The sequence below is a fragment of the Nelumbo nucifera genome, chromosome 4 (genome assembly GCF_055504915.1).
Source record: "Nelumbo nucifera cultivar China Antique chromosome 4, China Antique-T2T, whole genome shotgun sequence".
Lineage (NCBI taxonomy): Eukaryota > Viridiplantae > Streptophyta > Magnoliopsida > Proteales > Nelumbonaceae > Nelumbo > Nelumbo nucifera.
Genome location: NC_142652.1, coordinates 60,664,352 through 60,808,530, shown reverse-complemented (window position 1 = coordinate 60,808,530; position 144,179 = coordinate 60,664,352). Strand labels below are relative to the sequence as shown.

At 39.3% G+C, this 144,179-nt stretch overlaps 2 protein-coding genes across 8 annotated transcripts; one reads left to right on the top strand and one right to left on the bottom strand.

Annotated features, from left to right (window-relative positions):
- Window positions 1–24,340: 24,340 nt before the first annotated feature.
- On the top strand, window positions 24,341–24,856 carry LOC148800586 (secreted RxLR effector protein 161-like). The gene is made up of 2 exons (XM_088903792.1): window positions 24,341–24,463; window positions 24,581–24,856. Exons 1-2 carry the CDS (start codon window positions 24,341–24,343, stop codon window positions 24,854–24,856), a joined length of 399 nt encoding a protein of 132 aa, XP_088759918.1.
- Window positions 24,857–43,438: 18,582 nt separating this feature from the next.
- Window positions 43,439–124,635, bottom strand: LOC104589782 (helicase-like transcription factor CHR28). 7 transcript variants are annotated; one of them, XR_734016.3, is made up of 13 exons: window positions 124,183–124,635; window positions 115,948–116,148; window positions 115,590–115,809; window positions 114,929–115,494; window positions 106,944–107,015; window positions 106,777–106,854; window positions 105,748–106,666; window positions 99,191–99,321; window positions 78,359–78,574; window positions 72,046–72,642; window positions 71,536–71,745; window positions 67,076–67,206; window positions 43,439–44,081 (listed from the first exon to the last, which is right to left on the bottom strand). XR_734016.3 is itself a non-coding variant. In XM_010248215.3 (13 exons), exons 3-13 carry the CDS (start codon window positions 116,056–116,058, stop codon window positions 43,977–43,979), a joined length of 3,225 nt encoding a protein of 1,074 aa, XP_010246517.1. In that variant the 5' UTR covers window positions 116,059–116,148; window positions 121,340–121,499; window positions 124,183–124,627; the 3' UTR covers window positions 43,439–43,976. The 7 variants fall into 7 exon arrangements, 6 of the variants coding, with proteins under 6 accessions (XP_010246517.1, XP_010246518.1, XP_010246521.1 ...); XM_010248215.3 differs by lacking the exon at window positions 67,076–67,206 and adding an exon at window positions 121,340–121,499 and having other exon boundaries at window positions 124,183–124,627; XM_010248216.3 differs by lacking the exon at window positions 67,076–67,206 and adding an exon at window positions 121,340–121,499 and having other exon boundaries at window positions 124,208–124,627.
- Window positions 124,636–144,179: the final 19,544 nt, after the last annotated feature.

The window sequence follows — 144,179 nt, the reverse complement described above, 5'->3', positions numbered from 1 at the left end:
ATCCAATGACCAAAAGGGACACCATGGCAATGATGTGCATTCAGCCATGGTGTGCGCAAGAACCACCGTCGATTGAGCATGGTTCAAGCACTTATGGCCCATGTACGTAGCACATCACACATCCATACATCTTATGCAGGGATAAATTGATCCAATCAATTAATCATCTGTAAGGCCCATTTGAAGTCCATTTTAAATCCATAATATTAACCATTAATATTATCTAGGTATATGGACCAAATGGTCCAGCCCATATAGCTTTATGTGTCAAGTGGGCTTTTAGCAGTTTTAACCTTTTAAAACTGGGCCTTTACAGGTTGGGCCGAATTAACCATTTAATTAAATATCAATCCTCAGGCCCATCAGTGGGAAATTAGGGCTGACTTTCAGCCTTGATTAAACCCTAGATTCGGTCCAAACAGTTTGAACCAATCTTGGTTCGAATGGGTCTAGGGTTTGATCTTTAATTAAATCTTTAATTCAAGAAAATAATCTGAAATTAAATACTGATAAAGAAAATCATGAATCATTCAAACAGGGCAGTTCGCACAATCCATCCTACAAAACAGACGTTAGATCACAGTTTGCAGCTTTATAAACTGCAAATCGCAGATTGTAATTCTCCCATCTGCGAAATCTCCTTCTCTACGAAATCTCCTTTTCTGCGCCGCCATCTTCGATCCAAAATAAAATAAATAGAAATGCTAGTTCTATTAATGATTACATCAGATCGAATACCTATACATTCAGTATAAAAAATAAAAAAAAATTATTTTATAGACCAAATGTAATAAAGCAATCCAAAAACAGCAAAATCCCAGGTTCCCTGCGCAAATCAAGATTTCGATCTCCTCTTGTACGAACAGCCCATAAATCAAGAAAATCATGAAGAACAGTTCTAAATAATAATCAGATTTATATAAAATTAATTTCAGATTACTCGCCCATTAATTTTGGGAACAAATTTTCCAAAACCCATATCTGCGCAAATCGGGTAGAACGTCTTTTGCCCATTTGCGCAGGTTCAGATCTGAAACAAATTGGTTCAAGATTTGAACCATGGCTCTGATACCACTGAAGGGATAAGAGATATATCGTATGGATGCCCAAAGATTGCGGAATAAGGGGGCGAATTTCAAAAAAATTTCCTCTCCCTTCAATTGGGAATCGCATTCCCTATTTAGAAAAGCATATTTTCAAGGATCATTCTTGAACCATAAACTGAACCAGATCTGAACCAAAAGGAGTAGGAGAGGATTATACCTGATACAGAGAAATAGTATCCCTCAACGAAGGTGTTCACGCCCAAGGAAGGATCCAAAGACTGCTCCCAGTGAAGATGGCGCAATGTAGGACGGAGCAGAATCAGCAGTGTTCTTCTCCAAGAACTCTGTCCTTCGCAAGAATCAGCAGGATGGCACGTGAGCACAGCTTCCTATCAATTCTTTCTCAAAAAACTGATGTCAAGATTGAATCTTGACTTCTCCCACAATTGGAGATCGAACTGGAAAACAAGGGCAGCAGGAACAGGGAGGCGGCAAGAAAGAATTCTGTAGGGATGCTTAATTCTTTCTTCTGTGATTTCAGCACTCAAGAGAATGTGAATATCTCATTATTCTAAAGGCTGCTGCCCCCTCCTTCTTTTGTTAATCCAAAGGATCAGCTCCTAATCCAATTTGAAGTTGCTTATCCAAATCATATTTGGATCAGACCTCTCTTTAGTTGATAGGGATAAACCCTTATTGTTAGACAGTTTATGTATGCCCTTAGCTTCAATCTAATTTGATGTACTTTTGTTATTTAGTGGAAATAAATAAAGTGCATGTTTGATTCATGTTGTTTGGTTTAATTCTGTGTAAAACCCTAAAACTGGACATTTGTAGAGACTCATGTTAGTTTTAAATGTTCACAGCCGTTGGATAAGTCTGGGGAGATTTATCCTGCCAAGGCTGATGCTGGTGTGCCACCAAGTGTTGGGATGGCCTGTCTCAGCCATCAGGGTAAGACCCGAGGCACATGCAGTATGGGATTAATTGTTTTGTGTTTGGTTGAAATCAAAACTATTAATTTCAGATCTTTCAATAATTAATTCTTGAATTGAAAATCAGTTTTGGACCATTTCGGACTAGATTGGACCAAAACTGTTTGGACCGAATCTGGGGTTCGAAGGGGGCTGTTTTCAGTCCAATTGTCTCACACCTATTGTTCCAAATCTGATGTTCAATTACAGGGATTAATTTGGCACACCTGTAAAGCCCAGTTTTAAAGGGTTAAAACTGCAAAAGCCCTTTATTGTGAGATAAGCTGTATGGGCCGAACTGCTATCTGCGATTCAGCCCATACACCTAGTGGACATTAATCGTTAATGACTTGTTTTTTTTTAAATGGGCCGTTGAATGGGCTTTACAGCAATTAATTGATTGGATCAATTCCTCCTTTACATGTGATGTTTGGATGTTTGATGTGCTGTGACCATGGGCCATAAGTACTTGGCCTGTGATGACTCGTTAGTGGCTCTTGCACACACCATGGCTGAATGCACATCATTGCCATGGTGTCCCTGAAGGTCATTGGATGACCCCCTCTTTGCCTGGTGGGCCCCACAACCCTGAAAAGGGATGCGTACGGAACCCCTAGCTGATTAAGGCCCACCAGAAATCTGACTTTATGAAAGTCAGTGGGAGCCACTTTGGTTTGACCTAAATTAGAACTAGGGCGTAATTTGTTCCCTCCAGCAAATATGAATGCAAGTGATAGGGAGATCCATATGATGGACTCTCTAAAGGCCTTCCGTCATTAGCACAATGACGGGTCCATCAGTAATGAGGAAACGCACCATAAAATTGGGCTATCCATTTGCTGTTGGATCTATTAGAGTGTTTCATAAGATGATAGGGGCGTCATAGACCGATGTGGGAGGGGCTTCACCAGAAAATGGGAACTCTCTCACGGTACCTTGGCGTAACCTGAATATGATGGGTGTGCACTCACTGGACAGAAGGGTTTACCTGAAAACGGCTCTGAACCTTGTCTGACAGAGGCCAAAGGGAAACTCATTAGATGAGTGGATATGATCCGTCACAGAAAGGTGGTGGGGTTATGCAGCTGAAACAGTTGGCTTCACGCACCCCATGTGATTTCCCACATTTCCAGAGACATTTCGTCGTCTCCGTCACTGAGATAGGAGGGAAATCTCAGAGATGAACAAATGGGAATGGAACATAGATTAAAAGCCATATCTATGTAGGTAAACATGAATCAAACTAAGGTTGTGGACTAATGATTTTGCTGTTTTATCAGAAAATGGCAAACGGTCAATTTGCAAAGCTTCTAGACGATAACAAGCTTAAGGGACCAAACTATGCCGACTGGTACAGAAATCTTATGCTAGTCCTAACTTCCGAAAAGTTAGACAAGGTGGTGAAAAATCCTGCCCCGGAACGTCCGGGTGATAGGGCTTCTGAGGCCCGTAGGAGGGACTACCAAGATTGGGAGGATAAGAACTCCCTAGCCCGCTGCTTTGTCATTGCCTCATTAGACAACTCAATACAGAGGCAGTTCGATCAGATCGAACTAGCCAAGGACATATTGGACAGTCTAAGGACAATGTATGAAGAGCAGAACCGTTCTACTCGACAGAAGGTCCTGAAATTGTTCATGACCGCGTAGATGACCAAAGGGCAGAAAGTTCATGACCATTGTCTTCGGATGATGGGATACATTAATGAACTTGAAGCTCTTGGATCCGGGCTAGATCTTGGCACGCAAGTGGATGCCATCCTGAATTCTTTGCCCTCTTCCTTCAATGCGTTCACTATGAACTACAATATGAATAAGCTGAATGTCAGCGTCCAGGAACTCAGCAATATGTTGCAGAGGGCCGAAGATTTACTCAAGAAGGATGAGCCTGTGGTTATGCTTGCTGAAGCTAACAAATCAGGCAAGAAAAAGAGAAAGGCAAAGAAGCCTCAGAAGAAAGCTACCAAACCTAAGAAGCAGAAGAAGAACAAGGCATCTAATGTTTGTCACTTCTGCAAGCAGACTGGCCACTGGAAGAGGAACTGTCCTGCCTACCTGGAATCTAAGAAAGGTAATATCGAAACTTGTGTCATAGAAACTAATATGTTAGTCACTTCTGTGTCCTGGTGTGTTGACTCCGGGGCTTCAACTCATGCGTGTAACTCACTGCAGGGGTTCAAAGTTAGCAGAAGATTGAGTGAAGGTGAAGTGACACTCTTCTTGGGAACGTCTGCAAGTGTTGCAGCTACGGCAATAGGAACCATAGAATTAGTCTTTAAAGAAGGAGTCCTTGTACTTAAAGATTGTCTTTATGTACAGAACTTGAGAAGGAATTTAATTTCTGTTTCAAAATTGTGTGCTGATGGATATACTGTTTACTTTAGTAATATGATTACTGTTAAACGGAATAATAAATTCATCGCATGCGGGGAACTAAAGAACGGTCTCTATGTTCTGCATCCTTCTTTGGAAACTAACATAACCGAAACTACGTCGGTCGAAAATCCCAAGAAAAGGAATCGTAATACAGTAAGTCCCACGTGCCTCTGGCATTACCGACTTGGCCATATCGGTATTGACCGAATCACAAGGCTGGTAAAGGATGGTCCTTTGGATTTTCTAACCGTAGAAAATCTTCCCACTTGTGAACCTTGCCTCCAAGGTAAGATGACTAAGCGGCCATTTGACGGTAAGCCTGAAAGATCTGCAGGCACACTTGACCTAATACATACTGATGTATGTGGTCCCCTGAGTGTTAGGACACGGAATCAACACGTGTACTTCATCACCTTTACAGATGATTTTTCACGATATGGTTACGTGTACCTAATGAGACATAAGTCTGAATCATTTGAAAAGTTCAAAGAATTCAGACAGGAAGTCGAGAAACAGTTAGGGAGAGAAATTAAGGCCCTTCGATCAGATCGAGGTGGCGAGTATCTCTCTGACGAATTCAGGGACTACTTAAAGGCCAATGGGATAGTGTCACAACTAGCTCCTCCTGCTACACCTCAACTCAACGGTGTTTTAGAGAGGAGGAATAGGACCTTGTTGGACATGGTCCGGTCACTTCTCGTACGCTCAGAACTACCCACATCCTTTTGGGGATACGCATTAGAGACTGCTATCTACGTGCTGAATCAGGTTCCAACCAAATCAGTTCCGAAAACTCCATATGAGCTTTGGACCGGAAGGAAGCCAAGTGTAAGACACTTGAAGATTTGGAGTTGTCCTGCACACGTTAAAAGAACAAGTGCGGACAAGTTGGAATCTAAAACCAGTCGTTGCCTGTTTATAGGCTACCCAAAGGATTCGGTGGGTTATCTATTCTATGACCCAAGTGAGCAGAAAGTGTTCTGCAGTCGAAACGCCCAATTCTTAGAAACTGATTACATCCTGGACACCCATCGACAGGAAATAGTTCTTGATGAGGAGAGCTCAGGAGCAGTGGGAGATGTCCCACAAGTTCCAGGTAATGACCAACCTAGAAGGTCCACCCGGGTATCCAGACCACCAGTCCGATATGGTTATGACCAGGATAGTTACTTGGTGGAAGCCTTGACTAGTGAAGAGGATCCCGTGACTTACGCGGAAGCTATGTTAGACATAGACTCCCAGAAGTGGGTGGAGGCCATGAGAGCTGAAATGAACTCAATGGAGACCAATGGAGTCTGGACTCTGGTGGATCCGCCCTCCGGGGTAAAAGCAATTGGTTGCAAATGGATCTACAAGAGGAAGAAGGGCCCCGATGGCAGGATTGAGACCTTTAAAGCTCGTTTGGTGGCGAAAGGGTATACTCAGAAAGAAGGCATCGACTATGATGAAACCTTTTCACCGGTGGCCATGCTTAAATCCATTAGGATCTTGCTAGCTGTAGCAGCGTACCATGATTACGAGATTTGGCAAATGGATGTCAAAACAGCGTTCCTGAATGGAGATCTTAGTGAAGATATCTACATGCAGCAGCCGCAAGGCTTCATTGCTGCTGGTCAGGAACACATGGTATGTAAACTTAATAGATCCACATATGGACTTAAGCAGGCTTCTAGGAGTTGGAACATTCGTTTTGATTCTGCAGTCAAAACGTTTGACTTTGAGCAGAATCCGGATGAGCCCTGTGTTTACAGGAAATCCAGTGGGGATAAGATCACCTTTTTCGTCTTGTATGTGGATGATATCCTACTCATTGGGAATGATGTAGGAATGTTGACTTCGGTCAAGGTATGGCTATCACAGCAGTTCTCCATGAAAGATCTTGGAGAAGCTTCATACATACTGGGTCTTCGACTCTATAGAGATAGATCGAAGCGGATAATTGGATTATCCCAGGCTGCTTATATTGACAAGATTGTCAAAAGATACAGCATGGAAAACTCTAAGAAAGGAAACGTTCCTTTTAGGCACGGAGTCACTCTCTCCAAGAAGATGTCTCCCAAGACTTCTGAGGAGATTGAAAGCATGAGAGACGTTCCCTATGCCTCAGCCGTAGGGAGCATCATGTATGCCATGTTGTGCACTCGCCCGGACATAGCTCAGGCGGTGAGTGTGGTAAGCAGATTCCAGGCAAACCCAGGATAGGAGCATTGGACTGCTGTGAAGAACATACTCAAATACCTTCGAAGGACGAAAGAGTTTTGTCTGGTATTCGATGGTAGTTCACTGCAAGTTCTAGGGTATACCGATGCCGATTTCCAGTCGGATCCAGATGATAGAAAGTCTACATCTGGGTATGTTTTCACGATAGGATCGTGTGCTGTTTGCTGGAAAAGCAGCAAACAGGGGTCCACTGCAGACTCCACAACCGAGGCCGAGTACATTGCCGCAAGTGAAGCTGCCAAGGAAGCCGTGTGGATGAAGTTCATACATGAATTGGGGGCGATTCCATCCAGCACATCACCCATCCCGTTGTTGTGTGACAACAATGGAGCGATCGCCCAGGCTAAAGAGCCTCGGGCCCAATCGAAGTCAAAGCACATCGAGAGGAAGTACCATGTACTACGGGAGATCGTTGGTAGAGGGGACATCCTAATTCAGAAAGTAGCATCAGCGGACAATGTGGCAAACCCATTGACTAAGCCACTGACACAGAAGGTGTTTGAGAAACACGTGGAAAGAATGGGACTCCGGCTTGTACTAGATTGGACCTAAGTGCAAGTGGGAGCTGTTAGACAGTTTATGTATGCCCTTAGCTTCAATCTAATTTGATGTACTTTTGTTATTTAGTGGAAATAAATAAAGTGCATGTTTGATTCATGTTGTTTGGTTTAATTCTGTGTAAAACCCTAAAACTGGACATTTGTAGAGACTCATGTTAGTTTTAAATGTTCACAGCCGTTGGATAAGTCTGGGGAGATTTATCCTGCCAAGGCTGATGCTGGTGTGCCACCAAGTGTTGGGATGGCCTGTCTCAGCCATCAGGGTAAGACCCGATTTACATGCAGTATGGGATTACTTGAATCCTTGAACCGGACCAGATTTCCAGTCTTGCCCTGGACCTTGGAGATAGATGGGCAAAACTGGAAAGTTACACCTGACCCCTAGACTCGATTATGACACTTCACTAGGTGCTGGATCAGGCTGCTTTTGATATGCCAATCAGTGAGATCCTTAGTGGGGATCAAAACCTGGGTATGTTGGGGCAGTTTGAGAATTCATCTGAGTGGGTGGTCATAGTGACAGAATCAGCCACATTGTCGGACAAAGGGTAATGATCGGGAATGCACTCTCTCTGATGGAAACCAAACTGCCGGCAGTTGATTTCAATCGTTGGAATTTTGTTTTGCAAAATTAATATATTTACATATATATGTACGGTTTCAAAATGTTTGCAAATGGTTTTAATTCCCGGGATCCATGTGAGAGGAGAGTGCGGCACTGTTCCTTGCAGTCGAGGGAGAGGTCCTCTCTTGTCGGGCAGTGCTTGATCATTAAGGGCTGAGAGGTTAAGTGTAAGACCATTTAGGATAATACCTGATGGGCTAATCTTGCACCTGCCCACAGTCCCTGGGTTTTTATAAGATGGCTTGGTCCAGGGACCACTTAATGTAAGTGTTGGGCCCATAGGGTCCATACGATGGACTCAAGGGGTTCATTGAGTTTTTCAGTGAATTCGGCTGGGCCTTGTATTAAAGGCTAGGCCGAACCCATGTGGCTGGTGTGTAGATCAATGCTTGGGTCCCACGCCATACAAAGAAGCCCAACTGGGCAGCAGATTGGAAGCTAATTAAACACTGAACACTTAATGGGCCAAAAGCCCATTTCGAGGTGGGCTGATATGATCACCCATCCAGGGGGCGAATTTTAGATTGAAGTTAGTAAAAGGATTGGGCTCTTAGCTCTATCCACTCTTAGAGACCAAATTCAAATCAGATTTGAATCTGGTAACCTCCTGATAAGATCAGGAGTAAGCTAACTCTATCTGGGAAAGGGATTAAGATCATCCCCTATCCAAATACTGATTTGGATTGGGGTAACTCCTAAGGAGGAGATTTCTTAATCAAGAAGAAAGGAGGAGATTTCGAACCAACTAAGAGGAAGAAATATCAGATTTCGAACCAAGCAAGATCGCAAGAAGGGTTCCTGCAATTTGAGATTAGATCTCATACTCTCCAGAAAAGAAAAACAGTTCGGCCTTTTTCGTTTTCTGGAGATCTCCTCCTGCCGCCACCATCTGCAATATTGCAAGATTCGATCTTTGCAGAAAAGAAAGTCAAGCAACCAGTTCTTGACATCAGTCTTGCAAGAAAGACTGAAAGAATTCAGTGTTCAGTACATCCAGGGGATTCTTGTGAAGGATCCAGTGTGTAGGACGCACCCTGCTGGTTCTGTTCCATCCATAGCTGTGTCATCTTCAGCAGGGGCAGATCTTGGAGCATTCTTTGGGCGTGAACACCAACTTTGGGAGATACTGCTTCTCCGGATCAGGTATAATCCTCCCATTTATCTTTTGGTACAGATCTGGTTTGATTAGGGTTCAAGTAGATCCTTGAATATTGTATTCTAAATTTAGGGAATATGATTCCCAGTTGGGAGAAGGTAGGAAATTTTTGAAATTCGCCCACCCATTCCGCAACCTTTATGGCGTCCATTAGATGGATCCTACCATTCTTTCACTTATCTTATCTACAGATTAGATTATCTTTCTCCTAATCTCATTAGGAGGTTTTTAGAACTGAATCACATTCAGATTTGGACTCTCTGAGTGGATAGGGTCAAGACCCCATCCTATCTGCTAATCCATCTCAGAATTCGCCCCATAATTAACTAATTAAATAGCCCAGTTCAAAATGGGCTTTAGGCCCATTAAGCTTATGTACTCACTTAACCTTCCTAATTGCTGCCCAGTTGGGTTTCCTTGTATAGCGTGGGACCCAAGCATTGATCTACACATCAGCCACATGGGTTCGGCCCAGCCTTTGTTACAAGGCATGGCCGAATACACTGTTATGGATAGTGCATCCCCTAAAACCCATCAAATGGGCTCTATGGGCCCAACACTTACCCTAAGTGGTCCCTGGGCCAAGCCACCTTGTAACACCCAGGGACTGTTGGCAGATGCAAGATTAGCCCATCAAGTATTATCCTCAATGGTCTTACACTTAACCTCTCAGCCCATAATCATCTTACACTGCCCGACAAGAGAGGACCTCTCCCTCGGCTGCAAGGAACAGTGTTGCACTCTCTACTTATATGGATCCCGGGAATTAAAACCTTTTTTCAAACCTTTTAGAAACCATAATATATATACTTTTATATCTTATATAAAATATGCTTTGCAAAACAAATCTCAACGATTGAAATCGGTTGTCGACAATCTTGGTTTCCATCAGTAAGAGTGCATCCTCAATCATTACCTTTGTCTGACAAAGGGGCTGATCCTGTCACTATGATCACCCACTCAGATGAATTCTCAGACTGTCCCAACATACCCAGGTTTTGACCCCCACTAAGGATCTCACTGATTGATACATCAAAGACAGCCCAATCTGACACCTAGTGCAGTATCATAATCGAGTCTAGGGGTCGGGTGTAGCTTTCTAGTTTTGCCCATCAATCTCCAAGGTCCAAGGCAATACTAGAAATCTGGTCCAGTTCAAAGATTCAATCAATCCTACACTGTACGTGCCTAGGGTCTCACCCTAGCAGCTGAGACAGGCCACCCCAACCAACTTGGTGGCACCACAGTGTCAGCCTTGTCAGGATAGGTCTCCCCAAACCGACCCACTGACTGTGAACATTCTAAACTAACACGAGTCTCATTAAGTGTTCAGTTTAAGGATATTGCACAAAAACATACCAAGGGAACATGAATCAAATATGCACTTTTATTCATTTACAATAAACTCATAAAGTACACCATTCTTATTGAAGCTAAGGGCATACAAAACTCTAACAAGCTTAACTGGAAATGGTTTCAGATAAGTCATGTACTCCTTGGTCGTACCTCATTACTAGGTTCACAAGAATTTTCCTAGAACATTGTTTTAACTGATTTCAAAAGAGTTGAGGTTTTGATTTTTTTTTTTTTGAACTAAAATAAAATCCTATACTCCCCCCCCCCCCCCCCCCCCCCCCCCCCACACTTAGTCTACGTATTGTCTTCAATGTAAGGTAAAAAGAAAAGGTGGAAATAACTTAACTATAAAAACAAGAAGAGAAAAAAAGAAAAGAAAAAATCATGGGTGGGTTTAAATCTGATGTTTTCCCCTTTCATTCATCATGGGTGGGTTTAAATCTGGAATAGGGTCCTACACAATAGATGGAAGGAGTTTTGTGTGAGCTGGAGGTGTTTCAATGGAAGGTCACAATTTCTTGGTAGAGGTCGGTCCATCCAATGGTAAAAATTTTCCTTGTCTTTGATTGCACCCTTCCTGACCGGCCTCCAAATAGTTCAATACCTCCTTAACTTCCTCATCCAAGACCTGCATGTTTTTACAAGAATTAAGAATGCAGCTTTCTAAAGGATCATCTAATTTAGATGTGATAATTTCAGCTGCCCAAACATCAATGCAATCGATTGCATATATTTCATGTTCAATTGTGTTGGGATATTTAATGGTTTTAAGTACATTAAACACTTCTTCACCATTGATTCTAAGAGTAAGTAGACCTTTTGCACATCAATTAAAGCATTACCAGTAGCAAGAAAAGGTCTCCCTAAAATCAAAGGCATTGTCCTATCTTCCTCCATATCCAACACAATGAAGTCAGTAGGAATAATAAAATTGCCCACTCTGACTAAAACATCTTCTACTATTCCCCTAGGATATTTAATGCTTCTATCAGCTAATTGCAGGGTAATAGTAGTAGGTGTTAGTTCCTGCAATCCATGTTTTTCAAAAATAGAATATGGCATTAGATTTATACTGGCACCTAAATCGCATAAAGCTTTCTCAAACTCAATATCTCCTATGGTGCAAGGAATAGAAAAACTCCCTGGGTCCTTGGGCTTTGGGGGCAATTTATTTTGATGAATTGCTGAGCACTCTTCGTTTAGTTTCACCATTTCTCATTCCTCCCATTTCCTTTTATTTGACATCACCTCTTTCAAGAATTTGGCATATTTTGGCATCTATGACAATACATCAAGAAGAGGAATGATAATATGTATTTTTCTAAACACCTCTAAAAATTTTTCAAATTGTTTATCCAAGTTAGCTTTCAAAACTCTTTTAGGGTAGGGGAGAGGAAGTTTAATGGCATCTAAATTTAGTTTAGGTGTACTCCCTTCGATCTCCATTTGTGAATCGTCTACCTCAACTTTTTGATCATCATCCTTGATCTCGCCAATAGTCCTTCCACTTCTCAAAGTAATTGCCTTGCAATGCTCCTTGGGACTTGAAGGGAGGTGATATCCATCGTATGGACGCTTGAATCTTGCGGAATAGAATGGGCAAATTTCAAAAATTTCTCTTCATCCTACTTGAAATCATATTTCCTATTTTAGAAAAATCATATTTTTCAAAGATCAATCTTGAACCAAGAACCGAACCAGATCTGAACAAAAACAATAGGAGAGGGATATACCTGATACAAAGAAATAGTATCTCCCAATGGAGGTGTTCACGCCCAAGGAAGGAACCAAAAACTGCTCCCACTGAAAATGGCGCAGTGTAGGATGGAGCAGAATCAGCAACGTTCTTCACAAGAACCAGATCCTTCACAAGAATCAGCTGGATGGCACGTGAGCACTACTTCCAATCAGCCCTTTCACAAAGGACTGATATCAAGATCCAATCTTGATCATTCCTACTAACAAGAGGAGATAGAACTGGCAAATTTGGATCAGGAAACTCCTAATTAGATTAAGAGGGCTGATCTTTATCTGCAGATAAGATAAGGGATTATCCTTATCTCTTAAAGAGAGTCCAGATCCAAATACAAGATTTGGATTAGGAAACTCCTAATGGGATTAGGAAATGCTCTCTTTAAAGGCTATAAATAGAGGAGCAGGGAGAACCTCCAAAATATAATTCTCAGTTCAGAGATTACAAAGAGAGAAGAACATGTAGTTCGATTGCTGTTGTCTTCTACTCTTTCCTGCTCTTGCCGCCATACCAGTTTGATCTCCACCTGTGGGAGTGATCAAGAAGTGTTCTTGATATTACCTTTTGGCAGAAAAGGTAATCAGAAGTCTTGCTCACTGGCCCTCCATCAGATTTTTGCTGAAGAATTAGGTTCTTGCTGAAGAACCATCCTACTGATTCTGCTTCATCATGCACCATGTCATCTTCGGTGGAAGCAGTCTTTGGATCTTTCTTTGGGCATGAACACCTTCATTGGAGGTTATTGTTACTTCGTATCAGGTATAACCCTCCACTCCCTTTTTGGGTTCAAATCTAGTTTGGTTTAGGTTCAAGATTGATCCTTGAAAATGTAGTTTTCTAAAATAGGGAATGTGATTCTCACGTGGGAGAGAGAAATTTTTGAAATTTCGCCCAACCTTCCTGTAGTGTTCGGCCATCCATATGATGGATCTCTCATCCCATCAAGGCCTAGCTCAAGAAGTTTGAGGGTCAAAGGAGAGATCTAGAGACTACTACCTCTGATCGGATTCTCAGACATTTTTGTTTTGTTCCTTTTATGTATTTGTTTCTGTTATTTATTTATTTTTATGCACTTGTTATTCCCAGTACTGTTCGAATTTGGTTTTAATGAATTCCATTTTTAATTAATTAATTTTATATTTCTGCAACTCCCTTTAGCGTTCTCTCTCCCGGATACTACCCGTTCTCACCCATTTACTGTGTTAGTATTTGTTTGAGAGTTAGAATAAAATTATAGATGTTTAAACTGGTGTTCTGAAGTGTTTAACGACGCACTTCTGGACACACCAAGTTTTTGGCGCTATTTCCGAGGAAGCATGGCAAAATATTTTTATTTACTTTTTCCGGATCTGTTTCATTATTTTTTCTTTTTTGTTTTATTACTTGATCTGTTATTTCAGTTTAATTCTTATTTCTCTTTGATTCTGTAGGATAGAATAGCGAAAGGTGGGGTAATAGAGCATTGCGGGACTACGGAACGGAAGAGAAGAGAACAGAAATTGGATTGTGTTTCAGGTGTAGTTGAAGGGAGGAGAGATCCATCCTATGGACGCCCAAAGATTGCGGAATAAGGGGCGAATTTCAAAAATTGTCCCCAAGTAGAGTGTGACTTCTCCTTCACTCAGCCTTCTGCTTACCTTGAACCCCTGCAGTGAGTTACACGCATGAGTTGAAGCCCCGGAGTCAATACACCAGGACGCAGAAGCTACCAACAAATTGGTTTCTATAACACAAGTTTCGAAATTACCTTTCTTGGATTCTTGGTAGGCAGGACAATTCCTTTTCCAGTGGCCGGTCTTCTTGCAAAAATGACAGGCATCTGATGCCTTGTCCGTGCTCTGTTTCTTGGGTTTGGCAGCCTTTTCTGGGGCTTTCTCTTCACCTTCCTTTTCTTGCCCGATTTGCCAGTTTCAACAAGAATGGCAATGGGCTCATCCTTTTTAACCAATTCTTCGGCCCTCTGCAACATATTGTTGAGTTCCTGCAAGCTGACGTTCAGCTTGTTCATGATATAGTTCATGATGAATGGATTAAAGGACGGAGGCAGAGAGTTGAGAATAGCATCGATCTGAGTTACCAGATCCAGCCCGGATCCAAGAGCCTCTAGTTCGTTGATATAGCCCATCATCCGGAGACAATGGTCGTGAACTTGTTGGCCCTTGGTCATCTGCGCTGTCATGAACTGTTTCAAGACCTTCTGCCGAGTAGAACGATTCTGCTCTTCGTACATTGTCTTAAGACTGTCCAATACGTCCTTAGCAAGTTCGATCTGATCGAACTGCCTCTGAATTGGATTGTCTAAGGAGGCAATGATATAGCAGCGGGTAAGGGAGTTTTTCTCCTCCCATTCTTGGTATTCTCTTCTTCGGGCCTCAGAAGCCCTATCCCCCGGACGATCCGGGGCAGGATTCTTGGCTACCTTGTCCAATTTCTCAGAGGTTAAGACCAACATAAAGTTCCTGTACCAGTCAGCATAGTTTGGGCCTTTCAACTTGTTGTCATCAAGTAGTTTTGCAAATGATCCGTTTGCCATTTTCTGATAAAAGAGCAAACATCAGTCCACAACCTAATTTGATTCATGTTCATTTCATAGATATGGATTTTAATCTACGATCCATTTCCATTTATTCGTCTCTGAGATTTCCCTCCTTTCTCAGTGACGGAGACTACGGGTTGTCTCTGGAAATGTGGGAAATCACATAGGGTGCATGAGGCCAACTGTTTCAGCTGCAAAACCCCACCACCTTTCTGTGAAGGATCATATCCACTCATCATATGAGTTTTCCCTTTGGCCTCTGTCAGACAAGGTTCAGAGCCATTTTCAGGTAAACCTTTCTGTCCAGTGAGTGCTTACCCATCATATTCGTGAACGCCAAGGTACTGTGAGAGAGTTCCCATTTTCTGGTGAAGCCCCTCCCACATCGGTCTATGACGCCCCTATCATCTTATGAAACACTTAGACAAGCCCAACAGCAAATGGATAGCCCATTTTCTAGTGCGTTTCCTCATTACTGAAGAACCCATCCTCGTGCTAATGATGGAAGGCCTTTAGAGAGTTCATCATATGAATCTCCCTATCTCATGCACTCATATCATTTGGAGGGAACAGATAATTACGCCCTAGTTCTATCTCAGCCACGCCCACCATTCTATATCCCAACCATTCAATCTAGGGCACCACATATTCTTTTAATCTTAACCCTTTAACCCTAGATGTTCTAATCTACACCCTCCATTTCTGGGCACCCAAATCTCAGCCCTACATAATATTGGGTGCCCTCTCCTTCCATTTTCAGCCATAAGATCACCCCAAAACCATTTTAGCCATCCATTAGAAACCCTTGGGCATCCCTAACTTTGCTAAATCTCAGTTGATACCCCCCATCCTTCACCCTATTTCTAGTTATGTCCACCCTTCTCTATAAAAAGGGTCCTAGGGGCCCTGTAGAAGGGGTTGAGCAATTCACCCAGGTAAGAAGGAAGGCTGATCTTGAGAAGTTCAAGAGTAGAGGAATAGGAGGATGCCAAGGCAAGAAGAGGGGTTCCTACTAGCAGTTCACCAACACCACTACTGCCACCTCTAGATTTGAATCCTAACCATTTTTTCTTCAGTTTTAGAATTATTTTCTATTTTGTAATTTTCAGTTTAATTTTTCCTTCCTACCAATTTATTTTTATTAAATTTAATTTGTATTTTATTTCTTTTTTGCAGATCTGATATTCGGCCAAGTAAGACGGAAGGCCTAGATTGAAAAGTTCGAGGGTCAAACGAGAGATCCGGAGACTTCTACCTCTAATCGGATTCTCAGACATTTTTATTTCATTCCTTTTATTTATTTATTTTTATGCACTTGTTATTCCTAGTATTGTTCGAATTTGGTTTTAATGAATTCCATTATTAATTAATTAATTTTATTTTTCTATAACTCCCCTCTGCTTTCTATCTCCCGGATCTAAGTACATAATTATTTTTCCCTTGCTTCCCTGTGGATACGACCCGTTCTCACCCATTTACTGCGTTATTATTTATTTGAGAGTCTGAATAAAATTATAAATGTTTAAACTGGTGTTCCGAACTGTTTAACGACACACTTCCGGACACACTAGAAGCTTGCTTAAGTCCATATATGGATCAATTAAGTTTACAAACCATGTGTTCCTGACCTGCAGCGATGAAACCTTGTGGTTTCCTCATAATCGATTCAGGAATGTAGTTTTAACATCCATTTGCCAAATCTCATAGTCATGGTATGTAGCTACAGCTAGTAGATCCTAATGAGTTTAAGCAAGGCCACAGGCGAAAAGGTTTCCTCATAATCGATTCCCTCTTTCTGAGTGTACCCTTTCGCAACAAGATGAGCCTTATAGGTCTCAACCTTATCATCGGGGCCCTTCTTCCTTATATAGATTCATTTGCAACCAATTACTTTTACATCAAGGGGAGGATCTACTAGAGTCCAGACTCCATTGGTCTCCATTGAGTTCATCTAAGCTCTCATGGCATCTACCCACTTCAAGGAATCTATCTCCAATATATCTTCTGAATAAGTCATGGGATCCTTCTCACTGGTTGTGGCTTCCACCAAGTAACTTTCTTGGTCATAGCCGTAACAAACTGGAGGCCTGGAAACCCGGGTAGATCTTCTGGGTTGGTTAATTTTTGGTGGTGGTGGGACATCTCCCACTACCCCTGGGCTCTTCTCATCAAGAACAACTTCTTGATGAAGATTATCTAGGATGTAATCTTCCTCTAGGAAATGGGCATTTCGACTGCAAAACACCTTTCACTCTTTTGGATCATAGAATAAGTAATCTACAGAGCCTTTTGGGTAACCTACAAATAGGCAACGGTTGGTCTTAGATTCCAATTTGTCAGCACTAATTCTTTTAACATGTGCTAGACAATCCCAAATCTTCAAGTGTCTTACACTTGGTTTCTTACCGGTCTATAGCTCATATGGAGTGTTAGGAACAGATTTGGTTGGAACCCGGTTCAGCATATAAATTGCAGTCTCTAATGAGAAACCCCAAAAGGATAGGCCCCTCTCACATCGGTCTATGACACCCCTATCATCTTATGAAACAATCCAACAGATCTAGTAGAAAATGGATAGCCCAATTTTATGGTGCATCTCCTCATTACTGAAGGACCCATCTTCATGCTAATGATGGAAGACCTTTAGAGATTTCATCATATGAATCTCCCTATCGCATGCACTTATATTTTCAAGAGGGAACGAATAACTACGCCCTAGTTTTATTAGATCAAAGCAAAGTGGCTCCCACTGACTTTCATAAAGCTAGATTTAGATGGGGCCTAAAGGGCTAGAGTTCCATACAGTTCCTCTTGGGGAGGAAGTTGATGTGGGGCCCATCAAGCAGGGAGATCGTCCAATGATCTTATGGACACCATGGCAATGATGTGCATTCAGCCATGATGTGCGAAAGAGCCAATATCGAATCAGCATGGGCCAAGTGCTTATGGTCCATGTACGTAGCACATCAAGCATCCATACATCACATGCATGAAATCCATAAATGATCCAATCAAGTAAATAACTGTGAAACCCACAATTAATGCCCATTTAAAACCCATAATATTACCAATTAATATTATCTAGGTATATGGGCTGAACTGCAAAGAGCAGTTCGGCCCATATAGCATTTATGCTGAATTGGGCCAAGGCAGTTTTAACAAATTAGAACTAGGTTTTTCAGATGTGGGCTGAATTGCATCTTGCAATTAACCATCAACCCCTCAGCCCATGAAGGAAATTTTAGGGCTGAAAATAGCCCCCATCGAACCACGGATTCAGTCCAACTAGTTTGGTTCAATCTGGTTCGAATGGGTCTAGGGTTTGATGTTTCAATTCAAGATCCAATTCAAGAGGATGATCTAAAAATTAAATACAGCTGATAAATGACAATCAAAATCAGCAAACAAACACATCAGTGGGCTGTTCGTGTGGATCCAAACCTGCAAGAAAAAATTAGTCACAGATTGTAGTTTCAATTTCCGCAAATCATAGATCGCAGATTTCTTATCTGCACAAATCCTCTCCTTCACGCGAACTAGCTTCGTCTTCAATGAAATAAAATAGAAAAACTAGTTTTTCTATTAATATTACATGAGAATTGAATTCCTATACATTCCGTCTAAAATTAAAAAAAAATAATAATTATAGACCAAGAATGAATAGAAAAACGCAGATGCGCAGATTTCTTGCATCGTAGAAAGATTTTGATCTCCTCCATATGAAAAGCCCAAAATTCAAGAAACATAAATAGAACAGTTCTAAATATATAACAGAATATTAAAGATTTAATTTTCAGATCAATCGCCCAAAACTGGGAACTGATTTCCTAGAAAAATGCTAACTGCGCAAATTAGGCAGAACCGATTCTGCCTATTTGCGCAGGTTCAGATCAAATCTGATTTTCGTTCAAGAATGGTAACCTGGCTCTGATACCACTGAAGGAATGAGAGATCCATCATATGGAGGGCCGAACTTTGTAGGATGGTTGGGTGGAATTTCAAAAATTTCTCTCTCTCCCATGTGGGAATCGGGTTCCCAATTTTAGAAAACTACATTTTCAAGGATCATTCTTGAAACAAGACCGGACCAGATCTGAAACCAATAGGAAGTGAGGGATATACCTAATATGAAGTAGTAGTAACTCCCAATAAAGGTGTTCATGCCCAAGGAGAAAACCAAAACCCGCTTCCACTGAAGATGACACAATGCGTGTTGAAGTAGGATCAGTAGGACGACTCTTCAACAAGAACTAGGATTCTTCAGCAAGAATCAGATAGGGGCTGGAGAGCACGACTTCAAATTGCTTTTTCTACCAAAAAGCAATATCAAGAACACTTCTTGATCACTTCCATAAGCAGAGATAGAACTGGATAGGGGTTGCAAGAACTTGAGAGAACTCTGCAAATTGTTGTGTTTTAAAACTAAGGAATTTGCCCCCTATTTATAGCCTTCTCAGGATCAGCCTCCTAATCTAATTAGGAGAGTTTCTTGATCTAAATCTGATATTTGAATCTGGACTCTTGAATGGATAAGACTTATCTTATCTTTCACCTAATCCTAATCAGATTATCAATCATATCTTGCCCCCTTTTTAATTAACTAACTTAAGCCCAATTCGAATTGGGCTTTAGGCCCATTTATTCCTTATCTTATGTGCCCACTTACTCCTTAACCTGCTGCTCAGTTGGCTCTCTTTGTATGGCGTGGGACCCTTATATCGATCTACACATCAGCCACATGGGTTCAGCCCAGCCTTTGTTACAAGGCTTGGCCCAATTAACTGTAAGAGACAATGAACCCCTAAGCCCATCACCATGGGCTCTTAATGGGCCCAACATTTACAATAAATGGTTCTTGGGTCCAGAAACCTTACAGAAACCCAAGAACTGTGGGTAGATGCAAGATTTAGCCCATCAGGTATTACCCTCCCTCGGCTGCAAGGTACAGTGCTGCATTCTCTACTCACATGGATCCCGGGAATTAAAACATTTTTTGCAAACACTTTGAAACCATAATATATATATATATGTATATCTCTATATAAATATATTTTGCAAAAACAAATCTCAATGTTTGAAATCAAATGTCGACAATTTTGGTTTCCAACAATGAGGGTGCATTCCCCGATCATTCACTTTGTTCGACAAAGGGGCTGATCCTGTCACTACGATCACCCACTCAAGTGAATTCTCCGACTGTCCCAACATACCCAGGTTTTGACCCCCTCTAAGGATCTCATTGATTGGCATATCAAAGACAACGAAATCCGACACCTAGTGCAATACCATAATCAAGTCTAAGGGTTAGGTGTAATATTCCAGTTTTGCCCATCTATCTCCAAGGTCCAAGGCAACACTGGAATTTGGTCTGATTCAAGGTTTCAAGAAAACCCACACTACATGTACCTCAGGTCTCACCCTGGCAGCTGAGACAAGCCACCCTAACTATCTTGGCGGTACATCAGTGTCAACCTTTCCAGGAGAAATCTCCCCAGATTTATCCAACGGCTGTGAAGATTCTAAACTAACATGAGTCTCAAAAGTGTCCAGTTTAAGGGTATTACACAGAAACACACCAAATCACATGAATCAATTATGCATTTTATTCATTTACAATAAATGATATAAAGTACATCAATCTGATTGGAGCTAAGGGCATACACTGTCTAGAAGTAACTCCCAATGTAGGGTTCACACCCAAAGAGATGACCGAAACCCCGCTTCCACTGAAGATGACATAGTGTATAGTGAAGCAGGATTAGCTAGATGGTTCTTCAGTAAGAACCTATATTCTTCAACAAGAATCGAGCAAGGGCTGGTGAGCACGACTTCAGATTGTTTCTTCTACCAAGAAACAATATCAAGAAACTTTCTTGATCATATCCACAAGTGGAGATCGAACTGGCTAGGGGCGGCAATAACTGGGGAAGAATTCTACAGTTTGTTGTTGTGTGTTTAATCTGAAGAATTTGCCCCCTATTTATAGCCTTCTCTGGATCAGCCTCCTAATCTAATTATGAGAGAGTGTCCTAATCCAAATCTTATATTTGGATCTGGTCTCTTCAATGGATTAGACCTATCTTATCCTTCAACTAATCCTAATTAGTTTAAAACTGAATTTGCCACCTTTTATTTAACTAACTTAAGCCCAATTAGAATTGGTCCTTAGGCCCATTAAGCTTATATGCTCACTTACTCTTTAACCTGCTACCCAGTTGGCTCTCTTTGTATGGCGTGGGACCCTAACATTGATCTACACATCAGCCACATGGGTTCAGCCCAGCCCTTGTTACAAGGCCTGGCCGAATTCACTATAGGCGATAGTGAACCCCTGAGTCCATCACCATGGGCTCTTAATGGGCCCAACATTTACATTAAATGGTTCTTGGATCCAACCACCTTATGAAAACCCAAGAACTGTGGGAAAATGCAAGATTAACCCATCAGGTATTACCCTCAATGGTGATACACGTAACCTTTCAGTCCATAATGACCAAACACTGCCCGACAAGAGAGGACCTCTCTGCAAGGTACAGTGTTGAACTCTCTACTTATATGGATCCCGGGAATTAAAACCTTTTGCAAACATTTTGAAACCATAAAATATATATGTATATCTTTATATAAATATATTTTAAAAAACCAAATTTCAATGTTTGAAATCAACTGCCACCAGTTTAGGTTTCAATCAGAGAGTGTATTCCCTGATCATTCACTTTGTCTGATAAAGGGGCTGATCCTGTCACTATGATAACCCACTCAGGTGAATTCTCGGAAATTCCCAACTGATAACTCTACATTTTGATGCCTTAATGGCATCAATTCAGGGGTATTTTCAGCCTTAGAATAGTCAAGATGTGCCCTTTTGGTCCAGTTCAGGGTTTCAAGAAATCCCACACTACATGTACTACAGGTCTCACCCTAGTAGCTGAGACAAGCCACCCCAACCAATTTAGCGGCACATCAGTGTCAGCCTTGGCAGGATAAATCTCCCCAGATCTATCCAATGGCTATGAAGATTCTAAACTAACACGAGTCTCATAGGTGTCCAGTTTAAGGGTATTACACAGAAACACACCATAATGACATGAATCAATTATGTACTTTATTCATTTACAAAAAATGTCAAAAGATACAACAATCTTATTGGAGCTAAGGGCATAACTATCTAACATTGCCGTCCTACCCTGTTCAATCTCCATTTCTTGGAACTGATCAAGATTTGATCTTGATATTGTTTCTTGTTAGAAGAAACAATTCTGAAGATGACACAGTGATGATGGAGCCGAACCAGCAGTGTTCGTCCCACGAACCAGGTTCTTCTGAAGAACTCGATGGAGGACTGTGAACACCACATGTACAATCAAGAACCTTTTCTTGATTTTCTCAAACTGAGAACTCGAACTGGTAGAAAAGGTGGCGGTTGCTGCTGGAGGAGAAAGCTAGAGAAGAAGATGGCGAACTGCTATTTTCCTCTCTAGGGTTTCTGAGATCCTATCTCAAGAATGCAGTATGTTCTCTTGACAAACCTAGGGTTCGAATTCAAGTAATTCAAAATTAGGGTTTTTCCTCCTCTTTCTTAATGATCAAGAAAGCCTCCCAGTCATATCAGGAGTTGCCCTTATCCAAATCTGTATATGGATTAGGACTCTTCTTAATCTTATCTGCAGATTAGATCATCTTTTGGGCTTAACAAAATCTCAGATCCGCCCCCTTAAGTGACTGATCAAATCAACCTAGATCGAAATGGGCTTTTAGGCCCATTAAGTAATGAGTGCTCAATAGTCTTCCAAACTGCTACCCAGTTGGGCTTCTTTGTATGGCGTGGGACCCAAGCATTGATCTACACACCAGCCACATGGGTTCGGCCCAGCCTCTGTTACAAGGCCTAGCCGAATTCACTGGGAAGCCCAGTAAACCCCTTAAGCCCATTACATGGACCCTATGGGCCCAACACTTACACTAAGTGGTCCCTGGGCCAAGCCATCTTATAAAAAACCCAGGGACTGTGGGCAAATGCAAGATTAGCCCATCAGGTATTATCCTAAATGGCCTTACACTTAACCTCTCAACCCATAATGATCAAGCACTGCCTGACTAGAGAGGACCTCTCCCTCGGCTGCAAGGAACAGTGCTGCACTCTCTTCTCACATGGATCCCGGGAATTAAAACCATTTGCAAACGTTTTGAAACCATACATATCTATATATCATATATATAAATTTTGCAAAACAAAATTCCAACGATTGAAATCAACTACTAGCAGTTTGGTTTCCATCAGAGAGAGTGCATCCCCGATCATTACCTTTGTTCGACAAAGGGGTTAATCCCGTCACTATGATCACCCACTTAGAAGAATTCTCAGACTCTCCCAACATACCCAGTTTTGACCCCCGCTAAGGATCTCACTGATTGGCATATCAAAGACACCCCAATCCGACACCTAGTGCAATTCCATAATCGGATCTAGGGGTCAAGTGTAACTTTCCAGTATTGCCCATCAATCTCCAAGGTCTAGGGCAATACTAGAATTTGGTCTAGTTCAAGGGTTCAAGTAATCCTACACTGCGTGTGCCTTGGGTCTCACCCTGGCGGCTGAGACAAGCCACCCCAACAGTTGGCAGCACACCAGTGTCAGCCTTGGCAGGATAAATCTCCCCAGACTTATCCAACGGCTGTGAACATTTAAAACTAACACAAGTCTCATTAAGTGTCCAGTTTTAGGGTCTTACACAGAAGCATACCACACAACATGAATCAAATATGTACTTTATTTTTTTACATTAAATATCAAAAGTACATCAAAACCGATTGAAGCTAAGGGCATACAAAAACTGTCCAACATCGATTCCGTATCAGGTATACCTCTCCCTAATCTTAGTTTCAGACTTGGTTTGGTTTGGTTACAAGAACGAACCTTGAAAATGCAATTTTCTAAATTGGGAATACGATTCCCATATGAGAGAAAATAAATTTTTGAAATTTCGCCCAACCTTCCTACAAGGTCCGGCCATCCATATGATGGATTTCCCATCCCTACACTACAAGAAGAAAAAGGGCCCTAATGGAAAGGTTGAGACCTACAAAACTTGGCTTGTAGCGTATGGTACACTCGAAAGGAAGGAGTCGATTATGAGGAACATTTTCGCCTATGGCCATGCTCAAATTCATATAGATTCTATTAGCTATAGCTGCATACTATGACTATGAAATATGGCATACGGATGTCAAAATAGCATTTTTGAATGGAGATCCTACTAAAGATATCTATATGCAGTAGCCGCAAGGCTTTGTTGCCTCGGGTCAGGAATGCATGATATGTAAACTGAACGGGTCCATTTATGGGTTGAAGCAAGCTTCTAGAAGTTGGAACATCTGATTTGACTCAACGATCAAACAGTTTGACTTTGAGCAGAATCCAAATGAACCTTGTTTTTACAGAAAGACTATGGGAGAAAAAGTTACTTTTATGATTCTATATGTAGATGACATTCTACTCATTGGGAATGACGTAGGAATGTTAACTATAGTTAAGGTATGGATTTCACAACAATTCTCCATGAAAGATCTTGGAGAAGCCTCCTATATCTTAGGACTTCGACTCTATAGAGATAGATCGATAAGGATAATACGATTATCTCAATCTACTTACATTGACAAGATCATCAACAAGTACAACACGGAGAACTCCAAGAAGGGGTTTGTTCCTTTTAGGCATGGAATCACTCTCTCCAAAGGAATGTCACCTAAGACCCCTGAGAAGATTGAGGGCATGAAAGACGTTCCCTATGCCTCAGTCATAGAGAGCATAATATATGCCATGTTGTGCACTCGGTCAGACATTGCTCTGGCTGTGACTGTGGTAAGTAGATACCAATCTAACCCTGGACAAGAGAATTGAACTGTTGTGAAAAACATATTGAAGTACTTACGGAGGACTAAAGACTATTGTCTTGTTTTCGATGGTAGTTCACTATAGATGGTCAGGTATACTGATGCCAACTTTCAGTTTGACCCAGATGATAGAAAGTCTACATCTGGATACATCTTCATGATGGGGTCCTATGTAGTTAGTTGGAAAAGCAGCAAACAAGGGTACATAGCAAATTCCACGACCGAGGCCAAATATATTATCGCAAGTGAAGCTGCAAAGGAAGTAGTATGGATGAAGAAATTCATTCACAAATTAGGAGTTGTTCTATCCAGCACATCACCCATTCCATTGTGGTGCAACAACATTGGAGCCATTGCTTAGGATAAGGAGCCAAAAGTCCACTCGAAGTCCAAGCACATTGAGAGGAAGTATCACATACTACGAGAGATTGTTGGTAGATGGGACTTCTAGATTCAAAAAGTAGCATCAGCGAAGAATGTGGCAGACCCATTGACTAAGCCACTAACACAGAAAGTGTTTGAGAAACACGTTGACAATATGGAACTGAGGCTTGTACCCGATTGGACCTAAGTGCAAGTGGGAGCTGTTAGATAGTGTATGCCCTTAGCTCCAATTAGATTGATGTATAGATATATTTATTGTAAATGAATAAAAGTACATTATTGTTTCATGTTAACATTAGTATGCTTTTGTGAATTTACCCCTTAAACTGGACACTTATGAGACTCGTGTTAGTTTAGAATGTTCTCAGCCATTGGATAGACTTGGGGAATTTATCCTGCCAGGGCTGACACTTATGTGCTGCCAAAGAAGTTGGGGCAACTTGTCTTAGCTGCTAGAGTAAGACCTGAAGCACATGTAGTGTGTGTTTGGTTAAAACACTGAACCTAGACCATTTTCAAATTATGCCCTAGACCTTGGAGATTGATGAGCAAAACCGGAAAGTAACACATAACCCCTAGACTTGATTATGGTATTGCACTAGGTGTCGGATTGGGTTGTTTTTGATATACCAATCATTGAGATCCTTTGAGGGTCAAAATCTGGGTATGTTGGGGGAGTCTGAGAATTCATCTGAGTGGGTGATCATAGTGATAGGATCAGTCCTTTTGTCGGACAGAGTGAATGATCGGGACGACACTCTCTCTGATGGAAACCTAAACTGCCGGCACTGGATTTCAATTGTGTTTGAGATTTGATTTTGCAAAATATATTTATATGATATATATTTATTATGTTTTAAGAAAAAGTGTTTGCAAAAGGTTTAATTATTGAGATCCATCCAAGCAGAGAGTGCGACACTGCACCTTGCAGTCAAGGGAGAGATACTTCCCTGTCGGGCAGTGTTTGGTCATTGTGCACTGAGAGGTTAAGTGTAAGAGACCATTAAGGGCTGATTACCTAATGGAATATATCTTACTTAAGTCCATTATCCTTGGGTCTTCATAGGATGGCTAGATTCAATGATCATTTAACTGTAAATTTTGGGCCCATTTTGAGCCGATAGAGATGTGCTTAAGGGTTCATTGCATTTAGCAGTGAATTCGGTCAGGCCTTTCACAGAGGCTAGGCCAAACCCATGTGGTCTTATGTGAGGTCATTGTGGGGTCTCACGCCATACAAATCAAACCTAAATTAGCTAAGAAACACTCTTGGGTTGTGAGCCATATAGCTAATGGGCAAAGCCCATAATTAATATGATTAATTAAGGTGTTCAACTGTCATGTGACATGGGCAAATCTGGGTTTGGAGATGAGAATGGACCACCCATTCTCTTAAGAGGATAAGGCCTATCCCTTAATAGAGTCCAGATCCAAATAAAAATTTGGATATATCTCCTAATTTGATTAGGAGAAGTGCTCCATAAAGGATAAAAGAAGAAGAGGGCGAAGTGCTAAAGAAGACTACAAATTATGCTCTCTCTCTTCTTCTCTTGCCACCCAAGAAACCCTAGTTTGACCTCACCTTTTGGGACTGATAAGGATCAATTCTTTCTCTGATTTTTGCAATAAAAATATAGAGAAAATTCGTACTCACCTCCCCAGTTCGATCCAATGAGTTGGATTGCAATTTTTTTGAAAGTTGCATTGCTGAACCAGTTTCAACTTCACTTTACACCATCTTTAGTGGAAGCTGGTTTTAAGGACTGATTTAGGCGTAAATTTCCACCTTGTGAGCTACACTTGTGGAATCCGTATCAGGTATACATCTCTCTCTTGTTTTGGTTTCAAATCAGATCCAATTTCAGTGCAAGATCGATCCAAGAAAAATGCTATTTTTTGAATTGTAGGGAATTTGATTCCTAGAAGGTTAAGAAAAATTTTGAAATTTTGCCCATCCATCTATCATGGTTCGGCCATCCTTATGATGGATCCTAACCTTCCTTCATTGCCATCGTTTGGGGTTTACAATGGCAATTTGCATTCTTCATAACCCCTCTTTGATGAATTTGTTTTTCTACTCAGTCCTGCTTTGAGGGACTTATGATTACTGAAATAATCTCTATTGAAGCTACATAATTAACCCTTCGTTTTGGCATTTTCATGACTTTTGCACCATTTGCAGAGATTATTGATAACTCTACATTTTGATGCCTTAAGGACATCAATTTAGGGGTATTTTTTTGCCTTAGAATAGTCAAGATGTGCCATTTTCCCAATTAAATGCAATGTTGTGGCGTCTAAGGGTCTCTGTGCAAATTATAGGGAAAACTAGGAAGTTTCATGGCTGAAATGCAGATTTTGGGAAGTTGGTGTTAAAGGAGTGAGAGATCCATCATATGGATGGCCGAACCCTACAAGAAGGTTGGGCAAAATTTCAAAAATTTCCTCTCCCCTCATCTGGGAATCACATTCCCTGTTTTAGAAAATCTGCATTTTCAATGATCAATCTTGAACCCTAAATCGAACCAAATCTGAAACTAGAAGCAAGAGAGAGATATACCTGATATGGAGAAACAGTATCTCCCAACGAAGGTGTTCACGCCCAAAGAAAGACTCCAAAGATTGCTCCCACAGAAGATGACACAGTGAATGTTGGAGCAGAATCAAGTGTTTGTCCAACGAACCGAACCCTTCACAAGAATTCGCTGGAGGCTGCAAGCACAACTTCAGATCAGCCTTTCCCCAAAGGCTGATATCAAGATCTGATCTTGATCACACCTGCTTGAAAAGGAGATTGAACTGCCAGTTATGAAGGCGGCAGGAAGGAGGCGGCAAGGAGAAAATAGCGCAGTCGCACTGGATGCTATGTTCTCTCTTCTGTAACTCTTGCTCAGAAATTGAGGATGTGATCATCTAAGAGGCTGCCGCCCCCTCCTCCTTTTATAACCTTAAAGGGATCAGCTCCTAATCCCATTAGGAGTTGTTGATCCATATCATATTTGGATCTAAATTCCCTTTAAGTGATAAGGATAGACCCTTATCTAATCTACAGATTAGATCAGCCCTCTCCTAATCTTATTAGGAGGTTTCTAGATCTAAATCTCATTTAGATCTAGACTCTCTGAGTGGATAGGGTTAAGACCCTATTCTATCTGCTAACCTAATCTCAGATCCGCCCCGTAATTTAACTGATCAAATCAGCCCAACTCGAAATGGGCTTTAGGCCCATGAAGTCTTAGTGCTCAGTATGCTTCCAAACTACTACCTAGTTGGGCTTCTTTGTATGGTGTGGGACCCAAACATTGATCTACACATCAGCCACATGGGTTCGGCCCAGCCTTTGTTACAAGGCCTGGCCGAATACACTATTATGGATAGTACAGTCCCTAAGCCCATCTCATGGGCTCCTAATGGGCCCAACACTTACACTAAGTGGTCCCTAGGCCAAGCCACCTTATAAAAACTTAGGGACCGTGGGCAGATGCAAGATTAGCCCATCAGGTATTACCCTCAATGGTCTTACACTTAACCTCTCAACCCATAATGATTATACACTACCCAACAAAATAGGACCTCTCCCTCGGCTGCAAGGAACAATGCTGCACTCTCTAATCACATGGATCCCGGGAATTAGAACCTTTTGCAAACATTTTGAAACCATAATATATACATATATATATATATATATTTATATCCGTATATAAAATATATTTTGCAAAACAAATTTCAACGATTGAAATCGGCTGCCGGCAGTCTTGGTTTCCATCAGAGAGAGTGCATCCCCGATCATTACCTTTGTCCAACAAAGGGGCTGATCCTATCACTATGATAACCCACTCAAATGAATTCTCAGACTGTCCCAACATACCCAAGTTTTGACCCCCTCTAAGGATCTCACTGATTGGAATGTCAAAGACAGCCCAATCCGACACCTAGTGCAGTATCATAATCAAGTCTAGGGGTCAGGTGTAACTTTCCAATTTTTCCCATCAATCTCCAAAGTCTAGGGCAACACTAGAAATCTGGTCCGGTTCAGGGTTTCATGTAAACCTACACTGCATGTGCCTCGGGTCTCACCCTGGTGGCTGAGACAGGCCACCCCAACATTTGGCAGCACACCAGTGTCAGCCTTGGCAGGATAAATCTCCCCAGACTTATCCAACGACTGTGAACATTCTAAACTAACATGAGTCTCATAAGTGTCCAGTTTAAGGGTATTAAACAGAAACACACCACAAGAACATGAATCAAATATGTGCTTTATTCATTTACAATAAATGTCATAATGTACATCATTCTGATTAGAGCTAAGGGCATACAATTGTCTCTAACAGCTCCCACTTAAACTAAGGTCCAATCTGGTATAAGCCAGAGTCCCATACTTTCCACGTGTTTCTCAAACACTTTCTGTGTTAGTGGCTTAGCCAATGGGTCTGCTACATTCTCCATTGATGCTACCCTCTGAATCAAGACATCCCCTCTACCAATAATATCCCACAGAATGTGGTACTTCCTCTCGATGTGCTTCGATTTCGAGTGGGCTCATGGCTCCTTATCCTGAGCAATCGCCCCATTGTTGTCACACAACAACGGGATGGGTGATGTGTAGGACGGAACTACTCCCAATTCATGAATGAACTTTTTCATCCACACGGCTTCCTTGGCAGCTTCACTTGCGGCAATGTATTCAGCTTCAATTGTGGAGTCTGTCGTGGACCCCTGTTTGCTGCTTTTCCAGCAAACAACACACGATCCTATCATGAAAACATACCCAGATGTAGACTTTCTATCATCTTGATCCGACTAGAAATCGGCATCAGTATACCCCTGGATTTGTAGTGAGCTACCATCGAATACCAGACAAAACTCTTTTGTCCTTTGAAGGTACTTAAGTATATTTTTCACAGCGGTCCAGTGCTCCTGCCCTGTGTTGGCCTAGAATCTTCTTACCACACTCACTGCCTGAGCAATGTCAGGACGAGTGCACAACATGGCATACAAGATGCTCCCTACGGCTGAGGCATAGGGAATGTCCTTCATGCCCTTAATCTCCTCAGAAGTCTTGGGAGACATCTTCTTGGAGAGAGTGACTCCGTGCCTGAAAGGAACATTTCCTTTCTTAGAGTTCTCCATAAAGTATCTCTTGACAATTTTGTCAATGTAAGCAGATTGGGATAATCCTATTATCCACTTCGATCTATCTCTATAGAGTCGAAGACCTAGTATATAGGAAGCTTCTCCAAGATCTTTCATGGAGAATTGCTGTGAAATCCATACTTTCACCGTAGTCAACATTCCTACGTCATTCCCAATGAGTAGAATGTCGTCTACATATAGAACCAGAAACGTAACCTTATCCCCACTAGACTTCCTATAAACACAGGGCTCATCCGGATTCTGCTCAAAGTCAAACTTTTTGACGGTAGAGTCAAACCGGATCTTCCAACTCCTAGAAGCTTGCTTAAGTCCATATATGGATCTATTTAATTTACATACCATGTGTTCCTGATCCACAGCTATGAAACCTTGCGGTTGCTTTATATAGATATCTTTAGTAAGATCTCCATTCAGGAACACAGTTTTGACATCCATTTGCCAAATCTCGTAGTCATGGTATGCTGTTATAGCTAGCAAGATCCTAATGGATTTAAGCATGGCCACGGGCGAAAATGTTTCTTCATAATCGATGCCCTCTTTCTGAGTATACCCTTCACCACTAGATGAGCTTTGTAGGTCTCAACCTTACCATCGGGGCCCTTCTTCCTCTTATAGATCCATTTGCAACCAATTGCTTTTACCCTGGGGGGCGGATCTACTAGAGTCTAGACTCCATTGGTCTCCATTGAATCCATCTCAACTCTCATGGCATCTACCCACTTTAGGGAATCTATATCCAACATAGCTTCCACATAAGTCACGGGATCCTCCTCACCAGTCAAGGCTTCCACCAGGTAACTATCCTGGTCATAGCCAAAACGGACTGGTGGCCTGGATTCCCGGGTAGATCTTCTAGGCTGGTCAATACCTGAACCTGTGGGACACCTCCCACTGACCCTGAGCTCTCCTCATCGAGAACAACTTCCTGACGATGATTGTTCAGGATATAATCATTTTCCAAGAATTGTGCATTTTGACTACAGAACACCTTCTGCTCACTTGGGTCAAAGGTAACCCACAGAGCCCTTGGGGTAGCCTACAAATAGGCAATGGCTGGTCTTGGATTCTAATTTTTCCACACTCGTTCTTTTAGCGTGCACAAGACAACCCCAAATTTTCAAGTGTTTGACACTTGGTTTCTTTCCGGTCCAAAGTTCGTATGGAGTATTCGGAACCGATTTGGTTGGAACCCGATTCAGCATGTATATCGCAGTCTCTAATGCGTAACCCCAAAAGGATGCGGGTAACTCTGAGTGTACGAGAAGTGACCGGACCATATCCAATAAGGTCATATTCCTCCTCTCTGAAACACCATTAAGTTGTGGTGTAGCAGGAGGAGCCAACTGTGATATTATCCCGTTGACTTTCAAGTAGTCCCTAAATTCGTCAGAGAGATATTTGCCACCTCGATTCGATCGAATGGCTTTAATTTTTCTCCCTAACTGTTTCTTGACCTCTTGTCTGAACTCTTTGAACTTTTCAAAGGATTCGGGCTTGTGTACCATTAGGCACACGTAACCATACCGAGAATAATCATCGGTAAATGTGATGAAATACACGTGCTGGTTACGAGTCCTAACACTCAGGGGACCACATACATCACTATGTATAAGGTTAAGTGTGCCTGTACATATTTCAGGCTTACCGTTAAATGGTTGTTTCGTCATCTTACCCTGAAAGCAAGGTTCACAAGTGGGAAGATCTTCTACAGTTAGAAAATCCAAAGGACCATCCTTTACCAACCTTGTGATATGATCAATACTGATATGGCCAAGTTGGTAATGCTACAGGCACGTGGGATTAACTGTATCACGGATCCTTTTCTTGGAGATATCAACTGACGTAGTTTCGGCTATATTAGTTTCTAGAGAAGGTTGTAGAACATAGAGACCGTTCTCTAGTTCCCCGTATGCGATGAATTTATTGTTTCTTTTGATAGTAATCGTATTACTAAAGAAGACAGAATATCCATCCGCACACAGTTTTGAAATAGAAATCAAATTTCTTCTTAAATTCTATACATAAAGACAATCTTTAAGTACAATTATTCCTTCTCTAAAAATTAACTCTACGGTTCCTATGGCCGCAGCTGCAACACTTGCCAAAGTCCCCAAGTAAAGCGTTACTTCTCCTTCACTCAGCCTTTTGCTTACCTTGAACCCCTGCAGTGAGTTACATGCATGAGTTGAAGCCCCTGAGTCAATACACTAGGACGCTAAAGCTACCAACAAATTGGTTTCTATGACACAAGATTCGAGATTACCTTTCTTGGATTCCAGGTATTGAGGATAATTCCTCTTCCAGTGGCCGGTCTGCTTGCAATAGTGACAGGCATCTGATGCCTCGCCTTTCCTCTGCTTCTTGGGTTTGGTGGCCTTCTTCTAGGGCTTTCTCTTTGCCCTCCTCTTCTTGCCTGATTTGGCTGTTTCAACAAGCATGGCTATGGGCTCATCCTTCTTAATCAATTCTTTGGCCCTCTACAACATATTGTTGAGTTCCTACAAGCTGACATTCAGCTTGTTCATGTTGTAGTTCATGTTGATATTCAGTTGACATTCAGCTGACATCTCCCCAAACTTATCCAGCGGCTGTGAACATTCTAAACTAACACGAGTCTCATAAGTGTCCAGTTTAAGGGTATTACACAGAAACACACCACAAGAACATGAATCAAATATGTACTTTATTCATTTACAATAAATGTCATAATATACATCATTCTGATTGGAGCTAAGGGCATATAACTGTCTAACAGGTGTGAAGTCCAGCTGAGAGAGAGGGTGTTTTTGTGAAAAACTGAAAGCAAGAGGGCGCCTCGTAGCTGCTAAACCCAATTTAGCGCCCCTCCTACTGTATTAGCTTGGTCCCCACGCCTTAATAAACCCTAGGGCGCCTTTTAACCCATTCTTTTCACTCTTAACAAACCTTGGCCACCCCTAACTACTAAATCCTCACCTTCCATCGCTTTTAATCTCCACCATCCATTCTAGGGCACTCTCTTTTTAGCATTCTAACCCTAGGAGCCACCTAACTTCTAATCCTCACCATTCAGCCTTTAGCCATTAAATCTCAGCCTTACATAACATTGGGTGCCTTTTCCTTTTCTTCTTAGCCTTAGAATCACCCTAGAACCATCCTAACCCTTCATTCTAAACCCTAGGGCACCCATATTTTTTCTAAAACCCAGCTGCTGCCCCCCTCTTTCTCTCTAATTCCAGTTATATCCACCCTTCTCCATAAAAAGGACCCCAGGGGCCCTAGAGAAGGGGTTGGTCAATTCACCTAGTTAACAAGGCTAAGGTTTCTTGAGGAGTTCAAGGGTTGTAGAAGCGGAGAACGCCTAGATCTTTTCAAGAGGGGTTCCTACAAGTTGTTCAACCATTTTGCAACTACCGCCACTAGATCTGATCAACCATTCTTTTCTTTTCTTTATTTTTATTTCGGCAATCTTTTAGATTTAATTCTTGTTTGTTTCTCTATTTTGCAGATCTGAATTCATTCGGTTCAAGGCTAAGGTGTCTTAAGGGGTTCGAGGGTTGTAGAAAGGGCAGACGCCTGGTTCTTGTCTGGAGGGGTTTCTGCAAGCTATCTAGTCGATCTGTAGTAACCGCCACCAGATCCGGATTCTGGATCATTTTTCTATTTATTTCTTTTATTTTCTTTGTTGATTCTCATACTTTATTAAATTCTGATTTTTATTTATTGTCTTGTTTAAATTCAAAAAATTTAATTTCAGCAATAATAGATTTTATTTTCATATTTTCTGCCACTCCTGATTGCATTCTCTTGTCCGGATCTAAGTATATATTAATTTTTCACTTGATTCCCTGTAGATACGACCCGTTCTTTCCCATTTACTATGTTAGTAGTTGTTTGAGAAATGGTAAAAATTATAAATGTTTAAACTAGTATTTCGGAGTGTTTAACGACGCACTTCTGGACACACCAAGTTTTTGGCGCCGTTGTTGGGGAAGCAACGAAGAAATTTTTTATTTGCTTTATTTGGATATGTTTCATTAGTTTTTTATTTTCGTTTTATTACTTGATCTGTTATCTCATTTTAATTCTTACTTCTCTTTGATTTTGCATAACAAAATTGCAAATGGTGGGGTACCGGAGCATTGCAGGACTACGGGAGTTCATTCTAGCAGGTGTACCCTAGGAACCAACCGGTCCAACCATAAGTACAAAGTTCATTCTAGCAGGTGTACCCTAGGAACCAACCGGTCCAACCATATCAGGCTTACCCTCAACCTCCTCAAACCCGTGCAGTAGATGATCAATTCATGCAGCTTCAACAGTTGATCCTAAATCAGCAACAACCCATCGATAGATTAGAAAGCCGAATAGGACAGCTAACCGAAGCCAAGAAGAGGAGAGGAATAGGGCAATTACTGAGTCAACTGGTTGCGAACCCTAGAAATCAGCCACTGGGTTTTCCTCCACAACAGATTCAACAACCTCCTAAGGACCCTCAGCTTGAAAATACCAAGGCTATTACAACCTTAGGGAGTGGGAGGATTTTAGAGGGCCCGTGTGAGAAGAAGAAAATTGAAGAAGAAGAAAAGGAGCAGGATGACCCTAAGTTGGGGGGAGAAGAAATAGGAAAGGAAAACTTACAAGAAGAGACCATAATGAACCAACCCGTAGTTCCCTTCCCAATTGCACTCACAATCAGGCCGGTGCAAAAGAACAAAGAGACTCGCAACAAGGAAAGTCGGGAAGTCCATATTAACTTCCCCTCTCCTCAACGTGATCCAACATGTCTCGGCCTATGCCAAGTTTTTAAAAGAACTTTGTACTCAAATGATGGAGCCACGATCGGCCCCACAAAGAATAATGCTCTTGGCAGATGTTAGTGCGGCTCTCCTAAACCACTTTCCTCGAAAAATGAAAGACCTCAGTGCTCCTCTCATAAGTTGTGTCATCTTTGGAATCACCTTCGATCGGGTCTTATTGGACCTAGGGGTCAATATGAATATGCTTCCATCCATTCATGATAGGTTCAGGATCGACGAGTTAGAACCAACCCCAGTAATTCTGCAACTCACTGATTGGTCAGTCAAGACTCCTCGAAGTGTCATTAAGGATGTCATTGTCAAGGTAGAGGGTTGTCATTTTCTAGTGGATTTTATCGTCCCAAACATGACCCCAATTGAAGAACTGAACCACATCCCGATAAGATGTTCATTTCTAGCAATGGCCAATGCAAACACTAACTATAAATTAGGAGAAATGGACATTTCATTAAGGGAGCAGAAAGTCCAGTTAAACATTTTTAGTGCCTCTAAGTATCCAAACCTAGGGGAAGATGAGTGCAAGATAGATGTAGTTGATGATCTTTTAGATGCCATGTCTGCCCCTTGGTTAGCCCTGTTTGAGCCCTATTTGTAAGAAGATGAAAGTGAGTCAGAGAGTGTAGATGGAAGAAGTACATGAAAGTGTCTGGCTGAAGACGTTAAACTTAGCGTTGGTTGGGAGGCAACCCAATGTAGTTTTTAGTGTTTCTTCTGTTAGGATTTCAGTTTTTTTTCTCTTGATTCGATACCAGGTGGCAGACCTTGAACCCTCAGGAAAACCCTATTGATTGTTCCTTTTGGCCCAAATCCTTTTTGCATCATTCTAGTCATCCATTAGGGACAATGGCATTTAAGTTGGGGGTGAGGAAAGGGAGAGAGAAAAATGAAAAAAAATTGAGAAGCTAAGCCTTTAAATATGCAAAATTAAAATTTGACTGAAAATTTTAAATTTTTTTTTTCTATTAAAAGAGATTCCCAAACAGAAAAAGTTGAGGAAACTGATAAAGGAATATTGGATTTTGTAGAAATTGGTAGAAAGTGATAGGAGCCAAAATTGGTCTTATTTGAATATTGTCGAAACCGTTTACAAATTGGAAAATACTCCCAAGTTTTCCCCTACCAAGATAAGAAGAGAATGATTGAAAAATTAGACAAAAATTCTTCAAATTGTTAGAAACAGTGGACTTCCCTGAACAGTGTTGCAAAAAAAAAAGAATAAAAGGTCAATGGACACCCTAGACTTAGTAACCGGGTCTCTTCACCTAAGTCAAGTGTCAAGATTCACGTCAAACAAAAAAGGGAATACCAAAGACACTTACCTAACACTTAGTAATCGGGTCTCTTTACCTAAGGCAAGTGTCGAAATTCGCGTCAAACGGTGAAAGATAACAATAGAAATAAGTGTGCAAATCAAGTTCAGGGGTAGAAATCCACTATCAAAAAATGATAAGAAGAATACATGTCTGATTTTAAAAATCAATCTCAGCTTATCAAGACAGTCTGCAAATGGAAGGGTAAATAAGATTTTTAAGCCAAGTTTTTGTAATATTCAAAATAAGACAGTTCTACCCCTTAAGACCAATACAGATCTATACAGAGTTTGAGAATGTTGGAACCAGGATGCTTGACTAATTCTGTCAGGGAGGATCTTGAAATGGGAAATATCTCTATGATCAGTGTAATTTTAAGGCTGCATTGATAAGGGACTAGCAATGTTTAAGTGGTGTGAGAACTCTGCAAATTGATGTCTTAAGGACATCAATTCAGGGGTATTATCAGCCATAGAATAGTCAAGATGTGCCCTTTTCCCAGTTAAATGCAATGTTGTGGCCTCTAAGGGTCTCTGTGCAAATTCTGGGGAAAACTGGGAAATTTTCATGGCTGAAATGCAGATTTTGGGAAGCTAGTGTGAAGTCCAGCTGAGAGAGGGGGTGTTTTTGTGAAAAACTGAAAGCAGGTGGGCACCTCTTAATTGCTAAACCCAATTTGGTGCCCCTCCTACTGTATAAGCATGCTCCCCATGCCTTAACAAACCCTAGGGCACCTTTTAACCCATTCTTTTCACTCTTAACAAACCCTGGCCACCCCTAACTACTAATCCTCACCTTCCATTGCTTTTAATCTCCACCATCCATTCTAGGGCACTCTCTTTTTAGCATTCTAACCCTAGGAGCCACCTAACGTCTAATCTTCACCATTCAACCTTTAGCCATTAAATCTCAGCCTTACATAATATTGGGTGCCTTCTCCTTTTCTTCTTAGCCTTAGGATCACCCTAGAACCAACTTATCCCTTCATTCTAAACCCTAGGGCACCCATATATTTGCTAAAACCCAGTTGCCACACCCCTCTTTGTCTCTAATTCTAGTTATATCCACCATTCTCTATAAAAATGACCCTTGGGGCCCTAGAGAAGGGGTTGGTCAATTCACCCAGTTAATAAGGCTAAGGTTTCTTGAGGAGTTCAAGGGTTGTAGAAGGGGAGGATGCTCAAATCTTGTCAAGAGGGGTTCTTGCAAGTTGTTCAACCATTATGCAACTACCACCACTGGATCTGATCAACCATTCTTTTCTTTTCTATTATTTTTATTTCTACAATCTTTTAGATATTATTCTTGTTCGTTTCTTTGTTTTGCATATCTGAATTCATTGTTTAGTTCAAGGCTAAGGTGTGTCGAGGGGTTCGAGGGTTGTAGAAAGGATGGATGCCCGGTTCTTGTCAGGAGGGTTTTCTGCAAGCTATCTGTCCGATCTGCAGCTACCACCATTGAATCCGGATTCTGGATCGTTTTTTATATTTATTTCTTTTATTTCCTTTGTTGATTCCCATACTTTATTAAATTCTGATTTTTATTTATTGTCTTGTTTAAATTCAAAACATTTAATTTCAGCAATAATAGATTTTATTTTCGTATTTTCTACCACTCCCGATTGCATTCTCTTGTCCGGATCTAAGTATATATTAATTTTTCACTTGCTTCCCTGTGGATGCGACCCGTTCTCACCCATTTACTACGTTAGTAGTTGTTTGAGAAACAGTAAAAATTATAAATGTTTAAATTGGTGTTCTGAAGTGTTTAACGACGTACTTCCGGACACACCAATTATTACTCACTATTTTCTCTCAATGCTCATGGTTACCTTCTTTAATGCAAGATTAGTCTGATTTATAATTTCTACCTTATAGTTTCAAAAAAATTGTCCACTTATAATGCTTCGACTACGAAGTATGGGGTGGCTGTTATGGCAAAATATTGATGACAATAAGGAATCAACGGAATTTTAACGATCAACTTTCCTAAGGGTAAATTATATGGGTTCAGCAACAATTATTCCTTGAACTTTCATTTGTGACAAAGACTCCCCTGAACTTTAACTTCGACACAAAGACCTTATTCTGTTAGAGCTCCATTAGTTAACTTCTAAAAGGATTCTCATTTAGCTATTTAAAACTATTCAAATTTCTAAATTACCCTTTTCCTATTTATTTGAACAATTTATGATTCAAATAGCTTTCTAAAATTTATTTATTTGAACAATTTATGATTCAAATAGTTTTCTAAATTACCCTTTTCCTATTTTAACACTTTAAGATTCTCATTCATGACAAAGACTCCCATAGTTGCTCCAATAATTCTTTGCTAATTTCTAGTTGGATTAAATATTTAAATGAAATGAGAGTTGTAAAGTAGGCTCGGCCACCCATGGGCCAGCATGGCCCAGCACAACTCAAGCTTGACCTGGTCATTATAGCAAGTGGGTCCTGCTAGGCCTGGCATGAACTCCTATGCCATGCTGGGCTAGGGTTTTGATACTTGCAAGCCAGCATGTTGAAGGGAAGGGAGATCCATCATATGGATGGCCGAACCATGCAAGGTGGTTGAGCGAAATTTCAAAAATTTATTTTCTCCCTTCTAGAAACTGTATTCCTAGTTTTAGAAAAACTGCATTTTTCAATGATCGTTCTTGAAACAAACCGGACCAGATCTGGAACCAAAATGAAGGGAGGGCTATACCTAATATGAAATCCACACGTGTAGCTCCCAATGTAGGTGTTCACACCCAAATAGGATACTAAAACCCGCTTCCATTGAAGATGGCGCAGCCTGAGATGAAGCAGGTTCAACAGTGCAGTTCTTCAACAAGAACTACAATCCTTCAGCAATGATCAAGCAAGGGATGGTGAGCACGAATTAAATCTAATTTTTCTAGCAAAAATCAGAATCAAAATCCAATCTTGATCGGTTCAAGAAACTTGAAATCAAATAGGGTAGGGTAGCAAGAACAGAGGGAGAGAATTGTGAGCAAAAAAGGTGAGAAATAAAGCAGTTCGCCCCCTCTATTTGTAAGCCTTCAAGATCAGCTCTCCAAATCATATTAAGAGGAGTTCTTCGATCCTAATCTTTATTTGGGTCTGAACTCTTAAGTGGATAAGACTTATCTTATCCTTTTGCTGATCCAAACCCAGATCTAAACCCAAATTCGCCCCAAGTCACGTGACTGCTTAAACTGTCATGTGACTTCTTAATTTATCCAGATCGTTATGGGCTTTATGCCCATTAAGCTTGTAGGCTCACTTCCCTTTTAACTACTAGCTAACTTTTCTCTCTTTGTATGGCATGGGACCCTAACATTGATCTTCACAAAAGCCATATGGGTTCAGCCAAGCCTCTATTATAAGGCCTAGCCAAATTCACTATTGAATACAATGAACCCCTGAGCCCATTAGTATGGGCTCTTAACATGCCCAACATTTACATGAAATGGTCATTGAGTCCAACCACCTTATGAAGGCCCAAGGACTATGGTCTTAAGTGAGATTAGCCCATCAAGTATTAAAGCCCTAAATGATTTTACACTTAACCTCTCAGTCCATAATGATCAAACACTACCCAACAAGAGATGACCTCTCCCTCGACTGCAAGGTACAGTGTTGCACTCTCTGCTCGGATTGATCCCGAGAATTAAAACCTTTTTCATAAAACATAATGTATATATTTTCATATAAATATATATATTTTGCAAAACAAATCTCAAACACGGTTGAAATTAATTGTTGGCAGTTTTGATTCCCATTAGAGAGAGCGTAGTCCCCGATCATTCACTTTGTCCGACAAAAGGGTTAACTTTGTCACTATGATCACCCAGATTTTGACCCCCACTAAGGATCTCACTAATTGGCATATCAAAGACAGCCTAATCCAACACACAGTGCAGTACCATAATCGAGTCTAGGGAACAGGTGTAACTTTCCAGTTTTTCCCACTAGCCTCCAAGGTCCAGGGCATAACTAGAAAATGGTCCGGGTTCGATGTTTCAAGTAAACACACACTACATGTGCTTCGGGTCTAACCCTGGTAGTTGAGACAAGCTACCCCAACCGACTTGTCAACACATTAGTGTCAGCCATGGTAGAATAAACCTCCCCAGGTCTATCCAACGGCTGAGAATATTCTAAACTAACACGAGTCTCATAAGTGTCAAGTTTAAGGGTAATTGCACAGAAACATATCAAGTATAACATGAATCAATTATGTACTTTTATTCATTTACAATAAATGTTTAATGTACATCAATCTGATTGGAGCTAAGGGCATACGCTGTCTAACACATGTCACAACATAAACAATTGCAAAGCATATATATATATATATATATATATATATATATATATATATATATCTGTGTGTGTGTGTGTGTGTAAATTTTTTTTTTGATATCTGTGTATAAATTTTTATTTTCAATTTTATTATTTCTTATATAAACAATTTTATACATCAAATTTCATATTGAATAAAATTTTAAGGCTTTTTTTGTAATTTATTGTCTATCTTGTTAATTTATTTTATCTTTTTCATTATTTTTTTTAATTTTTTTATAACGGTTGTGTCACCCATGGCCTAGCCCAATATGGGTCGTGGGTGGGCTTCCGTTTTGAGGAATCTAGGGAGGCACGACCTGCTACTATGCAAGAAGCCTGCAAAAGTCACATTACACCTATAGATGAAATAATAGAGATTTATTACTTGTAATTGTAGATATAAATTTAAGGTTTTGCTTGTTTTTTCTTGATTTATTGGAGAAATGAGTGGATAAATTTTATATTTTAAGATGAAGAGAGGCATTCATGTCAGTGGAATTAAACAAAATTAAAAAAAAAAAACTTGTTTTCTATATCAATGAAATGATTCTTGTTACTTTAGTTGTTTTTTTGGAGGAAATGAAAGTATTTTTGGGTTAATTAGGGTTTAAGAGAAAAAGGGTGGGAGAAAATATGGACAATTCAAATGGATATTTTGGTAATTTAGTGCACTCCATTATCTAACTTAATGGGTAAGGGGTATTTGTGCAAAGTGAAAGTTCAGGGGGTATTTGTTGCAATTTGCAAATGAATATTCAAGGGGTAATTGTCACTGACCCCATAGTACATGGGTTGTTATAATTTACCAAAAAATTAATAAAATTCTACATATTGAAAAGGTTAGATATGTTTTGAAATAAACTGTAAATACAGTCAAAAACAGTCATTTTTTGTTGACTGAATTGCTCCTTGATACAATCCCGCTAGTCAAGGCTGTTCCTGCCCGACCTAACCTTTCTCCCTCTCTCATATTCCTGCTTCTCATTCCTTGGTTTTTGTCTTCCTTTTCATCTATAGATTATTCATTTTATTAAAAGAAAAACAAAAAGGTCATCATCTCTTTAGTTTTCCTGTCTTTATTTTCATCTATCATTTGTCTCTGGTCTAGGCAAGCACCGCCAAATTTAGCAGAACTTCAACGCAAAATTCACCTCTAAATTTTAGGTATTTTATCTATAAACCACTTGAAAAAAATGGCTAATTTGTACTCTGAAAAGCTTCATAGTTTCAGCCTTTCTGGAAAAAAAATAGCTAATTTGTACTTGCAATTTCATAACTGGATTGCTGTTTTGCTTCTTTAAACAGATCTCATTAACTTGTTGACCAGAAGGATACAGTTTTGAGTTTTGAGGGTTTTTTCTTGGTTGGAGAACCAAAGGTTTTAATTTTTCCTTCTATCTAGCATGCTCTTTATGGACAATGATCTATTTATGTTAACAAATGCATCTTTTGATTGTTTTATTTACTTGACCAACGTTCTCTTTTGGGATTTGAATCTAAAAACTGTTTTATCTAATTTCCTTTTTTTTCAGTAAAGGTTTCAGGCAAAATTATCTTGTAGAATCCTTCATTAGTTCCTTTAGAATATGTTTGGTTTGAAGGAAAAAGTAGGAAAAGGAAGGGAAAGACGGGAATCAATACAAGGTTTGTAAAAGTTTCCCTACCTTCCCCTTCCTTTCCCTACATTTTCATAAATGAATGGGACACGATCAGAAAGCAATTTTTGTACACTACCTCCGAGTGCGTTCAGAGGTAGCTCAATTGCTAACGAAAATTTTCGGTGCTTGGAGGATCAGTACAGACATGCAACCAAATGACCCCCAACTGCTGAAAAAGCAATATTTTCAGTGTTTAGAGGTCGATTAAACGCTACTGAACACCACCTAAGGAGCTCTTTGTCCGGTTGAATGTTTCCTGTTGGGCAGTTGCAAAAATTGGTCTTAATACTCTCAAACAGTTCCCTCAGTTGAATGTTTTATAGCTGAGGACTTCGAGTTCTCTTTGAGAAAAGATGATGAAAGAAAATTAAAAAAAAAAAATTGCAAGGATTCATTCCTATTAAGACATTCCTCGGAAGCTTCTTTCTGAAGTCTAGTCGTCTAGAAAGAACGACCCTAAAGATTGACTTGTCGAAGGAAGGGCCTAAGGAGAAAGGCTTTAGGTTAAATGAAAGGGCAATTCGATCAAAAAATTGACTTTGGTTCTGTTTAATGCTTTTACAATTTGCTTTAAAACATATGTAATTTTGTCAATATTTATTAATATTTTTATACAGAACAGAGAGTCGCAGGAAAGTTCTTAACTTACTGCTTCTTTGTCTTCTATCAATCAAAAAACAGCTTTAATTTGCCTCTAATCCTTTTTAATTCTTTTTTGGTAAACACTGGGAGGAAGAAGCACTAACAATACACATTGGTCTTTACAGGGTCTGACATGCCTCATATCGTTAAGCATCATCCATTACTGGAATAGCGCTACATTAAAAAAAAAAAAAAATACATCGAATGAATCAAATAACATATCATTAAGCATCATCCATTATTTATTAACATCAATTTCAGCCTACTTTCATATTAACCCTCATCAATTTAAACTTTAAATCCAATCAAACTCTACTCACTTCCCATTACTCCACATTAACTCAACTTTAAATTTCAAAGAAATCAAATAACATCGAATAATACACTATTAATAGGGATTGAACCCAAATCACCCGCTTCACAAGTAGGAATAATCATAACCCAGCAAATAGTAATATAAGTTTGATATTTTTGTCCACGTACGGAATTAACTGATTCTTCCTCTATTTTCCAATGTAATGTTTTTCAAATATATTGGTGGTTCATACTTCATATTACATAAAGTTTACATTTCTTATGTATCTATACTTTATCTAGAGAATGTCTTGTATCCAAATTATACCAGCATGTCCATACGTTTCCACAGTATATCGCAATGCACATCTTAAAATTGCCTTCTAATATACTCAGAGATTTATCTATGAAGATGTTGTAGATAATGTTGTAGCATAAATACAAGCCATTAATCGGTCTTCATTCTGGCTAGTCATAGAAACTAATATGTAACAGTATTATTTTTAATCTTGGTATTTGTGTCCTAAGCTTCTTCCCTACATATTTTTCCCTCGTTTTTGCCTAACCTGGTGTTTACAAAAGTATTACACAAGTAAATGGTTATAATTAACCCAAAGACTGATTTTCTATATACAGTCAGTCTTCTTTTTCTTTCACTATATCTTCAATTCAGAACAACAAAATTGCTTTTTAAGCCTCAATCAGTTACCAATTATCAGTAGATCACGATAATTAGCATTTCCTCATCCAGGTTAAGCAACTTGCTGAGTGGCATGATATGCAGCCAGAGCATCCATTCCATTTTAACCATCTGGATTTAGGTTTGACTTCATTGACTTTTGTTAGCTAAACAAAAGTGCACAGGGAATACCGGCGTATTATAAAAAGAGATCTGAGCAGCCACATTCAGATCATAAATAGATATCTAAGATCATCCACTGTAAGACGAGTAGCAGAGCCACCAGTTAGATCTTCTCCAAGTGCAGATGCAACCATTTTTCGCTTCTCCTCCTTAAATGTCCGGAAGGAAGATGAACAAAATTAGAATATCAAAGCCTTAATGTCAATGTACCAATATACTGGAATACTGTTATTACCGTTGAGAGATAGTTTCGACCAAATGATGGAAAGAAATTTATAATATACAAGACTGCCAATTTTACATGATCCACAACATCATTACTGAAAATGCATTAATAGAGCACAAAGAGCACATGCAATGATGTAGCCCAGAAAATGTGATGGATCTATTTTGTTTGTATGTCTAAATAAAGTTTAGCATGTACAATCTCGCTTTTTTTATTTATTTTCCCTTGTTTTTCCCCTCCCACTTTATCCAGCCAGCAAACCAACCTAACCTTGCTCTTTTGAATCCCCTTCTATCTCTCTCCCTAAAGACAAATATCACCATCTCTTTTCCCCATTGTCATGTGTCAGTTTCATTAAGCGCCCTATAAATTCCCCTTGCATCTTCCCTCACCCCTCACTCTTCCCTGCTGCCACGTATTGACTGCCTCCAACAGCATGAAATGCTTTAAAGGCCCAATCACCACCCTCCCAAAGCTACTACCAAATACTCCCACTTACCCTTCTGCTTCTTTTGTCAGGTCCACTCACTCCGTTGGTACCCCCATCTTTTCATCTCTCTTAATCTTCCACTTCAGCCTCAACAAATGAACTTCCTTTTGTAAACTCAGCCTTTCCGTTATTTATGTTTCTTGAAGAGTAGAAAAGAAAAATATTCATTAAAATAAAAAAATAGGGAACTTAATACATCAGAGGGTGATGAGGCAGCACCCTGATTAACAAAATCTGATGCAACAAAGAAACATCACCATAGGAGAATGAGAGACCAAATGCTACAAACATCTGAAAAGAAATGTTTAAACCTCCACAAAACACATGAATAGATGCACGTAGCTCCACATTTCTCCCCAAAATCATTAATTGACTCCTTCAAACACTTCTTCCTGCTCGTCTCCATCCTCATTCCACAGCTCTCATCTTTCCTCTTTTGTGAACTTCGGATCTCTTTCTATCCAAGCTTAATTCCTTCATCCTCCCTCCGCTCTCCCCGTACTCCTTCCAACAGTTTGATATTTAACACTTCACATATTCTCATCCAACACCTCCTCCCCCCTTCTTCGACCCACTCTCAATCCTCCCCTCGCCTTTCCTTTCTATTGTTTTTTTCCTCCCTCCGCTCTCCCCGTACTCCTTCCAATAGTTTGATATTTAACCCTTCACATATCCTCATCCAACACCTCCTCCTCCCCCCTTCTTCGACCCTCTCTCAATCCTCCCCTCGCCTTTCATTTCTTTTTTTTTTTTTTCCTCCCTCCGCTATCCCCGTACTCCTTCCAACAGTTTGATATTTAACCCTTCACATATCCTCATCCAACACCTCCTCCTCCCCCCTTCTTCGTCCCACTCTCAATCCTCCCCTGGCCTTTCATTTCTTTTGTTTTTTTCCTCCCTCCGCTCTCCCCGTACTCCTTCCAACAGTTTGATATTTAACCCTTCACATATCCTCATCCAACACCTCCTCCTCCCTCCCCCCCCCCCTCTTCGTTCCACTCTCAATCCTCCCTCGCCTTTCCTTTCTTTTGTTTTTTTCCTCCCCCCTTTCTCTCTCGAATTACTCGAAAGCTTTTATTGCGAAATCTGCCCCTCCCCAAAATAACAGACCCAAAGACTTGCCCACTGTCACCTCCCCTCTCTAGTAGCCCCTTGATTGCCACTTCTCCATTACCAAATGTTATCAACCCTCCCTGAGCCTCACTCTTCTCTTCCAATCCCCCTTTTCTTTCCTTTGAAGTTACCTCCTGATTTATCACTTCAATCTTCTTCCCATTCTCAGGATCCATTTCGGTTTCAATCGCTCTTCTCTTTCTATTTTAAACTTTTCAGCCGAACACTTCCTCTACCTCTCTCTTCTTCCCCAGTTCTTATTTCCCCCTCCAGCTCCCTCACGGTCAACTCGTTTCGAGTGTATACTTCACTATCTAGTTGATCAACAGCCAAACCCCTCACATGTTCTAGCTCCCCTCCTTCAACAATCAGCCTGTCCTGTCCTTAACTGTTGGTTCGGTTCATCGTTTTTTCGGTTTTTTATATTTATAATATATATTATAAATAAATATATAAATATATAATAAAGAAACTAGAAATGCATATAAAATATTATATTTTAAATAATAAATAATATATTATTAATTATAAATATGTATAATGCATATTTATTATTTTATAATATATGGGTAATATAAAATATATGAAAAATATATATAGTATACATACATATACATATAATATATAGAAATACATGTATACTGGTCAGTTCGGTTAATTGCCAATTTTTTATATTGGTTAACCAAAACCGAACCGGTACCTTTGATTTTTTAAAATCTTGAACCGAAACCAAACTGATCGGTTCAATTAATAGGAATTTTCGGTTCGGCCTTGTTGGTTCAGTTTTGTTTTTCGGTTTTTCTTGCTCACCCCTACTCACCTCTACCCATGTTGTTTTCTACCAATTTGATTGCAATAAATTTGCCAAGTGAAATTCTTATTGCTACAAAAATTTGTGACTTAAACCAAATGTTAGTAGGGCTCCAACCACTTTAATGCAATAGTAGTTTTGAGAGATTATTCCATCTCAGAACATTTTTGTATTCTCACTTCCCACACCTCTAGACCCCGCACTAGGGAAGAAACCCCGCACTATAGGTTTTTGAGCCTACCAATACACTAAATACTGGGAGTTAGGAGTTAGGGCATGTGGCCACTTTCGAAGGCTAAAACCCTTCATTGAGGTGTCTTGCTCAATTCTTGAAATTAACTTTTTTTTTTATTCTAGGAGTATTGCTCCTTTGATGCAATACACAATTTTGAACCTTGCTTTGTAAACCGAGTCATTGAATTTCCATTACTTCAAAATGCACTCCATTTTCTTGACATCCAAGTTCAATCTCATGAACCTATGCACTAAGCATGATTCTAGCAGTGCTAATCTTTAATTCAGCTAGCCAATATCTGGTACCTGCACCCTTACATTGCCAGTATTAACACAAAGATTAGCAGCATATCCATAAACGCCAACCATTCTAGTTTCATCTTCTTAGATCACTTGACACACCTATAGAGAACAGTATTAAGACTCATAGAAGTATTTGACAAACAAAAATATTAGGTCTATGAACTTCAATACTATTGATTTTATTGTACCAATTCTTTATTTGTATTATGTATCTTACTTCAAACTCAGTTCTGTACAAAAACATATTCCCACAGGGAAAGATCTGCACGAACAAGACATGTACAATGGACTATGTAACCAATCAAGAGTGAACACACCAGTGATCTATACAACTAGAGGTACCGAATGTACAGATCATTGGTGTATTCACTCTTGCTTGGGTTGCATAGTCTAATGTACATGCCTTGTTTATGGCAGATATAGAGTATATATTTCCACTTACATAATTATATGTGAAACTCTGAACCCTTCATCTGCCAACTTTATATAGATTCATGGAAACATTGGACATTGAACAACAGTGTACATGTTATTACTAAGACAATTTTGATGTCTTGATATCCAACAAAGAAAACATAGCAATAAAATAATGCAAAACTGAAAGTGCAAAGTTGCAATGAAAACTAAAACTAAGAAGATAATAACATCATAAAAATTTATAATGACAATGTAATAGAAATAAGGTAAAACACAAGTTCAATTCTCAAATTTCTAATTGAAGCACATTGAAAATAGAATATCTAATTCTTTATATTGTCTTAGCACACCTATCAAAACTCATATGACATATCTTAGTACTGATTTGAAGTAATTTTGTTTTGGCACAATCATTGGGGTAATGAAGGGTTCAGAAATTGAATGAACTTTTCTCCCTTGTCAAGAAACTTAGATGGCAGAAGATTACCTTTGGTCATTTTAACATGTGCCTTTGAGGCCCAGCCTATTAGTTTGATTTGTCTAGTCATATTTTAGTTGATGTTTAAAGCTTTTGAGTCATTATATGAGAATTTTAAGTGTTATTAAGTCTTCTTTGAAGTTTGAACAGAAATAGGATTGCAGCAGCAATTTATCAAGTTTATATATTTTAGTCATCAACACTCTATAAATATGTTTGGGTGTTTTACACAAGGATTAATGAAATTTATTTGAGTTCCTAGAGCTTATGCTACCTATGATGAGTGTGCCCATGCCTTAAAGTGATTCTAGGTACCCTGTGAGTGATTCTAGATTTATTCTCTATTGTTAATGTCGACAGTGTAGGGGTATCTTAGTCTTTATGTTTATGTTTAAGTTACTGATGTGTAATGTTCTATTAGTACTTGTGTCCCTCACTTAAGTAGGGGCAAATGTAACTTTTATGATTTAATAGAAACATATAAATTGATCTGGCCGACTAGAGAGACTGATTTTCTCTCTTGTTCGAACCAGACTTCTCTCCTCTATTTTCTTCTCTTCTTCTTCTTCCTCTTCTCATCTTTCTCTTATTTCTACAGTGACTATTCTAACAGAATTCAAAGGCAGATTGGATTATAATATGGCATCAGAGCTAGGTTAAGCAAATCGAATCTGCCCAGAATTCTGATCTTCATGCATCCAGTCTAGGGCTTTCTTCATTTTTCTTCGCCATCAGTTGGAGATAAGGAAAGGACCTGAAAAGGAGTGATTGCCCTCTTCCCTTGGAGGTTTCTATGCCTCCAGTCATGCAGTTCATGGGTGTTTGATGTGGTTTGTAGGAAGCCCCCCCCCCCTAATTGATGAAGAGAAGAGGGCTGATTCGAGTGATGCAGTGGAGCGTTGAGTATAGTTTGATTTTCTGGTGATTAGGTAAGTGGTTTTTATGCAGTTTTTATTGTGAATCAAATGGTGGATGTGTTCCAGATCGTGTGATGAAAATTCAGATTGTAGTGTGTTAGGGTTTATGCAGATTTCAGTGTGGTTTGAAGGGGGAGTGACCTTCGAGTAGTGTGGTGAGTTTTCAAGTAGTCATGTGGTAGGGTTGTGGTGTAGAGAGTGCATAATTCAGCAATTACAGGTGCTGAGAACAGTGCGGTTTAGTGTGCAGTGTGGTGAGAGGTGAAATAAGAATTTTTTTTTTTCTCAGCCATGGGAGACAACAGTGACAGTAAAACTAGTGTGATGGTTCCTACTGACTACCTGAATGTTCAGATGAGCTCTATCAAGTTGAATGGAGAAAATTATGTGCCTTGGGTGAAATCTGTGGTGAACAGGATGCTTGGGCCTCCAATGAGATTGTGGATCACATCAAGTTTGATCATGGCTACACATCTAGCAGTCCTCCTGTGATTAATTTGCTGGAAATTATACAAGAGTTTGAACACGACCAGCGACGAGCATTCCTACAATTTGTGACTGGGGCACCTCGTCTCCCTCCAGGGGGCTTAGCTGCTTTGAACCCAAAACTAACAATCGTGCGCAAGCACTGTAGCGAGTGGGTTGATGGAGATTTGCCTAGTGTGATGACTTGTGCCAATTATCTGAACCTCCTTATTCTTCCAAGGAAAGAATGAGAGAGGATTTTGTATGCTATTACTGAAGGACAGGGGTCTTTCCACCTTTCTTGACTTCGGGGCATGCCATCCACGTATATTCAACTGTGAATTTGTAAGTATTAGTTTAGGTGGTGGTGGTGTAGATAAAGAATTGGAGTGAGCACATGATGATGGTGATAGGGAGCTACTAATTACGGAGGAGGAAGGGGAACAAAGAAGCCCCCATCTTCGTTTAGCAATTGGGGGTTGTGTAAATACAAGGCATAAGAAATTTAATATCTAGATAGTAGCTGTAAAAAGTTGAAGGGACTCAAAGAGATTTCCATCCATCGTTCTTGTGTACAAAGTTGCTATGTACAGGGAACCCTAAAATGCTTCTCTCCAGCATGTGAATATGTTATCGGATGTTCATAAGGGAGGAAAAACCCTCTACTGAATCTCCTGAGTATGGTGACTGGGAACAAGAAGATGCACAGATTATTACATTGTTATGGAACAGTATGGAACCCAAGATTAGTATGAATTTCATGTTTCTCGATACTGCCAAGGAAGTGTGGGACCATGCTAAGAAGCTGTATTCGGGACAAGACAACACAACTAGAGTATATCAGCTGTATCAGGAATACTTTAATTTGCAACAGGGTAATCAAAGTCTTGAGGAATATGCTAGCATGAGAAACCTTCATAATGAGCTGATGTGTATCACCCCCTAACCTCTGATGTTAAAATTCAGCAACAACAGAGAGAACAACTAGATGTGGCCAAATTTTTGGTGGGGCTAAAGTCTGAATATGAACCAATGCGGGCACAAATACTAGGAGGATCAGCTCTCCCTTCCTTAGAAGAGGTGTTTGCTCGACTTAGGAGGATTTCTATTGGATCTACCGAGAATTCTAGTGTTTCCGATAGATCAGCCATTGCAATATCAAGGGGTTGTGGTATTAGAGGTGGAGCTCGGGGAGCTCAATCTGGCCGTAGTGGTAGCAGTGGACCAGTATATGGCCATAGTGGTGGTGGTGGACCTATGTATAACCGTGGTGGTGGTCGTATTGGTGATCGAGATTCAGGGGAGTTCATGGCAGAGTACACAGTTCTGGTCCGAGATGATGTACACACTATGGTATGGATGGACATACCATCAATTATTGCTATGATTTGCATGGTCCACCTTCAACTTGGGCCAACCATGCCATGACCAATGATAGCAGTTTTAGACAGGAGAGCCATTCAGCTAATCAGATGCCCCCTATATCCATAGATGTTCCCAGGAAGGAGATGATGAGTGTTCCCTGTGATGAGTATGAGAGGTTTGTTCAGGCCACATTTCAACTAAATACAACCACTCTTGCACACTCAGGTATGGCTTGTCTGGCATCCACACCCAATCCCTGGATTATTGACTCTAGAGCCTCCGATCACATGACTGGAACTCCAGGTGTGAATCCCTGGATTATTGACTCTGGAACCCCCGATCACATGACTAGAACTCCAGGTGTGTTGTCGTCCCTCTCTTACTACCCAACATCACAATTAGTTACCCTTGTTAATGGTTCCACATCCTCCATTTGTGGTGTTGGTAATGTTAACATGGACCCTTTATCTTTATCCTCAGTTTTGTATGTCCCCAAATTTCCTTTTAACCTTATGTCTATTAGTAAGTTGACCAAGTCTCTTAATTGCTCTATCACTTTTTACCCTTCTTCATGTGTTTTTCAGGATCTCAAGACGGGGATGAAGATTGGTGGAGGGCATGAAGCTGGTGGATTGTATTACCTTGATGGTGGTGGAAGTACGTCAACAGCTCTCCAGACATCTCTTTCTCCTCTCTAGTGGCACTATCGACTTGGTCATCCGTTGCTGAAAGTTTTGAAGTCTCTTGTTCCTTCGTTGAGTCATCTTTCTGTTTTGGATTGTGAGTCATGTCAGTTGGGGAAACAACATCTTGTTCCCTTTAGTCCTAGGGTTCATAAACGTATGTCGAGTCATTTTTCTTTAGTTCATTCAAATGTTTGGGGTCCTAATAAAGTAATGTCATACAATGGTTATAGATACTTTGTTATTTTTGTTGATGATTATTCAGAGATGACGTGGCTTGATCTAATGAAAGAAAGGAGTGAATTGTTTACCATTTTCCAAAAATTTTATGTTGAAATTTGCAACCAATTTGGTGTATACATTAAAATTCTTCGTTCAGATAATGGCTGTGAATATTTTTCTACACCCTTTCAGGAATATTTGGAACAACATGGCATTATCCATCAGACTTCATGTACCTACACCCCACAACAAAATGGGGTGGCTGAGAGAGAATCGTCACCTTTTGGAAACTACTCAATCCCTCATGCACCATATGAATGTACCAAAACCTTTTTGGAGTGATGTTGTGCTTACTCCTTGCTTCCTGATTAACCGGATGCCCACGTCTATCCTTGATGGTCATTCTCCTTTCACCACTTTGTTTCCTGCCTTGTCTCCGTTTCCCCTTTCTCCTCGGGTTTTTGGGTGTGTCTGTTTTGTTCATAATCTAGGACCGGGAAGGGACAAGTTAGATGCACAATCCATTAAGTGCATCTTCCTTGGCTATTCCCAGACCCAAAAAGGGTATAAGTGTTATAATCCTAGTTCTCGACGTTCCTTTGTGTGTGTTAATGCTACTTTCTTTGAGTCCACTCCGTTTTTCTCGGGGTCAAGTGATGTTTCTTCCTCCCCACCACCTCCTCCTCTTCCACTTCCAATTGTGGATCCCATTCCCCTTGTTCCAACTACGACCAAATCTTTGCCTCCGATGCCAGTGTGCCACCACCTGTTGAACGGCCACCTCTTCGCCAAGTGTATACACATCGCCAACATGTACCGACTCCTACAGCTCCATCATCATCGACAGACCCGGCAATTGTTCACACACCAACCCCAACCCCGGTTTCTGAACTTGATCTTCCCATTGCCTTGTAGAAAGGTAAACGCAATTGCACCCTTCATCGCCAGTTTACCTCCCTGTTATCCTCTGCTGTTGTCCGTACGGATGTCCAGGAAGCTCTTGCCTCTCCAAGGTGGTGCCATGCAATGGAAGAACTCTCAGCTCTAACTCATAATCATACATGGGACATCACCACACTTTCTCCTAGTAAGCAGGCTTTCAGTTGTAAGTGGGTATACACTGTTAAGTACTTACCTGATGGTAGTGTAGAGTGGTTGAAAGCTAGACTGGTTGACAAAGGGTACTCCCAAACATATGGTATTAACTACACGGATACCTTTTCTCCGGTTGCTAAGATTGGTTCAATTCGTGTCGTGATATCTATAGTTGCTATGTATGATTGGCCTCTCTTTCACCTTGATATCAAGAATGCTTTCTTACATGGTGATCTACTTGAGGAGGTCTATATGGAGCAACCACCGGGGTTTGTTGCTCAAGGGGAGGATGGTAAGGTGTGCCGACTAAAGAAGGCTATTTATGGACTTAAACGGTCTCGTGCATGGTTTGGTAGGTTCAGTGAGGTGGTAAAGAAGTTTCGTATGAAACAATGCCAGGTTGACCACTCAGTCTTCAATCATGACTCTCAGGCTGGAAAGATCCTATTGGTGGTATATGTAGTTGATATTGTTATTATTGGGAATGATAAACTGGGAATTGATAGGTTGAAGATCCTTTTGCAGGAACACTTTCAGACAAAGGACCTTGGTAAACTAAAGTATTTCGTGGGGATAGAAGTAGCAAGGTCTAAGCATGGTATTAATTTGTGTCAAAGGAAATATATTCTTGATTTGTTGGAAGAAACAGGATTGTTAGGTGCCAAACCAGCTGAAACACCTATGGAAGCAAATACTAAGCTGAGCAGTGATATGGGTGAAGAGTTTGAAGATCCTGGAAAGTACCAGCGGTTGGTAGGTAAACTAAACTACCTAACCATTACCCGGCCAGATATTTCATTTGCGGTTAGTGTGGTAAGTTAGTTCATGCAGAGACCTCGAGTTCCACATTGGGATGCAGTTCTAAGGATTGTGAGGTATTTAAAGGGGGCTCCTAACTGATGTTGATTGGGCTGGCTCTATATCTAATAGGAGATCCACTACAGGCTATTGTACTTGGGGGTAATCTGGTGATATGGAAAAATAAGAAACAGACAGTTGTGGCAAGAAGCAGTGCAGAGGCAGAATATAGAGCTATGGCACATACTACTTGTGAATTAGTGTGGCTAAGAAATCTTCTACAAGAGATGGGATACTCTATTAACACTCCAATGAAGCTCTATTGTGACAATTAGGCAGCAGTGCATATCTCTTCTAATCCGGTGTTTCATGAGAGAACCAAGCATATACGAGTTGAATGTCACTTTGTGAGAGAGAAAGTGCTGAGTGGAGTGGTACACATGGAAATGGAAATATTAAGAAATTTATGAGCATTTTATACCATGGATGTGCACATTAGGAAAAGAAAGATAAGTAGGAAAGAAAGTAGGTGTCCACGAATTAGGTGGGACAATCTGAAAGGAGAAAAACTAGCTCATTAAGAGACAAGTTGATAGTAAAAGGAAAATGGAATTTAGATAGAAAGACTACTATTATGTGCATTGAAATGGAAAACTGCATGAAGAAAGTGGTAAAGAATGTCCTAGAAGAATCTAAAGGGAAATAGTAAAGTGCTGATGAAACTTGGTGGAATAAAGGAATTCAAAATATAATCAGATTAAAATCAAGCATGTTACAAAGAATGGCAAAAGAATAAAATGCAAAAAAAAAGCACTAAGAAAAATATAAAACCATAAGAAATGACACTAAGAAAAGGTAAAGTTAAATTAAGGGCATGTAAAAAGCTCCATCATAAATTAGGCACTAAAAAGGGGGAAAAAGGAATTAATAAACTAGCAAAGATGATAGAAAAGAAAGGTAGAGATTTATACCATGTTAAGTGCATGAAAGAGAGAGATGAAAGATTTTAACTAAAAGAATGAGAAATCAGGCAAAGATGGAAAAATCGTTGGTGTAGTTAATCTCCAAGCAGAAAGGGTTATAATCGTTGGTGTGAAGCCTGAAACTGTTCCTCAAGCAATTGACATCTTAGTCAATGGAATTTGGAGCAAAGTTGGGTTGGCGATGGAACCTGAAGCATCACTTTGGGGGGAAGAGTTAAAGATTGAAGAGGCAGCTGACCTGGCAGTTTGGAACCCACGTTGTAAGAAGGGGCCTGAACCAAGAAGTGCCTTGGAAAAGGAAAATTTTCAAAGAAGGGACCAAGTCAGACCTGAAGGGGGGCCAACTACATTGTAAGAAGTAAAGAAAAAATTTGGGTCCAATTACTTCAGATCCATTGGGAGGATTCTTGAGCTGAGTAGTGGACTCACTTATAAGTTCCACCAAGTTTGAAGATGCTGGATCATGTGAGTTTTTAAGTGATCACATGAGGCATGACCTGATATCAACTAGGGACCATAATTCTCATCTATCATCATCCCAAGTCGATGGAATTGCTCGTTTCTAGTTGACCTTGAAGACTTTGTTGCAGTGAGTCCTAAGGCTGGAGGCAATCTTCAATACTTCTGAAGCAGCGATTCATCAACCAAACTCCAGATGTGTCAAGAACAGATCAGAGGACTTGGAAGCTGATGATGATAGTTGGTTGATTGTGACCAATTGGATGATAATAATGGCGACTCTGATTCAGAGTCCGGATAATTGGCAGATAGCTATCTTCAATACCGGTGGCAATTGGTAATGGTTCTAACCAGGGTGAGACGTGGAGTATAATGAGGCTGTTAGCGTGGGAAACTGAAGTTCAAATAAGGGGTTACCAAAACCAAATATTCAATCTCGGCAGGGTGTCTGTAAGGGATTGGTGGAGAATCATTTGAGGCTGAGCAGAGAGACAATGGACAGGGATAAGGCATAAGCAGCAGATCAATGGAAGTAAATATGGGGTTAAAACAAATACGGGAAGTTCCAATGGTAGAAGCTCCAATTGGGCAAAGTAGCAAGCCCCAAATTGTTGAATAGGAAAAGACATTGACCCTTCCTGAGTCATCTGAACCTGTCCTTCCAATGAAACCAGATACTGTTGTTAATTCATTTTTGGCTTCTAACCTTTTGCTCTGTGCCTGAAGCTTTCTCTCCAAGTTCCAAGGAGACCATCTTGCTGCAAGCCAAGCTTAAAATAGTCAAGAAGAGGAAGAATAATAATGGAAGGGAAGTAATTACAGAAGGGAAAAAGGGAAGGGGAATTTAGGAGATGATAGAAGGTTTCTTTGAATATTTGAAGAGAAAGGAAATAGAGGCAGAAAAATCTCAGGGATGGAGGTGAGAAACAATGGTGATGCGCCTAAAGTTGCTCGTGGGGAAGGCTCCGGTGAGTCCAGTGTGAGAGAGGCTCGACCTTAGATGAATGATTCTATGGATGATTTTGTGGAGAAGCTGGGTTGTAAATTATAGAACCCAAATGACTTGAAATTATATTTGAGGAAAAATTAGGAAGAAGGTAAGATGAGAAAAAGAAAACTTAGTGAGGTAGAAAGGTCGAGGAGAGATGTGCAAGGGTAACGATTAGAGGAAGTAGGGAGGAATGAAAGTAGGGGTCAAATAACCAAGAGGAAATGAAAATCTTGAGCTGAAACGTAAGAGGTTAGGAAGGGCTAGAAAGAGAGCAACTATTAAAGCAATGTTGGGGAAAGAAAGGTAGGACCGTAGGACATAGTCTTGATCCAAGAATCCAAATTGGCTGATGTTGATAGTCGTTGGGGAAGAAGTATCTGGAAAAGTAGGGGCCTCAACTGGATGCTAGCAACGAAAAAAATGAACATTCTGCCAATCAATCCAGATCAGTCCAAGTCCATTCACCACAAAGGAAGACTGCTGTATGAGGTTTTCAGATCTGTTTAAATGTCTCTTTCTGAGAAAATAGTTATCATGCTACTTCACTTACAAGTTATGGTTCAGCCACTTGGATACCCTATGACCTGAACAAGCAGAGTAAATCATCAAACCAGCACCTACTGCCATGTACGAGTTTTAAAGCACAAGGCGCGAAAAAAGTGCAAAGGGCAATTTGCACCCGAGCCATAAGGTGCAAGGCGAGGTGTATGCCTTTTCGAAGCAAGACGAAAAAAACAAAATGCCAAAAAAATATAAAGAAAATGTCAGAAAATTCAAAAAGAACGCCAAAAATTTCAAAAAAAAAATATTAACAAAACATTAATAAAAATATATAACTTAAATTTTAAAATAAATGTTAAAAAACCTATTATCTAAAATTAAAATACAAAAACATAACATGTAGAGCACATTCAAATGAAAATTTAAAAATAAAATCAAACATATAAAACATTTTCACGCAAGTAAAGCCCACAATCTCTTTTTTTATCCTCAATTGCATTAATTCAAATAGCTAGTGTGATGTAAAACATCTCCCATTCCTGATTCTACAAGCCACCTTTGTACCAAGCCCCTCGAGGCAAGCCCAAACAAGTGCACGCCTTTTGAAAGTGTTTTAAAAGGCATGGGAGGCGTATGCCTGGAGGCGTGCCTCCAGGCGAGGCGCTCCCAAAACGCCCCAAGGCATATGCCAGAGGCACTGACACCTCTGAGGCGTACGCCTCTTGCTCTTTTTTCATGAAGCGTGCTAGAGGCGTACGCCTCATGCGCTTCATGCACACCTGATATAAAAAGACAAAAAAAGAAAAAAAAAAAAGGAAAGGAAAGAAAAAAGAAAGAAAAAAGAAAGAAAAAAGAAAGAGAAGAAAAAAAGAGATAAGGAAAGAAAAGGAAAGGAAAGGGAAGGGAAGAAAAGATAAGGGGAAAGAAAGGTAGGACCGTAGGATATAGTCTTGATCCAAGAATCCAAATTGGCTGATTTTGATAGTCTGATTCTATTTGGTACTGTTTAGATACGTTGGACTATTGATAAACTTTCTCCAGATATGAATACATCTCAGAAGATGTTTTCATTCTCCTCATAGGTACAAAAATATGATAATCTATAGAGCTCAAAATCCAAGAAACAAGCTTGTCATTATCCAGCTTTCATTGTTGTAGGGCCTTTACCTCGGTCTCAGTTGGTTTAGTGACAACAGGTATCCTTCCAAACCTTTCCCTTCAACATAAAAATCAAAATGGAACTTCCACATCCCATAATTCTGTCCATTCATCTTCACAGGAATAATATCCCCTTTGTTTAAAGCCATTATAGCAAGAAAATAGCAAAATCAGGGTTTGATAGAAGTCTAAAAGAACTAGACTGAAGTGAAAACTGATCAAAACAAGTGATATAAACAGTAATCGAATCTAAGAGAGTCAAAAACTGAGAAAGGAAGCCCCTTACTGTCACCAGAGATTGTCCAAGATCCAGTAATAGAAGAAAACTGGACACACAGTCCAGAAAAGGAAAGTCTGGACACAGCCACCCAGAAGAGAAGTACAGATCTCTCTCAAAACTTCATGGATCTCAATGAAAATTTCAGAATATGCTGAGAAGGGCTAGGCGGCAATTCCTTTCAAATCTTACTGCAAACGGATGTCAAACAAGAGAGATCCAATGAAATCTCTCTTGCTGGATGCGCAGAATGCAGAAAACTGGTTCCTAGAAAGATCAAGACAGTCCAGAACCAATCGGCAGTGATGCAAGTTCTCCACATATGAAGAAAACAAAGTGGATCAGAGAGAAGAGGATCAAAGAAAAACCTGTTCTAATACCATGTGAACCGAACTGAGAGCAAGAAAGAGAACAGAATTAGGGGTGTCAAGAATGGTCAACCCCCACCCCAAAGAGCCTCTTTTATATTAAAGATATAAAAGATATGTACAGTTACAAGAATGCCCTTATAGGGCTGAAATATAAAAGGAACAAATAAAATAATAAGAAAACTATATTGTACAACAAGGACTATACTAATAATGTACATCAAGATATATCTTCACACTTCTAGTCCGGATCTTGCTCCTTTTCGTGTTTTCCAACGTCAACGCCGTAGAGATCACAAATGTGACAAAGATGTGGAGCCACCAAACACTGAGCAACCAACACTGTATGATTCCCAAGAGGTGAGTTGATCCCATAGCCCCCATTTTGGTTGTGAATGACCTTGACATTCCTATTGCTCATAGAAAGGGGGGTCAGGTCATGCACTACCAAACACCCCATTACCCAATATGTCCTATGACCACATTTCCCCCTTTCACCATGCCTTCCTATCTGCAGTTGATAGTATTCCCATACCCAGAAATGTGGCAAAGGCTTTAAAATACCCTAAATGGACAAATGCTATGAAGGAGGAGATCAATGCCCTCCATAAGAATCAAACATGGGAATTGGTGGATCTTCCAACAGGAAAAGACCCAGTGGGGTGTAAGTGGGTGTTTACAGTGAAACATAAGGAAGATGGGACAGTTGAAAGGTACAAAGCAAGGCTGGTAGCTAAAGGGTACACCCAAGTTTATGGTGTTGACTATGATGAGACATTTGTTCTAATAGCCAAGATGAATTCAATACGGGTTCTTCTATCATTGGTTGCAAACCTTGACTGGAAATTGCATCAACTAGATATAAAGAATGCCTTTTTAAATGGTGATCTGGAAGAGGATGTTTACATGGTTCAGTCTCCTGGTTTCTGTGCCAAAGAAAGTGAAAGTAAGGTGTGAAAACTAAGAAAGTCTCTCTATGGTCTAAAACAATCTCCTCGAGCGTGATTCAGTAAATTTCATATGGCGATTCAACAAGTGGGGTTCAAGCAATGTCCGTCTGATCACACTCTCTTTGTGAAGAGATGTCAAGAACAAGTGTTTGTGTTGATAGTGTACGTAGATGATATCATCATTATAGGAAACTAAAGCATAGAAATACAAAAGTTAAAGGAATTCCTAGCCTCTCAATTTGAAGTGAAAGATCTAGGCCCCCTAAAGTACTTTCTTGGAATTGAGGTTGCCCGCTCAAAAAGGGGCATCTTCATCTCTCAAAGGAAGTATATCCTAGATCTGCTACAGGATACAAGCAAGTTAGGTGCAAAACCAACCAATACCCCTATGGATGTTGACCATAAACTAGGAAATTGTGATGGTGAACTACTAAAAGATGTGAAACAATTTCAAAGATTAGTGGGAAGGTTGCATAATTTGTCCATGACACGCCCTGACATTGCTTACTTAGTTGGGGTCCTAAGCCAATTCATGCATTCCCCTAAAAGACCACACATGGAGGCAACAGAGAGGATTCTTAGGTACTTGAAGAAGTATCCAGGAACAGGATTACTATTCAGCAAACATAATCATCTGAAGGTGGAAGTCTACACAAAAGCTAACTGGGTAGGTGCTGTGGATGATAGAAAATCCACAAGTGGGTATTGTACCTTTGTAGGAGGATATCTAGTGACATGGAGAAGTAAGAAGCAAAGTGTAGTGGCAAGGTCAAGTGGTAAAGCAGAGTATAGAGCCAATGGCACATGGGGTGACTGAAGTTCTTTGGCTGAAGAACCTTTTAGGGGAACTTGGGGTTACTGTCCACAATCCTATGTCCCTCTACTGTGACAATAAGGCAGCCATTAATATAGCTAGTAATCCAATCCTACATGATAGGACCAAGCATAATGAGGTGGACAAATTCAAGGAGCTTGTAAGAATGCACCTACGGCACCCCTTATGTCAAATCCAAGGAGAAACTTGCAGATGTTCTCACAGAAGGACTTCCACACCTGCGGCACAATGAGCTGTGTGACAAGTTGGGTATGATAGATATATTCAACCCAACTTGAAGGGGAGTGTTGTTAGATTTAAGCTGTTTTTTATTCATGTTGTTAGAATGCTGTCAGCCTAGACTGCTGTCAGCATGTTCTTTCTTTATGTTTTAGGGTGTGCCACCAGTAGACCTGTTCATGGGCCGGGCCGGGCCGGGCTCGGGCCGGGCTTTTACTGTGTATTAACAAATTTTTTTAAGGCCCGAGCCCGAGTCCGGCCCGACCATCGGGCCTACAATTTGGGCCCGAGCCCGGCCCTCACAAAAAACCCGAAGTCCGAGCCTGGGCCCGGGCCCGAAATTTAGCCTATATTATTATTATTATTAATGTTGAAGCAGCTGAATAAAGAGAGAGATAGATTGAAATTATAAAGAAAAGAATAAAATATATATATTAAATTATAAATATATATTTTAATAAATATTATATTATTTATATATTTTATATAATATATAAAATACATATTATATATTTTATAAAATATATAATACTGAATCGGGCCGGGCCGGGCTCAGGCCGGGCTTTTTTGACAAATCCCGAGCCCGGCCCGAAACACAGTCGGGCTTATTGTGTTAAGCCCGCGGAACTAATTATATGACCAAGCCCGGCCGGGGTGTGGGCCGGGCCGGGCCGTCGGGCTACCCGGCCCATGAACAGGTCTAGCCACCAGGGACCTACTTGCAATTTCTCTATTTTTTATTTTTGTTATAACACATTAAAATAAAAGAGATGCTGGGTGCCGCCAGCACTCATTTCCTCAACTCTCACGTTTTTCTCTTCTTCTCCCCTCCTTTCTTCTCTCCTCTCTCTTCTTCGTCTTTTCTTGTAAGATTACAAAGATTAAAGAAATTCAGATTTATGGCAGATCTTGCTCCAACACCATCTAATCTGCCATAAACAAATGTTAGAGAGAAGAAAGGAAGAATACAAAGTAGATTTAAGAACCAAAAAAGTAAGTGGCAACTCCCCAGAATTGTTATTTAAATAGGGCAAACTTCAAGAAGGGTACAAAGACTAAAATACCCCCTGTGGCTAGAATTACATAAATTAACAGTATACAACATCAAAGTCCTTCAAATGTGGCACCAGAAATCCCTTAAAGTCAAACCTTGCAAAATTCTAGGGTTTCATTTTAATGAGTTGCAAGCGGATTGTACACTTGTTGACGTTGACACCATCTGTATGGGTGCAGGGTGCTGGCAATAGCAGTCTCACAGAAAACATGTTAGAGCAGATCAAACTTGAAGAGGGCTCTAATACCAAGTTGAGTAGCAATCAACTGTTTCTTGTGTGTTTAGTGTGAGAAATCAAATAAAACAACAAACAAAGATGAGAAGGGAAGGGAATATGAGAGAGAGAGAGAGAATGGGCTGAGAATTAGTTCTCATGCCCTTATCATTGGCATTTATTTATTTATCATTTTGATAGATAATAATAATGAAAATTTTATTAATTAAAGAACTAAGTATATATCACACAATTCCCCACAAAGAGGGGCAAGGTGCTGCCTCCAGACTACATCATAAAGCTTATAATTGAGCCCAAAAGAGCTGATTCCTATGTACTTATTTAGCTAGGAAGTCTGCCAGCCCATTTGCCGTTCCTTCCCATTGAACTGTGACTGAAATATTTGAAGTTAGCCACTTAAATCTTCTCAAAGCCCCCCTGTACGGCCAGGCTGCCATCTCCAGTTCTTTTAAACATCCAATAACCAATTTGGAATCACCTTGAATCATTAAATGCTCCACTGCCAACTCTTTTGCAATTTCTGCTCCTTGTAACACAGCTTGGAGTTCTGCGTTTACTGAATCGCCCACCAGAAAATAGAGCTACAATCTAACCCTCATCATTTCTAGACTCCCCCTATTCCAGATGGCCCCAGGTTGCCCAAACTACAACCATCAAAATTTAGTTTAATGAAGCCTGCATTAGGAGGCTTCCAATCCACCACCGGCTTGCTTCTGGCTGAGGAACTTTTAGCTAGTTGTTCCTAATTATTAGAACAGATCCAAGGATTTTACCCAACTTATTGAAGGGAAGGGAGATCTATCATATGGATGGCCGAACCATGCAGGGTGGCTGGGCGAAATTTCAAAAATTTCTTTTCTCCCTTCCAGGAATCATATTCCCAGTTTTAGAAAAACTGCATTTTTCAATGATCGTTCTTGAAACAAATCGGACCAGATCTGAAACCAAAAGAAAAGGCAATACCCGATAGGAATCCACATGTATAGCTCCCAAAGTAGGTGTTCATGCCCAAAGAGTACCAAAACCTGCCTCCACTGAAGATGGCGCAACTTGAGATGAAACAGGTTCAGCATTGCAGTCCATCAGCAAGAACTGCAATCCTTCAACAAGGATCAAGCAAGGGATGGTGAGCACGAATTAAATCTGATTTTTCTTGCAAAAATCAGAATCAAGATCCAATCTTGATCAGTCCAAGAAACTGGAGATCGAATAGGGTAGGGTGGCAAGAACTGAGGGAGAGAACTGAGAGTAGAAAAAGGATGAAACTAAAGCAATCCGCCCCCTTTATTTATAACCCACAAGGATCAGCTTCCCCTAATCCAATTAGGAGTTTCCTAATCCAAATCTTTATTTGGATCTGGGCTCCTTAAGTGATAAGGCTTATCCCCTTATCTTATCTACTGATCCAAACCCAGATCCGCCCCATGTCACATGACTGCTTAAGCTGTCATGTGACACCATGATTAATCATATTAATCTTGGGTCCTAGGCCCATTAAGTAAGTGGGCTCACTTCCCCTTTTAAATGCTGGCTAACTTGGCTCTCTATGTATGGTGTGGGACCCTAACATTGACCTCACAAAAGCCATATGGGTTCAGCCTAGCCTCTATTACAAGGCCTAGCCGAATTCACTGTTGAACACATTAAACCCCTGAGTCCATCACTATGGGTTCTTAATGGGCCCAACATTTACACTAAATGGTCCTTGAGTCCAGACACCTTACGAAGGCCCAAGGACTATGATCTTAAGTGAGATTAGCCCATCAGGTATAAAAGTCGTAAATGGTCTTACACTTAACCTCTCAGCCCATAATGATCAAACACTGCCCGACAAGAGAGGACCTCTCCCTCGGCTGCAAGGTACAGTGTTGCACTCTTTGCTCAATTGGATCCCGGGAATTAAAACTTTTTGCAAACCTTTTTCATAAAACATAATATATATTTTTTCATATAAATATATATTTTGCAAAACAAATCTCAAACACGGTTGAAATCGACTGCCGGCAGTTTTGGTTTCCAACACAGGGAGCGCGGTCCCTGATCATTCACTTTGTCCGACAAAGGGGCTGATCCTCTCACTATGATCACCCAGTAGAGTGAATTCTCAGACTGCCCCAACATACTCAGGTTTTGACCCCCGCTAAGGATCTCACTAATTGGCATATCAAAGACAGTCCAATCCAACACCCAGTGCAGTACCATAATCGAGTCTAGGGATTAGGTGTAACTTTCCAGTTTTGCCCACCAATCTCACCCTGGTAGCTGAGACAAGCTACCCCAACCGACTTGGTTGCACATTAGTGTCAACCTTGGCAGGATAAACCTCCCCAAGTCTATCCAACTACTGAAAACATTCTAAACTAACACGAGTCTCATAAGTGTCCAGTTTAAGGGTAATTACACAGAAATATACCAGATATAATGTGAATCAATTATGTACTTTTATTCATTTACAATAAATGTCTAATGTACATCAATCTGATTGGAGCTAAGGGCATACACTGTCTAGCATTTCATTCCTCCCACACAGTCCACACCAAAGCAGCTCTAACACACCTCCACAAAACTCTTCCTCTTCTCTTTGGCCACCTGAAAGTTGTAGGAACAAAAAGATTGCAAATCTGCTCCAGTTCTATCCACCTGCACCAAAAAAAAACAAAAAGCTTTTTCCCAAAGGCCTACAACAAAAGGGCAAGTGATTAGTATATGATAGCAACTTTCTACATTTGCTTTGCATAGGGTGCACCAATTAGGAGAGATACAAAGACTAGGCCTTCTTTTTTGCAAAACATCCAAAGTGTTGATTTTCCCGAGGAGACTTCCAAACAAAGGTCTCCCACTTTAGGAGGGACAAGATTGGGCCAAACTTCCTTATGAAAAGGTTGAGGCAATGGAGAGGAGCACAAGGAAGCAAAGAATGAAGCACAAGAAAAGGATCCCGAGGGTAAAGGCTTCCAAATACGGGAATCTACAAAAGGAGGGTCCAAGCAAATGGGGTCAATAGTTTTAAGGAGCAAAGCAACCTGGTCAAGCTCAGAATCTCTCAAATCTCTTCTAAAACCCAGATTCCAGTTTATACCAGAAGAAAAGGATGAGGATACAAACCTTTGAATTGGCTCGTTTTTAAAACACAAGATGGAATACAATGAGGGAAAGAGGTCCTTGAGTGCACAGTCACCAATCCAAACATCCTCCCAAAACAAAACCCTATCTCCTGTACAAACATCATACCTGATCAGGTTCAGGAAAACGGGAAGAATACTATGAATAGCCTTCCATGGGGATTTCAGCGTAGCACGCCGAGATACACCAGCATCCCAACCATTGTCTACAACACCATGCACACTTCTTACCACTTTATGCGAAAGTCTCTTCCTTTCTAGAGACCACCTCCACAGCCATTTGCTTAATAATGATGTATTTTTCTTCCTTAGATTGCCTAGTCCCAAACCCCCTACTCCTTCCTCCTACACACTATTTCCCACCTAACCACATGATCCTTCCTCCCTTCCCCTGACTCTCACAAGAAATCTCTCATGACTCTCTACCTTCAAAATCACCTTTGGTGGCATTCTAAAGACAGAAAGAAGGTACATTGGCAAGTTCGCAAGAGTAGCTCTAATTAAAGTGATCCGACCCTCGAGGGAAATGTAGTTTCTCTTCCAAACTGTCAACTTATTTGTGCACTTTTCTTCAATCGAATTCCAAAATCTTCCTTCTCTTGGATTATCTCCTAGAGGCATACCCAAATACTTCAGGGCCAGCTAGAGGTAAGGAAACCTAAGGACTCTGCTACCTCACTCAACTCCTTTGTCTCCAAATTTACCCCCACTACACAATTCTTTTCAAAATTGACCTTCATCTTCGACACGCATTCAAACAACTTTATTACTCGTTTCAAATTTCTAGCCTTTATGGGATCTCCAATCTCGCAAAAAATGATTGTATCTGCAAATTGAAGTGTGACACCACAATACCCTCTCTTCCTACCCTCCATCCTCTAAACATATCTAACCCATCGGCTCTCGAAATGAGCCTACTAAACACATCGGCTACCAAGGTGAAAAGGAAAGGAGAAAGATGATCCCCTTGTCTCAACCCTCTAGATGCTGGAAAGAAGTCTCTAACCACTCTGTTAACTAAAACTGAAAAATGGTAGGTTTTTAAACAAGCTTCAATCCAGCCACACCATTTCTCTCCAAACCCAAAGTTCCTCAAGGATTCCAACAGAAAAGACCAATCGACCATGTCATACGCTTTCTCCAAGTCCAGTTTACATATGAAACCTTTCTTCCCCTTCTCTTGAAGTCCTCCACACATTCATTTGCTATCAAGATTTGATCTGTAATCTGTATTCCCTGTTGGAAGGGCTAATTTTAACCTTAACGACAAAACTTTGGCCAAAATTTTATGAATGCTAGTCACTAGACTGATGGGTCTAAAGTCTTTCAATTGAACAACATCTCCCTTTTTAGGAATCAAAGCCAAGAAGGTGGAGTTGATCCCTGGACTTATAAAGTGAATTTCCACAAACTCCTCAAATACTGCCAACAAATCTAACTTGATGATATCCCAACAACCTTGAAAGAAAGCCATAGTGAAACAGTCAGGTCTAGGTGCTTTAGATCTATCCATTGAAAACACAACTCCCTTTATTTCTTCCAATTCAAAACCTCTTCCAACTGATTTGCCACCTCTAAGTCCAATCTAGGCCACTCTAACCCTTCCACTCTAAGCCTCACATCCCCCTGTCTTTTGTAAACTGCCTTAAAATGATTCGTGAAAACATTAGCAATCTCCTCTTGATCATCCACAACTTCACCATTTATCTCTAACTTTTCAACGAAGTTTTTTCTCCTTCTTCCATTAGCGATTGCATGGAAAAATTTAGTATTACCATCCCCTTCCTAAATCCATTAATGCCTTGATTTTTGTCTCCAACACATCTCTTCCCTCATCACTATCTCTTCCAACTCCTTCAACATCCATCTTAAGGTCCTTTCTTCTTCTAAGAGAGAATCGTGTCCTTTTTCATCCAAATTGCTAGAGAGCCTCCTGCCAAACCAATCCAAGGAGTTGAGGCCTTTGCTCAACTCCCATCAAATTATCAGTATAAATATCTCCTTAGGAGAAGCACCTCAAGTTCCAAAAAGTCCTTGAAAATAAGATATTATCCTTTACTGTGGTAATTGCCAAGAAAACAAAAGATAGCCTACATTATTATGGTGCAAAACATTTATATTATCTACGGTATATGGTTTTCCAATTTTTTTATTTTTTTAAAAAGAAACTATATACAATTGATAATATACGTGTTGTACACCACAATAGTGTAGACTATATCTCATTCTCTTTGCAGTAACCTTACAGTGAATGAGGGGATTTTTGTCAATCTTTTACCAAGTATATTCCACCTCAGAAAAGCAACAACAAATTGTCCACACCACTTTGAAATATGAAAAGGCAAACATGAGATATTAATCTATAGGAGCCCACCTTTTTTGTATCTATAGTACATTATATCAACTGGCAGTTCTGAACATTCCAGCAACTTCAAGATTCCCCTCCCTCCATTAAGACTTGAATATAGCACAACTTCTACCTTTCTTCTCCGTGAAAGGCCAGCACTGAGGTTCAGGAAAAAAAATAAACTTATTTTCAGTAAACTAAGATCACAAATCAGCTTAATGGGCACTCATAACATCCGCAGAGTAGTTGAGCTTAAGTGATGAGGTACCCCCATTTAATCAGCTTTATACTGTACCCTCCCATACACCCAAACCAACTCAAATTATAAAAATACAACCTTTGCATCCATGGAAATCCTTCAAAACAAGAGATCACATAGAAAGAAAAGAAACAGTACCAAAAAAAATAGAGCTAGAAGCAGACAACAGCAATCAAAAAACCACAACAAACAGCAAATAGAACAGGCTTCTACAAATAAGGTTTTCAGATGTACATGTACAGAGTAAGATTTGTCGAACAAAAACGACAAAATGATGAAACAGTAATTTAAAAGGGTAAGAGAACCGAGCCTCCACTTCCAGGCACTGAAGAGACTGCAAGTACTAGCACCCTTCCTTCAGCACCCCATCCTTTATTTCCTGACCTTGATGTCCCAATTGCCATAAAAAAGGGTGAGAGAAACTGCACCAACATTGTATCTCCAAATACATTTCCTATGAGTTACTTTCCTAATACTATCCTTTATATCCTCTATTTCTTCTCAGACTATCTCCAAATCTATATCGGAAGCTCTTTCAGAGTCAAAATGGAGGGATGTGAAGATAACTGAGATAGAAGCATTGCATAAAAATGATGCATGGATTTGCCTGTAGGGAAGGACCTTGTGGGGTGAAAATGGGTCTATACCATCAAGTATCATGCAAATGGATCCATTGAGAGGTTTAAGGCCTGATTGGTTGCAAAGGGGTATACACAGATATATGGGGTGGACTACTTAGAGATATTTGCTCCTATTGCTAAGATGACCTCTAAGGGTTTTGTTATCTCTAACAGCGAACTTCGGTTGGCCCTTATATCAGTTTGATGTAAAGAATGCCTTCTTAAATGGGGATCTGCATGAAGAAGTATACATGCCCCTCTCTCTTGGGATGTATGATAATGATATGCAGGGAAAAGTCTGTAAACTAAAGAAATCACTTTATGGCCTTAGGCAATCACCTAGAGCATGGTTTGAGAGGTTTTAGGGAGCCCTTATCAAATTCGACTATATCCAAACCATAGTTTTCAAGGCGCCAAGGTGAGGCTAGGCGACAGGGGGGCGCCTTGTCGCCTTGTCACCTAGGCGATGGATTTTTTTCTGGTATTTCCCAAGGTACCATAACCATATTTCCTTAATAATTATTCATAATTTTCATAAGAAAAGTATAGTGTTCATGTTAAAATATAGAAAATCAACATATTCAAGAGAAGAAAAAGAAGGAAAAGAAAATTCAAAAAATATAGGGGCTGAACCCTTATTTTTGTTATAGGAAAAGAAGAAAAGAAAAAATAGAAAATGTGTTGACTAGACAAAATTTTAAGTTCTTCCTTACTTATTGGTTCAGGCTTTAAAGTCTTTGGGGGTTCAATACAGCATTTAGCAATGTTTATATTGATTAAACCCTAACAAATAAGAAAAATATTAAAAAGAAATTAGTAATATAAACACAAAAAATGAATAATAGTGCCTATTTTATAATTATAATGTCAAAAAATAAAGAATAAAAAAGTATTTTATAATACATAGTACAAAACTTGAGCCTCAAAGGGCACCTTGTCCCCTAGGCATCACCTTGACAACTATGATCCAAACACAGTCGGATCACAACCTCTTTGCAAAGAAGAGAGCTACTTCTACCACTTTCTTGATTGTTTATGTAGATGATATAGTAGTGACTAGTGATGATGTGTAGGAGGTCGATAGTCTCAAGAGGTTTCTCAATACTGAATTTGAAATCAAGGATTTAGGGGAATTGAGTTACTTCTTGTAGATTGAGGTTTCTAGATCCAAAGATGGCATCTTCTTTTCTAGGCGCAAGTATGTCCTTGATTTACTTACTAAGACGGAAAAACTTGGGGATAAGTCAGTAGCTACACCCATTGATTTGAATCATAAACAGTTTAGTTCTGAAGAAAAATGTTGGATGATAGGGGAGTGTTTCAAAGGCTACTTGAGATGTTGTTGTATCTCTGCATGACCAACCTTAATATTTTCTGCAGTTAGTGTTATCAGTCAATTCATGCATGCTCTTGGGATACACACATGGCTACAGCAGAGAGGATCTTGTGCTACTTGAAATCATGGTTTCAAATGTTGCGAAATGTCGCGAAATGTTGCTAAGTCGCCTGACATATGTCGATGTCGAGGCTCACTGACATGAAAATGGATGGTAATATAAAAATTACATTATTTCGGTCGACATTTCCTATATTTTGGAAATGTCGACCAAGTCGGTCCAAATAACCAAAAAAAAAGAAAGTTTTTCCTATTATGTCAGCAGGATGTCGACTAATGTACATTAATAATATAATATATTAGTATATTATATTAATATAATACAATATATTAATATAAATTATTCCATTAATAATTTCTATTTAATATTTCAAATAAAATATTTATAAAAAAGAATTAAAAAATATAAAAACAAAGAATAAATTAATTACTTTATAATATAAAACATAAAATATTTTTCAAGTAATAAAATATTAACTAGTTAGTATTTTTTAAAATATTTATTAAAATCAGAAAATGTTTATTAAATTTTATAATAAATCATATTCTACATTTAATATAAAAAATCAGAAAAAATATATTAAATTGTATACTAAATCATAATTTATTATGAATTTAGTATTAAAAATCATAATAAATTCATTAAGTTTAATAAGAAATCAGAATTTATCATAATCTTTAATAGTACAAAAAGGAGAATCAGTTTATTAAATTTATAATAAAACATAATGTATTATAACTTTAATATTTAAAAAATCAGAATAAATGTATTTCTATTTACTAGTGTGAAATAAATATATTAGAATTTATAATAAATCAGAATTAAAAATAAGAAAAGAAAATATCAGATAACCTTGTAAAAACATCAAAATGCATAATAAATCAGTAAATCATCATTTACTAATTTGTTATTGATCTTAGTTTCTTAGCTTTATATAATGGTTGGGAATAAGATAATAGTCTAGAAATATGTATTAATGCTTCTTTTATCATTTTACAAAATATCATTGCATATTTCCACATATTTCATAATATTTCCACAATGTCTCTAACTTTTACAATATTTCCACTCGACATTTCCGACATATGTCCTATATTTTGGTAAGCGACATTTCCATCGACATCGACATTTTAAACCCTGATTGAAATATACACCAGTTAAGGGTATTTTGTTTGGGAAGCATGGCAACATGAAACTAGAAGCCTACACATGCAAATTGGGCAGGTTCTGTTGATGACAAGCGGGCTAGGTCTTCAACTAAAGCAGAGTATAGGGCTATGGCCCATGGTGTGTCAGAATTATTATGTTCACGGTCTTTGGTGGAGGAAATGGGCATTAGTTACGATAAACCACTAATGTTGTATCGTGACAATTAGGCTACCATCAGTGTAACACATAACCCTATACATCATGATCAGATCAACAATATTTAAGTGGATAGACACTTCATCAGTGAAAGAGTAGCACCAGGAGAAGTGTGCCTACCTTTCATTGCTTCTGAAGAATAGCCAGATGATATTCTTGCAAAGGGAGTTCTGAAGACCAAGTCATAGCAGTAAATAAGCAAGTAGGCATGATTGACATCTATGACATCTATACTCAGATTGAGAGGGAGTATAGCAATGTTGTGCCAGATGGAACCATAGGAAGACAGCATTCTTTTAATTTTTATTTTAGGTTAATGGGCTTCACACATATGGACCTGTTAACAACTTTTATTTGTTCTTTTTAGTAGCCGCCCTCTTAAGGGGTTTCTTGCAATTACATCAAGATTTGTATTTAGAATTAATAAAAGTTAATTAGGAGAGGGAATGAAAATAGATCATATTTCTCATCTCCATCCTCCTTTTCTTCCATTGTTCTTCTCTTCTCTCCTATTCTTATTTCTTCCTTCTTTTTGATTATTCCAATTCTCTATTGCTGGTTTTTCTACTGTAACCAAATTTATAGTTGCATCCTATAAGGCCTATAGATTCATAAAGTTAACTTAAATTTCCTTAGCGACACAACTGAGATGAGACAACAGGCAAGAATGCTGCAAAAATCATGTGAGTTGATCATACTAAAAGGAAAGAACATAAAACAGAATAATGCCTAGCTTATTAGTGAACAAAAGTTATGACACCCAAAAGTATTGATAAAAAAATTATGAAACCCAATCTTGTTAAAAAAGGGGGGGAAAGAGGAAAGAAAGTGAAAAATAGCTTATACCTGGAGAGCTAAAATCCGATCTTCCACCGTATCTTTAACAGTTAAACGTGAAACAGTTACTTGACGAGTCTGCCCAATTCTATGCGCCCGATCAACAGCCTGATCTTCTGTTGTTGGATTCCACCAAAGATCAAGAAGAATAACATGACAAGCAGCAACCATGTTTAAGCCAAGGTTTCCTGCTTTGAGTGACATCAGCATAACAGTCACCTGCAATAAAAAGTATAATTTGATGTAAGTAAAAATACTATAGCCATAACCGAAGCCCATGGTAAACAACAAAACATTATGTCAATTATATGTTGGTACATAAATAATGAGCACCCAAAATAGTAGCAACATGAGACTCCTACTAATTTTATTTACTCTCTGAAGACTTTAAAGCCCAAATTCCTATCCCAGTTTCCCCATGAACTAATCTGCTAGAACTTTGACCAAGCTCCAGTTTGCCCACCAAAAAGAAAACATAAGCAGCCATAACCACTTGATTATTTTGTTAGGGAGTCAAACCTCTGGATCACTATTGAAATCTTTCACAGCCTTGTCTCTCAAAGCCAAGGACATCGTCCCATCAAGTCTTCTGTACTGGATAAAAGAATCTTTCAGTGAAATCTCAAGTAAGTCCAGCATCCTAGTCCACTGGGAGAAAACAATGGCCTTGGTTGTTCCTTCACTTCGAGAGTTTGAATCTATCTCCCTTTGTTTTGCAGCATTAACCTCAGAGAAGCACTGCTCCGAGTGTGTAGTTTCAGAAGATAAAGAAACTTCATTATGCCTCCATCCTTCAGAATAAATTTCCGCACTTGACTCTTTTAATTTACAATGAGACAATAGAATATCAAGAGCAGCTCTGATTTTGGAAGAACTATATATATTCTGTGGAACTACAGATTTCTCAGCAACTTCAAAAGCATTCTTGGAATAACTACCAAGATCATCAGAAATAGAACTTCTTAAAGTAGCTCTAGAAAATACAACATCAGAACCAAGTTGTTCTTTGCATTGAGGAGCAGGGCATGTGTTATCATCACCCGTTAAATATTCAGATACACACTGATAACAAAAGACATGACCACATATCGTAACAACAGCATCCTCAGGTAGGTCCTGCAAAAGTATCAGATGTCATAATGGCCCAGAAGGATGGATAAAAAGTTTACATATAAAATATTGTACCTTCAAATAAGAAGAACTAGTTGGTTGTATGGGAGAATATCTAACATTATTAACAGAAACAACACTTTTGCAGTTCCTCATCTAAATATCATTACCATTGTTGCATGGACTCTCCTAAATGGATGAAGTGTCCCCTTGGACAAGTGCCAGTTGACGGCACTCCATGGACAGCTAATGTACACGATGGCTACTATTTTTTCCTATGGAACGTTGATAAGTCACAAACATAAGTAGTATGCACTATTGCACTTTTCCTTTAGACATCTAAATACATGTCCTTTCATCTTGCTGAGTCAGACTTCTGGACATATATTAGATTATGAATTTTGTGCCAAAGTCCATGCAACACTGATTATGCAACTCTTAGCCATTTACTTTGTAGCTATCCTTTTATAGGGCCACCATAATTGTTGGGAAAGGTATCCAAGAGTTGCATAAACTCATTCTTTATTACAACTCTTCCATTTTGTAATAAACAAAATTTGGAAAGGTAAAAGCGAATAAAAATATCCTCTAACCAACTCTGCATGTGAAGGAGCAATCACACTCAAGCATAAAGGAAATGTACAAAAGAATACATGAACACCATAAGGAGAATCATATTACTCATAAGTAGATCAGATACTAGAGAAAACCAATGTCATCTCCAGCTTCCAAAATTTGATCCTCTCAAATTCGTTGTATTGGGAAAAAGTAACTGAATTACATGAGAATGAGAAAAAGAGTTTATATAACTCCATTATTTCAGGAAAGAGTAAACGAGTTATAATAGAATGAAAAAGGTGTTTACATAAGAGTGTACAGATCTGCACAAGATATAGACAAAAAGCAGCTCATGCCTAAGAAAAGCTACTTAGGAAAGGTGCACTGAATTAGGGTTGCAACTCGGGCGGGTTGGGTGGGGCTGAAGATCAACCCAGGCCCAACCCTAAAGAGACAAACATTGCACACGGGCCTGGCCCAACCCAAGGTGGAGCCCAAGCTTATCAACCTAGGCCCAACCTGAGCTTAACCCATTACAACTCAGGATAGGTTTGGGCTTTGGTTGGGCCAGGTTGTCTTGGGAGAGTTGGTTGGGTTTGAAAGTATTTATGTATATATTTTTATATATCCATCTTTTATTGGGCTTTATGGCCCAAATTAAGAGTGGAATTGATTGAAAATCTGTACAAATTTCATTTGCAAATGTACCAATACATATTTTATACTAGGGCTGTTCACAAAATGGTAAAAACTGACCAAAGTGGTCTGATTCGACCAATTTTGTAGTTTTCAAAGACAGTCTTTTTCGGTTTAGAAAACAACAGAACTCGATCGTTTAGTTCGGTTGTGGGTTATGCTTTTATAAACTGAATCAAACCCAACCTGAACCGACTTAAGTAACCCAAAAAACCTAACATCTTACCTATTCCTCTTTGCATACAGTTTTGTCTTTTTTTTTGATAAATAACTATCATTAAAACTCATTAGAAGCAAAGGATTACATCTGTTACAAGCATCCCAGTGTGAGGCACAAGGTGCAGCCTCACTTTTTAACAAAAATATATAGCAGATTTACAAATGGGCCCAGTACATCTGATCCCTAGTTACCCCTTGCTTAGCTACAGAATCAGCCAGTTCATTGGCCTCCCTTCCCACCCACTATATAATTAAAATCATCTGTTGTGTGAGCCATTTGAACTTCTTCATTTCATTTCTGTAACACCAAATCACAGAATCAGGGTTCTTTAGCCAACCCACCACCACCTTGGAGTCCCCTTCTATCATCAATTTCTCCACTCCTAGATCTTTTGCAACCTGAATGCCTTATAGGACTGCATATAGTTCTGCCTTTAAAGAGTCTCCATGTCCCATTGGTCATGAAAAGATGGCTTTTAAATTTCCTTCCTTGTCTCTTACAGCCCCTCCTATGCCAAACGGACCTCGGTTGCCTTGGCTGCTCCCATCAAAGTTTAGTCTCAGCCAATCTTCAAAGGGAGGATTCCAAACCGACCTTGCTTTAATTTTTTGTACTGCACTAAAGGCTATGAAGCTCCAGTTCCTCCAGATAGCATCAAAAGAGAAACATTTGAAGAGGTCCAATGTATAACCTTGGTCATAACACACTCCATAATTTGTTGTTTACTTCTTTCCTTCTCTTGGAAGATTCTTGCATTTCTTTCTTCCCATAATGTCCAGATCACTGCTGCTCTAGTGCATCTTCCCATAATGTCCAACCTTGCATACAGTTTTGTCTTTGTAAGTGTCACATGTCGGCAAAGTTGGTTAGTCTTTTCTTTTGTTTCTATTTGATTATTTCTGCCTTTTACATGAAATATTGAAACAAAGAACTTTTCTGTATCCATTCTTAATTGGTTTATTCTTCTCCATCTGTTTTTTCAATTATTTTTTAATTATTTTTCTGTATAGTAGATCCCAATCTTCTTATTGGAAAGTACGTGATGTGTCAATGATGACAATTCTCAGCCTAAAATACATATTTCAAATGTCCAAAAGACAACCCAATTATGCATTTAATTCAAAGCTAATGTCTAAAAGGCAAAGGCTATCAACAATGATTTTGGTTATGTTTAATTCAAAATGGATAAACTAATATCAATCAAAATATAATAATTTCTTTTTATTATTTTCTTATTTGTTAGGGTTTAATCAACATAGACATTGCTAACTGTTGTATTGAACCTCAAAGACTTACTTTAAAACCTGAACCGATAAGGAAGAACTTAAAAGAAAAAGAAAAAATAAATTGTCTAATCAACACTTCTTCTTCCTCTTTTCCAATAAAAAAAAATTGGGGTTCAGCCCCTATATTTTTTTATTTTTCTTTTCTTTCTTCTTTTTCTTCTAACGAATATGTTCATTTTCTATACTTTAACATGAAGTTTATACTTTTCTTATGAAAATTACAGATATTTATTAAGGAAATATGACTATGGAACCAAGGGAACTACCCTAGGATATATGTTTTTTACTTAAAAACATCCATCACCTAGGCAACTAGAAGACAAGGTGCTCCTTGTCAACAAGCCTCACCTTGGCACCTTGAAAACTATGACACAAATGTAAGATTAAAGAGTGGAACAAAGAGCACTTTGAAAGAATTGAGGAGAGGAAATTATGAGTAACTTCCCAAACTGAGCATTTGGATAACAAGGAGAGTCAAGGGTTGTTAAGAGAAGAAGACAAGGTCTTGAGATGGCTTTTGTAAAAAGTGTAGAGAAGATGGGCCGAATGGCCCATAGGTTGTTTATTCTTTCTTGTTATTTATGTTTCTTTTCTGTAATGGGCCTTATTCTGGGCCCATCCTGTCTATATTAAGTTCTTTGTAAATTCTTGCCCACCTAAGGGCCTCCTTGTAATTATTCAAATATATCTTAATAAAAGAATGTTAGGGTGCTGAGAGATTTGAATAATATAGACAGGATGGGCCTTAGGTGGGCAAGAATTTACAAAGAACTTAATATAGACAGGATGGGCCCAGAATAAGGCCCATTACAGAAAAGAAACATAAATAACAAGAAAGAATAAACAACCTATGGGCCATTCGGCCCATCTTCTCTACAAAAAGAACTAGAAGAAATCTTGCTGAGGGAAGAGATATGCTGGAGGCAAAAGTCAAGGCACCAATGGATTAAAGAGGGGGATGGCAATACTAAGTTTTTCCATGCACTTGCTAATGGAAGGAAGAATTTCGTAGAGAAATTAGAAGTGAATCGTGAGATTCTAGTTGATCAAGAAGAGACTGCCAAGTGATTTGTGGATCATTTTAAGGTAGTATTTAAAAGGCAAGATGATGCAAGGGTTACTATGGATGGATTGAATTGGTTGAGTTTGAACCCTAAGTTGGCAAGTGTTGGAAAAGGATTTTCAGTTGGAGGCTAGTTGGATTTAAGGGTGTTTGAAAACATGTTATTATTTGGTTGTAATTAATGGGGTGGTTAGAAATTTCTTTCCAACCACCAGAGGTTTGAGACAAGGAGGCCCCCTCTCTCAGTCTCTCCTTATTTATCTTGGTAGCTAAGGTTTTCAGTATCTTGAGAGCTGATAGTTTGGATCTCTTTAGAGGTTGGAGGGTAGGGACGGAGAGCACAATTTTGACACACTTGCAGTTTGTTGATGGTATAACCATTTACTTATCAAAACTATTTAAAAGCTATGGCCACATTTAACTTATAAGAATGTGTGTCTCTACAGAACTATTCCATATCTCCTTCAGCATCCATCCACAATAGTGTTGTTTAATGTGTGGTTGCACAGAATTCACCAACCAACCCATACAAATATAGTTTTCCTGTATCCCTTTCTCATAAGTAGGATTGTCCTCCTTAGGTTTCTTCTTACCACCTGTGAGATTCCCCACTCCCAAACCAAGTCTGGATTTTATTCCGTTCTTGAGTTCCGCTTCAGATTGTTCCTTTAACCCAAAAACTGCAATATGGAGTAGTTTGAAAACAAAAACAACCAACCAAACCTTCATTACTGACCTCCAAGTGAGAAACCAACAAGAGTACCACTAGTTCTAGGGTTTCAGACAACCTTGCAACCTGGGAGAATAGGTAAAACACCAGCTGCTCCATCCAAGAGTTCCAGAAACTTGTCCAAGTTGAATCGATCTCAAAAAGGCTTCAAGAGAAATTCCCCAATGCTTAAGTGCCACTCTAGGTCAAACCCCTTAATCTAAAATACTTCTCTAGTCAGATAGGGTTTGAGCTGAATCTCCAAGCACCAATCTTGGGGTTCAAAACTAATCAAAAAATTCTCCAAAAGCCTCCACAAATGAGGCCGCATCAAACACTTACAATCAGCAACTTAGTTCTCCATACACAATACCAACTGGAAGGTGTATGTGATTAAATGAGAGAAAAAGAAAACTTTGGATGCTCTGATACCAAGATGAATAAAACAGAAATAAGAAAAGGTATTTAATCAAGAAAAAGAGGTGTTGCAAGAGAAGTAGGAAGTCAGAGCAAAAAGAGAGAAGAAAGTAGAAGAGTGTGACGGAGAAGAGAGAATCATAGTCCTCTCCAGTCCCCTATTCACATCTTTTATTAGTTTCACGATAATGAATAATAAATAAATACCCTTAACAGGGCGGCTGGTAATAAACATAAAGATAAATGGTTGAGTTGATTCCATGAAATGAGAACATGCACAAGGAAAAGCTGTACTAAGACTTTGCCTTGGAGAACAGAGAAGAAATTTCCTAACTCTCAGTTATTCATTTTTCTGGACACCACAATAAGCTTGTTTGCCTTGGGGAACAGATGTTAAATTTCTTTAGCCTTCAGTTTTTTATTGCTCATTCTCCTGCTATTATTTCATTAATAAAGTTTTCCTTGATCTGTTATCAATCAAAAGTTGCTTCTAGAGATAACTTCATGAGGAAATAATCTATTGATATTACACCAGACAGGTCACCTCCTTGGAGATTATTTTATCAACAAGTACCTCATTAAGATTAAAATGCGGACAAGTCAACTACTTGGAGAAAAATCTTGAGTAATTTTTTCAACTTTTGTTAAGAACACAATTGGTTGAGCATGCACATGCAGCAGCAAGATCACACTTATTTATTGGGATTAAAATAGAATAAAAACTTACAACGGAACAAAAAATTACGAGGTTTTACAAGGGGAAAAAAACTTACACTGCATACACTACAAATTGTAGTTTCCAAAACATTTAATAGATTAATTAGCATTTCCCTTGGGAGTTTCCTAGCCATCTCAAAGGAAGCTTTTCCCACAGAATCAGAATGAAATCCTTTAACAAGACAAGGATGGTCACAAGCCTGACGAAGACGCAAAAGCATCAATAAAATATTTGCATAATTTTGGTTCACTGTGCCAGCATCAGCATATTCCTGCAAGGTAATATTAGTAGCTTCAAGAATAAGCATGAAAATATACATGTTTACAAACTTTAGAGTACAATGGAAAACACAACCTCAGTTCACAATAGATGACAACTTTGACCATGCAAGTGCACAAGAAATTTGTAATCTATGAAATGATGGCTAAACGATTATGCAAGGGAAACATATAAAATGTATACAATTTTCTTATAAAAGATTTCTCAATGTAACTTTTGTATCTGTAGAGAACACTAATGTGGACCCCACTAAGGTGGTCCCCACTGTTCGTATGTCAGCAATAAGTTATGATTAGGATTAGTCTTTTATGATAAGATTAGGATTAGTCTTTTATGATTTCAGCTTTATCTTATCTTGCCATGTAAGCAATTCAGTCCTTTTATAAGTATCTATGTATATAAATTTAAGAGTGGGACGGCTGTTTCAAAACAACCAACTCTCTCTTTTCTCAAAGTCTCTCTCGAGCTCTCTCTCTCTCTTCTCCCTCTTCTTTCCTTATTCTTTTCTTTTTTTTTTTTCTTCTCTTTTAAGTGTTTGTTCATTCTTGAACAACTACTTGGTATCAAAGCATTCGATCTAGGGTTTCTCATGTGGAATTAATTCAACCGACCACATGAGAATTATTTAGGGCTGAAAGATTTTTTTCATTCGACTGATTTTTGGAGATTACAAGAAGTCTTCAACAACTGTCCAAGGATTGGAAAGTGCTCCTTGTAATCAGGAAGAATCAGAGAAGAATTAAGTGATCAAGGTTAGGTCTTTGATCAAGATTGGAGGTGCCAATCAGATTTTTTGGTTCTCTCATCAAGACTGAAGTTGGCGATCAAGAAGATTTTCTCAAAGATCAGTTCTGTTTTCAAAAGTTTCTGGGGTTGATCAGAATCAAGATCAGTTTTGAGCAAAACTGAAGTTGGCGATCAGAATTTCAGGAAGACTTTTGAATCAAGATCAGTTTTTCAGAAATTTCTGGGTAAGGTCTTATTCCTTCTTGAGGTCAGCAGCAAGGATAGCTTAATTTGTGAGGTACGGCTATATAGAATTTTTTTTCTTTTCTCTTCTAGGGTTTTGTAGAGAAGATGGGCCAAATGGCCCATAGGTTGTTTATTCTTTCTTGTTATTTATGTTTCTTTTGCTGAATTCATCCATAGGTAGTGTTGGCTGATTTGCGGCTGCATTGAGTTCACAAGCCACCCAATGACAGTGTAATTTTCTTGCATCCACTTCTCATAGGATGGATCATCTTCTGGAGTAGCCTTCTTACTCCCGGAAATGAATCCCCACTTTCCTCTACTACAAACATGAATCTTTACTGATTGTGACCATGCCAGATAATTAGTTCCATCTAGTTTAACTGTGGTCACAGTCAATAAGGAATCATTTGGAGTTCCCTGAACCAGTCCATATTCAGCACCACTTTTGTTTTCAAACTCTGAGGAGTACATCATGTAAACACTCTAAACAGAGTTCAGCCGACCACAAGACAATATACTGAGTTCAGCCTTCAAGAAGTAATCAGAAACTCCTAGGCACTGTGCACTCAGCTAAAGTACCTTTTCAAGGCTGTGCACTCAGCCAAGAAGAGTAAATACCAATCGGTATTGCTGAACAGGCCTTTTCACAAACACAGTGTGGGCAATAGAGACAGCCCCACTGTCAAGGAAGAGAAAAGACCCCAAGAAACAGTTCGTACAGCCCCTTAAAACAGCCAAAATATGAGTAACAATACACAACCTTGTTACAAGGATGTTTCGGCAGGTTTTAACAGTCCAAGAAGAAGAGAAAAAACAGCCTAGAAATTTCTAGGTTAAACCAGATTTAATGCAGTCGAAGGTAGTATAGAACAGCTAGGGTTTTCGGACACTTCAACAGTCCAAACACAGTCGAAGATAATATAGAACAACCAGAAACTGAGCACAACTTACAATTCGAGCTTCAACAGTCCAAACACAGTCGAGCTTCAAAAACAGAACAACCAGTCCAAACACAGTCGAGCTTCAATAGTCCAAACACAGTCGAACTTCAGAGCAGAAAATTGAGCACAACTTACAGTTCGAGCTTCAACAGTCCAAACACAGTCGAGCTTCAAAAACAGAACCGAGCTGTTCCCCTTCTTCTTCCCCCCCCCCTTTTTTTTTTCTCTGATTCTTCCTGGCCACCGAACCCCTTCCCCAAGAGTTTCTAGTCTTGGGCTCGTCCACTGACCTCCAAGAATCAAGCAGTATGTGACTAAGCTTCCAGCCCTATGATATTCAGGTTCAGATATGCTCTGGTACCATGAAGAAAACTGAAGAGAGGAGAGAGTGAGAGTTCAGCAATGAGGGTCTGAGAATGAGAGTTTCGAACCTACATTCTCTCAGCACCCTAACATTCTTTTATTAAGATATATTTGAATAATTACAAGGAGGCCCTTAGGTGGGCAAGAATTTACAAAGAACTTAATATAGACAGGATGGGCCCAGAATAAGGCCCATTACAGAAAAGAAACATAAATAACAAGAAAGAATAAACAACCTATGGGCCATTCGGCCCATCTTCTCTACAGGTTTTAAGAGAAAACCCTGAAATCCAGGACTGTTACTGTGTCCAGATAATCTGTTTAGGAGTTCTATACCCAGTTCTGCTGAAACCTAGGCCAACTGCTATTAGTTCTCAGGTTCAGTAGGCTAATCGATATAGTGATACAGTGAATTGGAAAGTTTTTTTACTAAATCTGTTTTCTGTTTCTAGACCTACTGTCGTTAGTTTTCAAACCCAGTAGGCTGATTGTTACAGTAAATAGAAGGTGTTTTTTTGCTTAACCCCTAACCAAGAATGGAGTTCAAGAGCCAAGGGGAGGGTGTTTTTGGAACTGGCTCAGGTAATATGACTGAGAACACTTTCCAGATTACAACTGTTAAGTTTGATGGGTCAAATTACTTAGAATGGGCTCAATCAGCCATGATGGCCATTGGGGGAAGAGGAAAACTAAACTATTTGCTAGGGGATATGAAGGAACCAACTAAGGGGGATCCCACTTATGCTAAGTGGATTCAAGAGAATTATTTGGTGATGACATGGTTGTGCAACTCTATGCAGCCACACATCATCCGAAACTACTTATGGGCAAAAACAGCTAAGGAAATTTGGGATGTTGTGAAAGAAACCTACTCTCAACCCCTTAACGTTGCTAGGGCTTATGAGCTGAAATGTGAGGTTAAAAATCTCAAGCAAAGTGAGAAACAAGTTTCTGTTTATTTTTCAATCTTGAAATCCCTGTGGCATGAAATTGACCACCTTGAATCAATTGACAGGGAAAGTCAGAAGGATGCACAGACTTACAGAAAGAAGATTGAAACTAATAGTGTTTGAATTCCTGGCTGGTCTAAATTCTGAATATGATATTGTGAGACAGCAATTGTTGACAAGAGACAGTATAACTCTATACCAAGCCTATTCCTTAGTACACAGCGAAGAAACTAGGAGAAAAGTTATGCTACAGCAACAGCCTTTTGAATCAGCTCTGGCAGCAGTTAAGCCCAAATCTGAGGGTGATAAGGAAAGAGACATGAAGGAAGCTAATAAGGACCTAGTATGTGAGCATTGCAAGAAACCTAAACATACTAAAGATACCTGTTGGAAGTTGCATCCACATCTAGTTCCAGCAAAACTCATAAACAAAAAGGGGAATGCAAATATGGTTGTTAACACTGATAGTACAACCTCATCTAGCACAAAAGGTACTCCTCTAGACACCCTAGCTTCTGTCCGAGCTGCTCTAATTCAGCTGGAAAATGAAGTTGGTAATTCAGCTCCACCTCCTCAGACAGCATCAGCACCCCCTACCTCAGCTTTTGCTCATAAGGGTAATCGGGCCTCAGCTCACCATGCCTCAGCTACAGGTAATACAGAACATTATGGATAATAGATTCAAGAGCATCTGACCATATGACTGGCTTGCCATCACTGTTTACTACCTATCACTTATCTTCCGATAGAGACAAAGTGCCCATTGTTGATGGCTCCCTCATTCCTATTTCTGGCAAAGGAGACATCAAGTTGTCTAATGCCATTTCCTTCTCTTCGGTTTTGCATGTTCCTAAGCTTAGTACTAACTTGCTTTCAGTTAGTAGCATTACAAAAAACCAGAATTGTTCAGTAACCTTTTTCTCGGATTGATGTGTTTTTCAGGATCTGGAGACAAGGAAGGTGATTGGGACTGGCCGTAAGGCAAATGGAGTTTATCTGCTTGGAGAGAGTTCTCATTGGGAAAGATAGTGAGACTAAGAGGTCTTGTGTTTCTCAATCTGTTGATCAGGCTATGCTTTGGCATAATAGAATGGGTCATTTAACTTTTCGGGCTTTGAAGAGTATGTTTCCCAGTTTATTTGAATCTATCTAGATGTCTAGATTGAAATGTGAGAGTTGTGAACTTACAAAACACTGCAGGACAACCTATTCATTAAGTAATAATAGAAGTAATATTCCCTTTGAAAGTGTGCATACTGATGTTTGGGAACCTTACCATACCACTGCCATGGGGGGGTACAGATATTTCCTACTGTTTGTTGATGATTATACTCGTTTTTCGTGGGTTTATCTCATGTGTTTTCGAGATGAGGTTCCAACATTAACTCAGATCTTTCTTTAGATGATTTTAACCCAATTTGGGGTCCAAATCAAAATTTTTAGATTTGATAATGCGAAAGAATATTTTGCAAACCCATTAGCCTCCTATTTGCTTGAACATGGGATTATCCATCAGAGTACCTGTCCTCATACACCACAGCATAATGGGGTTGCTGAAAGAAAGAATAAACACATATTGGAGGTGGCTAGAAGCATTATGTTTACCTCCAATGTGCCTATACGTTTATGGGGAAATGCTATTCTTACAGCAGTATATCTCATCAATAGGATTCCTTCACGGGTTCTTGACATGAAACCTCCATTTACCCTCTTATATCCTGATAAAGAGTTATTTATCGTTCCCCTTAAAACCTTTGGTTGTACATGCTTTGTTTAAATTCTTGGCCCTCATCGTTCCAAGTTTGATCCTAAGGCCTCACAATGTATTTTTCATGGTTATGCACAAAATCAAAAGGGATATTGCTACTATGAACCTACTTCTGGGAAAAGATGTCTCAATGGATGTCACTTTCTTTGAAGATCTACCCTATTATCCAAGGGTTTCTCCTCAGGGGGAGAGTAGTGAGGTTGGGATTAACTCATCAGAAGTTCCTTTACCTGTCCCATTAAGTGAAGAGGGGTGTAATGGGGAGGGTTGTCAGAGGTGCAGGGATGTGAGAGTCTATCACAAACGATGGAGGCAGGTTGATTTTGGTCATCAGCAGTCCAGGCCGGCCCTAGTTCCTTTAGCAGATCCAGATCCAGGTACCACAGCCTCTTCACCAGATACTACAGAAGAGAGATCTTCCACCATGGAGCCTTCACTTTCATTGAATGACCTTGACCTTCCCATAGCAGTCCGTAAAGGCAAACGCCATTGCACCACATTCACAACTCACTGCATTTCCCAGTTCTTGTCCTATGAACATTTGTCTCCCTCCTATAAGTCTTTTCTTGCATCAATTGCTGAAATTCCCATTCCCATAACAGTATAGGAAGCCTTGTCAGATCCTGAGTGGAAAGATGCAATAAAAGTAGAAATGGATGCCCTAATCAGAAACAATACCTGGGAGATGGTTGATCAGCCTAAAGAGAAGAAACCAATTGGATGTACATGGGTGTTCACTATGAAACATAATGTTGATGGTTCCGTTGAAAGGTATAAGGCCTGATTAGTTGCAAAGGAAATTACTCAGACATATGGTATTGATTACTTGGAAACTTTTGCACCAATAGCAAAGATGACCACTATCAGAGTCCTATTATCTCTTGTAGCCAGTTACTCTTGGCCGTTGTATCAGATGGATGTTAAAAATGCCTTCCTCAACGAAGACTTGCAAGAAGAAATTTACATGCAGTTACCTCTTGGATTTTATGGTACAGAGACAGGAAAGAAGGTTTGTCGGTTAAACAAAGCCTTGTATGGACTAAAACAATCGCCCAAAGCTTGGTTTGATAGATTCAAACGAGCCCTTGAAAGGTTTAGATATGTACAAGCCCAGTCAGACCACACCTTGTTTATTAAGAGAGTGGATTCTTCCTTAACCTTGTTTGCTGTATATGTGGATGTTATTGTAGTAACAGGAAATGATAATAGTGAGATTGAGTCCCTTAAGCAACTCCTTCATCAAGAGTTTTGAGGTAAAAGATCTGGGAGAACTACGATACTTCTTGGGCATTGAGGTAGCCAGATCCAAGCATGGGATTTTTGTTTCTCAAAGAAAGTATGTTCTTGACCTATTGGAAGAAATAGGAAAGTTGGGTGTTAAGCCTGCTGACACACCTATTTAACAAAATCACAAGATCAGTGCAGAGGGTGGAGAGCCCCTTGAAGATAAAGCTATGTTCCAATTGTTAGTTGGAAAACTTCTCTATCTTTGTCTCACTTGACCCGATATCAGTTATGCAGTTAGTGTGGTTAGTCAGTATATGCACTCTCCTAGGACTACTCACCTCCTTGCAGTTGAGAGGATACTAGCATATTTGAAGAGGTGCCCAAGTAGAGGCATTTTATTCAAGAATAATGATCACATGAAGATAGAAGTTTACATAGATGCTGATTGGGCGGGGTGTGTTGATGATCAAAGATCTACCTCTGGATATTGTGCTTTTGTAGGAGGTAATCTTGTCTCTCGAAGGAGTAAGAAACAAAATGTTGTTTCTCATTCCAGTGCTGAAGCTGAATATAGATCCATGGCAAATGGTGTAGCTGAGATTCTATGGTTGAGATCATTATTTGAGGAGTTAGGTATTGTTTATGAGAAACCCTTGATGTTGTATTGTGATAATCAGGCTACCATCAATATAGCCCATAATCCGGTACAACATGACAGAACTAAACATATTGAAGTGGATCGACATTTTACCAGAGAGAGGGTTACATCTCAAGAAGTATGCCTTCCATACATCACCTCCGACATGCAGTTGGCAGACCTTCTCACCAAGGCGATTCCAAGGAAGAAGTTAGAGGCAGATCTATGCAAGTTGGGAATGACAAACATTTATTCCCGACTTCAGGGGGAGTGTATAGAACACTAATGTGGACCCCACTAAGGTGGTCCCCACTGTTCGTATGTCAGCAATAAGTTATTATTAGGATTAGTCTTTTATGATAAGATTAGGATTTGTCTCTTATAAGATTAGGATTAGTCTTTTATAATTTCAGCTTTATCTTATCTTGCCATGTAAGCAATTCAGTCCTTTTATAAGTATGATACTATGTATATAAATTTAAGAGTGGGGCGGCTGTTTCAAAACAACCAACTCTCTCTTTTCTCAAAATCTCTCTCGAGCTCTCTCTCTCTCTCTTCTCCCTCTTCTTTCCTTTCTTTTTTTTTCTTCTCTTTTAAGTGTTTGTTCAATCTTTGAATGACTACTGTATCAATAAAATCCAACAGTTGGAGATGCATAAAAGTATTCTATCAGTACGTAAATAACAGTTGACTAGACAACGGCTAAAATCAAGGAACTGAGTAACCATTTGATCTGATTTGTTCATGTGAGCTCTTTCCATTTGATTTTACTGCCTGTGATGAAGGTACAAGGACAAACCATATGAAATCAACTCTTTGTTCAGGCTTCAGAGTAGTCATCACTTTACAAGGGAGGACAAAACAGCTAGGTGCTACCAAACCTCCTTGACTACAAAAGAAAATTATTAAACTGGAACATAATATATGTATCCTGGATCCTTGTTCTGAAGAGTTTCTTGAGTATCATCTCTAACATTCTCAATCTCAACGAGATGGGGATTATCATATTAATTGCAAACAGAAAATGAAAGGGATGAGTTCATGTTTTAGTGAGATCTATCTCAGGGACAACCAACTTCATCATCTAATTGTTCTCCGTGAGGTCCCTCAGTGCTTGATAATGCTTAACTAGACTTGATCTCCCAAGGGAGCGGAAGGGAGTAGAAGGATCAAAATTCCAGATCTAATATGGTTGCCACCAAGCCTAAGAGAAGTGGTCCTCACCTCATACTAGGTCTTCACCAGAGAAAGGAAGATTCTACTTCTACTGCACAGAACTCTTGTATCATGCAAAATAAAAGCTTTTACCTGATAACTTGGTGGACAAAAGAATGGATAAGAAGTGCAATTGCAAATGTCTTCAGCCACATGCATCAAAGGATTAGAGATTTTAAACGGAAAAAAACAATGACAAAGAACAATGAGATAGTTTTGAAGAAACACTCAAATGACAACCACTAAACTCAAAGAACCAATCTGACATCGAGTAACAAAACAGCCTCAAAAACAAAACCGGCCAAAACCCAAACCATTCAAGAACTGGCATTAAATTCGAGTTTTCAGTTGCATCAATACCCTTATACCCCCCTTAACAAGAAACATCACAAAAACATCTTCCATATCTGTTTAAATAATTGTCTCTAAATAAATGACCACCATGGCAAAACCAAAAACTAGATAGTCTACTTAAATGGTTGCCAATCGCACCACCCAATACTTCTCAAACTCATTATATACTATCAATTTGGCACTTCCCTTTGCAAACCTCTGGAACTTCTAATATCATCAAATCCCTCAAATCCTTTTTATTTCCATGTTCACCACTCCTAAATATTCTATTTACCACATCTAGAAACCCTTTTACTTTTTGATAATTAGCTTTAAAACTTTATTTAATATGAAATATATATGCAATACAAGCATCCCTTACCCATAGAGAGGTGCAAGATGCAACCTATCATAGCAGTACATTCAATCCACAAGCGAGCCAAAAATAGTTGCTCCCTATTAACCACTTGCTTAGCTAGTGTATCAGCCAATCCATTTTCTGATCTTTGTACACATGAAGTATTGATACACAAAAGTTGTGTATCAGAAGTTTCATATGGGTCGTGGATGCAGATTCATGGCCATGGATGCAACAAAGATTGTCAGACACTGGGGGTGAGTCTGTAGTTGTTGAAGAGATGGGAGAAAAAATTTGGGGTTTAACTGCACAACATTTGGAAGAAATGACGAGAAAGGACTTTGAGGAAAATGAACATACAGAGAGGAAGAAAGAAATGAATAGGGGGGAAGGGTTGATGGCAGAGAAAAAGGAAGAAGACAGGACAGAAAGTATTGTGGAGAAGTTGGGTTGTAAGGTGAAGAACCCTAATGACCTAAAAACATACTTAAGGACCAAGAAAACTGAGGTGAAGATGAGAAAAAGGAAGATGAGTGAGGTGGAGAGGTTAAAGCTTGATGTGGAGGGAGATAGAGAGTTTAGTGAGAAGAAGGGTAGGAGAAGAGGAGGCAAGTAAGACAAGGAGAGAAAGGTAAGGGATGCAAAAGAGAAGTGACTTGATGAAAATGATCAGTTGGAATGTACAAGGGTTAGGGAGTGCGAGGAAGAGAACCCTAATAAAGGAATTGCTGAAGAAGTCGGATGTTGTTTTGTTGCGAGAAACTAAGCTTTCGACATTTGATGACAGATGGGCCAGAAGTATATGGTGGTCTAGGGGCATTGGTTGGGCATTGTCACCGTCATGGGGTTCCTCAGGTGGTATGGTAATACTATGGAAGAAGAACATGTTGCTGGGAAAAGAGGAATTGATAGGGAAGTTTACAGTGTTTCTCAAATTTCAAAATGAAGAGGAAGGTTTTGAATGGGTGTTAACATGCATTTATGGACCTAATGGGTACAGGGAGAGGAATTAAATGTGGGAAGAGCTTGAAGATATACGGGGATTGTGGGATGGACCATGGTGTATTGGAGGGGACTTCAATGTGATAAGATTTGTTGAGGAGTCTAACAAGATGAGACAAAAGGAAACCACAAGTATGAGGAAGTTTAATGAATTCATAAACAATTGTGAATTGAAGGAGGTGCCTCTTGGGAGTAGTAATTTCACTTGGTCCAATATGCAATCTAACCCAATCTGCTCTAAGCTTGATAGATTTTTATTTACAATGGATTGGGAAGCCCACTAGGGAGATTTGACCTCTTTGGCTCTACCTAGGTTAACCCCACTGGCCTATCTCTTTATCTAAGGTGGAACTAAGAGGAAATGGTCCAGCCCCATTTCGGTTTGAGAACATATGGCTTAGTCACCAAGGGTTTAGAGAAACGGTAAAGGACTGGTGGGATGGAGATTAATACTGGTGATAAGTCGGAGGGTATGAAGTTTCAGCATAAGCTTAAAGAGTTGAAAGCAAGGATCAGGATTTGAAATGATCAACAATTTGGCAGATTAGAAAAGAAGAAACAAGAGGTAATTGACAACATCAAGATGCTGGATAGTAAAGAAATTGAGGGATTTTTTGGAGAAAGAGAAAAGCAAGAGAGAGGGAGGCTGAGAAAGGAACTGGAGGACATTCTTTTTAAAGAGGAGATCTCCTGAGGCAGAAATCTAGGCAATAATGGCTGAAGGAAGGGGATAGAAATACAAAATTTTTCCATATCTTAGCCAATGACAGGAGGATGAATTTTTTCATTACAAAATTAGAAGTTGAAGGGGAAACAATTGATCAACAATTTGAAATTTCTAGTGCCGTTGTTAACCATTTCAAGTCGATATTCAGGAAACCTCTTTTTAGGAGACTTGGTGTGGAGGGGTTAGAGTGGCCAAGAATTGAGGAGGATCAAAAAGATGGTTAGAAAGAAGATTTGGGTTGGAGGAAATAAAGGAAGCAGTCTTTTCAATGGATAGATCTAAAGCACCAGGTCTAGATGGCTTTACTATGGCTTTCTACCAAGACTGTTGGGACATTCTAAAGGAAGATATCCAAAAGGTATTTGATGAATTTTTTAATAGAGGGGTAATTAATCCCGGTCTAAATTCTACCATCATCGCCTTGATCCCAAAGAAGGCAGGAGCATCACATCCAAAGGACTTTAGGCCCATTAGTCTTGTTCATAGTCTTTATAAAATCATTGCCAAGGTGTTACCAAGAAGAATTAGATCAGTGCTTCCTTCTATTATTTCTTTAAATCAAGGGGCCTTCGTACAAGATAGGCAGATTTTGAATCAAATTCTTTTTGCCAATGAGAGTGTGGAGGAGCTAAAGAGATCTGGAAAGAAAGGATTGGTTTGCAAGCTTGATTTAGAGAAAGCTTATTATTTGGTGGACTGGGATTTCTTAGTGGAAGTTATGAGGAATTTTGGCTTTGGAGATAAGTGGTGTAAGTGGATTAAGGGCTGCATTAGTACCTGTCATTACTCACTTTTGGTTAATGGCATAGTGGTTGACCACTTCCCAGCCATCAGAGGAATTCGACAGGGGGATCCTCTTTCTCCTTTCTTGTTCACTCTAGTAGCAGAAGTGCTGGGTATTCTTTTATAGAGAGCAGATTCGAGGGGTTTGGTGAGAGGTTGGAGAGTGGGAAGAGAAAGAGTACCTAACACTCATTTGCAATTTGTTGATGATACTATTCTATTTTGTGAGGGAGGTGATCTGAGTTGGGTGAGGAATATGAAGGAGGTAATACAAGTGTTTGAGAAAATGACAAGTTTGAAAGTCAACTTCAATAAGACTTTTGTAGCAGGTATCAACATGGAAGATGAAGAAGTTTATGAATGTGCAATGATTTTGGGGTGTGAGGTATGCCAATGGCCTATGACTTATTTGGGTTTACCTTTGGGGGGCAACCCTAGAAGTGTAAATTTTTAGATCCCGGTGGTGGATAGATTCTCAAAAAGGCTTGCCTCCTGGAAAAGGAATTATCTATCGATGGGTGGGAGAATCACTTTGATCAAATCAACATTAGCAAACCTGCTAGTGTACTTCCTTTCGGTCTTTAGAATGCCTGTGGGGATTTGTAGAAGGCTAGAGAAGATAATGAGGGATTTTTTATGGGAACCAGGTGAGGAGAGAAGGGATCATAGAGTGAGATGGGAAATGGTGATTAGAAGTAAGAAGTTAGGGGGTCTAGGAATTGGGAATATTCAAAAGAGGAATACAGCCTTACTGGGTAAGTGGCTATGGAGATTTCCGGTGGACCAAGACAAACTGTGGACAAAAGTGATAAAGAGCATTCACGGGCTGACGACAGATGGGTGGGATGCTAGAATTTCGGCTAGAGCTTCAGCAACAACACCTTGGAAAGCCATCCATGCCATTCTTCCTTGTTTTCTACCCTTCGTCAGGTACAATTTGTGTTCTGGAAATATGGTGAGGTTCTGGGAGCATGTGTGGGTGGGGGAAACACCACTCAAAGATCAATTTCCTTCCCTTTTCTCCCTTTCTAGGTACAAAAACTCAACTGCCTCATCTTTAGTTTCTTCCGTTGGCCCAGGACTTCAGATTAATTGGGATTTGGGTTTCAGACGAGGTCTCAGAGATTCTGAGATGGATTTGGTGTGGTCATTGATTCAGGTTCTCCAAAATGTCTTTTTAGATCCAATTAAGGGGGATTACTGAATTTGGACCCTCTCTTCTTCTAGCTCTTTCAGCTGTGCCTCCTTTTTTAGTGCCCTGGCCCACTCTTCTGTTACTCTTGCCTCTCCCTTCCCTTCTAAAGAAGTGTGGGGAAGACCAGTCCCACCTAGGGTTGGAGCACTCTGTTGGGAAATAACTTTGGAGAGAATTAATACCTGTGATCTCCTTCAAAAAAAGACGCCTTCTTGGTGCTTGTCCCCGCACTGGTGTACCCTTTGTAAAGCTGATGGTGAGTCTTTTTCTCATTTACTTCTATCCTGCCCTTTTATTTCTTCTATTTGGGAGTGGTTTCTCTCTTTATTTGGTCGCAAGTGGACTCCTCCATCACGCATTCTTAGCCTCTTCACTTATGCAGTTGGTTGCCGAATCAAAAAGAGGGGAAAGGTCTTGTGGAGATGCACTAAGACAAAAGTTTGTTGGACAATTTGGGAGGAAAGGAACCAAAGGATATTTGCTGAAAAAGAAAGAAGTAGGGACACAATTATTGAAGTAATCTCATTGAGGGTAGCACAATGGGTAAAAACAATGAATCATTTTGAAGATGTTTCAATAGAGACCATCATGAATAATTGGCAGGAGATTGCAGTCTCGGTTCCCAGTAGACTGAATGTCCTTCCGACGTGGATCCCTCTAATGGAAGGCTTTATCAAACTCAACTTTGATGGGGGCAGTGAAGGAAACCCAGGGCCATCAGGGGTTGGTGGGGTGTTCAAAACAGAGGCAGGTAAGAGGGTTTACCTCCCCCGGCCTATGTATTTTAATCTTCTTATAATTTATTGAAAGTTTCCTGTTACTAATAAAAAAAATAATCATTAGATTAAAAATTAATCAGGCTTTGAGAATTGGGTCAGGACATCTCTAGGAGGGCTATTATCCTTTAAAATTGGTCAAATGCCCAAACTTCATATATTTAGTGTTCTTGTGACACCAAAACAATGATACAATATGCCCTATCAATACTTTGAACCTTGTCTGTACCCATTGTATTCTTATAATTATAATGCTATATAACCATCTGAACTTTGTAATTTCATCCTTAATAAGCCCATACCATAGATTCCTGATTCCCTAACCAACCCCCATCCACCTTGGCATCCCCTTCAGTAATAAGTTTGTCCACAGTTCTCAGGAGAATCAGTACACTCACAGCCATTTTCCTTCAGCATCTTGAGGATCCAGTTCTTCCCCATCCAGTTTACAGCTCAGCAGCAATCTCAGCTCCCAAGATCGCCAGATTGGGAATTCTTCCATCCTTCAGCCTCAGTTTCATCGCTGCTCCAACTTTCAGGAATCAGACAGGCCAAAGCCTCACCATCGTCCCACATACAGAAGTAGTCCTTCACCACCAGATTTTATTTGGGGTACTTAGTTAGATACAATGGTCACAAATGATCATATCTTGCCTCATAATCTAGACATTCAAAGTAACTTTTCCTTTGGTGAAGAAAAGAAATAATTGGCTTCCCATCTCCTCACTGTTCCATTGCTTCCTTGCTCTAAAGGCTTGATTCCACATTTTGAAAAGTTTGAATGTCTTGGACAATTCCATGAAACCTTTCCAATCTAATCCTACAATGACCAACTTACAGAAAGCATTAAAAACTACGAAATTTCTCTTTTTTTGGATAAATGAAAAAAAATACAAAATACAAAATTTCCTTGCCTTTCAAGTATTTTTTAAGGTAAAGGAAGAAGATTGTTGTATACTTGAGAATATAATTAGCAAATAGATGGCATTATATCTACAGTTTAAAATATCCATAAATTTCCAAATTTGTCCACACCTTTTACTGGAATGAACATATTCCCCCGTAAACACAAATGGAACTATGTTGTTAATGGACATGATTACCACTTTGACAGCTTGATATTCTTTCTAAACATGAACTTAAATATTAGTTTCTGTCTGTGTAATAGATTATATTTTTAATAATCATTTGCATTTTCTATGAGTTTAAATTTTGCTTGATAAAAAGAAAAACTTTTGGTAATAAATTGATTGAACTCATTCTACCATGTACTTTAAACTCTAAAGGTTTACAAGCCAACTTCATAAGGTAATATTTTGTTTGACCATAGTTTCGTAGTTTTGTTTAATAATTTGGAACAGGATAATAATTTAAAAGTGTCTGCCTATGCTTCTTTTATCATCTCACAAAATATAATTCTATATTTTTTCATATTTCACAATGTTTCCATCATGTCTATAATTTTTACAATATTTACAACATTTCCGACATGTTACCTATATTTGGATGACCAACATTTCCACCGACACCAGCATTTTACACCTTGATTATATCTAGAGTCTTAAGGTAGTTACACTTTGGTGCATATTGACTGATTTAAGGATTTTCAGTTCTCAGATTTTTTATTGGGAGAATATCAAAAATACCAAATATTAACAGCCGAATAGAAGAGAGGAAGGAGAAGAGAAGAGAAAGAGAGGAGAGAAGAGAGAAGAGAAGAGAGTTTTAGAGTCAACTACTATGACTGGTGGCACCAGTTTATATTAATATATAGGGCGACCATAATTAAAAGGGAAAGGACCCTTAAGCCCCTACTTAAGTTACAGCACAAAAAACAAAGGAAAAAACTACTTTAACTAGTCCAAAAGGACCCTAACTCAGCACAATACAAACATAAGAAATAAATTTAACAATCCAACACTCACCCTCAAGTAGGGACATGGATGTTAATCATGCCCAACTTGTCACAAAATTATTATGCCACACATGATGAAGGCCCTTGGTGAAGATGTCTGCAAGTTGTTCCTCTAAACTGACATATGGAGGGCACACTTCTCCGCTCACAAGCTTTTCTCTAATAAAATGCTTGTCAACTTCAATATGTTTTGTTCTATCATAGAGGATTGGGTTAGCAGCTTTATTGTCACAGTAGAGTGACATAGGTTTGTTAACTGCAAAACCCAGCTCTCCTAACAAGTTTTTTATCCACACCATTTCAGCAACTCAATGAGACATGGCTCTATATTCTGCCTCAGCACTGGATCTAGCCACCACACTTTGCTTCTTACTTCTCCAGGTGACTAGGTTTCCACCCACAAAAGTACAATACCCACTGGTAGATTTTCTGTCATCGGTTGCCCCTACCCAATCAGCATCTGTATACACCTCCACTTCCAAATGCCCATGTTTCTGGAATAGCAAACCAGCTCCTGGAAACTTCTTGAGGTACCTAAGGATTCTTTCACAGCTTCGAAGTGAGTTGTCTTAGGATTATGTATGAACTGACTAAGGACACCCACTGCATAGGCAATATCAGGTCTGATCATAAACAAATATAAGAGCCTCCCTATAAGTCTCTGGAACTTCTTCACATCTTTCAAACACTCCCCCTGACTGTCTCCCAACTGATGGTTGGGTTCAATGAGTGACTCGATTGGTTTCACTCTCAACTTGCCTGTATCCTCTAATAGATCTAGTACATATTTCCTTTGGGAAATAAAGATGCCCTTTTTAGAGCGGGCAACTTCAATTCCAAGGAAAAAACGTAAGGGGCCTAGATCTTTCACCTCAAATTGAGTAGCTAGGAATTTCTTCAACTTCTGTATTTCAGTTTTCCAATCTCTGGTGATTATTATGTCATCAACATACACAATTAAAGCTGCAATTTTCCCTTCACCTTTCTTCACAAACAAAGTATGATCTGATTGGCATTGTTTGAATCTCATCTGTTGTACAGCTAAATGAAACCTACTAAACCAAGCCCGAGATGATTGTTTCAACCCATATAATGATTTTTTTAACTTGCACACTTTCTGCTCACTACCTTTGGCACAGAAACCTGGAGGTTGGGTCATGTAAACCTCCTCCTCTAGGTCACCATTCAAGAATGCATTCTTGATATCCAACTGGTTAAGTTCCCAATCAAGGTTAACTTCCAATGAAAGGAGGATTTTGATCGAATTCATCTTGGCTACTGGAGCAAAGGTCTCCGCATATTCTACTCCATACACTTGTGTAAACCCTTTGGCCACCAATCTAGCTTTGTACCATCCTACTGAACCATCAACTCTATGCTTTACTGTGAATACCCATTTGCAACCCACTAGTTCCTTCCCTCCAGGAAAATCCACCAACTCCCAGGTGTCATTTTTGTGTAAGGCATTAATTTCTTCTTTCATTGCATCTATCCATTCAGGTTTGGATAAATCTTCTGCTACATTCTTAGGAACAGAGACACTGTCAATAGAGGAAAGGAAAGCACGGTATGAAGGTGAAATATGATCATAGGACACAAAGTGAGAGATAGAATGATTAGTAGTACAAGATCTAACACCCTTTCTCTTAGCAATAGAAACATCAAGATCATTAACAACAAGGGGATCAATGTTAAGAGGTTCAGGTATATCAATGGGAACAAGTGTACCTGGCTGATAAAGAGGATCTACCTCTGGAGAGTCCGATGATATTGGTTGCATAGTTTCATGTTCCACGGCTCTTGAACTCTATTGGCTTTTATGGCAACAAAGAAAGACACGAAATGGAAAAGGATCAGGAAGAGGAGGCAATTGAACCTAAGTGTGTTTCTCCTCAACCCTACTCTCTCCCTAAGGAGAAACCGAGAAGAAAGGTTGACTCTCAAATAATGATACATCCATGGAAACATAGTACTTACATGGAGCAGGACCATAGCAACGGTAACCCTTTTAAGATAATGGATAACCAAGAAAAACACAAGGAGTGGCACGAAGATCGAGTTTACCACGAGTAGGTGACAAGTCATAAACGAAGCAACGACACCCAAAGACACGCATTGGAATGGGGATAGCGGAGCTGTAGGAAATAAATAGTTGGTGTGGGGCCTTATACTCTAGTAACCGAGATGGCATACGGTTGATGATATGTGCAGCACACGTAATAGTATCCATCCAAAAGCGTTTCGGAACATTCAAATTAAGTAATAAACCACAAGCTACTTCAAGTAGATAACGATTTTTTCTTTCAACAACACCGTTTTGTTGAGGTGTCCTAGCACAAGAGCTTCAATGGAGGGATCCACACGAAGCGAAGAACTCCGTGAGATCACTATGGAAGTACTCTTTTGCATTGTCCAACTGGAAAATGTGAAGTTCAATTTAGAATCGAGTGAAAACCATTCGTTGAAAGTCTTTCACAATCTTTGGCACTTCAATTTGGACACCTTATGATCCCTCCTATCACCAAAAAACAATCCTAGAAACACACCAAGGATGAAGCCCACATGCACACACTGCAATCTGGACACAATCTGACCAACCAGCTTATATTGTACAAAAAATGCAAGATTTTAGGTTGATCTTGAAGGGATGAGAGATCCATCATATGGATGGCTGAACCCTACAGAAAGGTTGGGCGAAATTTAAAAAATTTCTCTCCTATGTGGAAATCGCATTCCCTATTTTAGAAAACTGCATTTTCAATGATCAATCTTGAATCAAACAGAACCATATCTGAAACCAAAAGGGAGGAGAATGACATATCTGATACGTAGTAGTAACTCCCAATGAAGGTGTTCACGCCCAAGGAGATAACCAAAACCCGCTTCCACTGAAGATGACACAATGTGTGGTGAAGTAGGATCAACAGGACGGCTCTTCAGCAAGAACCAAATTCTTCAGCAAGAATGGAGTAGATGGCTGGTGAGCACAACTTCAAATTGCTTCTTCTACCAAGAAGCAATATCAAGAACAATTCTTGATCACTCCCACAAGTGGAGATCGAACTGGGTAGGGGAGCAAGAACAGGGAAGAACTCTGCAGATTGTTGTCTTGTATCTGGTGTCTTTTTCATGTCCGCCCTACTCTCTTATTTATAGCCTTAAAGAGACAACCTCCTAATCTGTTTCCAAATCTGGACTCTTTAAGTGATAAGGATAATCCCTTATCTTATCTGTAGTTCAAGATCAGCTTAATCCTAATCAAATTAGGAGTTTTCTTATCCAAATCTTTATTTAGATCTGAACTCTTTAAGTGGATAAGACTCATCCTCTTATCCTTATCTACTGATCCAAACCCAGATCCGCCCCTATTTAATTAATCTAATTAACCCAGTTCGAAATTGGGCTTTAGGCCCATTAAGTTTATGTGCTCACTTAACCTCTTAACCTGTTGCCCAATTGGCTCTCTTTATATGGCATGGGTCCCAAACATTGATCTACACATCAGCCACATGGGTTCAGCCCAGCCTTTATTACAAGGCCTGGCCGAATTCACTGTAGGAGACAGTGAACCCCAGTCCATCACTATAGACTCTTAATGGGCCCAACATTTACACTAAATGTTCCTTGGGCCCAACCACCTTATGAAAACCCAAGGACTGTGGGCAGATGCAAGATTAACCCATCAGGTATTACCCTCAATGGTCTTATACTTAACCTCCCAGCCCATAATGATCAAACACTACCCGACAAGAGAGAACCTCTCCCTCGGCTACAAGGAACAGTACTGCATTCTCTACTCACATGGATCCCGGGAAATAAAACATTTTGCAAACATTTTGAAACCATAATATATATAAGTATATCTCTATATAAATATATTTTGCAAAACCAAATTTCAAACACATTTGAAATCCACTGCCGGCAGTTTAGGTTTCCATCAGAGAGAGTGCATTTTCCCGATCATTCACTTTGTCCGACAAAGGGGTTGATCCGGTCACCATGATCACCCACTCAGATGAATTCTCGGACTGTCCCAACATACTTATGTTTTGACCCCCTCTAAGGATCTCACTGCTTGGCACATCAAAGGCAGCCCAATCCGACACCTAGTGTAGTATCATAATCGAGTCTAGGGGTCAGGTGTAACATTCCGGTTTTAACCATCTATCTCCAAGGTTCAGGGCAATACTGGAATTTTGGTCCGGTTAAAAGTTTCAAGAAAACCCACACTGGATGTACATCAGGTCTCACCCTGGCAGCTAAGACAAGCCACCCCAATCAACTTGGCGATATATCAGTGTCAGCCTTGGTAGGATAAATCTCCTCAGATCTATCCAACGGCAGTGAAGATTCTAAACTAACACGAGTCTCATATGTGTCCAACTTAAGGGTATTACACAGAAACACACTACAATAACATGAATCAAATATGTATTTTATTCATTTACAATAAATGTCATAATGTACATCATGCTGATTGGAGCTAAGGGCATACACTGTCTAGCAGATCTCAGATTTGAACTAACCTAACAGTCACACTCCACCAACTTCCAGACCACCCAAACACATCGACTGTTAGGAGGGGTCATAAACCAGTACAGTTACACCACAAGGGGTAAAAAAAATCAGGTCATTCACGACCTACAGATCTATATTCTCAGATATGGGATCACACGATCCATAAAAGAAGAGGTTCGAACCTCACAGCTTCTTAGAAGGCATTCAGCAGTTTGGATTCATATGTTTTTTTCTTGGTACACGACCAAGATAAAAGAAAAAAAATATTAAAAGGATTTGTACTAGTCGTAGGTCTGTACTTTTGATCTCAGTTGAAGAAGACAGCAAGTTGAGGAAGTTGAAACTTGTTCGATCTGCTCACAGGCCTAGCAGAACTGCTCTAATACCATATTAACAACCGAATAGAGGAGAAAAGAGGAAGGAGAAGAGAAGAGAAGAGAGAGTTTTGGAGTCAACTACTATGACTGGCAGCGCCAGTTTATATTAATATATATAGGGTGACCATAATTATAAGGGAAAGGACCCTTATGCCCCTACTTAAGTTACAGCACAAAAAACAAAGGAAAAAACTACTTTTAACTAGTCCAAACGGACCCTAACTCAGCAGAATACAAACATAAGAAATAAAGATAACATTCCAACACCACATGATATTTTATTTAATTTACAAAAATGAAAAAAAACATACTTTGAATAGCTGATCCTTATCTCTGATCTTCTATACCTCTGCATTTTCCATCTCTTAACAAAAAAATGACAAAAAGCAAAAAATAAAATAAAAATAAAAATAAATGTTTGATATAAGAAGCAATGAAGCAGCATACTCAACAAGTTTCATTTCAGTGCATCAAAAGCCAACCCTTATGAATGACCCATCAGTATATTTAGCACCCTCAAAATAAATATAGGATAGTAAACAGATCAGTACCTTGAACTGTGACCTTGAATCTGCTTCAAGCTGGGAATAGAAGGCCCGCTCCTCAGAAGTGAATTCTACCTTTTTTAGAAGTACTACTTTTGGCGGTAAGTTAATAATAGGTTCCCCGCCAATCAGTGTACCTAATCCAAAATTACAGATGATAACCAGTGATTCAGAGCCATTAGTATTCAATACATTCACATTACATGTCCCATATCAGCTAAAGTTACACAAATTTCTACACATGGCCAAGAAAACTCTTTATGCTGATAGCAAGACCAAAGGAATCAAAAACCATTGAAGCTAATAGGTTTCCATATAATACTTAATACAGTTAAATCTAAAGATTTCATGGGTCCATAGAGAATCCAGATGTCCTAAAACATTATTCAGGGACTGGTAACTTCCCTGGTGCAAGCATCTGGTAACTCTCTGGCATGAGGCATCTCCTAGTGAGATGGAATCTCAGGAAGATTGAAGGGGATGGAATGTGGTACAAGGACGGAGAAAGGAGGAAGGAGGAACAACATGGATTGAAGGGAGAACCAGGAAAGTGGTCATTGGGGTAAAAGAAAAAGAGGATGGGGATTGGAAATATAGGAATAAGAGATTGTAAGGTAGAAGTGACAAAGAGATGTGGGTGGATGATGGAAGTGAGTACTCCATTGAAACTAGGAAAGAAGCAATTCTATCTAGAAGTGGATTGGAAGGAGGTTAAGGAGAGGAGCCTTCGTGAAGTTATGTTTGGTAGGGTCAGTAAATTCAAAAAAAAAACCACTTGTTAGAGTCGGCAGCCATAAGGGTAATCTGGTCTTTTGTCATGTAATTAGAGTTGAGTTGTCTACTTTGTCTTTGTTTAAGTTATGTGGCCCACATTTAATGAGGGGCATAATTGTCTTTGTAGTTCAAGATACATAACCTACAAGTAAGAGTGGAGTTGGCTGAGAGACTGTTCTTTTTTCTCTGGCCGAACTCTCTATTTTTATTCTCTCTTTCTTTCTTATTTCAGACCTAGAACTGAACCAGTGCTAACCGAACCATTAACATGGTATCAGAGCTCTGGAAATCAGTCTAGAAATCTGTTTTTCTTCTTCCTATTTTTTCTCTTTACATCACCGTATCAGGTCTGAATTCTTGACATATCTCATCAACCAGTTGGAAGATCAATATGAGGCCAAAAAGGGTTGACCATTTTTCCTTCTAGGAGGTAGCCATGCCTCAAGTAATTGTGGTGTTTGTTTTCAGTGGTGTGCTAGAAACCCTCTACTCAATGACTAGAACAGGGATGGTTTGTGGGCAGGTGTTAATAGGTCTTCATAATCGGCTGATAGCATGGTGTTTTCTCCCCCTCTCAGAGTGGATTTCAATTGTTTGGCAGTGCTGGTTAGCAGGTATGTGTAGGGACTCATTTTCCTTCCCATTCGTGTCTGACTGTGTGTGCCAGCAATAAGTTTCAGTACTGAACCCTACGACAGTGAGTGTTTGAACTTTTTCCTGTTTTTCTTTTAAACAATGGCAATAATTGGAGAGGGTAGTGATAATAAATCAGGTGTTATGATTTACAAATGACATCCATCAAATTAAATAGTGAGAATTATGTGCCATAGGCTAAGTTGATGGAAGTGTTTCTAAGAGTCAAGAAGGTAAAGCATGTGAAGGAGAAGAAACCCTCAGCTGAATCTCAGGGGTACAGTAAGTGGGAACAAGAGGATACACAGATTATGAGCTTGTTAGAACACAAATACTAGGCGGATCTACTCTTCCCTCCCTTGAGGAGGTATTTGCCTGACTCCGGAGAATTTCTATTGGACCTTCAGAGAATTCAACCCTCCTTTTGACCTTGATCTTCTCATTGCATTGCGAAAAGGTAAACATAGTTGTACTTCTCATCCTATTCCCAATTATGTTTCAGTTGCTCAACTTTCTACTTCGCGCCGACAACTATCTCTTTTATCCTCTATCTCCATCCCTAAGAATGTCCACGAAGCCATTACCTCCCTAGTGTGGCGTCAAGCAATGGAAGAGGAATTGTCTACAATGGCATGCAATCACATGTGAGAGCTTACCACTCTCCCTCCTAGTAAACATGTTGTCAGATGTAAGTGGGTGTATACTGTGATCTGTGAAATATTTATCAGATAGCAATGTGGAAAGGTTGAAGGCTTGGTTAGTGGCTAAAAGTTACTCTCAGTTATATGGTATTGACCACACAAAAACTTTATCTCTAGTGGCTAAGATTAGTTTTGTCTGATTGTTGATTTCTTTAGCAGCATGATTGGCCTCTCTTTCAGTTTGACATTAAAAATGCCTTTTTACATAGTGACCTTCTTGAGGAAGTATATATGGAGCAATCACTAGGGTTTGTTGTTCAGGAGGAGGATGGTAAGGTTTGCAGACTTAGGAAGGCAATCTACAGATTGAAACAATCTCTACATGCGTGATTTGGCAAGTTCATAAAGTGGTAAAAGACTGGTATGAAATAGTGTCAGGTAGATCATTCTATGTTTAGTTATGAATTGGAGGCCGGAAAAATTTTGTTAGCGGTATATGTAGATGGCATTGTCATAACTAGTAGTGATAGTATGAGGATTGACAGATTGAAGACTTTTTTGCATGATCACTTACAAATAAAAAACCTACATAGACTGATATGTTTTTTGGGAATAAAAGTTGCAAGGTCAAAGCATGGTATTAACTTGTGCCAAAGAAAATATGTTCTTGACTTGCTAGACGAGACAAAACTGTGAAGTGCCAAACCAACTAAAACACCTATGAAACCAAATGTCAAATTAAGTACTAATGCAAGTCAAGAGTTTAAAGATCTTGAGAGGTACAGAAGGTTGGTGGGTAAGTTGAACTACTTGACTATTACTTGGCCAGCTATATTATTTGTAGTGTGTGGCAAGTCAGTTTATGCAACATCCTTGAGTTCCACACAGGGATGTAGTTCTGAGGATTGTTCGACATTTGAAGGGAGCTCCAAGTCGTAGACTGTTATACAAGAATGGAGGAACTCTTGCGATAGAGGGGTAAATAGATGCCGATTGGACTGGCTCAGTTTTTGATAGGAGATACACTATAGAGTATTGTACCTTCCTTGGGGGAAATCTGGTGGTTTGGATAACAAATTGTAGTAGCAAGAAGTAGTGTTGAAGCTGAATATAGGGCCATGGCACATACTACATGTGAACTAGTGTGGCTAATAAATCTTTTGCAAATGGGATTCTCAATTTACAGACCTATGAAGTTGTACCATGACAATCAAGCCGCAATCCACATTTCCTCTAACCCAGTTTTCCACGAGAAAACAAAGCATATAAAAGTTGATTGCCACCTTGTAAGAGAAAAGATGCTCAGTGGAGTGATAAGTACAGCACATGTTAATTCAAGAAATCAATGGGTAGATTTGTTTACAAAAAGGGTTGAGTCAGGGGAGAGTGGATTACATATGTAACAAGCTGAGATTATAATGACATATACTCACCAGCTTGAGGGGGAGTGTTAGAGCCGGCAGCCATAAGGGTAGTTTGGTCTTTTGTCATGTAATTAGAGTTGAGTTGTCTATTTTGTCTTTGTTTAAGTTGTATCCCACACTTAATGAGGGACATAATTGTCTTTGTAGTTCAAAATACATAACCTATAAATAAGAAGGGAGTCAGCTGATCTTATCTTTCTCTTTCTTTCTTATTTCAGACCTAGAACTGAACCAGTGCTAACCGAATCATTAACATCACTAAATGAAATACAATAGTGGGCATGGAGATGCTGGAGATCCAGAAAGGGGGTTAGAGTTCGATGATTGCCTAACTCTAGAATACTATTCATCATGTCAACTGAAGAAGAGGTAAGCAGTATATGAAGGATAGGAGATAGAAATATGAAGGGGAGTTGCTACACCTAATCCCTTGGAACATGAGCAGGTTACAATGGGAGATGAAAACAAAAAAGGCCTTTTGGGTAAGGATTTACGACTTACCCACTTCATCAATGGTCAATTGAGTGGTAAGACAAATAGGGGAACTTTGTAGGGGTTACTTGTAGAAAGATAAATCCAACAGAGCAAGACTGCAAGAGACAACAATGTGTAGGACGGAGATAGCATGCCCATGATAATAGTTTGGCCCAACAGGACAGAACATAGTAAGCAAAGGTCAGGAGAAGAATCAAAGGAATGGAGATTTGCAAGGAAGACCTATTAGCTCAGCCAAAGCATACTGAAGAAGGCGCTAGCATGGCAGTTGAGTAGAAAGGGTGTTGCCCAGAAGATTGCAAATCAGCTTGGTGTGGAGTCTCTACTGATAGAAGGGGACTCAAAGGTGGTGGTGGGGTGGTTGAAGGACTTAGAATATGTCATCTGGTGCTATAGGAATGAAACCAAAAAATTCAACTGGCTAACACAGAATATGAGCATACAATGGGTGGGTAGATAGAGAGCATTTTTTATTGGAGAGGACACAGCTCAGGCCTTTCTTCGGGATTCTTGTATTTCCTTGACCTTTTGAATGAATAAATTTTTCTTCACTGATCAAATGGAATTTAAGTAAATGAAAAACGAAATTCTTCTTCACTGATCAAAAGAAGGGTGTTGCTCAACAATAGTATAGGATGAGATGGCAGCTGGGGAGGGCCTCAGTTCTGATGTAGCAGGAGATGTCAGGCGAGATGGAAGCCTAATCATCCGATGCAATCAGAGGGAAAGGGTGTTGCCTCTGATTGTTTATCCAAGCAAGGGGTAAATAGAAAGCATTTCTTTTATTGGAGAGGACACAGCTCGCGCCTTTCTTAGGGATTCTTGTATTTCCTTGACCTTTTGAATGAATAAACTCTTCTTCATTTATCAAAAAAAGGGTGCTGTCCAACAATAGTATAGGATGAGGTGGCAGCTGGGGAGGGCACAGTTCTGATGTAGCAGGAGATGTCAGGCGAGATGGAAGCCTAATCGTCCAATGCAATCAGAGGGAAAGCAAGGGCCTCAAAGTTTAAAGACATCTAAAACAGTTCAAACTTTAAATTTCAAATGAAGAAGCTTTAATTCAAAAGGTGGTTTCAAAATGTCTCGAAGTGTATAGAAGAAAGATTTGCTGAGGGTGAAATAGGAACAGGTAACAACAATCAAAGGAGGCAAAAGATATATCAAAGGCAATTGGGCAGGGAAAGAACTTTAGTGAGGGAGTGGAATCAGGATAGGATCAAGTCAAGCATAATGTTGGACTGGGATCAAGAATTAATGGAGACATCTCAACCAAGACATGAATCGAGGCAAGAAATAGAGGATCACCATGTATAAATAGATTTAGTTGAAGCTCTCCTAAGCAAAATTTGAGAAGATGTTCGAAAAAGCTAAGGAGGCCAAAGTGAGCAAGAATGAAGGAAAGGCTTAATGAAACAGGCACTAACAAGACCATTTAGCTAGAGTCTAATGTCAAACAAATGGGAAGACAGTGAAGCTTCTTTTGGCGAAACAAATGATCAGGTGGAAGGCAAGAAGTGGAGCTACCTTGGCTATGTAATACACAAGGGAGGAATTGGTTCCGATTGAATAAGACTTAATTATAGGAGAAGTTACTCCAATAGAAAGCTTTGAAACCATGGAAGTGAAGCCATTAGCAATGCTACCAACAGAATAATGGCTACTCATAAGGGAGAACACCTTTAGTAATCAAAAAAGGAGAAAGGGCACAATGGGACTGGCCCTTGGGAGGGAATGCCAGGGGGAGCCAAAATGAATCTTCCGCTTGGGTAATGTCAAAGTTACTACTATTCAGCAAGTTCTTGGGGGTATAAATGAAAGGATTAGAAGAAACCAAGGCATATTTGATGGAGGTCAAAAGAAGCATGTTAGAGGAGAAATGACAGGGAGTTGTTCATGCTATCATGGGATTTAAACTAGTAGGTGGGTTCGATACCAACTAGTAATAAGGATGGCTAATAGGAGAGAAATTGCTAAGATGGATGTTGGGATGGAAAGTACTTTTGAGAAGTAACTACAAAGATTATATCATGGGACATGAGAGGCCTAAACTCAAGCTACAAAAGAGTAGTAACAAGTTCATTGAAGTAGCAGAGGCCTGATGTTTTGTGCCTACAAGAAACAAAAATGAAGGTGGTAGAGCCATCAATAACTAGAAGTGTTTGGGGATATTGCAACTATGAATAGCACTAAATGAAGCATCTCTTTTAGCCTCAATGAAAGCACCTTAGCCAAAACTTTGTATAAACTCGTGATGAGGCATATGGGTCTAAAATCATCGGTAGAAGTATCCCCCGCACATTTGGCTTTTAATAATAAAATAAAATTTATTAAGAGAAAAAAAAAAAAGAAAGACGATTACAAGAAAGGTATCCAGAAATCACCCAAGAGAAAGAAAAGAACTTCACAGCCCACCCAAATCTCCAAAACCATAAAATTTTAATAAAGAGGAAGAAAATACAACAAGGTGATAAGCTATCACCCACAGAATCTTCTAGATATCATTATCTATCAAAAGAAGAATAGTAAAAAGGCTTGTGTATGAGATGATTCAATCAATCCAAACTTTTTAAAGGAAAATGGTGGGAATTCTCACCTTTAGTACGGCGCAACAATATGGGCTTCAGAATTGCTCGAAGCTTCCTGTAACCAAGGGTTGGATCTTTGGATATTTGATATTTTATATTATCGCAAAATGTCTTATAGGTAGTGTATGGATCATATTTCAAAAATCTGAAATAGCTGTACAGATCATCAATTGCATTTTGTATAGGAGTTCCAGATAAGCACCACCTCCTTTTGGCTCGGAGGCCACTGCAAGCTCTAGATACCTGAGTTCTGTGGTTTTTTATGGTTTGAGCTTCATCCAGTATTACCCTAGACCAAACCACTCTTGCAAGTGGACCACTGTCTGAATCAATAATCGAACCATTAATTCCTTTCTTACCCTTCTTTCCCTTCTTACAACCAGTATTAGATGCCATTTTCCTTTTCTTGTTCATCACAAACTCAGAAGATAGTCCATACTTTTCAGAAATTCTTTGACTACCTTCTTCGTCATCAACTAGAGGTTGCTTTGGAACTTCATTAGTTACAATAGAATAAGTAGTGAGAACTACATCATATTTTGCCAACTCAACAGGATCTCTGGTCCTAGTACCTCCATGATAGACCAAAACAGAGAGCTTAGCACCATCAGCAACTTTATCATCTAGTTCCCTGGCCCATTGACGAAGAACACTTGCTGGGCAGACAACCAATGTGCCTGCCGCTGGCCTTCCTGATCGAAAGGCAGTTACAGAAGTACTTACTTCTGAAATCATTTTGACACCATCAGATTCTCCACTACACTTTAATTTTTCAGGCTCAAAAGTGCCAACATCATCATCGTCATCATCATCATCCAAACTCAATGCTTCAGTTCCAGGATTGCATAGAACATCTGAAGTTGATTTTGGCTGTTGATGCCTCTGCATTTGTATAAGGGCAATCATCGATACAGTCTTACCAAGGCCCTGTGAAACAACAACATGATAAGCCTCACTAAAATGTTAAGCAAATATCCAAAACAATGCATCAAACACAAACAAAACCTAGGGAGTCAACCGAACTCCAGACAAGCAACCTGATCATCTGCTAGAATTCCACCTAAACAGTTATAATTAGGTAACTCCTTCTGAAGCATCCATGCCAAGGCAATTTTCTGTAATAGGACAATTAAACACACTGAGTTCCAAAATAGAAAGAAAATGAATTAATTTCAATGAAGCTACAGACTATAAAAAAGCAAACCTGGTGTCTTAAAAGAGGCACTGCCAAAAGACCATCAGGTGGAGTAGCCTCTAGTTTTGGCTGAGAAAGATCCTGCAACAAACAATGAACAAAATAATTAAATTTAAACTCAAGTTTGAAACAGCAAACCACTGAAACTTGGTTTAAAACTTTAAGTACCATTTCCATGTTAAAGAGAATACAGTGTCTTTCACAGTGGGAAGTTTCAAAAAGACTGCATATAGTAGTCTGAAACTATCTCCCTCAGTTTTCTTGTAGCAGTAGGGGAAATTTTAATAAAAGAAAATTGTAAACAAAACAAGAGAAAACCTATACAAAGGACTATAGGAACAAAGCAGTTACTACATTGACACCTTAAAGGCTGAAACTAATCTTCCACAATTATTTGAGGACTCTGGTCTGCAAACCTGCATGGTATTGGAACTGTCACCACCACCAATGCAACATGCGGGATTCTTGCAAAAAGACTATATCATCACCACCACCACCACCTCCCTTATCCCACTGATGTGGAGTAGGAACTATGAAACCAATTTCTACTTTTAGGACTATCTAGACACTAGAGCCATACATTCTGTTAATGAGTACCTAAAGATCCTCAATAAAGGAATTACCCCATGTAGCCATAAAGGGATTGCACCATGCTGGTACCAGACTACCAGTTATCCATGGTCATGGGAGTAGACTGCATACAGACCTAATTTCCAGCATGTTCTGCACAATGTAGCCTCTTCTGGAAGGGATGTCAAGGCTGGACAGGCTAGAAGAATAAGGGGCATTAACAAGGGAGGCTCAACTGGAAAAGGAAGGGTTGAGAAGAGGTTTGGAAAGAATTATTTTGAAGAAAGAAATAAGATGGAGGCAGAAGTCAAGGGCTATTTCTCTAAGAGAGGGGGATAAAAATTCAGCATATTTTCATGCATTTGCAAGTGCCAGGAGGAGAAACCTTATTACAAGAATTGAGATAGGGGAAGATATGGTGGATACATGGGAAGGGATTCAGAAGAAGGTAATGGAATTCTACAAGGGCCTTTATGGGGAGAGGGAATGGAGTTGGGTGACTCTAGGGGGCTTGGAGCCTAAGCAATTTTTCAGCAAATTGGTTGGAAAGAGAGATTGAGATTGAAGAAGTTAGAGAAGCTCTGAGAAGGATAAATGGGGATAAAGGCCAGGACCAGATGGGTTCAAATTCAATCTTATTAAGGCTAATTGGAGTTTCTTGGAAGAAGACTTCGTTCAGTTGATCAAGGAGATTTGTGATGTGAAAGAACTTGACAAGAGAATTAATGTCACCATCACACTAATCCAAAAGGACGGAGCAGTGAACATAAAAGATTTCAGGCCAATAATCTTGATTAGCAAACCTTACAAGTTATTAGCTAAGGTGTTGTCCAAGAAGTTGAGGGGAGTAATTCATGAGATGGTGGGAGAAACCTAAATGGCATTTGTGGAAGAAATGCAAACTTCGGATGAGGTATTAATGGCTAGTGAATGGCATTGAGAAACCTTATGATCATAGTTGTCAAGGTGACGCCTAGGCGACAAGGCGCCCTTGGAGGCTCGCCTTGCCCAGTCGCCAAGCAGTTTTGTGCACTGGGTTATAAAATACTTTTATATTTTTTATTTTTTGGCATTATAATTATATAATAGACAATATTAAACTAGAATATTCATTTTATGTGTTTATATACTAATTTCTTTTTATTATTTTCTTATTTTGTTAGGGTTTAATCAACACAAACATTGCTAACTGCTGTATTGAACCCATGGTTCAAAGTATCGATACACCTGTGTATTGGCAGAGGTGTATCAGTACTTATAGCGATACTCCCCCTATATTTTTTTTATTTCTTTGGTTTTCAATTTCATTTTTAAATATATATATTAACAGGTATCGGGACCCCAAAGATACAATACAATACACCTGATACGGGGCATATCGTATCGAAATTTTGATCCTTGATTGAACCCTCAAAAATTTCAAAACCTGAACCAAAAAGCAGAATTTCTTAGCTTCGATGTCAACATCTCTTCTCCATCTCCCAGCCATCACCATCTATAAATATATCAATATATCATGACGATTAACTACTGATCTTCACAATCCAAATACAGCATTGTCAAAATTCTATCATTTGCATTCTGAATCCTGAACCCCAAGGGGTTCACTTCAAATCTCACCCTTGGATCCACTTACGGAAAAATCTACCAATGATTATCTGAATCTTTCTACACCATCCACATAATGGCCACAGGGACTTCTTTCTGCATTTTTTCAGGGGTGCAAATGGATCAGATCATGATCCGATCTGATCCTATATGATCAAATTCGGATCACTCCTGTTTGGATCTTCAGACCGGATCCGGATCCAGATCCCCCTATCCGATCCAATATATATTATATATTTGTATATATAAATATATAAATACATACATATATACGTTATTTATTTATTTATAAATATATTTTTTATATTAGATTTTTATAAATTTGTTATATTATTTATTTTTTTATAAAAAACATGTATATATATGATGAAAATAATTAAAAAATCCTTGTATTTTTTGTTTTTACTTTATTCAAATTAGTATAATTTACTTTTCTTTTAATAATTTATTAATTTTTAAAAAATACAAGTTAGATCGGATCAGATCCGAAGATTCGACTTACCGGTAGGATTCGAATTCAAGTCGAGTCCTATCAGATCTGATCGGATTGGATCCGACATGAACAGTGTCAGATCATATTCGAATATACCCTGATTCGAATACAATCCAATCCGTTTGCATCTCTAATTTTTTTCCCTCTTCAGAACTATTTCTTTGATAGTAGAAGAAAAGATTTCATTAAAAAAAAAGAGTACAAGTTGTTAAGATGTTAAGGCAACACCTTCAAGCAAAAGCATACAAATGGATGAAAATTAAGTTTCATGAAGCAAAACAAAAATAATAGAATCAAGGGTTCTAAGTGGAATCTTGGTGATATGAAAGGTTATGAATATATATGGGGGCACCCAATTATGGGAGTAATTGAAGATGGTTTTGTACAAAAGAATGAAAATAGGAAAAGGGGCAAATTTTTGGATTTTGGTGTAAACTAAAGAACAAATGTACTTAAATCAACTTTAGACCTTTAGATCTGCTGGTTGAACCCTTTTGATGAAGAACTATGGCATGTTAATGACTTTAATGGACATTTACAAAACTAGAGGGAGATAGAGAGAGAAACCCAGAATTACTCAACAAGATACCTAGAACCACTTACCGCTATTAGCACAAGCTATAAGAAATGCAAGTAAACTCAATTTCAACTCGCATGTTATTTGCACTCTACATATATAATAATAGACACTATGTGACTAGGTTGGCCAATCCTACTTGAACTAGAAAATACAAAAATTACAAATTTACCACTATCATAAGAAATACAGTAACTGCTAAACAGATTAACCAATGACACTAAAATTTTAAACATGGATAAACCAGGACTAAACAAATAATCATTGAGAAACTATGACTAAACAAGTCAAACATAGAGCCAGACCCAATAGATAATATGTAAGATGATCATAATACTCCTAATGTCCAAAAATACAGAAATACATGAAAAAAATCCAGAAATTTGCAATTTTAGCTCTTTGATTCCTGTGACAAATAGCTTTCTTATATGTAAGCTTAGAACCAATAGTGTCCCTACTGGGGCACTCCCAATAGGGACTTGTAAGCAGAAAGCTTTGTTAGAGAATAACAAGAAAGATGCCATTGAATAGACACCTAAAAGCTAAAATTTTCTACTTGTTCACTAAATCTGCAATTCTTAGTCTTCAGGAGGCTGGAAGTTTCATTATAGGGACTAGAGTGGGCTTCATGAAGATAATTCTAACAAGGCAGTGGTATCTTTCAAAAGGTATGAAGATAGTTTCTTGATAACCTTCAGTCATATCTCCAATAAACTAAGTCTTTGGAGACTCGCTAACAAAATGATTAGACACACTCCAAAGAAGTGGGTAAAAATAAGCTGAAATGATGCTTTCACTCCAAAGATGCTCTATTAGAGACAATAATGACAAAAAAAATCACATTGGATGAAAACCTTGCCTATATTTGATTCCTTCCCTACAGATAATATAGCTAGGGAAAGGTGTTGATTGCAAACTTGACCACACAACCAAAAGTTACGCCCCTTTGGTTATCTCTTTAGTATACATCTTGGCAAACTTAACTTTGACGGGAGTAGTATAGTATGAGGAACCCCAGGAAGGTCAGACATTGGTGGAGGCTTTAGAGATGGTAAAAGTGTTAGCTTGGCATTATACACAGGTCCTATAGGCCAAGAAGACTCCTAAGGACAGAATTCCTTATTGTGGCAATTGTATAATCTTTTGATGTTTCTGGTGTTGATCAATTTGAGTCTTATTAAGAGGCAAATTAGTTTATTGAGTCTTATCAAATAGTTTTTAATATTTTAAAAAGTTGAAATGAACTTATGTCAATTTTCTTTCAACCTGTTCTTCAGGGGTCAAATGTTGTCTGTTTTGTATGATTTTGATGTTATTGGTTAGTTAACTAGAATAAAGCACGTTCTCCACAAATCTGATGTGCTTTGAGAAGTAGAAGAAGTTGATTGCTTGCAGTCTAAGAGTAAAATGGCTCCTCAGTCGAAGGTTGAGAAGGGGATTTCCTTTGAAAGAAATGGAGTTTGTCATGGGAGATTTGTAGAAGGGGAAAAGGGATGGAGAAGGCAGATGAGGTGTTTGGGTCATGTCAAGAAGTCAAGGAAAACCTGCTGTGCACAGTGGGCTTGACTTGGAAGAGGTGGTTAACATGGAAGTGGAGGTAAGGATAAGTAGTAAACCGGAAATCCTTCCCAAAGAAAATCCCTTTGAATTTTTTCAATTCTTTCAGCCACTTGTGATGGAATTCTAAGTAAGGATAAGTATTAAACCGGAAGATTTGAGAGGGCACTCTTTATTAAGGTTATTCTTCCCCCAAAGATAAGTATTTTACCTTCCACCCATCCAGCCTCTTCTCCACTCTTTCCACTATTATTCTCCATGATGCACCTGATTTTGAGGATCCCCCAATTGGCATGCCTAAGTAAATAAAGGGGAGTTCTCCAATTTTATATTCAAAGGCTTCAGTGCATTCCATTAGAACCTCCATTTTAACCCTCCCAACTCAAATCAACACATTTCTTGATAAGTTCACCTTCAGCCCTGTAACAGCTCAAAGTTTGCCAAGACAAAGAGCATAGGAGAAAGAGGGTCTCCTTGCCTTAAGCCCCTCGAAGCTTGGAAAATTTCCGTAGAGATATCATTAATAAGAATGGAATATGACACTGTAGATATGCAAGCAAACATCCAGCTACTCCACTTCTCTCCAAAACCCATCAGCCTTTGTATCTCTTCTAGAAATCCCCACTCCACATGGTCAAGGTTCAAAGTATCGATACGTATCAGCCCGTATCAGCCGATACGTATCGTATCAGGAGCTTCCCGATACGCCCCTACAGAGGGTGTATCGGGGTTTTGACCAGTTCAGGAGGTGGACGGACCTTAAACTGGCCGCTCTGAACCAGATTTGAAAAAAAAAAACTAAAAAAACTACCGATACGCCGGTAGAGGCGTATCGATATTTTGAACCGTGCACATGGTCATAGGCTTTCTCAATGTCAATCTTGCACACTAACCCAGATCTTCCACTTCTTATTCTGGAGTCTATGCATTCACTTGCTACTAAAACTCCGTCCAAAATCTGTCTACCTTCCACAAAAGCCATTTCCGATTCTCCCACCACCTCAATTTCCTCAATCTTTTTGATAAAACTTTGGCTAATAATTTGTAAGTGCTGCTGATCAGACTAATTGGCCTGAAATCCTTCAGCTCTACCGCACCATCCCTCTTTGGGAATAAAGATGTAAATGTAGCATTGGCCCTTTTCTCTAGACACTTTTCCTTGTGGAATTCTTCGAACATCTGATCAAAATCATTCTCTAAAATATTCCAGCATGCCTTTATAAATGAGAAATTAAAACCATCTAGACACGGAGCCTTATCCCCATTTATTACTTTCAAAGCCTCCTTAACTTCCCCCAAATCAAAATCTCTCTCAAGACAGGTTGCTGAAACGTCACTCAGCAGCTTCCTTGGAGCCATCTCCCCAAGAGGCATCCAGTTCCAAATTCTTGAAGAAGATAAATTCTTGTAAAAAACTATCACTTTACTTTGAATTTCGTTCCAATCCTCCCCCATCTCCTCCCCCACCACCTGAATTCTAGGGATAAAATTCCTCCTCCTAGCATTAGCGTAGGCATGAAAGAAGGCAGTGTTTTTATCACCTGCTTTCAGCCATGTCAATCTTGATTTCTGTCTCCATTTCTGCTCTTCTCTGTAAATTATTCTTTTTAATTCACAATCCAGCCTTTGTCTATCAGACTCCTCTACCTTAGAAACAGTTCTTTCCTCCTCCAACCTGTCCAAGAGGACCATTTTTTCTAATATTTCCTTCTTTTTTCTTCCTGTATCCCCAAAGACTGTTGAACTCCAACCCTTGATTTCTCCTTTCAGCAATTGAAGCCTCCTGACCAATCTAAAGCCTGCAGACCCTTCTACTTGTAACTCACCCCATTTATCTTTTACCCACTCTAAAATGGAGTTTATAAAGGGAGAACCAGCTCATAAAAAGATTTCACCTCAGTTGAATTCCAACCAAAATTCATAATACCATAACCTTCCTCCACAGAGAATCCCTTTCACACTGAACCTCCACAACCACTTCACCAGAAATGCATTTTTTAAAATAATGTAACTTTTTTTAAATAATCTAAACCTTCTAATCCCCAGCTCCCCATCGCTTTTGTCCCTTCAAATGCACTTGCACTTCAGCCAGTGATATTTTTTTCTCTTGGCTATTAACACTATAAGAAATCCCTCTGCAGCGTTTCAATTGATTCTGCAGCCAAAGATGTCACCTTGAATAAACATAAGTAATAAACTGGAAAATTAGAAAGGCAACTCTTAATCAAAGTTATCCTCCCCTCGAATAATAAGTAATTCCCCTACCACCCAATCTTTGTCCAATCCTACCCAACACTGATTGCCTAATAGACTGGAGAACACTTTTTTCTCTAATAACATCATTAAAGCAAAGTTAAAGAAATAACATATACAACTGTCTTTTTTTATAAATAATAGTATATACAACTGCCAACCCTGAAATAGGGTGTTGATCCCATTATAGTCCTTTTTACAGCTCTGCCCAGAGTAGATTCTCCTCATAATCCCTTGTTTAGCTAAGGTATCAGCTAGTCCATTAGCTGACCATCTTGTCCACTTGAATGAAGCCCCAATCTCCCGCGTAATGCTGAAAATTTCCCTTACAGATCAAAATCTCTCTCATAATTCATATTATTACTTCTTTTTCTTTACCACTCATCAAAAAAAAAATCTTTCTTTACCCACCACATACACTGTAGTAGAACTTTCTCCTTTCCATCCTACATCACTACTAGACCTTCCATAACCGCTTTCTCAAAACACCTTGTTCATAACGTACAAATAGCAACCCTTCTCCAATTAGTTATCAATATTTATGTCTAATCAGGCCATCACCTCACAAAGTTAAGGGTTGAGTGAATAACCTTTCCAAGTCCTTTTGTCAATTAAACAATGTAGCAGCTATGAACTGGACTCCTGATCATTCCTTTTATGTTTCTTATAAGTAGTTCATCCAAATTGTTTTAATCATGGCATTTTCAATAAACAAATAAATAGATAGTTTCTTATGTGAATGCTCAAAAGCAATGTAATTAATTATCTTAAAATATAAACTAACCCATAAGATCATTCTATATATACTGAAAATGTATTTAGCTCCAACTGCCAATGGCTAGTTGCAGGAGCCTAGGGGTTTCACATCATATCATAACATATTAATGATATTGGAAGGTCCTGAAAGCACAAACTAATGAATGCTATTAGGAATACCTGCAGTGCTGCCTGAAAAATCAGTCTCTCATCATTCTCCATAGGTTTTTCGTCTCCTAAACCTGAAACATATACAGGATTACTTGAACAAGCATAGTGTGTACTACTAACAGATCTTCCCTGCACCAAAGATGAAGGCAGCACCCTGATTCCACTACTTTCATACATAACAATTTCATCATCAACCCTGTCTGAATTGTCTTTCATGTAAATATTAAAATCCGTTACATTTGTACCCACGGAATGATTAGATCTTCCATAAGCATCAGACATACAACTGCTATCCCCATTCTCCAAAGAAAATTTTGGTTTAGTAGTTGGTGCAGAAAACTGAAGCAAAGCTGGAAGCTTCCTCCTTAAGGTTTCTTGGGATGAAAGCTTTTCTGGATCAACTGGCTGACCCACATTCTGATTCTCTTCCAAATGCTTGGGAACATCTGTTTCCCCAAAGTGCTGGGTCAATGTCACTCCCTTGTCACTAGAACTAGGAAAAAATTGTTCTGCAGGCCCTTTATTAGAAACATATGTTCTAGGCAGCAGAAGCTTTTGAGATGATTCGCCGTAACCTGCATATTTAAGCAATGGCTCAATGCCAGATAATAAATAAATATTCTCAGTTAGGTATGAAAAGAATTCACATCCATAATATATTGAACTTTACCATGTGAATTAGAGCTGGAGGTAGAAGCCCAAGATGGAAGCTTCCAAGGAATGGAAGAAGCAGCAGATCCCCTTGGAAATGATGTTTCTTTTTCTGGGAGAACTTCACCTTCACTATCTGATGAATTAATTTCTATTGGATCTACTGAAGCCATAGAAGCTAAATAAGGACTTCTCCTTTCAGTGGAAAACTTAGAAAAATCGCTGACTGGAGTCTGAATCTGCAAATAAAGAACAATGTCTATATCTGATACTTTTTTTTGAAAAAGATAAATGTTATTATTATCTGATCATAAACTAGCAACCCCACAAATAATAAGCATTGTAAAGTCATTAGGAAGTTCAATAATCCAACTCACTGGGACCATGCAGTGCCTCAAAATCAAGCTGCAAATCCATCCCTTCAGAAAAGAGCAGCATCTTCGAGTAGACTCAAGGAGATCAAGAAGAAGATTCTCATGCTCCTGCATCTACTGCAACTGCATACCCACTTTAATAAGAAGCCCCAGATTGATGAAGCAAAGACTTAACTGGATAATAAAGTGCTAGAACCTACGTTTCTGCAATGTTACAAGCAACAGATTGATCAGTAAATAGGATATATGTAAATGAACACAAAACAACTTGAGTCTCAGTATAAGCACTTAAGAGAGTTTACATAAATGAATGTATAGAGACTGGGCCAAATGGGCCCAGTACTCTTTTATTCTTGTCTGCTTTTCTTAGTTAAGTTTATGACAATGGGCCTGATAACTTCTTTTTGTTCCTAATACGTTATGTTTATGAACTGGCCGCCCCATTAAGGGCATCATTGTAATTATGTTCATTAATGTTTAAGTTAATAAAAGTGATTAGGAGAAAGGAGAGAGAACTGATCATACTCTCATCTCCTTCTCCCTTCTTCCTCTTCTTCTCTTGCTATCTTCTTTCTTCTCTTCTATTTTCAGAATAAAATATTCTCCTTCTTTAGCGTTGAATCACATCTTGGTATCAGAGTAACCCTCTCCTCTCTTTTTTTCTCTTCATTCCCATACACCCTTAGATTGGAAGAGTGTACGAAGAGTTAGGTTGCTGATATTTCTTAGTTGGTTGCTGCCTAGTTGGAGAATGGTTTGGAGATAGAATCAGGCTATTAAGATGCCAAGAAATTGCTGTTTTTTGTTTTGCCCAAAACCCTAGTCGACTAGAGATATTTTTTCTTTTAATAGATAACTTAAATTTTATTAAAAAATTAAGGTAATAGCTGTTTTTTTATGATTTTTTTTTTTTTGATGATTGAAATAAGTTTATTAATGAGCAATAGACAATAGTACAAAGTCCCCAAGTAGAGGCACAAGTTGCAACCTCTCTGGGCTAGTTAAGTACAAATTCCAGATTACTAATAGTTTACAAAGTAGCACAAAAAAGGTCTTCCCTGGAAACCCCCTGTTTGGCTAAAGAATCAGCCATAGAATTAGCAGACCTGCTAACCCATTTTACCTCAACTCCCATATTGCTGGTTAACCACTTTACTTTTTTGATGAGATCTTTGTAGCCCCAAATGGTAGTATCCGGGTTTAGAAGCCATCCCGTTACCACCTGAGAGTCCCCTTCAACTAGGAGATGCTCCACCCCAAGCTGGTTAGCAATCTGAATTCCTTGTACTGCAGCAAGGATTTCTGCCCTTGTGGAGTCCCCTACTCCCACCGGTCCTGAGAATAAGGAGATTATGTTGCTGTCCTTATTTCTCAGGACACCCCCTATACCTGAAGGCCCTGGATTGCCTTGGCTGCTTCCATCAAAATTCAACTTGACAGGAACCCATTTTTTTTGATGAATTATTAAGGTAACAGCTTTGCAAGCATTCCCTTAGAGAGGCATGATATGGTACCTCTCAATAATAAAGCAAATTACATTTGTGCCCAAAACAAAAATGACTTATTCACCCCTTTCTTAGCCAAAGCATCTGCCACCCCATTTGCTGATCTCCTCACCCATTGTATCCTCAAATTCGCATTCCTGGTAAGCCATTTAATTTTTTTCATTTCATTCCAGTAGCACCAAATTATGGACTCTAGATTCTTTAACCACTCCCCCACCACTTTGTAACCCCCTTCGATCACCACGTTTGCCAAGTTTAGCTCACTAGCAATCTGCACCCCTTCTATTGCAGCAAGCAGTTCTGCTTTAAGAGATTCCACCACACCTGCAGGGCCAGAAAAGAGTGCCATAAGTTTACCTTCTCCATCCCTCAAAACCCCTCCTACTCCAGAAGGGCCTGGATTACCTTGGCTACTCCCATCAAAGTTCAGTTTATCAAAACCTTTAATTGGAGGTAACCCAATAACCACCACTCTGTCCTTTCTATAAAAGCTTGTAGCAACTGCTTCCCAATTCCTCTAAATATCATCAAAAGAAAACTAGGAGAACAGCTCCAAGGTCTTAACCCAATGGATCACCCTGACTATCACAAGTCCTAATTTCTTCCTTCTCTCCTTCTCTGAGAAGATTCTTGCATTCCTCTCTTCCCAGATGGTCCAAATCAAGGCTGTTCTAACACATCTCCATATAATCCTTCCCCTCTTCTTTGGCCAAGTAAATAGAGAAGGATCAAATTGTATATTAACCTCCATAGGTAAAGTCCACCTGCACCTGAACAAAGAGAAAAACCAATGCCAAATAGCTGCAACAACGGGACAGGAAATCAGTAAATTATGGAAACTCCCATTACTAGATTTGCACAAGACACGCCAGTTACAAAAGAAACAAGAATTAGGTCTTCTCTTCTATAGCATGTCAGTACTTATCTTCCCGTGAACTACTTCCCAACAGAAAGCTCTTACTTTGGGTGGTATGGGTCTACACCAAAACCCTTTAAAGGGAAAACGAGAGATTGAGGATTCACAAAAGGACTTGAACAAAGAAGCACAAGAAAGGTTGCATCGGTTTTCTTCAGGATAAGGGCTAGAAAGGTTGCATTCACCCCTAGACTAACTCTATGTTTCATGGAAAATTCATTGAAGACTTCAAACAAATCATCTTTCACAATTTCCCAACAATCTTGGTAGAAAGCCATTGTAAAACCATCTAGGCAGGGGATTGATCTATCCATTAAAAATGCTGTCTTCCAAATTTCCTCTCCTTCAAAATTCCTTTCCAACCAATTTGCTACCTCAGTCTCCACACAAGGCCACTCGAATTCCCCCACACTCATTCTCTCATTCAAGGCCTCCTACAAAATTGATTTGAAGTGGTCCACAAAGATCTTAGCAATCTCATCCTGATTGGTTATCTCCTGCCCTTCCATCTCAAAATTAGGCACATAATTTTTCCTCCTCCCATTTTCTAGGGCATGAAAAAATTTTGTATTACCATCCTCTTCTTTTATCCACTTACATCTATATCTTTGTCTCCAACAAATCTCTTCCCTTAATAAAACTTCTTCTAGCCCTTTCTTAACCCTATATCTGAACGGTCTTTCCTCCACAACTAAGGTCTCCTGGGCTTCCTTCTCATCTAACTCCTCTAATTTAGACAAAAGTTTGGGCTTTTATTCCTCTACTCTACCAAAGTGCTCCCTATTCCATTCCTTTATTTTCTCTCTCAACCTCTCTAATTTCTTGTAAAATTTCACTCCTTTCCACTCCACTCCTCTTAACTCCTTCCACCAAACCCCCACTTTTCTCACAAAATATGGGTGTATAAACCACATATTTTCAAATCTAAAAGGGGTAGGACCATTTGCAAAGGTTTCTAGACCTAACTTAATAGGACAGTAATCTGAGCAGTGATTTAATAGACGCACCTGCAGGCAAGGTACATTTTAGGGTATGTGCCTCACCTAGGTCCCAAGCGGAGTATTTTCAAAAGGTGCATGCCTAGTGCGCCTAGGCGTGTGCTAGATACACCTTGATCTTCAGCCCATGTGTGTGCCTTTTAAAAATATATGCATTTTTTCTGTTTTTTTTTTTTTTTTGTGTGTGTTTGGTAGTTGGATCGGGAGTGGAGTCCCTCGAGGCAACATTACCAAATATGGGGTTCTCTCCGCTCACTAAAGGCGGCTCGTAGAATCAAGAATACATAATGTTTAACATCACAATAGCAATTTGAAATAATGCAATTGAGAAAAAAAAAACCAAAAAATTAAGAGTTTACATGCTTGAATATGTTGTATATATTATGCTTGATTTTATTTTTAAATTTCCATTTTAAATATGTTTTACATGTTATGTTTATGTATTTTAATTTTAGATAATAGGTTTAAAATTTGAGTTTATATTTTTAATTAATAATGTGTTTAATATTTTAATAACTTGCACTTTTTGAATTTTTTGGATTTTTTTGAATTTTTAGATTTATTTTGCATTTTTATGCCTTGCTTCAAAAAAGGTAAATACCTCACCTTGCACCTCAGGCGCAAAATAGCCCTTGTGCTTTTTTTGTGCCTTTCACTTTTAAAACACTAGATCCAAGGTGACTCTAGATAAAGTTCTAGAAACTTTGCTTCATGGGATTCCCAAATTTCATTAAACAGGAACCTATCTAATTTTGAGCATTGGGGTACTTCCTCAAAGTTAGACCAAGTAAATCAGACTTGCATCAGGGGGATTTCCTTCAGTTCACAAGTTTCTATAAATTCATTAAATCTCCTAATGCTAGTGGTCACCTACTAGTTGGGGTTGTTTGTTTCATTTGAGAATCTAGCCACATTAAAGTCCCCTACCACACACCACGGCCGATCCCATAGACCCCTAATAGCATAAAATTCCTCCCACATTTCATTTCTTTTCCAGTATCTATTTGGGCCATAAACATTGGTAAATACCCAGATAAAACCATCCCTTATGTTCATGAACTTCATTGATATCGAGAATCTCCCAATCAGTTCCATCATTGACTCCACCACCTCATCCTTCCACATTGTTACAATTTGCATGTTATCATGTTTTTGTTGTGAGGAAAGTAAAAACAAAATAATCTCAAGGGTTACACTTTGACAAAACTATCAAACTGAGGAAGATGAGAGAACAACAGCCCTCCATCGTTCCGACACAGTCCTCTAAGTCAAGGTAAGTTAATCAGTTTCCTTCTTTGTTTTGTTCTCTTTTTCCACTGGTTTAAAATAGTGGTTACACCCCATTTTTCTCCTCTTCCTTTTTGTTGGACTAAAACCATTCTTCTTTTCTGGTTTGAATCATATTATTGGACTAAAACAGGGGTTCCGCCCCCTTCTTTTGTTCTTAAATTTCTTGTGTGTTTTCAGCTTTTTTTCCCTCATTATTGGTGTCTGAAACAGGGAATCCGCCCCTTCTTTTATTCTTCATATTCTTCTTTTATTTTAGTATTTTTTTCACTAGCTTTTCCGGGTCTAGAACAGGGGCTCCGCCCCCTTCTTTTGTTCTTAACTTCTTGCATTTTTCAGTTTTTTTTGTTCTCATCATTGGTGTCTGAAACAGGGGCAGAGCCCCTTCTTTTCTTCTTCATATTTTTTCTTTTATTTTAATATTTTTTCACCAGCTTTTCTGGGTCTAGAACAGGGGCTCCGCCCCTTACTTTTCTTCTTCATTTTCTTCTTTTATTTAGTAATTATTCTCATCAAGAAACACTGCAAGAAACACAAGCACAAAAGTAAGTGCAGAATACATAAAAACCAAAAAAACTAGTTCAGAAGGGGTAGAAATCCATCGGCTTCTTATTTTTAAATTCCATCGCTTAGGCGAGAGCTAGGAACCCGCCTAGGCGCCTGGGAGCCCCATGGTCGCTTAGCCTCACCTTGGCACCTTGAAAAATATGCTCTGAAGAATGAGATGAAACTTCACAAACTCTGCGGATGCATAAGGATGAGGTTGCTGAATGGAGAATTAGGGTTTCTCAGGGGAGAAGATGGTGTTCCCCCTTGGATGAAAGTTTGGATAAGATTGATCTGAAGTCCCTATAAATTTAGAATGATATCAGTAGTTTAAGACGGGAGAAATCTTTAGCTATACATTATTCTATGCTGAATTCCCTATGGCATGAGATTGATGTAAAAACAATTGCATGGGAAAGTACTAAGGATGCTAAGACTAATAGAAAATTGAATCAAAGGACAAGGTTTTCGAGTTTCTAACTGGACTCAACTCTGACTTTGATGTAACCAAAAAAATATATTTTAACAAAGGATGAAGTGATTCTTTCTCAGGCATACACCAAGGTCAATAGTGAAGAGAGCAGGCGAAAGCTACAATTATAAGCTAAACAATTTTTAGAACATTTGTACATGCAAGGATAAGTCAAGGGGACTAATGAGAATAAAGAAGTGGTATGTGAGTATTGTAAAAATCCTAAGCATACTAAAGATACTTGTTAAAAAACTGAAACCGGTAATTCAAATCAAAAAATCCGATTAAGCAAACCGGTCAGTTCGGCTTCAGTTAACCTATTAAAAAAACCATGCTTAACCAAACCAATTGATGTATATATATTTACAATATCTATTTATAGTATTTATATATAATAATATTATAATATATTATAAATATAAAAAACCAAATAAATGAACTATTCAACTGGTTAATTGATTAACCGATTGATCTGGTTCATTTTGAGTTCAGTACTTTTCAAAAACCGAAGGACCGATTCGATTTCAAATATGTGCCCACTGAGCACTCCTAGAGAGACCAAGAAAAGTGCATTGTCTAGTACCAGATTTCACCTCTACATCCTTGCCCATACCCACATGTGCTCAGCTGGAATAACTAAATTATCTCCTAATAAAGGAATATTCAGAATCATCTCGAAGCACACGAGAAATGCATGGCAGTCTTTTCTATATAAAGGAGTGATTGAGAACCCTAAAAGAGAGACACTCAAGACACCTTGAGACCTCAGACATTCCCATTACCTTCAGAACCAAATCAATCTTATCCAAACTTTCATCCAAGGGGGAACACCATCTTCTCCCCTGAGAACCCTAATCCTCCATTCAGCAACCCCATCCTTATGCACCCGCAGAGCTTGTGAAGTTTCATCTCATTCTTCAGAGTTGCAAGAATTCTTATTTCACATTTCCAAAACTTCAAGATCTCACTGTTGGGGCATTCTCATGCCAACTTTCAATAATTCTTAGACCACAGCCACACCATAGTCTTACAATCCCCTTCAGCGTCATGTTCAGATGAATATCTATACATGTCAGCATGCCACTTGTCCTGTTTTTTCCATAATTCCTATTCTGGCTTTCAAAACTAGAAGCACTTTGATAAGCTGAAGAAACCACCAGCATGGGTAATCTTTATACCTTGCGTGGAAATCTTTTTTTATATTATTATCTTGCATGGAAATCTTCATCCTCTAGGCACCATTTCCACTTTCAAATTTAAAGATACCATAATCCAAGCAAATATGAATGTACCAAATCAAGACAAGGGCAAGGTTAAATTTAAGAGGGAAGGGGGAATATTAGGATTGAGACATAGCTTATTTAGGCCCCGTTTGGCGCATCTTTCCCCGTGGTCTGCCGGCTATTTACAAGGTTGGCAGACTGCGATTCGGTCTCTTCCCGTATGGTTTGCAGTAAATCTAGCCGCCAAAATCCAACGCACCAAAAAGACACGAGAAGCCCAAAACGGGCGATTTTTGGGAAGCTCCAAATGGAGCTTTTGCGCTTTTTTCTATTCGTCTTCATGCGCAAAAAGGCACGCCTTAGCCAAACGGGCTTTCAGGCTGCTCAGATCTTAATGCAAAAGCTCAATGCGTCTTTTGACTGTCAGAGCTACCAAAAGATCTTCCCAAAAAGACTTGCCAAATGGCCCCTTAATTTATTGCTTCTTTTTAAATACGCCAAAACATGCATTGTTCAGTTTAGGTAGTTGTATCATAAAAGGAAGGTTGAATGTATTAGGAAAGCTCAGATTTGATTATTTGTCTTTGTTAAAGTGCACATGCTGAAGGTTGAGAGATGTAAAATAAAATTGAGTAGAAGAAAGTTAATTTAATTTGAGCTACATGTTGTAGGTGATTCTTCCTCATTATTTTATATTTTCTCTTTACTTTTTTCAGTAAGATCACTTTACACTCGTAAGACAACCAAATGTATGTTAATCCAGTTACAATTTCGCTCATAATCCTCCGCAATCTGCATACAACGCTGTACTTGTGAAATGAAGGAAAAAGTTTATTTCGTAGTGTCCTGAAATCTGACGCATAACCTACTTTTTTTATTCCACTGTTATTTGCAATTTCCCATCATTAGCACAGGAAATATTTATAAAAGGGTAGGTGGAAAAAAGAAGCAAGCAAGCATATCTAATGACGAAAAGGATAGTATCGTTCATCAAAATTTAACAAAGAAGACTTTAAACATAGAAACCCTACAAAATAGTATCAAAAGAAAACAGAAAAGAAGAGGTACAAAAATGATGCTCCTTGCAATTGCTATCGCTAATTTAATCAAAAATATGATAAGAATTCTCAACAACAAAGTATTAATTCTTCCGGTAAACAACCTATAGAGTTTAGACTACAAAAATTGACATAAAAAGTAGAGCAATCCAAGAAGTTGGGAGGCTGAATTTAAAAAACAGAAACGTCTAGAAAACAGGCAAAAATTAATAAAAACTTCCAATTGAACTTACAGTCAGATGAGAATAGTGACTCCACCTTTCTCTTCCAGATCAGTCGATTGACAAAAATGGCAACAAAATCGAATCGCTCGACTGGTTTTGCATTCAAATCTGGCAAAAGAAACCGCCTTGAACCCTAGAATTTGACCATTGACATAACGGCTAGAACTGTGGCCTCAGAGAGAGAGAGAGAGAGAGAGGACCGGCTTCGGACTACTGCTTGCTATGTCGAAGGCAGGGAGGATGTTCGCGGTTTTCGCGCATGATACGCTGTTCTCTAGAATGCGCCGCAGCGAGATGGGCGTATGGTGCGAGAGGACCGGGAGTCAGGCCTCAGGGACTGAGGAGGGAGTGGGCTACACTGCTACAGTCTCAAGAGTTTTGGTTGGTCCACCAGGCAGTCGGCAGTTTGCGAGATCACAGCGGGCGCCCCACGTGCACATCTCAGCGTGGATTTGGAACATCTCTGAAGTTGTCGGTGGGAGATGTTTCCGATACATGTCCGAAGTTGTTAGTGGGAGATGTTTTCAATATACTGTTGGGATATGCAGTGGGGCGTTTGTGGGGCGCAAAATCAGATTTGGTCTCACAAGAACGGTTTGCACAGCCCCTTCAACTTTGGAATATCTCCCATGAAAACAATATATAAATAGTAGGGGTAGAGCTAGTCAATTTCCTAAACATAAGAGTACTATTACAAATTTGTCCTTGTAGAAATATCCCTAATAGCTATAAGTAGCTAATTTGAGCTTTGGGGGCATCAAATGAATTAATTGCCCCCCAACATCTATATAAAAGCTAGTTTGAGAGGACATCTTAGTAAAGTGATAATTGACTTTATAAAAAAACAAAATACATCTCCCAACAACTATAAAATAACTAGTTTTCAACGGTATTTCAATCAATTAAATTATTTCCAACTACTATAAATACCCTTGCCCTCCCACATTCTCATCACACCAATTCTCATACTCTCTTGTACTCTCATAAACTCATATATTCTCATATACTCTCTCATATACTTCCTCTTGCTCCTTAGTTCTTAATTCTCAACTTAATTCAAATTTCAACAAGGAGAAAGCTTATTCAAGTGTTTTAAGTTTGCAATCTGGGAGGCTTAAAAGATTCATCAGTTGAAATAAAGTTAGTATATATAATTAATGGGTTGGGTAAGTGATAATTAATTTTTATTGTTTTAGAATTTTAATAATTATAATTTATTAAAATGGCCAGGTCCTCTCATAATTCCTTTCCCTACAACTTCTATGATGTCCGATTATAATACGATAGCTTTGGTATGGGTTTTAGTACTAAAAAACACCCCTAGTACTTCTAAGGATGGCAAGAAAAAGATCAGTGATGTCTAAAAAATGTTTCAAATAGAAGAAGTTTTGGGGAAACGAAAAGAGAGTAATTTGCATGAAATGCAAAAGTGATTTTAGTTGTAGTAGTGTAGGTATATGATGGTCACCTAGACCATAAGAGCACGGAAGGTGCTAAACCAACACCACATGAACACCTGCGATGAGTTCGGAACCCACGTAGACATGCAATAAGTTCAAGACCCAAAATGAACTACAATGAGCTTAGTACCCGTGCAGACTTGCGATGAGCTCAAACTCAAAGCTCATCGCATGTCAAAAACGAGTAAAAGAAATACGTATGTCACTAATAACACACGTGACAAAACATCTAGTAAGACTAGAAAGGACATGTGAGATAAGTAGTGATGTCACATGCGCTACGTCAGTCTAAGAGGCTTGCGAAAGGAAGTAGCACACGTGTATTATGAGAATCCTTAGATGAAAGGAAATCTCATCATTGAGATATCTCATTAGACACATGGTGAAACCCTAGTAGTATTCCCTAACAACTGACATTGAATCCAAGATTCCCTTCCTTAATGAGAATCGAACACTTTTGGCTCATTCTTTTCGGGATCTCGGGATCTCTCCTTATAAATAGGGGTCCAACTCATAACGAGACCATTATTCTATCACCTTGTTTGCTCTAGCCTTTAGCATACCTCCTACTCTCGGCTTTCCTTTGTCCTTTAAGGAGACCCCCGTAAGTAGTCTTACCTCCCTATTCACATTAGGATCTCTGGTTATTCCTTGATCATAGAGGATGGATGCCCACAGGATTAACCTTTCCCCTATCCCTGAAGAGCAAACCAATGAACAAGAAAACGTTAACCTGGAGACTGGAGATCAGGTTGGCCCGGGAAAACACCACCACCCCCTCCTCCTTTTGCCTACACCAAAGAAGATGTAATAATGATAATGAACAAGTTGGTAGAAGACCGTGCCATCATCCTGCCACTACCACCAACAGAAGTTGACACGGAGAAGGAGAGGCATGGAGGGAGGTGGTGCAACTTTCACTAGTCACCACACCATGATCTGATGGGCTATTTCACACTCCAACGATCATTTGTGCAAAAGGTAAAACTTGATGATTTTGTCAAAAGGAAAACCGGCTCAAGTAGAAATGAATCCACTCCTCGTGCACACCTAGGGAGGGAGTATCAATGTGGTTGGAGCATCGGGCCAGGATCACCTAGACATGCTGATTCAAAGGTTCGAGAAGAGCGTAGAGCTACAAAGTTCTTCAGTAAGTAGGGGCTAGTGCCTCGACAAGGAGGCTTGCCATCAGGGCACTGGCAGAAACACTCAGAAGACCATTGGAGCCCCATTGGTCCAATAGGTTGCACATGAAGTTCACTCAAGACGACATGCTAGCCACTGCCCCCACCACAATTGGAACTTGTACATTACAGTGAATATAGGGGTTATGAGATGAAGCGGTTGATGATTAACTAGGGCAGTTCTATGAACTTGATCTCTATTGACACCTTTAGATTGATGAACATTTAGAAAGAAACTGTCAAAGGACTATCTATGGAGGTCACGGACTTCAATGGCAACGTATCCACCATAGAAGGGTCCATCGAATTGCCGATTGAGATCGGGCCATTCACCGTCACCTAAGAATTCTAGGTGATCTCAGGGAGAATAGCATACCACGCCCTATTAGGGCACCCATTGATACTTGGTTTGGCCCTAGTCCCATCGACATACCATCAATGTATCAAGGCAAAACACAGAGGTCGTGTGGTGAGGATTCCGGCGACTTGCATCCCTTTTGAAAAGACAGAAACCCATTTGCAGGACCTGATCTACTATACTGAACTGGCCGACGAAGGTGAGACAAAAGTGGCCAAAGTGGAAGGTGTGCAGCTGCTGAATCCTATGAGCGAACCCCCTACATACCAAAAAAGAAGAAGAGAACAAGGTGCATACGAGTTACCGGCAATGACAGAAAGAGTTACTACACCATCGTAGAGGAGTATGAGGACGATGGCACATTTGCTATATATATCATCAAATGCTTATTGTAGGCTATACTGCCATCGCTAAAGTTGAAAATAATCACTATGCATGCATGTTCTACTGCGCTGAAATCAAATGGCTACCATACATACATTTGCTGCTAAAACCAAATTATCACCGTGCATATGACCAAATGAGCTCTCTAAGCTATATGTCTTCACAATTAAGGAAATATATGCACACATTCTCTAAATGTTGCCTCAATCAAAACTATTTTGTCGTACCACCTCCACAAATGGACATCGCGATGATCTCATCGCAAAAGGATTGTAAACACCCAAAATAGAGCCTACCAAAATCAAAGGTACAACACGATGAATTATTGCATACAATTAACAACATAAAAAAATACTAAAAATTACCCAAAATAACAGGGGCAGAACAAAGAAATCATAGAGTATTATGATGAGGTCCACGCACCTCCCAAGCACATACAAGACTCTATTGATATTTTGGAAGAGCTGTTAGAGGAAGTGAACATGGCTGCAAAAGGAGTAGAGAAAAGGACATTGTACATCTCGGCCAAGTTAGGACACGAGGAGAAATAGAAACTTCTAGACCTTTTGAAAGGTACAAGAACCTTTCTTTTCCACATCGCAAATATTAGGACATTTGTTAAAGCGAAACTAAGTTGTATTTTCTTTCATAGAGTTCCAAGATGTCTTCGCTTGGTCATACGACTAGATGTTAAAATGGACTTGGGCCTTGTCAAACATTCATTATGCATATATCCCAAATTCAAACCTATGGAAAAACCATAGAGGATCTTCAAACCAGAAATAGCTCTAAAAATCAAAGAGGAGGTTGAACGACTTCTAAAAGTAGGCTTTACCAAGCCCATCGCATACCCACTGTGGTTAGCCAATGTGGTTCCAATCAAAAAGAAGAATGGACAACTTAGGTTAGTATCCAAGTTCTAGTACACTATTTTTCGGTTGTTAGAACAAAATTAGCACACTAACTTTTCTCACCCCTACCTTAGGTGTTGTGTCAACTTTAGAGACTTAAACAGAGTTTGCCCCAAGGATGAGTTCCCTCTGATGAATATGGATATCCTAATAAACTCAATAGTAGGGAACCGATTGTTCTCCTTCTTAGACGCCCACAACGGGTACAACCAGATTTATATGGACCCTATAAATGCACCACACACGGTGTTCAAAACGCCAATCAGCAACTTCTACTACAAAATGATGCCTTTCGGCCTGAATAATGTTGGAGCCACGTGCCAGAGGGCGATAATGAGCGTATTTCATGATATGATGCACAAGTAGATTGATTGCTATGTAGATGACATAGTGGTCAAGGCAAACAAAAGAGAGGACCATTTTGAAGTACTTAGAAAAGTGCTTGTCAGATGCCAAACTTTTAACTTGTGACTCAACCCATTATAGTATGCATTTGGAGTACAATTTAGACAATTTCTAGGTTATAGAGTTGATCAAATTGAAATCCATCTGGATGAGGTTAAAGTGAAAGCAGTCCTAGACCTACCTTCACCAAGCACTGAATCTCAGCTAAAAACCTTCCTAGGTAAAGTCTCATATCTCAGAAGGTTCATCCCTGGCCTAGCACATGCAGCAATGCTGTTGCTAAAATTGACCAAGAAATCCACAACGTATAAGTGGTCAATAGAACATCAAGATGCTTTCAACTAGTTGAAGCAAACTTTGGCCAGAACCCCATCCATGTCACCACCTAAGAGTAGCCAAGAGTTTAAGGTGCATATCGCATCAAACTCAAAGGCCGTAGGATGCTTGTTAGCCCAGGACAATGATGAGGACGTTAAGTGTCCGATATACTATGCCAGTAGAACCTTGAAATAACTAGAAAAGAACTAATCCCACATGGAGCAGTAGTGCTTGGCATTAGTATTTGCAACCCAGAAATTCAGACACTACATCCTAGGCCAAAAGGTGAAGTTGATCGCAATGAGCGATCCCATTAAGTACTTCATAGATAAACCTCCACTCTTAGGAAGATTAGTTAAATGGATGATGCAGTTGAATGAATATAGTATTGAGTACACCCAACCAAGGGCGATTAAGTGCCAAGCGGTTGCCGACCTCTTAGTTGCCTTCCCTACCAATGATAATTTCCCCATATATGAAGAAGTACCCGGAGAGCTACCTATAATCACAGTAGTAGAAGATGGAGAGTGGACCCTGACCTTTGACAAAAGCAGTACAAACACCTCTGCCAGAGCCAGAGTCACATTGACCTTGCCTGCCGAAGATACCTCAACCTATTCCTTCAAGATGCAATTCCCTTATTCACACAACATAGCTAAGTATGAGGCACTGGTATTGTGCCTGACAGTGGCTAGGGACTCCAAAGCAAAGAAAATGAGAGTAATAGGGGATTCCAAATTAGTGGTTGGGCAAATGGATGGAAGCACCACAATAAAAGAGTTGACAATACTACCATATAGGACACTAATCCAAAGGTTAACTAGGGACCTGGAAGTAACCTATGAGCACCAAAACAAAGCCAAAAATAGACATGCCGACGTATTAGCCACACTGGGTAGAAACAAAAGATGACATAACAACAAAAGATTGGAGACGTCATAAAGAACCTAAGTAACCCAATAGAGGTGATGCAAAATGGCAATGTACTATTAAGGTTCCAACTGGTAAGTGAAGTGCTATACCATAGATTAGCGGATGGAGTTAGGGCAAGATGCTTAGGGCCTAAAGAGGTAAAAGTAGTCTTGAATGGAACTCATAAAACTTACTATGGAGACGTAACCACAACACTTTATAGGAAACTATAGAGGTTGGGATACTTTTGGCCAGAGATGAAAACAGATGCGACCAAGATCTAGAACGACCGTGAGAAATACAATCCAGAGGCAAACAAGAATGAGTGCCTCATAGTGGGTGAAGCAAATTAGAGAACCATGTACATAGAATACATTGAGAACATCATCACACCAGTTGACCCGGTTATGAGAAGATAATTCTTAGCAAAAGCCAAAAGATTCTATCTACATGATGGAGCACTGTACAAAAAGTCTTACACTGGGAAACCTTTGTGATGCCTAGTCGGTAAGGAAATAGAAGAAGCACTAGATGCAACCCATAGCTCTGAACCAACCCCACACCAAGGATAGCTAGCCCTGCACAACCATATCCTGCACTTAGGCTTCTACTGGACTACAATGCTAGAAGATACCCAGAAGCATGTACAAAGGTGCCACAAATGCCAAGTGCATGCCAAATGGATACACCGACCAATTAATGACCTCCACCCCATTTATCATACCGTGGCCTTTCCACACCTGGGGGGTAGACTTGATGGGCAAAATACACCCACCTTCCCAGGGATACTACTTCATCATAGTAGCCATGGATTACTTTACAAAATGGGCAGAGAACATACCTCTAAGGAGAATTTGTGCAGAGAACATCACAAATTTTCTAAGGCAGCACAAAGTCCACCAATTTGGGGTCCTAATGAGGATTTTGACGGAAAATGGGTTATCCATAAAAAATTAGGAAGTCTAGGACCTGTTAAGACAATATGGGGCAAGACTAGGCACATCTACAACCTATTACCCACAAGGGAATGGGCAAGCAGAGGCAACCAACAAGACATTGTTAAAAATGTTGAGTAAGATGGTAGCAAAAAACCAAAAGGACTTGGTAGAAAAGTTGTCCAAAACACTTTGGGCTTATCGCACAACAATAAAAAAGAACACATAGGCAATATCCTATTCTTTGGTATATGGTCAAGAAGATGTTCTACTAGCAGGGATACAGACGGTATCCGCCCGAGTAGCCTATGTAATGAGAAAACACTTCTGAACAAATGAAATGGACCAATTGCTTAGTGAAAAACTAGAATGTATAGAAAAGGATAGAGAGAAGTCACTACAAAAGCAAATCAAATACAAACAACTCATGGCCTCTAACTTCAACAAACTAGTAAAGCCCAGAAAATTCAAAGAGGGCGGCTAGGTACTAAAAACAACACTCTATGTCAGACAAGGTAAATCACCTAGAAAGTTTGCACCTAATTGGGTCATACCATACATCATCCAAGAAATTCACCCAACTAGGTACTATGTACTAAAGAATGTAGCTATAAATGAATAGGATGAGACAACGAATGGTCACTGGTTGAAGCCTTATAATGAGTAGTAATGCAAACCATAATTGTGAATTCTTGAAGAAAAACATGTCATATATTTTTTGTACTTATCATCAGACAAAGTCTATTGTACTCAAAATAGAGCATGTTATGTCTCCTTTGTACATATTTTCAATTTTGAATAAAGCATGTTGTAGGCAAGGTGGTGGCCAGGCTAGGGGGATGGTCTCCTTGAAGGACAAAGGAAGACCAGAGGTGAGGAGTTAATCAGAGGATCAAGGCAAGGAGAGTGGAGAGACGACTAAACAAGGAGTCCAATAATGGGGTTAATCAATGGCTAAATGAATGAATTTTGTTATGAGAAGGATCTCTATTTATGAGGAAGATCCCGAGATCCTAAAAGGAAGGAGCTAAAGGTGTTTGTTTTCTACTAGGAAAGGGAATATTAGATTCGTTGTCGGTCATTAAGGAGCATTGCTAGGGTTTTGCCATGTGTTCCTATGGGAATCTCTTCGAGGATTGACTTTCCTTTCACTCGAAGATCCTCATAATCCACGTGTGCTACTACCTTTTGCACCTTACTTAACCGATGTGGCACTAGTGATGTCACTACTTGGCAGACGTCTTATTAGACCTACGTGGCGCCTTGTCACATTCATCACTTCGAAATTACAAATGCAGCTAACATTCGAGCCCAGTTCTTAATGAACCGGGATCTCATAGCGATCCAGGGTTCATCGCGGGGCCAAATGTGTGTAAAACCTCATCATAAGTTCAACTCAAGTCTGTTTTGGGCTTGCATTAAGCGTAGGTTCATTGCAAGCGTGTGGTGAACCGTAGGTTCATCGTAGACCTGTGATGTGTTATAAGTTCATCACAGAGGAAAGATGAGCTACAGGCTGATCGTAGGCATCCATGTGGCATCAATCTAGTGTTTTCTGTGCTCTAAGGGAATAAGCGAGCACTATGTGCCTACACATGTTATATTTCCTTACACACCCTTGCTCTCAACTAAATTGTCCAAAGTTCCTTTTTTAACTATGTACTATATATATATATATATATTATAATTTATTCCCTGTCAACCCTAGGAAGGCCTTGGCAACCCCAAGTATGATGACATAGTCCTTGGAAACCCTAGGAAGGCATTAGCAACCCCAAGCGTGATGACATTTTCCTTAACAACCCCAAGAAAGCCTTGGCAACCCCAAGCTCGGTGACATATTCCCTGGCAATCCATGGAAGGTCTTGACAACCACAAGAATGATGACATATTCCCTGGCAACCCCAGGAAGGCCTTGGTAACCCCAAATGTGATGACATATTCCCTAATAAGCCTAGGAAGGCCTTGGCAGCCTCAAGCGCGATGACATATTCCCTAGCAACCCTAGGAAGACCTTGGTAACCCCAAGCATGATGACATATTCCCTGGCAATTCCAAGAAGCCCTTGGCAACCCCAAGAGTGATGACATATTCCTTGGCAACCCCAGGAAGGCCTTGGCAACCCCAAGTGCGATGGCATATTCCCTAGCAACCTCAAGAAGGCCTTGGCAACCCCAAGTGTGATGACATATTCCCTAGCAATCCTAGGAAGGCCTTGACAACTCCAAGTGCGATGACATACTTCCTGGAAACCCCAGGAAGGCCCTAGCTACACCAGGAGTGATGACAAATCCCATTATTGGGCCTTCTAATAAGCGATGACTTACCTTGGCAACCCTAGGAAGGCCCTGGATACACCAGGTGCGATAACACTTAATCCCCTCAAATGCGATAACATATCCTGGCAAACCTAAGATGACCTTGGAAACCCTAAGGACGATGGAAGACATTGGCAACAGAAAAGTCATGATAGAAACAAGCGCGACAATGAATCTCAACACTTAGCATAATCAAGTGTGATGACATATCCTACCAAAACCAAGAAGGCTTTGACAATCTCAACCACACTAGTAGACCTTGGCAAAAGAAATCCTTTGGCAATTCCACATGGGATGGATTACCCATAAAAACTTAGTACGACATAAACAAGTCAACCCACGACTGTCCAAAAAGGACTTCATATGCGATGACACATCCCATAGTTACATTGGGAAGCACAATATATATACACAAAATTAGTATTCCCAAAGTGTGATGGCAATGACTTGACTACAAGGGTACACTCGTAATTACAATGAACAACCTAAACAACCTACTATGCCTAGTAGCAACCCATCAATAACTAAGTGGTAACACTCCGAACAACAACCCACTACGGGATAGCATTTGTGCATAAACCACTACCATAGTTAAACAAATGATTATGGCCTGGGTGCAAACGCCTAGCCGGTATCCCAAAGATACTCTGCATCGCACAGACAATGCACAATTTATCCATTGCAAAAGCAATGCATTTCAATCTTACACATAAGACAGATCGGTAGGCTCTATCACCACTAAATGGGGGCCCAAATTATCAAAAGATACATAGGGCCTAAACGGCTTACTAGTATCGCACTTAACCCAATAAGCCTACTAGCGTTGCCTTTAGCCTAACAGACCCAACAACATCACTCCTTTTACATCATGTTTTGTACAAAGACTGGGGGCCTAGAACTACCAAAAATTCATAGAAAAACAACATACAAAGATATGAACAAAATTTCTCCTTTCATTAAAATGTCAACTTGGGCCCGAGCCCAGCTCTCATAAAAAGCCCAAAGCCCGACCTAACAAAATGATTGAGGAATTACCACTAGAGAGAGAGAGAGGACTCACCGCTAGAGAGAGAGATGACCTAGTTCGTTGGTGGCGCTGGTGCCTAAATTCGCTTTTGAGAATGAGAACGATGCCTAAGTTCACCAGTTCCTGAGAGTTTGAGAGTGAGAACTTAGAAGATAGAATTATGCAAAGAGGGAAATGGGAAAGGTGGGTGAACTTAATGAGAGAAAGAGAGAGAGGACTCACCATCGGAGAGAGAGGAGAACAGTGTCTGAGTTCGTCGTTGGTTCCTGAGAGTCTGAGAGTGAGAATGGTGCCTAAGTTCATCGCCGATTCCTGAGAGTTTGAGCTCACCTCTGAGAGTGCGAACGGTGCCTGAGTTCGTTGTCGGTTCCTGAGAGTCTAAGAGTGAGGAGAATTGTGAAGATAGAAGATGAATAGAGGGAAATGGGAAAGGGTTAGTCGATTTAGGAATTTAGGGTTTAGAAGAAACTATAAAAGCCGGGTTGGGATTTTAGGCCCGAGGTCAAGCCCATACGCTAATGTTCATGTTCAAGCCCATCCGGGGGCCAGGCCGACCCGTTGGGCTACCCGGCCCATGAATAGGTCTAATGCTCAAGACACTCCTATGGAGAACCCCTAACCAAATGCTCCTCTGCTTGAGACAATGCAACTTTAGACTCGAATTCACAATCTGTCCATGATACCGACGGCCAGAAAGAACGGGGCACCCTTGTTGCCCTAGATCTCTTAGGTGCAGGAGGATGATTGCCTTCACCCTCTTTAATAATAAGGTGCTTACCTTTTGAATAGTGCCCAAAAATTCACGCTCCTCCGCAATAACTACAGAGGAACTTGGCTGGGAGGGGGTCTCTTCCTGCCCCCGCTTAGCTGCGTGACTTGGAGGGGGGCCATAACATGATGGGGGCGGGGATTCATAGCCATAAACAACTGCATCCCACTGAACAAGGAACAAATGTAGGATAAGTGTAGAGACCTGCACAACTTGACCCTCCTGAATCCTGCAAGAGGGAACCGAGAGGCACCTGGGAACACCAACTCATTATGACAAGCTCCAGAATACATATTCACCCAAAGATCTCAGGAACTACAATCCCATACCATCATAATCAAACAGCTGGAGAAGCTAGTCAGAACAGTATGTTGTTACCTGTGCCTTGCTGGCCCGATCAAGATACGTGATGACCACAGGCTAGAGTACAAGATGTGCCATACAAGCAAGAGGGTGATTGGCTTCTACAACGCACTGTTGGTCACCATCCTCAGGAACGCTGGCACCATTGTAGAACAACATAGAATTACGAATGACCAAAATGTATGGCTCAATACAAACTATTAAGAGAGGACAATTTTAATTCAAGCTCGACCACTCCAAATTGCAATCTCTTGGCACCAAGCTACCTCTTCCCTCTACAGACACCCAAAGTCTGCTCCTCGGTCAATTCCCCCTCCAAAGTTGCAATGGTGATAGTCATTGGGGACAGATGATGGAGGGTAACACTCAATTGAAACCACTTACTGGCGAACATGAACAGAGAAGGAGCAAAAACCTAGTTACAACACTGATTGTAGCTTGGATCCATTATCTGATGGACAATGTCGTCCATCTAGTCAAACAAATTACCCAAAAACATAGAAGCTAATGACAATTGATGGCTGTTGGCAACAAGAACAACATGAGGAACTAACACTGTGCGTAGACCGTAATCTAGGTTACCTGGGAAAAGGAACCGGGAAGCAACATAGAGAATGACAACCGCAAAGTGGCATTGGCTATCCCCTCTTGGGACCATAATGTCACCCTCACTGTTAGTCTCAAACTAGGAAGCCACCCATGCCTCCAACAACATCTTTCGATGGGCGGTCAATTCATCCACCTGGGACTTGAAAACACTGATTTCTTTCATTAAATCCACATACAAATTGGAAAAATTGGAAAGAACTGACTCAGTGAACTACAAATGATAGGCAAACACTGTCCCACCAACAAGAAGAGCCAAAAGAGTGGCAACATCTTTAGTGGTGATGCCGAACTTGCCAAGAGTACCCATGAAAGTGTGAGTACGACAACACCAGTGCTCTAGAAGGGGTTTCATATAGCTGACCCCCTCCTTACCAAGGAGGTCCATGAAGTAGTCAACAAAACGCAAAAGACCAGCATCTCGAAGAAGCCGGCAAAACATTGGGTTTTCCAAAATATATTGTGCCCAATTGAAATAGTTCATTGGTGACTTTAAATCGTCAATCCTCATCTCATGGCACCAGAATGACATAGAGCGGTCCAAATTGACCATACAAACACATAAGCTCTCTGCCCTCTACATCATCAAACACTCAATCCTTGCCCCTGGACCCCAGAAACCCTTCCCCCCATCGGCCATCTTGGCCGCCTCATGCTTCGAGAGCATGTCCATAGTATCTACAACCCTCACAAAGTCGACGAAGGGACACTTAGACCTTTTCTGCGAATGGGGAGCCATTATTGAGAATAGAGTACGAAAAGAAAAGCAAAGGAGAATAAAACTCAAGGAGAGAAATGTAGACCAGCACAGAGAACACAATCAACTCAAAATAGGACTACAAGTAGAAAGCATAAACCATTCCCGGGCATCACCCTCTTATAGAAACTTCACACGAGTTTGGAAGTCCAAATGGTGCCGTGGAAGACAAGGGAAAATGACCACTCTCCCACCATCAGTCAACAAAAAATAAAGCCTAACGAAATTACAAACATGCTGTGAGAAAGGCGAGACAATCGGCACATTCATTTAAAAGGGACTGCCATGTCAGCAAACTGCCACTTCGCAAAAAGGGACACCTAATTCTTGAGCCACACATACATTTACAACACATTAATGGGAGTCAACGGTTATGCGAAAGACATGATGAAAAGAACATCACACGTGCATAACGGTCAGTTTCACCGATTCACTTGACAGGCAAATGTGAAGAGACATTTCATCCCACAACGAATTCCAATAGAAGCCAGATAGTAGCACAATGCGCATACCCTTAAATACAAATGGGGGCTGAGAAGAACCCCATGCTGGTAACCAAATTCACCAATATATTTCACAAGAGGCAATGCTTTGCCAAAGATAGGGGGGCTGAGAATCGAAACCACGATCTCAACTGTCTTCGGTTAAGTACTTCCCTATTGAGACAGAGGGGCTAGAAACTCAGATCACCATTTAGCGCAAAGCTGCTTCTCAATAGAAAGCACCCTGTCAAAAGAAAGAGGAGATGAATTACAAATAAAATGAGAAGTTAACTCAAAATAAATGCTCCTAATAGCCACCCAAATAAAACCACTAAATCAAATACAAGAGTGCTTATTGATAAGCTCACAGGGGGGTTAATAACCTACCTAAATTAAAAATTCTCTATGTAAGCTCCCCCATTCTCTTTGAACCTCCAAAGCAAACCCAATGACAAAAATGCTTATCGGTAAGCTCCCACTTTCCAATAAGCAAGGGGGCTAATGTAGGTATATGATGGTCACCTAGACCATGAGAGCATGGAAGGTGCTAAACCAGCACCACATGAACACCTGCGATGAGCTCATAACTCGGTACACATCTGCGATGAGCTCGAAACCTACGTAAACATGCGATGAGATCAAGACCCAATGCTAGTTGCAATGAGCTCAAGACCCGCATAGACTTGCGATGAGCTTAAAGGCATCACACAACCACGATGAGCTCATAGTCCCAACACTGTGAAAGCCAAAGAATTGTGGTGCCATGATACCCATAGTCCCCCATTCTCTTTGAACCTCCAAAGCAAACCCAACGACAAAAATGCTTATTAGTAAGTTCCCACTTTCCAATAAGCAAGGGGGCTAATGTAGGTATATGATGGTCACCTAGACCATGAGAGCATGGAAGGCGCTAAACCAACACCACATGAACACCTACGATGAGCTCATAACTTGGTACACATCTACAATGAGCTCAAAAGCTGTGTAAACATGCGATGAGCTCGAGACCCAAAACTAGTTGCGATGAGCTCCGGACCTGCATAGACTTGCGATGAGCTTAAAGCCATCACAAAACCACGATGAGCTCAAGCTCATCGTAGGTCAGAAACAAGTAAAAAAAATACACGTGTCACTAATAATGTGTATGATAGAATGTCTAGTAAGAGTAGAAAGGACATGTGAAATAAGTAGTGACGTCACCCGCGCCATGTCAATCTAAGAGGCTCTCGAAAGGAAGTAGCACACGTATATTATGAGAATCCTTAGACGAAAGGTGATGATGCACGATCTGGTCGCTCCTTCGTGTACTGTGATTTGGCTCGAACAAGGTTCCGATTTTCCAGAGATGAGTTGTGCGACCGAGCTGATGTTTGGATCTCCAACCTGAAGTAAGCTACAATGGAAAAAAGATGAGAGTGCCCGAGTAGTTTTTACCCAGGGAGAACACTTCGATGCTTAAGTCAAACAAGCGGTATGGAAATCTCTTAAGAGTGTGAGAGAGCTTGAGTGTATAAGTGTACATACCTCCCTAGGTGAATTAGAACCCTTTTTATAGTTTTCAAGGGCTTATGGGGCTCTAATAATGCTCCTGAGCTTCTGGCGGAACTGTTTCCACAAAATGAGGCACATAGGGGTGTCAATTACACGATTCCGGTGGCGATTTGGAGATCGTTCTCTTGGATTGCAACATTTGGTATGGCGAGCTGCTCTAACGGCCACAATGTCGGCACCCCTGGGAGTGGGGCGCATGAGCAATTGGACGAGCTCACCTCGCTGGTTGCCTCAGTTCGCCTCAACTCGCTTGCCTTCCTGGGTAGGTCGTCCGTGGCTCTAAGGGTCCCGCTAGCTCGCCTTGCCGAGGACAAGGTCAGTCTTTGCGAGGTGCTCCGAGCTGACCTGTTGAGTTAATCTGCTGACTTGGCACTGTGTTGTCGATAACGCCCACGTGTCACCTTTTGTATGTGAGGACCAAATTACCCCTCATCAAGAGGAAAGCTCATCCTTAAGATATCTCATAAGAGACATGGCGAAAGCTTAGCGGTGTTCCCTGGAAACTGACATTGAATCCATAATTCCCTTCCTTAATGGGAATCATACACTTTTGGCTCATTCCTTTTGGGATCTCGGGATCTCTCCCTGTAAATAGGGGTCTAACTCATAACGAGATCATCATTCTATCACCTCATTTGCCATTGCCTTTAGCATACCTCCTGCTCTTGGCTTTCCTTTGTCCTTTAAGGAGACCCCGTACGTAGCCTTACCTCCCTACTTACAAGTAGCAAAGGGGGTACTAATCATTTGGCTAGACACATGGCCATTCATTTAAAAAACAATAATGAAGGAACTCAAGCACAAATTGGGTGTCGGTTTTTTGGTAATTTTAAATACTCACAAGAAAAAATGAGAATATATTGTATATGATGAACAACCATTTTTATTAGTTGAAGACCCTATGCTTGAAAAGTTTTTATAAGAATTTATAAATCCCCTATTTTAAAAAAGCTTTTAGAAGTACTATCAAAGCATATGCTTTAAAAAGTTTTTATGCATACAAACAACATTTAATTTCTATTTTATTAAATTTTAATATAGAATTACATTTACATATAATATTTGGACTTCCAAATATAACACTAGTTATATTTGTGTAACAAGGCATTTTATTGATGATTTTTGGTTTTTACAAAAAAGTAGAATTTTAAGTTTTACAAGACTTTAATGGCTACATACTAATCCACCAAATCCTACAAGTATTTCAAATACTTTTATGGTATTGAAAATAAACTTTTTTCTATTAGTTATGATAATGCTAGTAATAATGCTTTTGCTATAAATATTTTAAAATCTCAATTAAAGCCATTTTTAAATAGAAAATTATTTTATATTAGATGTGCATGTCACATTTTGAAATTTATTATAAAAGAAGTTTTAAATATTATTTCACCTAATATTTCTAAAATTAGAAACTTTATTATGTATATTACAACTTCTCAAAGAAGAAAACAAGAATTTAAATATTGACGTCAACAGTATGGAATAAAATATTAAAGATTGGTAAATCGTAATTTATATAAAAGATTTTTCACAACAATTTTATGATGCAACTAATTTATTTTGAGGCTTTTGTTACCTATGTTCTTGTGTTTTAGTTAATAAATCGTATACAATTATTGAATATTTTGTAAAATATAGAAATGATTTAAAATTTCAAAAATATCATTGAAGTAATGAAATTAAATTAAAAAATATATTTCAAAATATTTCTCTTTTACATTGTTTAGTTGCAATATTAGATCTTGGGATTGAAAATGATAGTATAGATGTTTTACTTAAATCTTATTATAATAATATGAGAGTTGATCTTGGCACAAAAAAATAAAGACGAAGTTAAAAATTTATTTTTTGAAATGTATAGTATATATGAATCACAAGTATTTGGACATAGGAGAATATGTACAGGCTCCACTATTGGAACCACTAGTTCTACTAGTGGATTAGATAAGGTTTGGTCGTTAATAAATGAAAGGCAACAATCAATTGCCACTTCATTAGCATGTTCATTTATTGAACTTTATTTTTATTTGCAAGCTATTTTAACAGATTTCCTCACCTATGGGGAATTACATAGTTTTAATATTTTATCCTAGTGGAAAGAATATGGTAAAAAATTATATAGTAGGTACTAGGGTATTGAACGAGAAGAAAAAATGCACGAATGACAAATGCCTAAAAATGTGGATATGTTTGAAAAAGAATTGATTGTAGGATAGAGATGAGAAACTACAACATCAAGGAGGGCATGACACTTCAACTAATTGTGGTTCACTAGATGTGGAAGATGCAAATTAAGATCAAGGAGATAAACAAAGTGGTCTTGAAGATAAAGAAAATATTGAAGTCAATATTTTTTGTATAATTGTTCAATACTTTTATTGTAGATTTTATTTTCCAATTTTATCTAAATGTTAATGGTGATTTTTCAATGCTACTATAAATTTTTATTTTCAAATTTATGATATTATTTTATTCCAATTCCATTGTATTTTTTCAATTTAATTTTACTACTTCACATATGATCAATTGTATGCATTAAATTTAAATGAAACAAAATTTTTGAGTTTCTTTCAATTTGTTGTCTATTTTTTATTTTGTTAACTATTTTTGTTATTTTTTTACTTTTTTACAAAATTATTGTCATTTTGCTAAGAAAACGAAAAAAAAAGTGAAAAACTTAAGAAAAAACTCAAAAAAAGGTACAGGCATTTGGCCCACCTTGGCCTAGCTTATGGCCTGGCATGGCATGCACTCATCTAGGCTTGTGCCACGAATCATGTCGGGGTTCCCCTTTGAGGGGTTCAACGTTAAGTAAGCACTATTGGGACCAATGCCTTATCTAAGGGAGGTGTGAATTGGGTATAGCTTAAAAAATTTAAGTTTTAAATGAGTTAAGCTTAAAACCCTTCCCCCAAAACTGAAGCTAACCTATCTTGTTAGTTCTAAACGAGATGTAGCAAAATAAGGCTTAGTTAGAAGGCTCAATAGTTAATTAGGAATATGCTCTCAATGATTAACTTTACTATTGAATATGAATCTATAGCTTCAAGACAAATAAACAATATAACAACTAAGGTTGTAGAAGTTAACACTTAAACAAATATATAACAATAAGCACAAATAACGAACTAAAATTAAATAATAGCTAACATTAATGTAACAATGAAATGAATAATTTGCTAAGAGGTTAGTGGTAATGCAGTTAGACTTGTTCATGGGCAAGGGTCGAGCTTGGCTTTTGCTAAAATTTGAATGAGCTTGACCTAAAACCCGAACTTGACACAATGTAAAGTCCGGTCTGTAAACAAGTCTAAATGTAGTTAAATAAAGAATAAGTAATAAATGTAAATAACTATAGAGAGTAAATAGAAACTAAGGGTCCATTTGGTTCGTAGTCAGAATTGAAATCCTCTGGAATTGGAATTGGAATGGTTCATTCCTATAGTCTATTTAGTTAAGACAAGAATGGGAATGAGAATTGGAATTAGCAGGAATGGCATTTGATTCCCAAGGGAGGGTACAAAAATGGCCATTCCCTCAAATGGGGGAATGCCATTCCAACAGGAATGGGAATGGGATTCCGATTCTGCCCAACTAAACAGTTGGAATTGGAATAGCCCATCCTGATTCTTATTCCAGTGAACCAAACAGGGCCTAAAAGTAAATTTACAAAAATATAAATGATAGCTACTTAAAAGAGTGTGGATATTTAGGTAGCTAAAGAGGAAGGACTAACCATAATGGGATAGCTGAGAAATGGACAAACTATTCAAAATAATCAACTTGAGATTCAACCGGTTATTAGGTTGCTACTAGAATCTCAAGGACAAACAATTGCTTAAAGTAAATAATACTATTGAATAATAAATAGAACAATGAAAGTAAAAGACTATAAATGTAAAGTAGTTAAATAAATGGTTAATAGTTGGTGAAGTTAGTGAGCAATAAAATACCCAAACTATTGAACCAGAAGTTAGTATAGTTAATAAAGTTGGTATTGTTAGTAGAATAAGAACTGCACTATTAAATTTGTATCTTGTTGGTCAAAAGAAAATAAACTAAATAAAGTGCAATGTTTGCAAGATAGTGAGATGTTTAAGCTTTTGCAGTTAGCTAAAGAGGTTAATAAAGTTAATAGCAAGTTAACTATAGAAACTTGAAATAGAACAAAGAAAGACAAATCAAATAAAGCACAAGAGACAAGGCATACAAGATTTATAGAGGATCGGTAGAAACCTCTATCTACATCCTCTACCTCAGGGGTGGCCTAAGGATGTAGGTAATAAGCCTACAACCCTTGTATCTTTAGCCGCCTTTTTATTTTCTTTCAACTGGGGGGGGGTTGATTTAATGTCTATTTACCACTTGAAATAGGTTAGTCCCAAAAGACTTATTATAGGAGCGTATTGGAGGTTCACCGATACGATATTATCGGCCGATATGACCCGATGCATGACGAAGTTTAATCCTTAACAATACCTAACAAGCAAGACTTGCAGGTGCCTACAATACCTTACATAATAGGGCTTGTAGGTGTTTGCAATAGCTTGTAGTTGGGTTTTCAGGTGCCAACAATACCTATTTGGTGTTCAAATTTAAACACTTACTTGCTTTCAACATAATACAGACATAACATGAGACAAGTTTATAGCAAGAGACCTCTAAACAGATAGATATAGCAAAATATAGCTTAAATGTATTCAGTTGCAAGAGTTTTCTCAAGGTTTTCAACCTAATGAAGAAACCTACAATAAATGGGTAAGACTATATAAGCTTAAAGGATTCTCAACTTTTCTTACCTAAAAAATTATTGAAGCTCAAGAATCTCTTCAACAAATGACTCTTACTAACTTGCTCTTTCTTAAAAACAACTATACAATATTTATAATGATAACAAAGGTTATTTTTTTTTTCTCTTCTTTCTCTTGCTTGGTTTGAGTCAACCTAAAAACATCTACCTAGAGAGGATTTGAGACCAAGTAAACATTTTGTAGCCATTAGAGGGATTTTTCCATTCATAGAAATTATCCAACTTTTTTCCAACATGGTACAAGGCTTTCCAAAGATAGCAATAATCATTTATGCCTTCAAACAGTCAAATTTCTTTGAAGTAGGTAGTCTACCAAATTTTTGATAGTCAACTCTAATATGAAGAGAGGAGTCTTTTTTTCTCTTCCAATCCATCAAACGTGTATTAAACCTTTCCTTGTTCATTAGTTTCCCTTTTTGTTGGTTTCCTTTTTTTCTCTATTGTAATTGTTGA

Coding starts and splice junctions, on each gene's coding strand:
- LOC104589782 (XM_088903378.1), bottom strand. CDS start 116,058: ATGCAGGAGCATGAGAATCTTCTTCTTGATCTCCTTGAGTCTACTCGA. Junction 78,575..99,190: donor ATTCAAGGTCACAGTTCAAG/GTACTGATCTGT, acceptor ATTACCTTGCAG/GAATATGCTGATGCTGGCAC. Junction 71,746..72,045: donor ATTTCAATAGTGATCCAGAG/GTTTGACTCCCT, acceptor TTTTTATTGCAG/GTGACTGTTATGCTGATGTC.
- LOC148800586 (XM_088903792.1), top strand. CDS start 24,341: ATGTCACCTAAGACCCCTGAGAAGATTGAGGGCATGAAAGACGTTCCC. Junction 24,464..24,580: donor TTGCTCTGGCTGTGACTGTG/GTAAGTAGATAC, acceptor AGTTCACTATAG/ATGGTCAGGTATACTGATGC.